Here is a 139880-nt window from a genome sequence, read left to right on the forward strand (position 1 = left end):
ACCCAACATTCCTACCAGCTCCCTCCGCAGGAATGTGTTAGCTCAACCAAGTGGCTTATCATGGTGTGGAAATGTATATTAGCAACCGAACGCTCTAAACGCGTGGCGTTGATTCTAAATGTGGAGGGGGGAAATCGGAGAACCCGGAGAAAAATCCACGCGACCAATGGAAGACAGAGAGAGAGACGCAACTCCAAATATACAGCAGCAGGCGTCAGGATAGGGATCGAACCCACGACCTCCTGTATACCAAGCAAGGTAGTCAACATCTCATAGCCACCATGGTGATGATGAGAGAAAGAGACACGCAAACTCCAAATGTACAGCAGCAGGCGTCAGAATAGGGATCGAACCCACGACCTCCTGTATACCTGGCGAGGTAGTTAACATTTCCTAGCCACCGTGATGATGATGAGAGAGAGACGCGCAGACTCCAAATATACAGCAGCAGGCGTCAGGATCGGGATCTAGCCCACGACCTCCTGCACACCAGGCGAGGTAGTCAACATCTCCTAGCCACCGTGATGATGATGAGAGAGAGACACGCAAACTGGAAATTTCCAGCAGCAGGCGTCAGGGTCGGGATCGAACCCACGACCTCCTGCACACCAGGCGAGGTTGTCAACATCTCCTAGCCACCGTGGCGCCCTTTTGCGAGATGGCCAGCCAGAAGAACCCGAGACGCGGCTGAAGAAATCTGTGAAGGTCCGTCCCGACATCGCTCATCCACGCGGTCCCTTGGGTCCCAGTAACGGCGACTCCCTCCCCCCCCACCGGACCCTGACGATCTGTGCCCAAGTCACGTCCATACGGGGTCACCCAGCCCAGCCCAGGCAGGCAGCCCAGCCCAGGCAGGCAGGCAAGGGGCAGGAGGGGCAAGGGCAGATGATGAGGAGTCGCGGCTCCCTTGCAAATATTTGCCCCATGTTCTTGTTTTTTTCGGTAAAGTCACGTAGAAGGGAAATAATAAAATTGTAAAAATAAAACATAATAACATAACATTCTCACGACGTTTCGGCCACAACACAAGCAGCCGTTGTGGCCGAAAACGTGAGAATTTTATTATGTTTTATTATTTTATTATTTCCCTTCTACGTGACTTTACCGAAAAAACCAAGAAGATGAATCCCTGCAGTTAAGAAAGCTTTAAATCGATATTTGCACCATGTTCCCCAAATGCTGAAAAGTTGACACCGCGCATACAGTAAATACAACACTAATCACAACAACAACAACACAACAACAACACTGATCACAACAAGACTAATCACAACAACAACAACGACACTCATCACAACACTAATCACAACAACACTAATCACAACAACACAAAACACAACAACACTAATCACAACAACACTAATCACAACAACACTAATCACAACAACAACAACGACACTCATCACAACAACAACACTCATCACAACAACACTAATCACAACAACACTAATCACAGCAACAACACTAATCACAACAACACTAATCACAACAACACTAATCACAACAACAACAACACTAATCATAACAACACTAATCACAACAACACTAATCACAACAACACTAATCACAACAACACTAATCACAACAACACTCATCACAACAACACTAATCACAACAACAACACTAAACACAACACTCATCACAACAACAACAACACTCATGACAACAACACTAAACACAACACTTATCACAACAACAACACTCATCACAACAACACTAATCACAACAACAACACTAAAAACAACAACAGCAAGAAGAAGTGATAAATAAACGAGTTGACTGCCACGGTGGCCGTACCTGAACTCCCACCCCCCTCCTAGGTGCGTGACGTCATTTATGGTCGGCCCCTTAAACATCAACGCCACAACGCGTCTAAGAGTTGTATTCATTTTGGCTGCTGCTATACATTTCCACACGACGACGACGATGATGATGGTGGTGACATGAGCCACTTCTAGTTAATCTTTAATTTGTGATAGTGACGTCGATTCTGAAATAAGATCTCCAAAGGTCAGTGGGTCTTGCCTGGTAAAGTACACATCGTGTGATAGTATCTCTACGTAATTCTCTGTATCTCCATGTGTCTCTGTATCTCTATGCTATTACTGGTAGGAACCTCCTGGTTCTACCAGCCCACAGGAGATTATTGTGTCCGTCCGTCGTGGATACAAAAATGGGAGGGGTGGGGCTGGGTGGAGAGGGGAGGGGCTGGGGAGGGAGGGAGGGAGGGGCTGGGTGGGGAGGGGAGGGTGGGGAGGGGCTGGGCTGGGTGGAGAGGGGAGGGTGGGGAGGGGCTGGGTGGGGAGGGTGGGGCTCGGTGGGGAGGGGTTGGTGATTAGTGTTGTTGTGATTAGTGTTGTTTTTGTGATTAGTGTTGTTGTGTTTTGTGTTGTTGTGATTAGTGTTGTGTTTTGTGTTGTTGTGATTAGTGTTGTTGTGATTAGTGTTGTTGTGATTAGTGTTGTTGTTATTAGTGTTGTTGTGTTTTGTGTTGTTGTGATTAGTGTTGTGTTTTGTGTTGTTGTGATTAGTGTTGTTGTGATTAGTGTTGTTGTGATTAGTGTTGTTGTTATTAGTGTTGTGTTTTGTGTTGTTGTGATTAGTGTTGTTGTGATTAGTGTTGTTGTGATTAGTGTTGTTGTTATTAGTGTTGTTGTGATTAGTGTTGTTGTGATTAGTGTTGTTGTGATTAGTGTTGTTGTGATTAGTGTTGTTGTTGTGATTAGTGTTGTTGTTATGATTAGTGTTGTTGCTGTGATGAGTGTTGCTGTGATGAGTGTTGTTGTGATGAGTGTTGTTGTGATTAATGTTGTTGTGATTCGTGTTATTGTTGTGATTAATGTTGTTGTGATTAGTGTTGTTGTGATTAGTGTTGTTGTTGTGATTAGTGTTGTTGTGATAAGTGTTGTGTTTAGTGTTGTTGTCATGAGTGTTGTTGTTGTTGTTGTGATAAGTGTTGTTGTCATGAGTGTTGTTGTTGTGATGAGTGTTGTGTTATGTGTTGTTGTTGTGATGAGTGTTTTTGTGATTAGTATTGTTGCTGTGATGAGTGTTGTTGTGATTAGTGTGGTTGTTGTGATGAGTGTTGTTGTGATTAGTGTTGTTGTCCTCACTCCGCACGTACGGTGGTGCCAAAGAAGAAGTTCAACAAAGAAGTTCAACACGCACACACACAGTGACTTTAACATTTGTGTAGTGACTTGTAGCGTAACTGCTGTGGATAGGCCTCGGCAATGTAAGGTAAAAGTTAAAAAGTTAAAACAACGAGCCTATTTTTACCCTACCTTTTACCTTAACAATACAATCACTCTACCCTAGTTTTTACCTTTTAGCAGGTAAGGTTAAAGGTAAAAAGCAACGAGCCTACCTTTTACCCTTACCCCATATAAATTACCCAATTACAGGGTAATTACTAGGGAACTACTACACATGAAAAAGGTTTATAACGGTAAATGCTGGGTAGAGCGCTTTATTAATATAGAATACTCTCGATGATCCCAATTTTACACGCTTGTTGTTATCATTGTTGTCGTTGTTGTTGTCATTGTTGTTGTTGTCGTCGTTGTTGTATCCTCAAATCTTGTAACTACATTTTTACCCACTTCCTAATGTGGTATCGACTGCAAACTTGGTATACTTATGTCATACTGATGACAATACTATATTCTATCATAAAATACCTTTGTATACGTTATGTTTCGGCTTGGCTCTAATTGTCCACGCTCAACTGACGTTGGCTGTAAATCACCACGGCCCCTTACGTTGTGGCAAGCTTCGGGGTCACTTCCTGGAGTCGTGGAGTTCTGCCACTACTCGTACATTTAATAAAAGCGTGTTTTAGTAAAGTTTGTTTTAATATTACTTATTAAATGTAGGCCACGGACTGCGCCACGGAGCTTCTAGCGGTAAACAAGGTACCGTATTTACCGGGTAATACTTAGCGCTACCTTTACCCTACCAGGTAATTCTTCCGAGCTACCTTTACCCTACCCTTTACCTTACCCCTTGGCATGTCGACACCTTTACCCTTTTACCCGGTAAAAAGGGTAAATTACCTTACCTTGCCGAGGCCTAACTGTGGACACACGCACACGTGTGACGTCACTATGCGGGTGACGTCAGGGCCGGTTCAGGAGATCTGGAGGCCGTGGGTCAGGACCACGGGGGTTGTGTGAGGCCGTGGCACTCTGAGTGAACCCAGCTGGACACGTGACCGGATCAAGGTGGGGGCCGGGGGCCCCGGGGCCACCTCAGGGGGCCACGTGGACAGCAGGGGGAGGAGCTTCTCGAGAGTTCTAGAAGGTGGGCGTGGCCAGGGTGGGGCCCGGACACGCCGAGGCCACGCCCACCTTCGATCTCCACTTCCTGCCCCGCCTCCTCCACCCCCCCCCCTTCTCTCTCCCCCCGTACTTCCGAGGCCTACTATACACTATACTATACACTGCACTATACACTGCACTATACACTGCACTATACACTGCACTATACACTGCACTATACACTGCACTATACACTGCACTATACACTGCACTATACACTACACTATACACTACACTATACACTACACTATACACTACACTAAACACTACACTATACACTACTATACACTACACTATACACTACACTATGCACTACATACTACACTATACACTACACTATACACTACACTATACACTACACAGCTTCTTGTCTTTCTCGTCTCTTTTATTCACGCATATAGTTCACACCTCCTCCTCGTCATCCCTCCATGCCTCTCCGTTCGCTCCAATGCACAACCCGCCATCATCATCACTCCATGTCTCTCCGTTCGCTCGCTCCACGACTTCGCTCGCTCTCCCTCTCCCCCAAGGTCCGTTACTCCGCTGCTACCCTACTCTGTACTCGCTCCGTCCACTGCTACCCTATCTGTATTCTCTCTATCCACTGCTACCCTTATCGTATCTATTCCTGCTGCTCCGTCTCTGTCCCGGGCACCAACCACTCCAACTCCAACCAAGACTCTGTCTCTCCGTTACGCTGTGCCTTTATCCCCGAACCAATCAGCCCCAATTAATTATCTCATCCCCCGCTTCGCTACTCGCCCCAAGGCCCCCAGCCTCACGTGATCCTGTTATCGCCGCCAGCCCGGCGCCAGTCATCAGCCACTCACCCTCCTGACCAATCACCGGCCTGCGTCCTCGGTTACCCCCAACACATGTGGCGTCTCCCAATGACCTCCCCCCTAATTGCACAACAACTGTATCCTCAGTTGCCCCCACTGTACGCTGCTAGCTCCCATAGCAACAGAACGCGTGGCGCGTGACTTTTCAAGTCCTACATATATAACCTCGTGCCACGACAGACCTCTCGCTTATGTCAGCAGTTTTTCCTTGCTGTGGTTGTCCCACCTGATGACGATTTGCTTGTGTTGCGATCGAAAGGTCGAGATCTATTATTTTTCTACCTACGTGACTTTACCGAAAGAACCAAAGAGTATGGATTCCTGCAGTCACGAAAGCTTCAAATCAAGAGTGATACCCCGTGTTGGATTTTTTCATGTCATGAGCGGTTGTAAAGGGAATGTGCATCAGAATCGTGTCCATCGAATGACGGGTCATATATTTTCTACTTCCCTCGCCCTTGCAGAGTTTTATTATTCTGTTATCAAACTGCGGGCCGTTGTTCCGCCCTACTCGTGATTGTGTGTTATTCTGCGGGATATTGCTCTGCCCTAACAATCTTGATGTTGCTAAATATTAGCCAGGACGGCTATTTTTTTTAAAGAGAGCGGGGGGTGATGGAGTATAGCAGGGCGGACTGGTGGCCAGAAGTAGTAATTGCTGGTGTACCCACCCAAGGGGAGACAGTATACATGGGAAAGTCCACAAGCGGAAGAACTGGGCCAAGGGTCATGGAAGGGATCCATCTTTGACGTCCCAGAACCAGCTAGAAGGTTCGAGAAGCGGGCGTGGCCAAGGCAAGGCCGGGCCCCGCTGGAAGCATGTAAGGGGGTGAGAGAGGGAGCGCGGCTGTCCGTGGGAATCGGGGTCGTCTCGCCGTGGAAGTCGTCATCGCCATCGTCGCTGGCGTCCTTGTCATCGCCATCATCGCCACTGCTGGATAGTCAGCCAGCCATCCAGGCAGTTAGCGCTACCGAACTTGATGCTCAGTGAGTTGTGTAGTGTGAGTACAAAGGTCTCCAGTTATTGTCTCCTACATTACACATGCAAATGTACAATATCTATTCCGATGAGTCCAAGAAGGCTTTTCTGTTATAACCGTAACACGCTGACAATATCGCCATTTAATAATAATAATAATCATGCATTTATTTTGTACAGCACATTTCCCACACGCATGTTAGCACGAATGGGTGGGGGGCCTGGCGGGTGAGAGTCCGGAGAAGTGGGGGTCTTGACGGGTGGTGGCACGGACGGGCGTAGATCCAGATGGGTGGTGGCATGAGCGGGTGGGGGCCCAGACAGGTGGCGGTCTGGACGCGTGTGGGTCTGGATGGGTGGGGGTCTGGACAGGTGGAAGTTCGGACGCTTGTGGGTCTGGATGGGTGGGGGTCTGGACAGGTGGAAGTTCGGACGCTTGTGGGTCTGGATGGGTGGGGGTCTGGACAGGTGGAAGTTCGGACGCTTGTGGGTCTGGATGGGTGGGGGTCTGGACAGGTGGAAGTTCGGACGCTTGTGGGTCTGGACGGGTCTTTTCACGAACGGATGGAGGTGCAGATAAGTGGTGGTCCAGATGGGTAGGTGTCTGGATGGGTCGGGGTCCAGGTGGGTTGGAGCCCGGATGGGTGAGGGTCCGGATGGATGAGTGTCCGGACGGGTGATGCCATGAACGGTTGGAATCCCAGTCAGGTGGGTGTCCAAACGGGTAGGGGCATGGACGGCTTGCATTTTGGATGTGTGGGGGTCCGAATGTGTGGGGGCACGGACGGGTGGGGGCTCGTTTGGGTGGGAGTACGGATGGGTGGGGTTTCAGATGGGTGGGGGCACGGATGGGTGGGGGCACGGATGGGTGAGGTTTCAGATGGGTGGGGGCACGGATGGGTGGGGGCCGGGATGGGTGTGGGCCTGGATTGGTGGGGGGCCGGACGAATGAGTGCCTGGACGGGTGGTGCCATGAACGGTTGGAAGCCCAGTCGGGAGGGTGTCCGCTCGGGTAGGGGCATGGATGGGTTGGAGTCTGGACGTATCGGGGTCCGAATGGGTGGGGGCACGGATGAGTGGGAGCACGGACGGGTGGAAGTCTGGACGACTGGGACAGCTGGGGGAACGGACGGGTGGGGGCTCGTTTGGGTGGGAGTCTGGACGTTTGGGGTCTCCGACGGGTACGTGTCCAGACGAGTGAGGACCTGGACGGGTGGGGGTCTGAGCGGGTGGGGGCCTCGAGTTGATGCTTGTCAGTGGATGATGAGAGCAATGATGGTTGATAGCATCTGCGTATCTTCATTGGGGAAGAGTTCCGGACGGCTGCCCATGCAGCCAGTCGTGGGTGGGATGAGGAAGTGGTGGGGCCGCGACCACGGGGCCGAGCGTCGTCGTCGTCCTCAGCACGGGCTCCCCAGGAGACGAGACGTTGAGACGACTTGCGCACAAAGTGCCACGTTCTCTTGCGCCTGCTCTTGGGTTCGCAAGGCTCACTCGTTTGTGCTGCTGCTGCCTGCATCACCCACGGGTGTTGGAGAGCTTTTTGTGGGGTGAGTCGCTCTTCTGGGTTCCAACTGAAAAAATAAAAAGTAAGTACACTTCTTAAAATCTTGATTTGAAGCTTTCGTGACTGTAGGAATCCATACATCTTTGGTTATTTCGGTAAAGTCACGTAGGTAGAAAATAGAATTAAAGAAATCACGACATTTCGGGCACAACACTTGACGGACGCTTGTGTTGCACCCGAAACGTCGTGATTTATTTCATTTTATACTCTACGTGACTTTACCGAAAGAACCAAAGAGTACACTTCTTAAAATAACGAAATTAAAAATAGACACCGTTCCCCATAACAGAGGTGTTTTGCGTTAGATCGCGGAAACGTGAATGTGTCGTAAAACCCGCCACCACCCGGCAGCCAATTATTAAGGTTCGCTGCGTAAATAAAACATGCCAATTAGTTACTGGTTCAACACACCGATGTGCTGGAGCGGAAACCAACAGCATTTACCATCTGAGCCTCGTGACGTTTCGCCAGTAATTACAACCAGCCTCATCAGGTGACAGCCAGAATTGTGGAGAAATCCTCCTAACCCAAGAAAAACCTCTCAGGGATAATATTGGTCGCACAAGCCTACGTGTTAAACCTCTTATGGATAATATTGGTCGCACAAGCCTAAGTGTTAAACAAACACTATTGCCTATTTAATTCACGTGTAAATTAACCGCGAATTGTTATTTTCTAAGCGGGGGCAACGTTTATTCACAAAAATCCTTGTGCTTTTTACACGCTTTTATTTAACTCTGTTGTCGTATCCTCAAAAAATATTGTAACTCAATTTTTACCCACTTCTCAATGTGCTATCGACTGCAAACTTGGTATACTTATGTCATACTGATGACAAGACTATATTCTATTGTAAAAAAATCCAAAACATATATTTTTAATCATTTTACACGCTTTTATTTAACTCACTCCGTCTATTGTCGTATCCTCAAATCTTGTAACTCAATTTCAACCGTCTTCCCAATGCCGTATCGACTGCAAACTTGGTATAGGTGTGTCATACTGATGACAATACTATATTCTATCATTAAAAATATATATTTTTAAACAATCTTTTTTACGGGTATAATTGTCCACGCTCAACTCATGTTGCCTGTAAATCACCACGTGGTCCCTTATGTCACGGCAAGCCTCGGGGAGCCACGCCCAGGGGCGGGGGATGTGGAAGGAGGGGAGGGGCGATGGGGGAAGGGGGAGGGGCGAGGAGGGAATGGAGCACGGGGAGGGGCAGCTCAGAGTTGGCCGGGGGGGGGACGCTCCCTTACGTTGTGGCAAGCTTCGGGGCCACTTCCTGGAGTCGTGGAGTTCTGCCATTACTTGTACGGTACATTTCATTAAAGCGTGTTTAAAAAAAAAGTTTTTAAAACATTTTATTTGAAGCCCGTGTCTCACCATTCAAATTATGTGACCATTTTAGGAATATAAAAGTGTGAAGATGACTTTTCCTACTTGACGCATCTCGACAGAGACATTGGGTGAGTGCCGGAGGCTCATCAGTGCCAAGTTGCTGGTGCTTTAAATTTCGATTTAAAGCTTTCGTGACTGCAGGGATTCATCTTCTTGGTTCTTTCGGTAAAGTCACGTAGAAGGGAAATAATAAAATAATAAAAATAAAACATAATAAAATCATTCTCACGACGTTTCGGCCACAACGCAAGCAGCCGTCCTCATGTGAAGAACAGGTCTGTCGGAAAGACAGCGTCTGAATGAACACCACCAGGCTTGGCAGTGTATATTTAAGCTGGGTTGGAGGGGGAAGAGCGCCTTGACAAAGCAATTTGCATTTCAAGAGGAATTTAGCATATTTATGGGAAATGCAGATATGGGATTAGTCACTACTTGTGGAATGCGAAGGAGGTGGGCGGGGGGTTTCAAAGTCATATTATGCCCGTGCATTATGCTTGCTCCATGCTCATTCTATGCATCCTTTGGTAGGATGCGCTGGCACTGATTGTAACAGAGAGAATTAGAATTTGATTCAGATTTATTCCTATTTTACTTTGGAGGGAAACTATTACGGATGATTATATGCTAAATTCCTCTTGATATGCAAATTCATTTTTCAAGGCGTCCTTCCCGCTCCAATCCAGCTTAAATATACGCTGCCAAGCATGGTGGTGCTCATTCAGACGCTGTCTTTCCGACAGACCTGGTCTTCACCTGAGGACGGCTGCTTGCGTTGTGGCCGAAACGTCGTGAGAATTATTTTATTATGTTTTATTTTTATTATTTTATTATTTCCCTTCTACGTGACTTTACTGAAAGAACCAAGAAGATATTTCCGAACATTATTTGCCCCGGAAACCGAACGAAATCCAGAGGTCGAACGGGCAATCGCGACTTGAAAGAACCTGTACGGCTGAGATGCGTATGGACAGCGTGCATGACGCTTGCCCAGTCAAAGGGGACTCCCCTTAATTCTAGATTTGAAGCTTTCGTGACTGCAAGGATTCATATTCTTAGGTTTTTTCCAGTAAAGTCACGTAGGTAATTTTTTTTTTTTAACAAAAGTAAAATGATAATAAAATAAAAATCACGACGTTTCGGAGGCAACACAAGCTTCCATCTTCAGGTGGAACCGTCACAGCACGATTGCTGTATCAAGTGAGAGAACTTCCAAGAAAACAGTCCTTGTATATATACTAGTTGAGGGCGGGAGGAGCCAAGGTAGGCCCTGGATATTATTATTGTGAGGGTCGGCGCGGCTGAAGCACGCTGCTAGGAATGAGCCTTTGTTGTGTAGACTAGGTGCGGCTGATGTAAAGGTGCGTGTAAATGGGACTGAGCCTCTTGTTATGTAGAGGTGGTGCGGCTGAAACCGCTGCCAGGAATGAGTCTTTGTTGTGTAGACTGTTTGAACTGGGAGGTTCTAAGAGTTATGGTGCGGTTGATGTAAAGGACTCCCCTTCCAAACAATAACAGCACCACCACCTCCTCCCCCTCACCACCTTCCACTAAAGCCATCAACTCTCCTTACTATAGGTAAATTGAAGTTCTATGTTCATTTATTTCATTTATTCCATTTATTTATTCATTTATTCCATTTATTGTGTTTCTTGTTTTTTTGTATGATTGTATGCATGTAATTACTGTAAACTTCGTGTAAAAATGCTTTATAATGAGAGATTGCTTGTGTCTGGAACCAATTAATGTCATTTCCATTCATTCTTATGGGGAAAATTAATTCAGTGTTCGAACAAATCGGTGTTCAAATGGCCTTCTGGAACGAATCAAGTTCGATCTCTGGGGGGATACCACTGTACTCATGTCTGCCGCGGGTATTTTCACAAATGCACCCAATAAAATAAAGGGAGATGCCAAAGAGCTGCATGCGGCTCCAGAGCTTCAGGTTGACGACCGCCAGAGGTCGCAACCGGGTACCCGATACCCGTACCCTACCCGATACCCGGCTACCCGTACCCGGCCGGGTACGGGTACCCGTTTGCGACCCTGGTGCGGCCGGGTACGGGTACGGGTAAGGAATCAAAGCCCGTTTGCGACCTCTGACGACCGCTAGCCTACGGCATTAGTCTGCTGCCATTAGTGAGCGATGATTGCTGCCTTGTGAGCAATAATCCACATCGAATAACTCGCGGTGTAAGTTTTGAATTTGACAAAACTTTAGCCCTGACGCCGGCCCACAATGGCCTACTCTTGCGACGAATGTCACGGGATCACTGCCTCCTGCTTCGAAGCGCAGAGGTGGCGTGGAGCGTTACCATGTGGTGGTTCTTACATACTCGTTGATAACACTGGTCAACAAAAAAAAAAAACATTTTTTCTGGCCTGGACTTTTGCAGCTGTTTTAGACTAATTTCAGGGTGCTGATTCCAAATCTGATCTCAGATTTGCTCTATCACATCTCATTTTTATGCTATCGGCATACCCCATTTTCATTGATTTTACCCGATATTAACTCTGTCACTTATGATTGCAAGTTGTTGCGAGTCAGTGACTGCTTTAGTGTTAAAATATGGTGCTGTATTTTTAGGACAGTGTGTTTATAATACCATTTTATGTAGATATCCACATTTATTAAATATTTTTCTTCTGCAGTTTTTATTGAAAATGCAATATTTGATATCTCAAAAGCCTGATGTGATAGACAAAAACTGATGCCAGATTTGGAATCAGCACCCCAGAATTACCTTAAACCCGTTGGAATACCTTATGCCAGAAAAAGTGTGTTGACCAGTGAAATCAGGTGGGCACAAGTTACAAGTGAAAAGTGACATTTTCAGTTTCATTTTCATTGATTAGGTAGAGCCCTGTGAGCCATTCGGCTCTTGAATCGGGTGCAACCGCAAGAAACTAAAACGTGAACAAGAAACATCTTAAAGTGACTACGCGCAAACAGAAGAATCCAGGAAAAATCAGCAAAGTCTTCCATAAAAAGCACCATATATCAACGCTGTGTGCAAAAATCCCAGTGGGATGCAAGTCAAACAACAACAACCACAAGACAATTTAGATTAAAGTTGTCCGTCTAACTCTGTACTACAACAGACAAATATGGCTAAATTCTAGATTAGAAGTTTTCATGATTGCAAGGATTCATACTTTTTGTTTTTTTCGGAAAAGTCACGTAGGTGAAACAATAATAAATGAAAAAACAACTAAATTAAATCACGGCGTTTCGGAGGCAACACAAGCTTCCGTCTTCGGGTGGAACCTGTAGTGATTTCGGCTCCGAAACGTCGTGATGTAATTGAGTTGTTTATTTATTTATTCCTACGTAACTTTACCGAAAAAAATATGGCTAAACCAAAACGTTTTCCAAATCACCAAAATAAAGCTATAAAAACAATGTCACAACAGTGATCATAGGACATCGTGATGAGGGGGTGGGGAGGATGAGTTACACGAGGGGACGGCTGCTGTATATTTGTTCTCCCTGTGGTCGTGTGGATTTTTTTCTGGGTCCTACGGTTTTTTCTGCACATTTAGAATCAACATCACGTGTTCAGAGTATTTGACCGTTGCTATAAATTACCAGTTGATGATCAGCCACTTCGTTCAGCTATCATTTGTGGCCAGGTTGCTTCTGAAAAAGAGCCATACAGCTCAGTGGGCATACCTGGTAAAATAAAAAAAATAGTTTTGTTTAGATTGGCGGGTGACTGGTCTAGGAGTTTTAGTCGGGAAGATGTGATCGTTCGTTGAGCTCAGTCTGCCAAGTGGGGACATTGCAGGAATATTCCCAATTGCTCCTCCCCACCTCCCATTGTGTCGAAATTCACGTCCGATATGTAATCGGACGTGAATTTGTGAGTAAAATGCCGAGGGAAATTCATAGTGGGACACTTACCGTAGGAGACACCTGATGAAATGTTGGAAATAGCTGCCCAAGCCGTTCAGGAACTTGCCGAGAGGAAAGCAGGGAGGCATTCGTTCGATGCATCCCTCTGTCAGCTGTCCAGATTTGTCTGGGGAAGGGACAACAGATAACGAAATGGATCACAGTAACACATTCTTGCGGAGGGAGCTGGTAGGAACGTTGGGCTGCTCAGTCAATGGCCAGGGTCAACGGCGGCGTGGTGTATTCCGCAAATATGACCGACTGTGAGGGCGGGCACAAGCCGGCGTGAGTAAGTTAAACGTTGAGTTTTATAAGGGCACCACGGGGTGACCAGCCCCTCTCCACCCAGCCCCACCCCTCCTACCCCCTACCCAGCCCACCCTCCCCACCCAGCCCCTCCCTCCCCACCCAGCCTCTCCCTGCACGACGGACGGACGGACACAATAATCCCCTGTGGGCTGGTGTAACCAGGAGGTTCCTACCAGTATTAGCCTTCTATACAACAACAGCAAAGGTGCAGACAATCATTGAGTGGAAATGCCAATGAGGGAATTCTTCAAGCTAAAGCACGAGACCCCATTGTCATCTAGCGCCGTCCTATTTCCAGAACGTCGGTGGAACGCGGCCACTAATTTAAAACGAATTTATTTGAGAGCTGCTTTTGGTTTTTGATTTAAAGCTTTCGTGACTGCAGGGATTCATATTCTTGATTCTTTCGGTAAAGTCACGTAGAAGGGAAATAATAATAATATAAATATAAAACAATACAAATTCTCACGACGTTTCGACTGCAACACAAGCAATCATCATCAGGTGTGAAATGTTCTTGCTGTGGATTTCACACCTGATGATGATTGCTTGTGTTGCAGTCGAAACGTCGTGAGAATTTTTATTGTTTTATATTAATATTATTTTATTATTTCCCTTCTACGTGACTTTACCGAAAGAACCAAGAATATAGCTGCTTTTGGTGTTTAGTTTGTTGTCCTTCCCTCGGGCAACCTCTGATCTGCATGGTTGGCTACGTACGGTGCGAAAGAAGTTAAACGTACATACATAGCGTAGCACCACTGCATTCCACTCTACTCTCGCGTCCTGCCGATCTCGCCACATTCTCAATTGCGTCCACGTCCATCCACTTAGTGTCCATCATAATTTAGAATGTGTAATGCGCACGGTATTTAATCACTCGCGATGAGAGAATTACGGTCCTCAGAGGCGCAAGTCACCACAGGCAAGCAGGAAGGCAGCCACGCATTGGACTCGAATCAACTGGCTAAGCCTTATGGCTCTCTGTATTTGAACGTGTTATCTATCATACTGGTGGTTTGGCTGCTACAGCTCCTTACTATTAAAATTCCTTCCCTTTATTACTGCTAACCCTACCTCCTCCCTTTGTTGCTGCTAATCCTACATAATGCACGGGCATAATATGACTTTGAGACCCCCCCCCACCTCCTACGCATTCCACAAGTAGTGACTAATCCCATATCTGCATTTTCCATAACTATGCTAAATTCCTCTTGATATGCAAATTCCTTTGTCAAGGCGCCCCTTCCCCCCCCTCCAACCCAGCTTAAATATACGCTCCAAGCCTGGTGGTGTTTCATTCAGACGCTGTCTTTCCGACAGACCTGTTCTTCACCTGAGGACGGCTGCTTGCGTTGTGGCCGAAACGTCGTGAGAATTGTATTATTTTATTATGTTATATTTTTATTATATGTGTAATAAACGACTGGACCACGATGTCTGGCTCAGTGTCCTTTATTATTCGGTTCGTGCTGTACACCCACACGGCTGTCTTTACTCTGTAGCTTCTCCACGGTGCTGACTCCAATGTCGGCCCGATCCACAACAGCAGCTCCGCTGCTGTTTCTCTCCCACACAGCCCCCCTTGGCTGTACTCGCTGCTGCTCTTCTCCCTCCGCAGCTCTGACAGCTTCTTGCTCTCTCTCTCTCTCTCCGCAGCTCCTCCTGGCAGCCACACCGCTGCCTCTAACAAGCAGCCCCCTCTCTCTCTCTCCCCGCAGCTCCTCCTGGCAGCCACACCGCTGCCTCTAACACGCAGCCCTCCTGGCTGTCTCCTCTGCAGCTGCACACCACTCCGCAGCTTCCTCTTATCTTCGGGGTTGGCTCCCGATGGCCGTCGGCGCCCCCCCTCTCCACACTCGCCCGCGTGGCCTCACTCTTTTCCGCTCACACCCCGACTGCCTTCCCCTTCCGGTTTGCTCGCTTAAGGCCCCGAACCTTCCCCCCACGTCACATGACTCCACCCCCCGTGACGTCACATCCGGAAGGTCGCTTACGCCCGCATTACACCACCCTCCCCCGTAGAAAAATCCCAGCCGACCTCGGTTGACCAATAGCAAATCGTAATGCGGCGAACCGAGCTTCCCCCCCTAAAGGACACTAAGCATACAATGTAACAGCAAGAACAACAACAACAACGCAATTAACATCAACGAACGTACAAAAAGCATGCAATAAATACAACTATAAGAAGAAAATAACAAGACAACAACAATCAACGAAACGTAAGCGATTTGGAACGTGTGCGGGTCGCCGGCCCGTCCCGGACGGTCGGCGGCCCACTCGCAGAACGGGAACGCGATGAAAGTCGAGGAACGACAGGGGGTAATCCCCCTGTCGCAGCTGGAAGTCCACCGCCGTCCCGTGTCTCTAAAGAGTTAGTCTTGGGCTTGTCTCGTGACCGTGCCCGCAGCTGGGTCGGAAGGGCTGCAGGGCTCGAAGGTCCCGCAGACCTGGCAGGCGTCCTCCGAGCAGGGCCCCTCGTCCCCCGCAATGTCACGGCCGGCCTGTCTGGAACAGGTACGACAGGCGCTCGAGCAAGATCAATGGACGCAGGCAGGGGAGAGTCAGCAGCAACAGACCCCGGCAAGGCAACATTGGGGGATGACGCATCATGTAAGGGAGCAACATATGGTTTCAAGCGCGACGTATGCACAACCCAGCGACGAGACCCAATCTGGACGCGTGCTGACTGTGGGTTGGGAACCGCAATGAGGCGTACGGGACCATGCCAGGGTTTGTGCAATTTCGGCGAGGTCCCCGGACGTACATGTGGACAATGAAGCCAGGCTAGGTCCCCAACCTTCCAAGGGCACTCCCCCTCAGACCGTCGCGCATATCGCTCGTTCCGGGCCTGGGCTTTGGCCGTAGCCACGCGGGCATTCTCCCGTGCCTCCGTGACTCGGCGAACCGTGTCCTGAATGTATTCAGGAAGTGGTTTCCGAGGTCCCTTCACCCCAGTTCCCAATTGCACATCCACCGGCGGCACGTTTTCCCGACCATACATAAGGTAAAACGGCGAATATCCTGTAGCCGCATGAGGCGTCATCCTGTACGCCGAAAGCACCCCGGGGATGTGCAGATCCCAATCTGATTGTTGTTCACTCACGGTATGGCAAAGCATGGCAGACAATGTCCTGTTCAGCCGTTCAACCATACCATCCGTCTGCGGATGGTATGGGGATGTCCGTACTTTCTTAGTCCCAAGGCCCGCGCACACTTCCGCCAATAATTTAGAAGAGAAATTCCTGCCCTGGTCCGTGAGGAGTCTCTCAGGCGCCCCCTTATCCATAATATACCCAAACAAAAAGGCGTCGGTAATGGCCGCGGCCGACTGATCGGGCAACGGCCAGGCCATCGGCCAACGGGAGAGGTACTCAACCCCTACCAGCAAATATTTATTACCCCTCGCCGATGGTGGAAAAGGTCCCAATATGTCCAGTGCCACCAATTCATTGACTCGAGACACCTGAATCGACTGGAGAGGCGGCACGTAAGGATGTTTCGGCGGCTTACGTTGTGCACACGCAGGGCACGCGCGCACGTGCCCTACGACATCTGTCGCCATGCCGTGCCAAAAATAATGACGTTGCAACGTCAACAAGGTCTTCTGCACCCCTAAATGTAAGAGAGTGTCACAATGGAGGGTTCTAATCAACTCGAACCGCAAGGACGTTGGTACCACCAGGCGCCAACGTTCCTGGAACCCCTCCCGCCACATAAGCAGACCATCTCGGAGAGCGGTTTGCGGCCCCACAGCCGTACTCGGACTCCCATTGTCCTTAGCAGACCGCTTCCGCAAGGACACCAATGACTCATCCATCATCTGTTCCCGGATCCAGACAGACCGCGGCAGATTCAAAACCCCGTCAGCCGGTCCCGGTTCCATCGGAGTGTCCGACTTTTCGACGGCCAACGTGAGCGGCTGAGGGGGGTTTGGAATCGGCGAACACCTATGCGTCCCCGACTCACATTTACAAGGGGCGCGCCGCGGTAATCTGGAAAGTGCGTCAGCGTTCGCATGGCGCACTCCCTTCCGATGTTGAATTTGGAAGGAAAATTCCTGTAGCGTGTCCAACCAACGTGCCAACTGTCCGGATGGCTGGTCAATTTTAAGGGCATATTGCAAGGCCGCATGATCCGTACGCACAATAAAAGAACGACCGTAGAGGTATGGTCGAAATTGCCGTAGGAAAAAAACAACCGCCAATAGTTCTCTGCGAGTGACACAGTAGCGGGTTTCCGCAGGAGACAAGACTCGGCTACCATACGCCACGACACGCTCTACACCCCCTTTAGACTGTGATAACACCGCCCCAATACCTGTGTCACTCGCGTCCGTATCAAGAATGAATGGGTGATCGAAATCGGGATAATCCAATGTTGGGGCCGTGGCCAATAGATCACGCAGACTCCGAAAGGCCGCCTCCTCCGGCTGTCCCCAAACAAACTTCCGTCCTTTACCCGTAAGGAGATGCAAAGGCCTCGCAATCGTCGCAAAACCCGGCACGAATCTTCGGTAATACGAGGCAAATCCCAAAAACCGCCGAACATCCCCCACGGTGGCCGGAGTCGGCCAATCCCGGACGCACGCCGTCTTTTCCGGATCCGTGGACACTCCCTCAGCGCTCACAATGTGCCCCAAATAGCGGACGGACCGTTGCAGTAGGTGACATTTCTTTGGTTTGAATTTCAATTTGGCAGAACGCATCCTCGTGAACACTGTCTCCAGCCGCGTCAAATGTTCATCGAATGTGCGGCTGAAGACAATGATATCGTCCAAATATATAAGACATGTCTCCCACTGCAACCCCGTCAAAACGAGCTCCATCAATCTTTGAAATGTAGCAGGGGCCGCATTCAATCCCATCGGGAGACAGTTGAATTGAAATAACCCCTGCGGCGTACGGAATGCGGTTTTCTCCCGTGAGGACTCGTCAAGGGGAAGCTGCCAAAATCCCGAAGAGAGGTCCAGTGTGGAAAAGAACTTAGCCCCCGACAATGCGTCGAGGGAGTCATCCATACGCGGCAGGGGGTACGCATCTGCCACCGATATCTTATTCAATTTGCGGAAATCAACACAAAATCGCAATTTGCCATCCTTCTTCTTAACCAAGACGACTGGAGCGCCCCATGGGCTGTTAGATGGCGATATAATGTCCGCAGCCAACATGTCTTCCACTGCCCCCCGTACGTGTTCTCGCTCCGCAGGACTCATCCGATGCGAATTTAATCGAATAGGGGCAGCATCGCCCGTCTCAATGTGATGGTAAAGCAAGGAAGTGCGGCCCAAATCCAAATCATCGGAGCTGAACACATCGGAATATGTCAACAACAATTTACGCAGCGCACCACGTTGCTCCATGGACAGGGAAGAATTCTCGTCACATAAATGAGCAACCCAACGATCATCCGAACTCCTTGGCTCGGAAACCCCAGCAACAACTCCCCGGCTATGTGGACAATCATGGGTCGCAAACGCCGTAGTGGCATGTGCCACAACCGTACCGGCCGGGACACGGACGTTTTCTCCCCCCGCATTAAGCACCTGTAAAAACGGTAATTGATCCGGCCGGACGATGGTCTGTGCCCCCACTAACGCCAACCCGGTTGTTATCGTGGCGGACGGTGACAACAAGACCCCTACTGCTCCTAGCCGATCAGGCAGGGGCTTCCGATACCGCAAGAGTATAAGCATCTGTGTACCAGGTGGGATGTCCACAGATGCGACGGACAGCGCCTGCACTTGTACGGCCGAAGCAGGTCGCCCCCAGGGCGACGGCAGAAACGAGATTTGACGGCCCCCCGGCAGTTCAATACAATTCTCATTGATTTTGATCAAAATGGGCATCTTAGCCAAAAAATCGGTGCCTAACAAACAAGGAACCGCCAAAGATCTCGATATCAACACAACACCCGAGGCCGACACATCCCCAATAGATATCTTAGCATCCACCTGACCCACGATACCCATGCTACCCCCGTTCGCAGCGACGCACGACCCATAAACCGGACGCACAGCCCCCGACGGAATGCCCAACAGATGGAAAATGACATCCGATATAATAGTCGCAGACGCCCCCGAGTCGACCAAAATGCGCACGTCCACACCTTGTATGGACCCCGGTACAGTGGACGAACCCGTAGCGGCCGCGACAACTCTCCGTGCCAATTTGCGCCACTGCGTAACTGAATGACAAGGCCCCGTCGATGGCCTTTCTTTAACAACAACAATAGGATCGCGCAACACAGGTGGTGGGTGAGGTGGAAAGCCTTGCCGAGTGTCTGGTGCGTGCCGACATGCCTGTTTCGGAGGATCTTTAGCCGACTTGACCGGTGCCGAGGCCTCCTGCTGCGGCGGAGCCGGGAAGCGGGCCCAGCAGTCTCTGGCGTAGTGGCCCCTACGCCCGCAGCGGAAACATTCGGCCTCGTTGCGCCGAAGCGCAGGCCTCGCCTCCTGACGGCCCCGTTCTGGTAGCACCGCGCGCGGTCTCGGCCCGCCGCGTCCCGTCCATGGAGCGGAGGCGGCCGTCAGTTGTTGAGGGCCCCGGTCATCCGGAACATAGACGGCCTGCGCAGGGTTCCACCCCAGCGCATCCCCTTCTTTGACGGGCGCCCCCGTCCACGCCGTCACTTGTTTCCAGCGACGGAGGTTGAATTGCGCATCGAGACACTTAGCAGCCGTCCGGGAAGTTAGCTTCTCATGCCCACACACAGGCATGGGGATCCCTAGATCCCGAGACAGCTCCAACATTTTCCCTAATATGAGAGGCTCGAGCAGGTCCTGTGGCGTCTCAGGATAAGCTGCCATGGCCAGCTCCAGCACCGCACCCCTGAACGCCACGGGCGACTCCTCTGGTGCTCGTTGTCGTTGAGCGAATCGCCGATGCGCATCATCTGGTGGCTCATAAGCATCGGCCATTTCTTGAAAAACACCACATAAAGTTGCCTTCTTATCGGTCGTTATGGAACGGAAGAATCGGACAGATTCGTCGTCCAGGAGAGTCGGCAACACCTCCAAAGCCTCCGCATCGGTCCATCTTGCTGTGCGTACCGCCGCCAAGAAGCGGCAGGCGAACGCGCTCCAGTCCCCACCGACGGAAAATTCTTTAACCGTTGTAAGGTGGCGACTCCGACTCCTCTTCCCGCCGTCTTCCAATGGTGGTGGTTGTGATGGCAAATTCAAAATGGCGTCGGCCCGCGGCGTGGCCAAGATGGCGGTTTGGCGCCACGGAGCGCGCAAAATGGCGGCCTCTTGCCGCGTGGGCAATGGCGGCGGCAGGACAGGCAACGTGGCGGCCCGCGGAGCACCACTTGCATCCTCCATCGTCCCTGGCGCGACGAGATGGCATAGATGCGCCAGGACGTCCTTAAGTGCCTCCAGTTGTACCGCCATCGCTTGCCATCATTGATCCGCGTCTGATGATGTCGACGGACCCGCCACCGCGCCAACATCCTCCACTCCCGTTCCCGTGGTCGCCTCAGCCGGGCTCTCCTCCACCACCCCAACAGGATCCGTGGTTGGAGGGAGTTCGTCGTCGTCGGACGAAGAAGCCGATGCAGGCGCCGGATTAACTTTCTTCCTCACTTGTTTCGACATGCCGTTGCACTTCCGACACCAGTGTAATAAACGACTGGACCACGATGTCTGGCTCAGTGTCCTTTATTATTCGGTTCGTGCTGTACACCCACACGGCTGTCTTTACTCTGTAGCTTCTCCACGGTGCTGACTCCAATGTCGGCCCGATCCACAACAGCAGCTCCGCTGCTGTTTCTCTCCCACACAGCCCCCCTTGGCTGTACTCGCTGCTGCTCTTCTCCCTCCGCAGCTCTGACAGCTTCTTGCTCTCTCTCTCTCTCTCCGCAGCTCCTCCTGGCAGCCACACCGCTGCCTCTAACAAGCAGCCCCCTCTCTCTCTCTCCCCGCAGCTCCTCCTGGCAGCCACACCGCTGCCTCTAACACGCAGCCCTCCTGGCTGTCTCCTCTGCAGCTGCACACCACTCCGCAGCTTCCTCTTATCTTCGGGGTTGGCTCCCGATGGCCGTCGGCGCCCCCCCTCTCCACACTCGCCCGCGTGGCCTCACTCTTTTCCGCTCACACCCCGACTGCCTTCCCCTTCCGGTTTGCTCGCTTAAGGCCCCGAACCTTCCCCCCACGTCACATGACTCCACCCCCCGTGACGTCACATCCGGAAGGTCGCTTACGCCCGCATTACATATGTTATATTTTTATTATTTTATTATGTTTTATTTTTATTATTTTATTATCTCCTTTCTACGTGACTTTACTGAAAGAACCAAGAAGATATTTTATACTGTTAAAGTATCCTTTTATATTACAAGACAAGGCCCACTGAGATATGTAGACCTGTTTTATCAGAGAAATGGCTATCACAGACGGTAGCTCAACCAAGTGGTATATCATTACGTCAAGATTTATAGCGGCCAAATACGTTTAAACGCGTGATGTTGATTCTAAATGTGGAGGGGGAAACTGAAGGACGTGGAGGAAAATGCACGCAACCAAGAGGAAAACACTCGAACTCAAAATACAGGCATCAGGGCATCCAATTCGCTTCTAGATGTGAAGCTTTCGTGACTGCAAGGATTCACACTCTTAAGTTATTTCGGTAAAGTCACGTAGGAGAAAATAATAAAAAGAATAGAAAAAATATCAATTTATAGAAGGTTTTTTTTAAAATCTGTATTATTTATTTGTATTATTTATTTGTATTATTTCTTTGTATTATTTATTTTTTACCTACGTGACTTTACCGAAAAAACCTAAGAGAATCCAATTCGCATCTGCGTTATAAAAAAAATGTGTTTCCGAATGCATTAATCACGCTACATCCATTTCACGTCATTAAAAAAATGCGTTATAGCAGAACTGACTGTCTGTATTTTTCGCTTACCGAAATACATGTTCCGAAGTGGTGCAGCCTCCAGCATTTCTGACGGAGGTCCACCCAGGATCTGGAAATAGATTTCACGTTTTAATAAGTTTTTTTAAAACTCTTTTATCTGCCACAAAACTGACACCTTTTTACAAGGCAAAGGAGGGCTCGTGATGTGAATGCTTACCCCGAGCTCTCAATACTCTGATGGTGGCGTTGTCTTTGAGTTGTGCGCCTTTTGGCGTCATCTGGTCGAACACCGTGTGAGACTAGGCTCTAAGAAAAGCTGTCTCTGGTGTGGACCAATCAATTTCAAGGACAATGCATACATTATCAGAGTGCTGTTTTTTTTTGCATTCTGACCGCAGGTATTGTGGTCAATGCAAAACATGATCCCTTGTAAAAAGGTGTCAGTTTTGTGCCAGATAAAAAGGTAAAATAACCTATTATTATATTTTGCTACTGGCAAAGGTGGTCTCATGAAGTAGATTACACGTCTCTAAGTGTATCGCTGCAAAGTTCAGACTTTCTTGCATTCACGGTTTGATATAAATTTGATTACTTTTCGATGATGCATCCAATCAGTCGGATCGAACCTGCAAGTTGTGCCGTCGCAAATGTCGCATTTCGCAAGCGCTTGCCACTAACAGTTTGAAAACCCCCCCAGCTGCGATGAATTTCCACGTGATGATAAGCCAATTTGTTGAGCTGTCATTGATGGCAAGGTCGCTTCTGCAAAATAAGTTAATCCCTCCGTGGGGGTTGCCTGGTAGGATGGGGATGTACTCTTTGTTTTTTTCGGTAAAGTCACGTAGGTAAAAAATACAATAAAAATAAATTAAATCACGACGTTTCGGAGGCAACACAAGCTTCCGTCTATTTTTATTTTCTTTTTGACCTACGTGACTTTACCGAAAAAACCAAAAAGTATGGACCCTTGCAGTCACGAAAACTTCAAATCTAGAAAGGATGGGGATGGTTTACTTTTATTTGTTTGTGTTTGGGTGATTTGTTTACTGTGTGTGTACTTTACACTCCTAACGTGTTTTGTACTTTTCGATTTAAAGCTTTCGTGACTGCAGGGATTCATATTCTTGGTTCTTTCGGTAAAGTCACGTAGAAGGGAAATAATAAAATAAAATAAACATTTATTGTTTTTTATTATAAAAGTGCTCTGTGTTTAATGGGTAATCATAGCCACGTGGTTTGGCTTGTCGTAAGGACATTTTAAAGATAAATTGTTATCACCTGTGAATGACTAATTATAGCAACTTTCATATATTATTGCACTTATACAGGCAGTCCTCTACTTACGATGGAGATGCGTTACGACGATCCCATCGTAAGTCGAAAATATCGTAAGTGGAAGATGGCCTAGCCTACCCTGGAGTCTTAAAGAATGGTGATAATTTAGCAAAACAGAGCAATTTACAGTACGTACTGTATAAACTATATACTGTATGTATTTATTAATCACAATACTGTATTGTGCAGTAAAATGTGAAATAAAAACAAGGTACAGTAAATTCTTGGCCTACCTATATGAACTGCAATTGAATAGAAAGTTTTTTCAGGAAACAATCCTATCTGCTGTAAAAACTTTTGACATGCATTGAACGTATCGTATCGTGGTAACCCTAAAATGAAATCGCTAAAGCTACGTATCACACACATGCATTGAACGTATCGTAACGTATCACATTGTACTGTACCCACCAAGATTCTGTCCGTAGTCTGCATACTTGAACGATGTTAGGTTGTTGATGGCAATTTTATCGTATCGCCATCGTAAGATCGAAATATCGTAAGTCGGACCCCATCGCAACTCGGGGACTACCTGTATTCTCCTACAAAACGGCCACGTCACGTGACTCTACAGTGCGGTGACTGTACCTTCGTGAGGCCAGGGACATCCAGCCAGAATTTCCACGTCGGAAGCAGCCTTTTGCCCACCGCCAACTCGGCGAGGATGACGCCAACAGACCAGAGGTCGATGGGCGAGCCGTATGGGAGACCCAGCAGAGCTTCGGGGGCCTTGTAGCCCGGGGTCCCCATCACCTGGACAACTGTACAGAAGGAAGAGACGATGGTGGTGGTCCATTAAGTGTCCTGCCGGAGCGCAAAGTTGTCTTGCGATGTTTTCTCACGCGATGCGCTCAACTAACCCTTGGACGTGTGGATTTACCCCTGGGATGTGAACCAGAGTTCTGAAGAAGCCCTTCTTTCAATGGATCTAGCATAACCTTAAATTTCGATTTAAAGCTTTCGTGACTGCAGGGATTCATCTTCTTGGTTCTTTCGGTAAAGTCATGTAGAAGGGAAATAATAAAATAATAAAAATAAAACATAATAAAATAATTCTCACGACGTTTCGGCCACAACGCAAGCAGCCGTCCTCAGGTGAAGAACAGGTCGTGAGAATTATTTTATTGTGTTTTATTATTATTTTATTATTTCCCTTCTACGTGACTTTAGCATAACTTTATTACCCAGCGCTTAGGCAGTGTCGCTTATATTAACAGAAAATAGTACTCTAGGAGACATGGTACATTGCAAATAACACCATCCTATTGTAAATTGGTATGATGAACTCGTTGATTTGTTAGTGTCTAGTTACAACGGCATCTCAGGGGTTGTCACGTGCTCCTGTTTGGGGAAGTGAACACCAGATATAACTTACACGGTTCATCTTCGTTAAAGCAGGAGTTGAAGTCGATCATTTTTATGGAGCCCTTGTCATGGTCGTCCACCATTATGTTTCCCTGAAGAAGAGAAAATGTGTGTGCATTAGGCTATAGGTCTGAGCATGACACGTCGCCTGCACACTACACAACTATACACTGCACTATACTATACACTACACTACTATACACTACTATACACTATACTACTATACACTACACTACTATACACTACTATACACTACACTACTATACACTACACTACTATACACTACACTACTATACACTACACTACTATACACTACTATACACTACACTACTATACACTACACTACTATACACTACTATACACTACACTACTATACACTACACTACTATACACTACACTACTATACACTACTATACACTACACTACTATACACTACACTACTATACACTACTATACACTACACTACTATACACTACACTATACTATACACTACACTACTATACACTACACTACTATACACTACACTACTATACACTACACTACTATACACTACTATACACTACACACTACTATACACTACACTACTATACACTACACTACTATACACTACTATACACTACTATACACTACACTACTATACACTACACTACTATACACTACACTACTATACACTACTATACACTACACTACTATACACTACACTACTATACACTACTATACACTACACTACTATACACTACACTACTATACACTACACTACTATACACTACACTACTATACACTACACTACTATACACTACACTACTATACACTACTATACACTACTATACACTACACTACTATACACTACACTACTATACACTACTATACACTACACTACTATACACTACACTACTATACACTACACTACTATACACTACTATACACTACACTACTATACACTACTATACACTACACTACTATACACTACACTACTATACACTACACTACTATACACTACACTACTATACACTACACTACTATACACTACACTACTATACACTACACTACTATACACTACACTACTATACACTACTATACACTACACTACTATACACTACACTACTATACACTACTATACACTACACTACTATACACTACTATACACTACACTACTATACACTACACTACTATACACTACTATACACTACACTACTATACACTATACACTACACTACTATACACTACACTACTATACACTACTATACACTACACTACTATACACTATACACTACACTACTATACACTACACTACTATACACTACACTACTATACACTACTATACACTACACTACTATACACTATACACTACACTACTATACACTACACTACTATACACTACACTACTATACACTACTATACACTACTATACACTACACTACTATACACTATGCACTACACTACTATACACTACACTACTATACACTACTATACACTACACTACTATACACTATACACTACACTACTATACACTACACTACTATACACTACACTACTATACACTACACTACTATACACTACTATACACTACACTACTATACACTACTATACACTACACTACTATACACTACTATACACTACACTACTATACACTACTATACTCTACACTACTATACACTACTATACACTACACTACTATACACAACTATACACTACACTACTATACACTACTATACACTACACTACTATACACTACTATACACTACACTACTACACTACTATACACTACACTACTATACACTACACTACTATACACTACACTATATACTACTATACACTACACTACTATACACTACACTACTACACTACTATACACTACTATACACTACACTACTATACACTACACTACTATACACTACTATACACTACACTACTATACACTACACTACTATACACTACTATACACTACACTACTATACACTACTATACACTACACTACTATACATTACACTACTATACACTACTATACACTACTATACACTACTATACACTACACTACTATACACTACTATACACTACTATACACTACACTACTATACACTACTATACACTACACTACTATACACTACACTATATACTACTATACACTACACTACTATACACTACACTACTACACACTACTATACACTACACTACTATACACTACACTACTATACACTACACTACTATACACTACTATACACTACACTACTATACACTACACTACTATACACTACACTACTATACACTACACTACTATACACTACACTACTATACACTACACTACTATACACTACACTACTATACACTACACTACTATACACTACTATACACTACACTACTATACACTACACTACTATACACTACACTACTATACACTACACTACTATACACTACACTACTATACACTACACTACTATACACTACTATACACTACACTACACTACTATACACTACACTACTATACACTACACTACTATACACTACACTACTATACACTACACTACTATACACTACACTACCATACACTACACTACTATACACTACACTACTATACACTACACTACTATACACTACACTACTATACACTACTATACACTACTATACACTACACTACTATACACTACACTACTACACACTACACTACTATACACTACACTACTATACACTAATATACACTACACTACTATACACTACTATACACTACACTACTATACACTACACTACTATACACTACTATACACTACACTACTATACACTACACTACTATACACTACTATACACTACACTACTATACACTACTATACACTACACTACTATACACTACACTACTATACACTACACTACTATACACTACACTACTATACACTACTATACACTACACTATACACTACACTACTATACACTACTATACACTATACACTACTATACACTACTATACACTACTATACACTACTATACACTACACTACTATACACTACTATACACTACACTACTATACACTACTATACACTACACTACTATACACTACTATACACTACTATACACTACACTACTATACACTACTATACACTACACTACTATACACTACACTACTATACACTACACTACTATACACTACTATACACTACACTACTATACACTACTATACACTACACTACTATACACTACACTACTATACACTACTATACACTACACTACTATACACTACACTACTATACACTACTATACACTACACTACTATACACTACACTACTATACACTACTATACACTACTATACACTACTATACACTACACTACTATACACTACACTACTATACACTACACTACTATACACTACTATACACTACACTACTATACACTACACTACTATACACTACACTACTATACACTACTATACACTACACTACTATACACTACACTATACACTACACTATACTATACACTACACTACTATACACTACACTACTATACACTACACTACTATACACTACACTACTATACACTACACTATACACTACACTACTATACACTACTATACACTACACTACTATACACTACTATACACTACACTACTATACACTACACTACTATACACTACACTACTATACACTACACTACTATACACTACACTACTATACACTACACTACTATACACTACACTACTATACACTACAATACTATACACTACTATACACTACACTACTATACACTACTATACACTACACTACTATACACTACTATACACTACACTACTATACACTACTATACACTACACACTACACTATACACTACACTATACACTACACTACTATACACTATACACTACACACTACACTACACACTACACTACTATACACTACTATACACTACACTACTATACACTATACACTACACTATACACTACACTACTATACACTACTATACACTACACTACTATACACTACACTACTATACACTATACACTACACTAGGAGTCTGCAGTATGACATGTGCAGACTCGTCACCAATCACTGCGGCCTCAGTAGCAGTCGTTAGACAGTCACAGATACGAGTTTTCGTCATTACTGTGGGGGTCTTATGGACTATAAGAAAGGCCGTAAAAGCGGAGGGTCGCAAGCCAAACCGTTGTAAGCCAGAGGTCACCTGTATACAGGCAGTCCCCGAGTTACGAGGGTCCGACTTACGATATTTCGATTTTACGATGGCGATAGCGATACGACAAAACCTAAAATCGTTCAAGTATGCAGACGACGGACATAATCTTGGTGAGTAAAGTACAATATGATACGTTACGATACGTTCAATGCATGTGTGATACCTAGCTTTAGCGATTTCATTTTAAGGTTACCACGATACGATACGTTCAATGCATGTTAAAAGTTTTCATAGCAGATAGGATTGTTTCCTGAAAAAACTTTCGATTAAGTTGCAGTTCATATAGGTAGGCCAAGAATTTACCTTGTTTTTTTTACTTTACATTTTACTGTGCAATACAGTATTGTAATTAATAAATACATACAGTATATAGTTTATACAGTACGGTACTGTAAATTGCTCTGTTTAGCTAAATCATCACCATTCTTTAAGACTCCAGGGCAGGCTAGGCCATCTTCGGCTTACGATATTTTCGACTTACGATGGGGTCATCGTAACGCATCTCCATCGTAAGTCGGGGACTACCTGTATTTTGTCACAACAGATTGGACGCTTTGGTTAACAACAATAGCGCCAAATGTAATATCCACCTAAATTTGTAAGAAAGAAGTCTGATGCTGGATTAAACCTGTCAAGCTCAAGATAACGTGAAGTGGAGGCATGCGATGACCTCAACTGTGAGCCTCATTGAGATATGATCCTCCAAACTTACCGGTGTGATGTTCCCATGAACAACTTTCTTTTCCATAAAGAAAGCCACGACCTTCAGCAAAGATCGTGCGTACAATTTAGCAACGTCCAAAGGGAAGGCCCCTTTCTCCCGCTGGACATTCTGAAGATTCCCTCCCCTAAAGACAAAAACACATCCAATACCGGCACAGTCATACATATTCCAATGTAAATGTGCTTACACATCTAATATACATGTGCACTGAATATTGTTACACCGTAATGGTGAGGTGAGGCTTAAGATGTGTACACATTCCTGGAATGTCCATTGATTTAAACCGACTTAAAACATTCCGACTGTTTAAATTTCCATTTAAAGTTTTCGTGACTGCAGGGATTCATCTTCTTGGTTCTTTCGGTAAAGTCACGTAGAAGGGAAATAATAAAATAATAAAAATAAAACATGATAAAAGACATTATTTTATTATTTCCCTTCTATGTGACTTTACCGAAAGAACCAACAAGATTAATTCCGACTGTTTACCAGATGTTTTGCAGCAAATAAAGAAACATTCTTGACAGATTCTATTCTAATCTATATATATGAAAGGGAAATTTGAGAATGTGTGTGTCTGTCGAAACGTTTAGCGTACTTCCCGACATGCAACAAACTAGACATTTGGCATGTGGGTAGTTTCCGTCTGTACACAATGCAAAAAGTATAAAAAAAAAATACTTTTGTATATTGGGGGGGGGGGGGGGACACATGACTCTGTAAAGCAATTTGGTGGAATCCTTACCTGATGAGACTAAGAACGAGGTGCATTTTCCCATTCCACATGAATTCATCCAACAGCCTGATGACCCTCCTGTTTCTCAATTTTTTGAGGAAGGCAGCTTCATGCATACGATCCGCCTCTGTCATGCTGTGTGTAACGAATTCGACACGGATCAGACATCTCATCACAAACTACTACGAACCTCCATAACCGTGTACACCGAGAACTCTTTTAAACTTAACTATTATAGATTCAGTAGTAAGAGGTTTTTACTCTTTCAACTGGTACAAAAAGTGACACCTTTATACAAAAAACTGACACCTTTATACAAGGCATCATGTACCAGTTGAAAGCGTAAAAACCTATTACTATATTTTGCCACTGGTAAAGGAGGTCTCATCGCTTACCCCGAGCTCTCAATACTCTGATAGTGCGCTGTTTTTTGAGTTGTACGCCTTTTGGCGTCATCTGGTTCAACACCAATGGAGACTAGGCTCTAAGAAAAGCTGTCTCGGGTGTGGACCAATCAACTTCAAGGACAGTGCATATCATTATCAGAGTTGTTTCTTTTTGTTTGCATTTTGACTGCTTGTGTTGTGGTTATTGAAAACATGATGCCTTGTATAAAGGTGTCAGTTTTTGTACCAGTTGAAAGGGTAAAAACCTATTACTATATTTTGCCACTGGTAAAGGAGGTCTCATATTATAGATTCGTTTTACAAGGTGAGGCCTATTGAGCCATGTAGTTCTTTTTCAGAAGTGACTTGGCTACAAATGATAAAATATTAAAAAATACTTTTTAAAAACACGCTTTAATGAAATGTACTGTCCGAGCTGCCCCTCCCCCTGCCCCCTTCCCCCATCGCCCCTCCCCTCCTTCCACATGCCCCGCCCCTGGGCGTGGCTCCCTGAGGCTTGCCGTGACGTAAGGGACCGTGGTGATTTACAGCGAACGTGAGTTGAGCGTGGATAATTATAGCCGTAAAAAAGATTGTTTAAAAATGTTTTTTCTTTTCAATGATAGAATATAGTATTGGCATTAGTATGACATAGCTATACGAAGTTTGCAGTCGATACGACATTGGGAATACGGTTGAAATTGAGTTACAAGATTTTTGGATACGACAACACATACAGTAAGTTAAATAAAAGCGTGTAAAAAGTTTTAAAATATTTGTTTTGGATTTTTTATGATAGAATATCGTGTTGTCATCAGTATGACATACCTATACCAATTCTTTGGTTCTTTTCGGTTAAGTCACGTCTAAAAATAAAATAATAAATCAAAATAAAACAACACATTACGACGTTTCGATTGCAACACAAGCAATCGTCATCAGGCATAAAAGAAATAGCAACAACAATCTAACTAGAAAACTATACTCTCAGGTTTTTTCGGTAAAGTCACGTAGGTAAAACATTAAAAGTAATGAAAGTAAAATAAAACAAAACAAAAATAAAAATAAAATTCACGACGTTTCGGAGGCAACACAAGTCTCCGTCATCAGGTGGGACCGTCACAGCCAGATTAGCTGCATCAAGTGAAGCAATGATTCAAGATGTAATCCCTTATAAGCAAGTTGAAGGGGGGGAGGAGAGGGGGGGGGGAGTTCATCAGAATGTGGTAGCCAATGAATGGAACGTATCGGGAGGGAGGGGGGGTGGGAGGGGGAGGGAGCCAACAAAACATTTGGCGACGGCTTGGACGCGGCTGCTGCGCACGCCAACACAATGGGCAGAGAGGGGGGAGGGGAGGTCTGATACACATGATAGAACAAAGGAACGAAAATGCCCATGTTTATACCAATGCAGGCTGAAAAATGAAGAGAGTACTGTTAAAAATAACTGGGGATGTTAACACTCGGTGAAGTAAATTAAAATAGTGCCTGTCAGATAAGATGGTCCAAAAAGTGTAATTAAGTCTTTTTTGCGTGGTTAATAACATCTTTCCAGTGATTACTGAGTTTGTACCCATCATCACGGTTGAAATTATGTCTGTGTTTGTATATTTGTATGGCTTCGTGTACAAACCTTTGATGGTAGCCAGGAGGCTTGCAGAGAACCTTGGTCTCGGAAAAGACAATTTCATGAGAGCCCGCCGAGTTGTAGCAATGATCGGCAACGGCCGAAGAATCAGTTCTGCCGTGTTTCAGATCTGACTTGCTACATTGGAGAAACAAAACGTCATGTTGCTGATCGTGTCCGCGAGCACAAGTCAGATCTGAAACACGGCAGAACTGATTCTTCGGCCGTTACCGATCATTGCTACAACTCGGCGGGCTCTCATGAAATTGTCTTTTCCGAGACCAAGGTTCTCTGCAAGCCTCCTGGCTACCATCAAAGGTTTGTACACGAAGCCATACAAATATACAAACACAGACATAATTTCAACCGTGATGATGGGTACAAACTCAGTAATCACTGGAAAGATGTTATTAACCACGCAAAAAAGACTTAATTACACTTTTTGGACCATCTTATCTGACAGGCACTATTTTAATTTACTTCACCGAGTGTTAACATCCCCAGTTATTTTTAACAGTACTCTCTTCATTTTTCAGCCTGCATTGGTATAAACATGGGCATTTTCGTTCCTTTGTTCTATCATGTGTATCAGACCTCCCCTCCCCCCTCTCTGCCCATTGTGTTGGCGTGCGCAGCAGCCGCGTCCAAGCCGTCGCCAAATGTTTTGTTGGCTCCCTCCCCCTCCCACCCCCCCTCCCTCCCGATACGTTCCATTCATTGGCTACCACATTCTGATGAACTCCCCCCCCCTCTCCTCCCCCCCTTCAACTTGCTTATAAGGGATTACATCTTGAATCATTGCTTCACTTGATGCAGCTAATCTGGCTGTGACGGTCCCACCTGATGACGGAGACTTGTGTTGCCTCCGAAACGTCGTGAATTTTATTTTTATTTTTGTTTTGTTTTATTTTACTTTCATTACTTTTAATGTTTTACCTACGTGACTTTACCGAAAAAACCTGAGAGTATGAATCATTGCAGTCACGAAAGCTTCAAATCTAGAATTAGAAAACTATAGACCGACATACGACATAAGAATAATTCCTGCAGTCACGAAAGCTCCCAAATTAAGATTGATACCTATACCAAGTTTGCAGTCGATATCACATTGGGGAGTGTGTAGAAATTGAGTTACAAGATTTCTTTTTTGAGGATACAACAGACGAAGTGAGTTAAATAAAAGTGTGTAATAATGGCTCAATGAAGTGGCTGATCATTTGGAAATGTACAGCACCCAAATATACTCTATAATTCTAGATGTGAAGCTGTCGTGACTGCAAGGATTCATACTCTTAGGTTTGTTCGTTAAAGTCACGTGGGTAAAAAATTAAATTAAAAGTTAATGAAAGTAATAATGGAAATAAAATAAAATAATAAATCACGACGTTTCGGAGGCAACACAAGCCTCCGTCATCAGGTGGGACCGTCACAGCTAAAATTACTGCATCAAGTGAGGCAAATTCCAAAAAGACCAGCCCTTAAATACAAGTTAAGGGAGGAGGGGCTTATCTGAATGTGGTAACCAGGGAATGGAACGTGGAGGTGGTGGGCGGGGCTACTAGAGAAATTGGTCAACGTCGACCTGTGCAAGAAAACGGAGCTTTTATTTTATTTCCATTATTACTTTTATTAACTTTTAATTTTATTTTTTACCTACGTAACTTTACCGAAAAAAACCTAAGAGTATGATATACTCTATGAAGCAAGCGTTTCGAAATGTTGAGAGAAAAACCGGCGGACGCGGAGAAAAATGCACATGACCACGGTGAGAGAGAGAACACGCCAACTCCAAATATACAGCAGGTGAAGCATTAGGGGCCTTCGCTTGAGATCCACAACATTTCAAATGGTAGACTATGAATGGTGCAGGATGCTCAACAAAGAAATGGAATTTGATGGGGAACGCGATACGGCATCCTCCGATTAGCATGGTTGGCTATGTACTGTGTCAAAGAAGTTCAACATACATACATATGTATTATGCTATACACTACATACTACACTACACACTACACTATACACTACATACCACACTACACACTATACTATACACTACATACAGTAAAACCTTGGATTGCGAGCATAATTCGTTCCGGAAACGTGTTTGTAATCCAAAGGACTCGTATATCAAAGCGCTCGTACATCAGTTGTGATCACGTGCCGCTCGGCAGACACGTATTGCAAGACCTCCCTCGTTTATCAAATTAATATTTATTTTAAAAATGTGCTCGTCTTGCAAAACACTCAGACCAAGTTACTCGCAATCCAAGGTTTTACTGTACTTCACTACACTATACACTACATACTACACAACACACTATACTATACACTACATACTACACTACACACTATACACTACATACTACACAACACACTATACTATACACTACATACTACACTACACACTATACACTACATACTACACAACACACTATACTATACACTACATACTACACACTATACTATACACAACATACTACACTACATACTACACTATACTATACTAAATTAGACTCATTTTTTTACTGCTTTTTGTGTTTAGTTTGTTCGCCTTACCTGACAGACCCCCGATTAGCACGGTTCGCTACGTACAGTGCGAAAGAAGTTCAACATACACCCTTGGAACCTCATTTGCCAGTAGCAAAATATGCTAATTGTTTTTTTACCCTTTTATCTGGCAACAAAACTGACACCTTTTGGCATCATCTGGTCCAACACCATGTGAGACTAGGCTCTAAGGAAAGCTGTCTCGGGTGTGGACCAATCAATTTCAAGGACAGTGCATACATTATCAGAGTTGTGTTTTTTGTTTGCATTCCGACCGCAGGTATTGTGGTCAATGCAAACATGACTCCTTGTAAAAAAGGTGTCAGTTTTGTTGCCAGATAAAAGGGTAAAATAACAATTATCATATTTTGCTACTGGTAAAATGAGGTTCCAATGGTGTAAATGCTTAACCCGAGCTCTCATACTCTGATGGTGCATTGTCTTTGAGTTGTGCGCCTTTTGGCGTCATCTGGTCCAACACCATGTGAGACTAGGCTCTAAGAAAAGCTGTCTCGGGTGTGGACCAATCAATTTCAAGGACAGTGCATATCATTATCAGAGTTGTGTTTTTGTTTGCGTTCCGACCGCAGGTATTGTGGTCAATGCAAACATGACTCCTTGTAAAAAAGGTGTCGGTTTTGTTGCCAGATAAAAGGGTAAAAAAACAATTATCAAGTTCAACTCACATTAAGAACCGTTTACTTCTGCAAGTCACGGAGCTTTCCATTGATTTGCTCCCATTTCCCGAGGCAGATCTTTCGAAAAAATTCACAAGCTTGCAAATTAAAATCGTCGTACAAGTTCCAACGTATTCTCACCTGTCAGCATTGTGTGTAACCTTCACTGCTACTTTGATGTTATTCTCGCTGTCCACGCATTCAAATACGTTGCTATATATTCCTGAGCCGAGTTGGGACAAAAGATAATATTGGCGATTGATGTAGAACTTCTGTACCTAGGCATAGGGAAAGGGTTGGGGGGGGGGTGCGGAAGAGGAATGGGATTAGTGAGTGCAGCACGTGGCAGTTTATACCGTAATGGATATCCATTGTAATACAGTGGTACCTCGGTATACGTCGTTAATTCGTTCCAGAAGGTAGGAGGACTTACACCGAAAATTACGTAGACACCAAATGAATTTTTCCCATAAGAAATAAAGGGAAAGGAAATAATGGCATATTATACATTAATGGGGTTGTATAAAATAATTTAGACACTATTATTACTAAAATGCATACATAAATTAAAATAAATGCATAAATAAATTACAATAAAATAAATTTGAATTTTTTTTTTTACATCACTTTAGCTTGCTGAGAGGAGTTCATAGCCTACGAGGATGGTGTCGAGGAAGGGGAGGAGTCGTGAACGGGGTCTACGCGGGTACGCGGTGACTCATCCCGACCTATACAAGTTCTAGCAAGACGTATCTCAAGCAAGACGTATCCCAAGCAAGGCGTCGTATCCCAAGCAAGACGTCGTATCCCAAGCAAGGCGTCGTATCCCAAGCAAGACGTCGTATCCCAAGCAAGACGTCGTATCCCAAGTAAGACGTCGTATCCCAAGCAAGGCGTCGTATCCCAAGCAAGGCGTCGTATCCCAAGCAAGACGTCGTATCCCAAGCAAGACGTCGTATCCCAAGCAAGGCGTCGTATCCCAAGCAAGGCGTCGTATCCCAAGCAAGGCGTCGTATCCCAAGCAAGACGTCGTATCCCAAGCAAGGCGTCGTATCCCAAGCAAGGCGTCGTATCCCAAGCAAGGCGTCGTATCCCAAGCAAGACGTCGTATCCCAAGCAAGGCGTCGTATCCCAAGCAAGGCGTCGTATCCCAAGCAAGGCGTCGTATCCCAAGCAAGACGTCGTATCCCAAGCAAGGCGTCGTATCCCAAGCAAGGCGTCGTATCCCAAGCAAGACGTCGTATCCCAAGCAAGACGTCGTATCCCAAGCAAGACGTCGTATCCCAAGCAAGACGTCGTATCCCAAGCAAGGCGTCGTATCCCAAGCAAGACGTCGTATCCCAAGCAAGACGTCGTATCCCAAGTAAGACGTCGTATCCCAAGCAAGGCGTCGTATCCCAAGCAAGGCGTCGTATCCCAAGCAAGACGTCGTATCCCAAGCAAGACGTCGTATCCCAAGCAAGGCGTCGTATCCCAAGCAAGGCGTCGTATCCCAAGCAAGGCGTCGTATCCCAAGCAAGACGTCGTATCCCAAGCAAGGCGTCGTATCCCAAGCAAGGCGTCGTATCCCAAGCAAGGCGTCGTATCCCAAGCAAGGCGTCGTATCCCAAGCAAGGCGTCGTATCCCAAGCAAGGCGTCGTATCCCAAGCAAGGCGTCGTATCCCAAGCAAGACGTCGTATCCCAAGCAAGGCGTCGTATCCCAAGCAAGGCGTCGTATCCCAAGCAAGGCGTCGTATCCCAAGCAAGACGTCGTATCCCAAGCAAGACGTCGTATCCCAAGCAAGACGTCGTATCCCAAGCAAGACGTCGTATCCCAAGGAAGACGTCGTATCCCAAGCAAGGCGTCGTATCCCAAGCAAGACGTCGTATCCCAAGCAAGGCGTCGTATCCCAAGCAAGACGTCGTATCCCAAGACATTTTTTTCTCGTCAAAACACGACGTATACCACATTCGACGTATTTCAAAGCGGTCGTATGCCGAGGTGTGACTGTAGATGTCATTTGTAATTTATATGCATTCATTACCCCCCCCCACCATCCCCCTCTGGCCTTCGCACGTGATTGGCTCGCACGTGACGACATGGCATTTATGCTTTCTCTATTTAAGACAGAAACAGGAGTTCTAGATTTGAAGTTTTCGTGACTGCAAGGATTCATACTCTTTGTTTTTTTTTGGTAAAGTCATGTAGGTAAGAAATTAAAATAAATTAAATCACAGTAAATCACTGTATTAAGTGAAGAGAGCTTAGAGCTCTCTTCACTTAATACAGTAATTTTGCTGTGACGGTTCCACCTGAAGATGGAAGCTTGTGTTGCCTCCGAAACGTCGATTTGAAGTTTTCGTGACTGCATGGATTCATACTCTTTGTTTTTTTTTTGGTAAAGTCATGTAGGTAAGAAATTAAAATAAATTAAATCACAGTAAATCACTGTATCAAGTGAAGAGAGAGCTGAGAGCTCTCTTCACTTAATACAATAATTTTGCTGTGACGGTTCCACCTGAAGATGGAAGCTTCTGTTGCCTCCGAAACGTCGTAATTTAATTTAATTTCTTACCTACGTGACTTTACCGAAAAAACCAAAGAGTAGAAACAGGAGGTTTTCTCCACAACTCTGGCAGTCGCCTGATGATGCTCTTAATCATTACCGTGTTTACTCTCCAACACACTGGTGTCCTGTCCCAGTAACGAATTGGCATGCTCTGTTTACGTGACAAAACTTACTAATTGGCTGTGTTGGGTGGTGGCGGGTTTAATGGCACATTCAAATGTACGTGATCTAACCCAAAAACATCTATAATTGTTCTTTGGTTCTTTCGGTTAAGTCACGTCTAAAGATAAAATAATAAATTAAAATAATAGCGACGTTTCGATTGCAACACAAGCAATCATCATCAGGCATAAAAGAAATAGCAACAAAAATCTAACTAGAAAACTATAGACAGACATACAAGCAGACAGACATCACAAGGACACACAGAGAGAGGACACATATCGGCCCAGAGAGAGTGTGTTGACCGACTCTCTGTGTTGCATTACATCACGTTTCGATATTTTGCGAGGTTATTTAATTTTAGTGTGCCTTCCTAATTTTCAAGCTTGCGTGCCGTGCCACGTCGTCATCTTACTTGCGCAGCAGCAACACGTTGCCGTACACTCATTGATATGCTAATTTTCTCTGCCCTCTCCCTCTCTCCGTCCCCGCCCCCCCCTCTCTATATTTAAGGGACCGTCACAGAAACGACCCCTCTCTCTGTGCCGATATGTGTCCTCTCTCTGTGTGTCCTTGTGATGTCTGTCTGCTTGTATGTCTGTCTATAGTTTTCTAGTTAGATTTTTGTTGCTATTTCTTTTATGCCTGATGATGATTGCTTGTGTTGCAATCGAAACGTCGCTATTATTTTAATTTATTATTTTATCTTTAGACGTGACTTAACCGAAAGAACCAAGAATAATTCCTGCAGTCACGAAAGCTCCAAAATTAAGATCTATAATTGTGTTTAGACAGTAGGTCACACGACCCCCGACCCTGACGACCCCTGACCATGGACGTCCAGATCGCCATGGAAGTCCAGTTCACCATAAAAATCCAGTTTACCATAGAAGTCCAGTTTACCATGGAAGTCTATTTTACCATGGAAATCCAGTTTAGGATGGAAGTTGAGTTTACCATGGAAGTCTAGTTCAACATGGTAGTCAAGTTTACTATGGAAATTCAGTTTACCATGGAAATCCAGTTTACCATGGAATTCCAGTTCGCCATGGAAATCCAGTTTACCATGGAAGTTCAGTTACCATGAAAATCCAGTTCACCATGGAAGTCCAGTTCACCAAGTAATCCAGTTTACCATGGAAGTCCAGTTTAGGATGAAAGTCAAATTTACCATGGAAATCTAGTTTACCATAGCAGTCCAGTTCACCATGGTAGTCAAGTTCACTATGTAAATTAAGTCTACCATGGAATTCCAGTTCACCATGGAAATCCAGTTGACCATGGAAGTCCAGTTCACCATGGAAGTTCAGTTTACCTTGAAAATCCAGTTTACCATGGAAGTCTAGTTTACCATGGCATGGTAGTCAAGTCCACTGTGGCAATTCAGTTTACCATGGAAATCCAGTTTACCATGGAATTCCAGTTCGCCACGGAAGTCCAGTTTACCATGGAAGTCCAGTTCAACATGGTAGTCAAGTTCACTGTGGCAATTCAGTTTACCATGGAATTCCAGTTCACCATGGAAATCCAGTTGACCATGGAAGTCCAGTTCACCGTGGAAGTTTAGTTTACTTTGAAAATCCAGTTTACCATGGAAGTCTAGTTTACCATGGCAGTCGAGTTCACCATGGTAGTCAAGTTCACTGTGGCAATTCAGTTTACCATGGAAGTCCAGTTCACCATGGAAGTCCAGTTCACCATGGTAGTCAAGTTCACCATGGACATCTAGTTCACAATGGACATCCAGTTTACCATGGAAGTCCAGTTTACCATGGAAGTCCAGTTCACCATGGAAGTCCAGTTCACCATGGTAGTCAAGTTCACCATGGACATCTAGTTCACAATGGACATCCAGTTTACCATGGAAGTCCAGTTTACCATGGAAGTCCAGTTCACCATGGAAGTCCAGTTCACCATGGTAGTCAAGTTCACCATGGAAGTCCAGTTTACCATGGAAGTCCAGTTTACCATGGAAGTCCAGTTTACCATGGAAGTCCAGTTCACCATGGAAGTCAAGTTCATGGGCAGAGGTCGGCAAGCGTCGTTTCTTGACTTTAATGACGGACCACCATCTTGTATCCAAGTGCATTGTGGCTCTTGAAATATGGATTTTTTATTTTCCCCACCGAATTCAACAACAAAAGCGTCTCGCCGTCGTCTTGGTTGCCGACTCGTGGTTGAGTTTGTGTGCTGCTGTAATATTTCCACGCGGTGAAAATGACCGTCGGCTTCGTTGCGCTATAATTTGTGATGGTGAAGTTGCTTTTGAAAAATATCTACACGGGCTCAGTGAGGTCTTCCCTGGTAAACATAAACAAATTGTTTACGTAGTTAAGTTTAATAGTTTAGCTCACCAATTTAAGCTTCATGGCTCTGGAGAAGCCGTGGAAGAGCCCAGTGGAGGCAGGCATGGCTCCACGAGGTGCTGCGTGACGTCACCAGGATGAGTGACGTAACAGCGAATGCGGGAATCTCCTGGCACGTGACCAAAAACGAGAGACGTCATACAAAAAACACATTTTCCTGCGGAGGGAGCTGGTAGGAACGTCGGGTTGCTCGGTCAATGGCCAGGGTCAACGGCGGCGTGGTGTATTCCGCAAATATGCCCGACTGTGAGGGCGGGCACAAGCCGGCGTGAGTAGGTTAAACGTTGAGTTTTATAAGGGCACCACGGGGTGACCAGCCCCTCCCCACCCAGCCCCACCCAGCCCCGCCCTCCCCACCCAGCCCCTCCCCACCCTCCCCTCCCCACCCAGCCCCACCCTCCCCACCCAGCTCCTCCCCACCCTCCCCACCCAGCCCCTCCCCACCCTCCCCTCCCCACCCAGCCCCTCCCCACCCAGCCCCTCCCCACCCAGCCCCTACCTCCCCACCCAGCCCCTCGCTGCATGACGGACGGACACAATAATCCTCTGTGGGCTGGTGTAACCAGGAGGTTCCTTACCAGTATGAAGTATTCTCTACAGCACTGTTGTGTAAAGGGGCCATCCATAAATGGCGTCACGCACCTGGGGGGGGGGGGGGGTCAGACATTTGTGACGATGTGTGACCGAAAGAACCAATAATATCATTAAACTTTAAAAAAAAAGGTAAATTAAATGATTAAATTAAAATATTTAACTAAACTATCTTAGAATTTAATGTTTTATTTTTATTATTTTATTATTTCCCTTCTACGTGACTTCACCGAAAGAGCCAAGAATATGAATCCGTGCAGTCACGAAAGCTTTAAAAATCGAAATTTAATATGATAGTTTACTAAAATAGTTTAATTTAATAATTAAATTTACTTTCAGACCGAGTCCCGGTCAGAGCACGGAGTGAGACGCGCAAGCTCCACGAAAGCGATCACGTGCCGCGTGACGTCACTGGAAGGAGTGACGTAATAGCCAGGAGTATCTCGGCACGTGACCACTAAGGAGTGACGTCATGCACGCTGAACGCATGCCCCGGGGCACGGAGTGAACAAAAACGTTCACGCGGTTAAGAGGAAAGTGAATAAGTTCGAGTTTAAGAAAACTTCTTTTAAAATTAATGAAATGCACTGTCCGAGCTGCCCCTCCCCCTTCCCCCATCGCCCCTCCCCCCTCCTTCCACATCCCCCGAGGCTTGCCGTGACGTCAGGGACCACGTGGTGATTTACAGGCAACGTGAGTTGAGCGTGGACAATTAGAGACGTAAAAAAGATGGTTTTATATATTTATTTTTAATTTTCAATGATAGAATATAGTATTGTCATCAGTATGACATAATTATACCAAGTTTGCAGTCGATACGACATTGGGAATACGGTTTAAATTGAGTTGCAATGTTTTTTGATACAACACATACAGTAAGTTAAATAAAAGCGTGTAAAAAGTAAAAACAAATGTTTTGGATTTTTTTTATGATAGAATATCGTTTTGTCATCAGTATGACATAAATATAGCAAGTTCGCAGTCGATAGCACATTGGGAAGTGGGTAAACATTTAGTTAGAAGGTTTTTTGAGGATATGACAACAGACGGAGTTAATATAAAGCGTGTAAAATAATAATACAATAAGTAATATTTAAAACACTTATTTAACAACACGCTTTACTGAAATGTACCGTACTAGTAATGGCAGAACTCCACGACTCCAGGAAGTGGCCCCGAAGCTTGCCACAACGTAAGGGGCCGTGGTGATTTACAGCCAACGTCAGTTGAGCGTGGACAATTAGACCCAAGCCGAAACATAACATATAAAAAAGAATGTTTAAAAATATTTATGTTTTATTGTCATCAGTATGACATAAGTATACGAAGTTTGTAGTCGATACCATATTTGGAAGTGGGCAAAAATTGAGTTACAAGATTTGAGGATACAACAACAAGAGAGTGAGTTAATAGAAAGCGTGTAAAAAGATGGTTTATAAAAAAATATTTTATTTTTAGTGATAGAATATAGTATTGTCATCAGTAAGACATAAGTATACCAAGTTTGCAGTCGATACCACATTGGGAAGTGGGCAAAAATTGAGTTACAAGATTTGAGGATACGACAACAACAACAGAGAGAGTGAGTTAATAGAAAGCGTGGTAATAATAAAAACAGACTAAAAATTGCCCAGAGCGCGGTGTTTTTAAGAAATGCCTGGGGCAGATCTCACCACACTGCTCACCACACTCGCTCACCACGTGTGTGCATTGTAAGGTGATATTATTAATCCAGACTGTGATTAATACCAATGCCGAGTTAAATTCACCGTGTGGTCTGTTCATCGTTTATTGAACCATCATTTTTCTAGCGTCCGATGTCCTATTTGAAGCACCAGTTGAAAGTCGGCTGAGATCCACCGCATCTCTTGAACAAGATCACATTTATACTGGTAGGAACCACCTGGTTCCACCAGCCCACAGGGGATTATTGTGTCCGTCATTACATTTAAAGCTTTCGTGACTGCAGGGATTCATATTCTTGGTTCTTTCGGTAAAGTCACGTAGAAGTGAAATAATAAAATAAAACACGTTTTTTTATTTTTATACGCTTTTTAACACATTCCTGCGGAGGGAGCTGGTAGGAACGTCGGGTTGCTCGGTCAATGGCCAGGGTCAACGGCGGCGTGGTGTATTCCGCAAATATGCCCGACTGTGAGGGCGGGCACAAGCCGGCGTGAGCAGGTTAAACGTTGCGTTTTATAAGGGCACCACGGGGTGACCAGCCCCTCCCCACCCAGCCCCACCCTTCCCCACCCAGCCCCTCCCCACCCAGCCCCTCCCCACCTTCCCCACCCAGCCCCTCCCCACCCAGCCCCTCCCTGCACGACGGACGGACACAATAATTCCCTGTGGGCTGGTGGAACCAGTGTGGCCCTACCAGTATTAACTCACTGTTGTTGTATCCTCAAATCTTGTAACTCAATTTTAACCCACTTCCCAATGTGGTATCGACTGCAAACTTGGTATATTTACGTCATACTGATGACAATACTATATTCTATCATTAAAATATATATATTAAAAAAAATGTACATGTTATGTTTCGGCTTGGGTCTAATTGTCCACGCTCAACTGACGTTGGCTGTAAATCACCACGGCCCCTTACGTTGTGGCAAGCTTCGGGGTCACTTCCTGGAGTCGTGGAGTTCTTCCATTACCAGTACGGTACATTTCATTAAAGCGTGTTTGTACAAAAGTATTTTTAAATATTACTTATTGTGTTTTAATGATGGTTGCGCTACCAACGGTACACGAGCTGCACAAAGTAAGGCGAGTACAGTAGGGGGATGTTGCCATGTGACGCGGTGACTTTGCGAGGTGGTGGTGATCGTGGTGGTGGTGATCGTGGTGGTCGTGGTTGTGATCGTGGTGGTGGTGATCGTGGTGGTCGTGGTTGTGATCGTGGTGGTGGTGATCGTGGTGGTCGTGGTGGTGATCGTGGTGGTGGTGATCGTGGTGGTGGTGATCGTGGTGGTCGTGGTGGTGATCGTGGTGGTGGTGATGGTGGTCGTGGTGGTGGTGGTCGTGGTGGTGGTGGTCGTGGTGGTGGTGATCGTGGTGGTGGTGATCGTGGTGGTGGTGATGGTGCTGGTGGTGATGGTGGTGATGGTGGTGGTGGTGATCGTGGTGGTGGTGGTCGTGGTGGTGGTCGTGGTGGTGGTGATCGTGGTGGCGGTGATCGTGGTGGCGGTGATCGTGGTGGTGGTGGTGATTGTGGTGGTGGTGATCGTGGTGGTGGTGATCGTGGTGGTGGTGATCGTGGTGGTGGTGATGGTGGTCGTGGTGGTGATCGTGGTGATCGTGGTGGTGGTGATCGTGGTGGTGGTGGTGATGGTGGTGGTGGTGATCGTGGTGGTGGTGATGGTGGTCGTGGTGGTGATCGTGGTGATCATGGTGGTGGTGATCGTGGTGGTGATGGTGGTGGTGGTGATCGTGGTGGTGGTGGTCGTGGTGGTGGTGATCGTGGTGGTGGTGATCGTGGTGGTGGTGATCGTGGTGGTGGTGATCGTGGTGGTGGTGATGGTGGTCGTGGTGATTGTGGTGGTGGTCGTGGTGGTGGTGGTCGTGGTGGTTGGGGTGGTGATAGTGGTTGTGATAATAGTGGTAGTGGTCACAGTGGTTATGATTTAGTGGTGGTAGTGATAGTGGTGGTGATAGCGGTGGTGATCGCGGTGGTGATGATAGTAGTGATGATGTTGGTGGTGATGATAGTGGTGGTGGTGATAGTTGTGATTATAGGGATGGTGGTGATAGTAGTGATAGTGGTGGTAATGGCGGTGATGATAGTAGTGGTGATGAGTGGTGGTGATGATAATGGTGATGGCGATAGTGGTGTTGGTGATAGTTGTGGTGATGATAGTGGTGGTGATAGTGATGATAGTGTTGGTGATAATTATATAATAGTGGTGATAGTGTTGGTGGAGATTGCGATATTCGTGGTGATAGTAATGGTGATGATGATGGTGATGATAGTTTTAATAATGGTAGTTGTGAGAGTGATGGTGGTCATGACAATGGTGGTGATCTTGGTGGTGGTGATCATGGTGGTGGTGATCATGGTGGTGGTGATCATGGTGGTGGTGATCATGGTGGTGGTGATCATGGTAGGCCTGGGTTAAATGTGAAGTGACATAGCGCTGCCTGTTGTACAGCAGCTGCAACTGCAGGTAGACACTTAGCGCACACGCTGCTGAGCATACACACGGTGTGTGTGTGCCGGCAGGGCGGAGGAACTGGGGCAAGGGTCGTGATAGACCTCGTGGGGAGGCCCCTGGAACCCTCTGGAGGGTTCGAGAAGGGAGGAGGCGTGGCCAGGGCGGAGCCAAGCGTGGTGAGGGCGGAGCCAAGCGTGGCCAGGGCGGAGCCAAGCGTGGTGAGGGCGGAGCCAAGCGTGGTGAGGGCGGAGCCAAGTGGGGCCAGGGCAGAGCCAAGTGGGGCCAGGGCGGAGCCAAGCGTGGCCAGGGCGGAGCCAAATATGGTGAGGGCAGAGCCAAGTGGGGCCAGGGCGGAGCCAAGCGTGGCGAGGGCAGAGCCAAGCGTGGTGAGGGCGGAGCCAAGCGTGGTCAGGGCGGAGCCAAGTGGGGCCAGGGCGGAGCCAAGTGGGGCGAGGGCGGAGCCAAGTGGGGCTAGGGCAGAGCCAAGCGTGGTCAGGGCAGAGCCAAGCGGGGCCAGGGCGGAGCCAAGCGTGGCGAGGGCGGAGCCAAGCGTGGTCAGGGCGGAGCCAAGCGGGTCAGGGCGGAGCCAAGTGGGGCCAGGGCGAAGCCAAGCGGGGCGAGGGCAGAGCCAAGCGTGGTCAGGGCGGAGCCAAGTGGGGTCAGGGCGGAGCCAAGCGGGGCGAGGGCGGAGCCAAGCGTGGTCAGGGCGGAGCCAAGTGGGGTCAGGGCGGAGCCAAGCCGCGCCGAGGGGAATAAAAGCAGCGGAGAGCGGGGAGCTCCGGGCTGCCGGTTCTGGGAGTGAACTCGTCTCATCGCTGCCCTCGTCGCTGCCGCCCGATCATTGCGCGGCCGGACAGCGGTTGGCTGTCTCGGTCGACGCCGTCGGTGCAACGCGGACAGGGTCGTGTGTGGGACGGGTCGTGCCGCAGCGTGGTGACGAGGGAGAGGGGGCACTAGTGGTGGCGTGAACTCAACAACAATAAGACGACGGTGCCTCCTGCGACCACCTCGTCTTCGACTGAGTGTGTGTGCGACGCACGCCACTCGCACACAAGCCCCGAGCAGAAGAAACGCACACACCGACACTACAAATGTATAATAGGAAGTCCTCGGCTGAGAAACACAATTCTTTGCTGAGACCCGTTCTTAAATCGAACGGTTTGGAAGAACACAACAATGTACTGTATTTAAATGCCCATGACATTTGTTACGATTCAACCACCAGTTTCATCAGTGAAACATCTTGGTAGCGGAATTGTAAATGTGGTGGGTTTACTCTCCAACATATCGGTGTGTTGAACCGGTAACTAATTGCCATGTTTTGTTGACATGGAAACTCTAATAATTGGCTGTGTTGGGTGGTCGCGGGTTTTACGACACATTCACGCGATCTAACCCAAACCACCTCTGTTATGGTACAACAGTCTCTCTGTTAATTTCGTTATTTTACGAAGTGTTCTTTTTTTTCCCAGTTGGGACCCAGATTAGTGACTCCCCCCAAAAGATGCTCTCCAACACCTGTAGATGACGGGGTATCAGCAGCAGCAGACACCGATGACCCTTGCGTGCCGAAAGAGGAACCGGTTGCTGACGCCTTGATAGGATGTCACGATGATTCTCAAAGGAAGAGGATCCCAACCGAAAATCAGGCGCAAAAGAACGTGGCACTTTCTGCGCAAACTCTTTAATACGTCTCTGCAGTTGTTGTGGAGGCCGTGCTGAGTTTGACGATGCACGGCCACGCGGTAGCAAACACACCGCTTCCTCATCCCACCCACTACCAGCTGCACCCGCAGCCATCCAGAACACTTCTCCGATGCACATAAGCAGCTGCTTGCTATCATCATGAATTCGATCATCATTCACTTCCAGGCAACAGCTGGAGGCCCCCACTTGTCCAGGCCCCCCCCCACCCATCCAGACCCCCACCCAACCAGACCCCCACCCATCCGTGCCACCACCCGACTAAGCCACCGACCCGTCCGTGCCCCCACCCGTCCGTGCTCCCACACGTCCGTGCCCCCACCCAGCCGGGTACGGGTAGGGTACGGTCGGGTACGGGTACCCGTTTGCGACCCTGGTGCGGCCGGGTACGGGTAAGGAATCAAAACCCGTTTGCGACCTCTGCCACTTGGTTCTGGCCACACCACCCCTCGAGTTCTGCATCGGCCCTTCAATCGGCATTGCTCACTCACAGAAATACTATTTGTTGACTCACACAATCCAGCCTGGTTAAACCCACGATGGATCGTAGGCTGACCAGCCTAAATGTTTCTAACCGGCGAAGATGTTCCATTCAGGGGGTCCACGTTTCGTAAGTGTAGAGGAGGGCATGACCGTGGCTGAGAAGACCTGAAGCTTCGTGCGGAGCGAGACCAGGTAGCTTCCACACAGCGTTACGCAGGCAAAGAAAAGATAATGCCGCTCGACTGATTCGGAGTGAGACCTCTCCTGTCAAACCGGAGCCTGTCATGAGCACACTGCCCAGGTATGGGAAACTCTCCGCTCTCCCCACAACTGCCCCATCACCGATTGGGAGTTGTGGGGATGGAGTGTCCGATGGTACAGAATACCCAGGCAGGTGCTTAGTTTTTGTGGGGCTGATGGTTAGTGGCACGCTCCAGGTTCAGCAACAGCGCCTCCAACTCCTCCTATGAGTGAGCAGCAATCACCAGATCGGCAAACATAACATGGTTGACCAATAGGGAGCCATTCCTTGACCGCACCCGGGCATCAATCAGCCTCCAATTGTATCTGTGCAGCTATCGAAGGCCTCACGAATCCACATCTTTATCATCCCATCATCACCACCTTCACCCCCATCACCACCAACTTCATCAGCATGCACCAGTTGCATGATACAGGCGGCCCCCGCTGTTACGTTACAATGCGTTCATGGAAAAGCCGTCGTCATAAATCAGATCATCATAGAACTAGACCCCTATTTTTTTCCCATAGACAGTAAAAACATCAATTGCTGATGTGTTTTTTTTCCTTGCATTGGCCGTATTTAACAGGATTTATTAGGTAAACATCTACAGAAACACTCGAGAATAACAAATGCTCAACACCAAAGTCACATCAGAGACGCGTCGGAAGATGCGTCGTAAAATCAAGTTTCTGCGTCGTAAATCGATCCACGATGGCGGTACATAAACGTTGCGAATGTGGACCGCAGTAAACCAGAGACCGCCACCTGCATTTCGACCAATCACAAACAATCGCTTCCGACTTACAAACGGAAACGTCACCACGCGTGTAAAGAAACAACTTTAATAAAACATCACATGATCGTCACGTGTCAGTTACGCGCGAGACACAGAGCGGTGGCGCAGTGGTTAGCGCCTCGCGCTCCGAACCCGCTGACTTTGAACTCAATCCCGGCCATCCGTGCCCCCAAAAAGTAACCTGCAGCGCCACACCTATTACCATCATTAGGGGAAAAAACGGTGATCCAATCTTAGACCCCCAGGAACAGGTTGGCAGATTTGCTGAGCATTTCTGTGAGGTCCTGGGGGAGGGGAAATCCCTCAGCCAGGAAAACATCATGGCACAAAGTGGGGATAACCCTGCTGAGGCTGCGGTGCCTCAAATATTGGAAGAGGTCACCCCCTGTAAGTGGCTGGCTGAGGTGCCATCTGTTGAGGAAGTACTGAAGGCGATCTGGAGTCTGAGACCAGGAAAGGCCCCGGCAGAGATCATCTCCCAAGCGAAATGCTGACAGTGATCCTGGGCAACCGAACCGGTCCTGGGAACCCACCTCTCACCATTCTCCTGCCAGCACTGACCAGCGCGGTGAAGTATGGCTACCGCTGCCTTCATCTAGCAGTGGATCGACCAAGGCTCGTAAACCATCACTATCACTATGACTACTCCACAGATGATTCTTGCTTCTGGAAATAACTTTATTTTGCGCCTTAAAAACAATCCGTGACTCAGAAGGGTGCTCAGCAATCTGCGGTAACAGATTTTGGATTCTTGTATCCATCCGTGTGGCGCTTTTCATCGTCACCCACTTGTATACAGCGCGGTGGGATTTCCCCGGGCTCCCGGGACGCGCGCGTCATTTCCCGTGATCCTAAACCACCGCTCCTAAAACTCCACAATCGTTTAAAAATCATTCTCCACAAATTTGCACTTTTGAAACAACAACCTCTTTCGATTTAAAGCTTTGGCGACTGCAGGGATTCATATTCTTGGTTATTTCCCTTCTACGTGACTTTACCGAAAGAACCAAGAATATAAAACAACCTCTCGTCGCCACACGTGTCAAAATGTCATCCTCCGTTGTCCTTCCCCCACAACCTCCGATGCGAAAGAAGGTCAACGTACGTACAACATATTTGCCGTCATTGCCATGATCCTCAGCCGTGATCAATTCACCGCTGGATGAAGGCCTCCCCACCGGGCCGCCAACCCGCGTGCCGATTCCATCGCTCCATCTCCCCCGTTGACGAGCTCCAGAATGCACTCCGTTCCGCACCCACTATGCCTGTGATTTATCCTTGGAACATTTAACAACCTCCCTCCACCCCCCCAACAATGAAACACACACCGCTCCACATGTGACGCAATGAATTGTTCAACAAGGGCACCACGGTGGCAAGATGTTAACTACCTCGCCTGGTGTGCAGGAGGTCGTGGGTTCGATCCCAACCCTGACGACGCCTGCTGCTGTATATTTGGAGTTTGCGTCTCTCTCTCTCATCATCATCACGGTGGCTAGGAGATGTTAACTACCTCGCCTGGTGTGCAGGAGGTTGTGGGTTCGATCCCAACCCTGACGACGCCTGCTGCTGTATATTTGGAGTTTGCGTGTCTCTCTCTCATCATCACCACGGTGGCTAGGAGATGTTAACCACCTCGCCTGGTATACAGGAGGTCGTGGATTCGATCCCAACCCTGACGACGCCTGCTGCTGTATATTTGGAGTCTGCATCTCTCTCTCATCATCACCACGGTGGCTAGGAGGTCGTGGGCTCGATCCCAACCCTGACGACGCCTGCTGCTGTATATTTGGAGTTTGCGTCTCTCTCTCTCTCCCCGTCGTCACGCAGATTTTCCTCTGGATCCTCCGCTTTTCCCCTCCACATTTAGAATCAACATCCCGCGTTCAGAGTATTTTCACGCGATAAGCCACTTGGCTGAGCTATCATTTGCCGCCGGGTCGCTGCTGAGAAAGCGCTAGTGGGCCTTAGCTGGTGAAGTAAAAACAGTAAAATGTTTTTTTTTTTAGCGAATGCACCAACTCCATAGGATTCTCGCTAAAGCCACGGTCAGTTCATCGTCGACGTTAATTGAAGAGTTTTGCATGCGACTGGCCGCTGGCCACTTTCCCGCACCTCCGTTAAGCGCCGTTGGCTACGCTCGGCGCTAAATAATGTCACCGTTCATACACAAACATGAACAATTTCAACATACACACAAGCATACGTGCGGCTGTGTGAACCAGCAGTACCACCCTTGTGGTGGGGGAGGCGGGGGGGGTGGGACGCTATCCGGCAGTGCGCGTAGCTATGGACTGGGGGTGGGTGGGGGTGGGTGTAAATCCACTGCTTTAGAGAATTCAACACTACTACGATCCAGACACCATCACTATCATTTCGACTCCTCTGCTACCGCCACCACCACCACGGCAGTAGCCCGGGCTAAGCCGAGCCCGTGGTCCCGGGCTCCGGTTTGGGCACCGCTGAGCCCGTCCCACCAGGCGCCGTCCCCGAAGCCGTGCCGACACCACCAACGGCACCGCCAACGGCAGCGGCCGCCACCCCCGCCACCGTCACCGTCACGGCGTTGTTCGTGGCTCCTCCTGCTCCTCCTCCTGCTGCTGGTCCCGGCGTGCCCGGCTTGCGCAGCACCACCATGGGCTGGCCGTCGACGCCCTCCTGCTTGACGGCGATGAGCTGCGGCACGCCGCCGGCGACGCTCCTCGCCGCGACGCCGGCGCCCAGCGAGGACGACGCCCCCGCCGGCGTCGGCGTCACCGGCTTGCCGGTCACGTCGAGCGACGAGGAGGAGGGCGACGAGGAGGACGAGGAGGACGAGGAGGAGGAGGGCATCACCGAGACGGTGATGCCCGGCGCCAACTTCTGGCTGGGCGCGAGCAGCTTCACCACGGTGGGCGTGCCGCCGGCCGTGGCCATCGTGGCCGACAGGGACGAGGACAGCGAGGAGGCGGTGGCGGGCGACGAGGTGGAGGAGGGCGACGAGGTGGAGGAGGACATCGGCAGGATCTGCGTGGGGAGAAGCCGGGAGGTTTTTTTTTCCGCGGTGGAGGAGCGTTTGTCTGCGTGGGTGCTCGCTAACAGCACTTGCCCCAACAGTCGATTAAGGCTATATGGGAGATCATTGCCTTTGTTTTTTCGTGCGCGTAGCAACATCATCAACGTCGTCATTATTCTATCATCTTCAATAGATCATCATCATCGTCCTAATTTAAACATGGCCAATAGCAGCAAAAACATCAACATTATCGAGTGTGTTTGTGTGCATGTGTGCTAACAGCACTTGCCCCAACAGTCTCTTAAGGCTATCACGGGGGATCTTTGTCTTTGTGTGCGTACGCGTGAGAGTCTCGCTTGGTCCTGGGCCCTCCCCTAGGTCGACTTAGCTTCAAATGAGTACCTGGTGCGGTGGTGTGTAAACACGAGCACTAGGGAGACAAAGGCGGCCGGGCGTGGTGCTGGCCACCCACCCCCCTCGTGTGCCGTGCCGGCCTTCATAGGTGCTGCTCGCTAACAGCACTTGCCCCAACAGTCTGTGAAGGCTATAAAGGGGATTTTGCCTTTGTTGTCTGTGTGCACACGTGTCTGTGTGTCTGTGTGCACACGTGTCTGTGTGTGTCTGTGTGTACACGTGTGTCTGTGTGTGTCTGTGTGCGTCTGTGTGCACACGTGTGTCTGTGTGTACATGTGTGTCTATGTGCACACATGCGTCTGTGTGTGTCTGTGTGCACACGTGTGTCTGTGTGTGTCTGTGTGCACACGTGTGTCTGTGTGTACATGTGTGTCTATGTGCACACGTGCGTCTGTGTGTGTCTGTGTGTACACGTGTGTCTGTGTGTACACGTGCGTCTGTGTGTGTCTGTGTGTGTGTACACGTGTGTCTGTGTGCACACGTGCGTCTGTGTGCACACGTGTGTCTGTGTGTAGACGTGTGTCTGTGTGTGTCTGTGTGTACGCGTGTCTGTGTGTACACGTGTGTCTGTGTGTGTCTGTGTGTGTCTGTGTGTACACGTGTCTCTGTGTGTGTATCTGTGTGTGTGTGTACACGTGTGTCTGTGTGTCTGTGTGTGTGTGTCTGCGTGTACACGTGTCTGTGTGTGTCTGTGTGTGTCTGTGTGTAGACGTGTCTCTGTGTGTGTGTCTGTGTGTACACGTGTCTCTGTGTGTGTGTCTGTGTGTGTCTGTGTGTGTCTGTGTGTGGGATCACCTGTGTGGGGCCGGTGGGGGCCGACACGACGATGAACTTGGGGGGCAGCCCAGACGCGTCGCTGCCCCCCTGCAGGGACGTGGAATAGAGCCCCCCCCCTGAGCCTGGCACCTTGATGATGGTGGAGGAGCGAGGGGGCAGCGCCGTCTGGGGGCTCGCGAGCGAGTGAGGGGCACCGATGGCGCCACGCACCTGGGGGGTGGGCACGGAAGCAACGTCAGCAACGTCGTCGTCATCAACACATCGTCGTCGTGATCAAACTACCCATCGTCGTCGTCGTCGTCGTCGTCCATACAGCGTCACAACTTGCAGGCGAGTTAAGTGGTGGCGGGCTTCAGCCGAGTACAGTGCTGTTCACGTGATGGCGGTGAGTGAAGGTGAGCGCGTGGCGGTTGTTGGGGTTACGACGGAGGGACTGAGGTGGTGAGTTTGAAGCCGCTCACCTGCCGGTGAGTGAAGGTGAGCGTGGGGCGGTTGTCGGGGTTACGACGGAGGGACTGAGGTGGTGAGTTTGAAGCCGCTCACCTGCCGGTGAGTGAAGGTGAGCGTGGGGCGGTTGTCGGGGTTACGACGGAGGGACTGAGGTGGTGAGTTTGAAGCCGCTCACCTGCCGGTGAGTGAAGGTGAGCGTGGGGCGGTTGTCGGGGTTACGACGGAGGGACTGAGGTGATGGTGGTGAGTTTGAAGCTGCTCACCTGTGGGTGAGTGAAGGTGAGCGTGGGGCGGTTGAGCTGCAGGCCCTGAGCGGTGATTGAGGAGGAGGAGGAGCTGACCTGCACGCGGGCCTTGGTGACGTGGGTGCACAGCAGGGGGCCCAGGTGCCCATAATCCGCCTTGTAGGCCTCGGCGCTGTCGGGGCCCGGACGCAGCTTGACCAGCACCGGCGCGCAGTGCTTCTGTTGATCACAAAGCGCAGCCGCGTCACCACCGCTGTACCACCAACACCACACCGCTGTACCACCAACACCACACCGCTGTACCACCAACACCACACCACCAACACCACACCGCTGTACCACCAACACCACACCGCTGTACCACCAACACCACACCACCAACACCACACCACCAACACCACACCGCTGTACCACCAACACCACACCGCTGTACCACCAACACCACACCACACCGCTGTACCACCAACACCACACCGCTGTACCACCAACACCACACCGCTGTACCACCAACACCACACCGCTGTACCACCAACACCACACTGCTGTACCACCAATACGACACTGCTGTACCACCAATACGACACTGCTGTACCACCAATACGACACCGCTGTAGCACCAACACCACACCACTGTACCACCAACACCACACCACTGTACCACCAACACCACACCACTGTACCACCAACACCACACCACTGTACCACCGACACCACACCACCATCATCATCATCCACTACCGCCTCTCACAACAAAGATCCCCCGTATAGCCTTAACAGACTATAGGTATTATATTCTTGGTTCTTTCGGTAAAGTCACGTAGAAGGGAAATAATAAGATAATATAAATATAAAACAATAAAAATTGTATAGGGGCAAGTGCTGTTAGCGAGCACTTATGAAGGCCGGCACGGCACACGAGGGGGTGGGTGGCCAGCACCACGCCCGACCGCCTTTGTCTCCCCAGTGGCGATGTTTACTCACCGCACCAGGTACTCATTTCAGGCCGAGTCGACCTAGGGGACGCCCAGGACCGGTTCAGATAATCGTCACTGGTGTTGGCCGTGAGTGGGAATCGAACCCGGATCGCCAGGTTCATAGCGCAGCGCGCTAACCGCTACACCACCGCTCCCCACAACTACCGCCCCTCACACCACCACCGCCACACACATACACACAACAACCGCCATTCGCCACTAAGTGGCGGTGACGTCACCACGACGCTTGTGCCAGGCCAAGTGCACCTTGAGGCCACGTGAAGTGTCGAACGCCCGCTGGCAGGAGGTCACGGGGCAGACCCAGCAGGTGCCACGGGTCGACTGACTGAGATGACCGAGATGACTGGCTGATGCGCCACCTGTGCCCCCTACTGTACCAACTTGCTGTGCTTTAGCCACCCGGCGCTCCGCGTGTGTGCACACACACACGCGCACACACACACACACAAGCACACACACACACACACGCACACACACGCTCGTCTGACCAGCAGCAGCGTCTGCACGTGCTGTGCCCCGATCTTGTCGATGTTGCTGATCACTGGGCCCTCCAGCACCTGCCGGATGCGGTCGCCCTCGGCGGGGAGACGCGGGATGACGAGCGTCTTGATCACCTGCGTGCGCACGCGGACAAGGAGGCCGTTGGGGCAAGTGCCGTTAGCGAGTAGCGGCACCGGCGAAGGCCGGCACGGCGCACGAGGGGGCGGGAGACCAGCACCACGCACGGCCGCCTTTGTCTCCCCAGTGGCGATGTTCACTACACACCGCACCAGCTACTCACGTGAAGCTGTTGAGACGACAGTAGTGTGTAGTGTATAGTAATGTGTATTGTATAGTATAGTAGTGTATAGTAGTGTGTATTGTATAGTATAGTAGTGTATAGTAGTGTGTATTGTATAGTATAGTAGTGTATAGTAGTGTGTATTGTATAGTATAGTAGTGTATAGTAATGTGTATTGTATTGTATAGTAGTGTATAGTAATGTGTATTGTATAGTATAGTAGTGTATAGTAGTGTGTATTGTATAGTATAGTAGTGTATAGTAGTGTGTATTGTATAGTATAGTAGTGTATAGTAGTGTGTATTGTATAGTATAGTAGTGTATAGTAGTGTGTATTGTATAGTATAGTAGTGTATAGTAATGTGTATTGTATAGTATAGTAGTGTATAGTAATGTGTATTGTATAGTATAGTAGTGTATAGTAGTGTGTATTGTATAGTATAGTAGTGTATAGTAATGTGTATTGTATAGTATAGTAGTGTATAGTAATGTGTATTGTATAGTATAGTAGTGTATAGTAGTGTATAGTGTATAGTAGTGTAGTGTATAGTAGTATAGTGTAGTGTATAGTAGTGTATAGTAGTATAGTGTAGTGTATAGTAGTGTATAGTAGTATAGTGTAGTGTATAGTAGTGTATAGTAGTATAGTGTAGTGTATAGTAGTGTATAGTAGTATAGTGTAGTGTATAGTAGTGTATAGTAGTGTAGTGTGTATTGGTGATGTTTACTACACACCGCACCAGCTACTCAAGTGAGGCTGTTGAGACGACCTAGGCGAGGCCTAGGATCGGGTCAAATAATCGTCACTGGTGTTGGCCGTGAGCGGGAAGTGTATAGTAGTGTATAGTGTATAGTAGTGTATAGTAGTGTGTAGTGTATAGTAGTGTGTAGTGTATAGTAGTGTGTAGTGTATAGTAGTGTAGTGTATAGTGTATATTAGTGTATAGTAGTGTAATGTGTATAGTAGTGTATAGTGTATAGTAGTGTAGTGTATAGTAGTGTGTAGTGTATAGTAGTGTATAGTAGTGTAATGTGTATAGTAGTGTATAGTAGTGTAGTGTATAGTAGTGTGTAGTGTATAGTAGTGTATAGTAGTGTAATGTGTATAGTAGTGTATAGTAGTGTAGTGTATAGTAGTGTATAGTAGTGTATAGTAGTGTATAGTAGTGTATAGTAGTGTAGTGTATAGTATATAGTGTATAGTAGTGTGTAGTGTATAGTAGTGTATAGTAGTGTGTAGTGTATAGTAGTGTGTAGTGTATAGTAGTGTATAGTGTATAGTAGTGTAATGTGTATAGTAGTGTATAGTAGTGTATAGTAGTGTATAGTAGTGTAATGTATAGTAGTGTATAGTGTATAGTAGTGTAGTGTATAGTAGTGTAGTGTATAGTAGTGTGTAGTGTATAGTAGTGTGTAGTGTATAGTAGTGTGTAGTGTATAGTAGTGTAGTGTATAGTAGTGTAGTGTATAGCAGAGGTGTGGACTCGAGTCATGTGACTTGGACTCGAGTCAGACTCGAGTCATGAATTTGATGACTTGCGACTCGACTTGGACTTGCATAACAATGACTTTGTCCCACCTATGAGATGTGGACTCGAGTCATGTGACTTGGACTCGAGTCAGACTCGAGTCATGAATTTGATGACTTGCGACTCGACTTGGACTTGCATAACAATGACTTTGTCCCACCTCTGGTGTATAGTGTATATTAGTGTATAGTAGTGTAATGTGTATAGTAGTGTATAGTAGTGTAGTGTATAGTAGTGTGTAGTGTATAGTAGTGTATAGTAGTGTAATGTGTATAGTAGTGTATAGTAGTGTAGTGTATAGTAGTGTGTAGTGTATAGTAGTGTATAGTAGTGTAATGTGTATAGTAGTGTATAGTGTATAGTAGTGTAGTGTATAGTAGTGTATAGTAGTGTATAGTAGTGTAGTGTATAGTATATAGTGTATAGTAGTGTGTAGTGTATAGTAGTGTATAGTGTATAGTAGTGTGTAGTGTATAGTAGTGTGTAGTGTATAGTAGTGTATAGTGTATAGTAGTGTAATGTGTATAGTAGTGTATAGTAGTGTATAGTAGTGTATAGTAGTGTATAGTAGTGTATAGTGTATAGTAGTGTAGTGTATAGTATATAGTGTATAGTAGTGTGTAGTGTATAGTAGTGTGTAGTGTATAGTAGTGTGTAGTGTATAGTAGTGTATAGTGTATAGTAGTGTATAGTAGTGTATAGTGTATAGTAGTGTGTAGTGTATAGTAGTGTGTAGTGTATAGTAGTGTAGTGTATAGTATATAGTGTATAGTAGTGTGTAGTGTATAGTAGTGTGTAGTGTATAGTAGTGTATAGTGTATAGTAGTGTATAGTAGTGTAGTGTATAGTAGTGTGTAGTGTATAGTAGTGTGTAGTGTATAGTAGTGTATAGTGTATAGTATATAGTAGTGTGTAGTGTATAGTAGTGTAGTGTATAGTAGTGTGTAGTGTATAGTAGTGTGTAGTGTATAGTAGTGTATAGTGTATAGTAGTGTATAGTGTATAGTATATAGTAGTGTGTAGTGTATAGTAGTGTGTAGTGTATAGTAGTGTAGTGTATAGTATATAGTGTATAGTAGTGTGTAGTGTATAGTAGTGTGTAGTGTATAGTAGTGTATAGTGTATAGTAGTGTATAGTGTATAGTAGTGTAGTGTATAGTATATAGCAGAGGTGTGGACTCGAGTCATGTGATTTGGACTCGAGTCAGACTCGAGTCATGAATTTGATGACTTGCGACTCGACTTGGACTTGCATAACAATGACTTTGTCCCACCTATGAGATGTGGACTCGAGTCATGTGACTTGGACTCGAGTCAGACTCGAGTCATGAATTTGATGACTTGCGACTCGACTTGGACTTGCATAACAATGACTTTGTCCCACCTCTGGTATATAGTGTATAGTAGTGTGTAGTGTATAGTAGTGTATAGTGTATAGTAGTGTATAGTAGTGTATAGTGTATAGTAGTGTAGTGTATAGTATATAGTGTATAGTAGTGTGTAGTGTATAGTAGTGTGTAGTGTATAGTAGTGTAGTGTATAGTATATAGTGTATAGTAGTGTGTAGTGTATAGTAGTGTGTAGTGTATAGTAGTGTAGTGTATAGTATATAGTGTATAGTAGTGTGTAGTGTATAGTAGTGTGTAGTGTATAGTAGTGTAGTGTATAGTATATAGTGTATAGTAGTGTATAGTGTATAGTAGTGTAGTGTATAGTATATAGTGTATAGTAGTGTATAGTGTGTAGTAGTGTATAGTGTATAGTAGTGTATAGTATATAGTGTATAGTAGTGTGTAGTGTATAGTAGTGTGTAGTGTATAGTAGTGTGTAGTGTATAGTAGTGTATAGTGTATAGTAGTGTATAGTAGTGTATAGTGTATAGTAGTGTAGTGTATAGTAGTGTAGTGTATAGTAGTGTAGTGTATAGTGTATAGTAGTGTATAGTAGTGTATAGTAGTGTGTAGTGTATAGTAGTGTATAGTGTATAGTAGTGTATAGTGTGTAGTGTATAGTAGTGTATAGTAGTGTATAGTAGTGTATAGTAGTCTAGTGTACAGTAGTGTAGTGTATAGTAGTGTATAGTAGTGTAGTGTATAGTAGTGTAGTGTATAGTGTATATTAGTGTATAGTAGTGTAGTGTATAGTAGTGTGTAGTGTATAGTAGTGTAGTGTATAGTAGTGTATAGTAGTGTGTAGTGTATAGTAGTGTATAGTAGTGTATAGTAGTGTATAGTGTATAGTAGTGTGTAGTGTATAGTAGTGTATATTGTAGTGTATAGTAGTGTAGTGTACAGTAGTGTAGTGTATAGTAGTGTATAGTAGTGTATAGTATAGTAGTGTATAGTAGTGTGTAGTGTATAGTTGTATGTGTGTACGCATGTTGAACATCTGTTGCACTGTACATAGCCAATCGTGCCCATCGGTGGTGCAGCATCAGAAATGGGGTCAGTGCGACGACCTCCCATTGGCCAACCGGAGTGCCACTGACCAGAGGTCGCAAACGGGTTTTGATTCCTTACCCGTACCCGGCCGCACCAGGGTCGCAAACGGGTACCCGTACACGTAACCGGCCGTACCCGTACCCTACCCGTACCCGGCCGGGTATCGGGTACCCGATTGCGACCTCTGGGATGAAGCCACGTTGCAGGCGCGGGTGGGTTGATTCTAGGAACTTGAATTGTGAGAAGAGACAAGACGTTGGGAAATGAGTGACAAACGGTGACTCACCGGTGACTCACGGCCTACCCGTACCCGGCCGCACCAGGGTCGCAAACGGGTACCCGTACCCGGCCAGGTACGGGTAGCCGGGTTTCGGGTACCCGGTTGCGACCTCTGCCGCTGACTGTCACGAGGGGGAGCGGAGGCGGCGTGTGGGGGGGTTGGGGGTTGGAGAGGGGGGGGTTGAGGGGGGGGGGTTGAGGGGGGGGGGCTGAGGGGGGGGGCTGAGGGGGAGGGGCTCACGTCGAAGCCGAGCTCGGCCAGGCCCGCGATGCAGCCGTAGCGTGTGGTCCACGGCGTCTTGTCGTCGTGCAGACTCTGCGAGACACAAAGTTACACAAAGTCAAAAGATCCCCCCCCCCCGTATAGCCCTGACGGCCTGCTGGGGCAAGTGTTGCTAGCAAGCATGGCACACGAGGGGGTGGGTGGGTGGCCGGCACGATGGCAGAGCACCTTTGTATCCCCGCCGCTAGCAACAAGCAATGCACACACAGACAGTTGGTGTACTTGGATACGAGAGTTGCGCATTTATAAATTAACTCACTTAACAAAGGTCCCCCGTGTAGCCTTAACATACTTGTGGGGGCAAGTGCTGTTGGCGAGTAGCACCGATGAAGACCGGCACGGCACACGAGGGGGTGGGTGGTCAGCAGAGTGTGAGTGAGTGGAGTTTGTGTGATCTCCCCCTGTTCTACAGAGTGAGTGTAGTTTGTATGATCTACCCCTGTTCTACAGAGTGAGTGAGTGAGTGGAGTTTGTATGATCTACCCCTGTTCTACAGAGTGAGTGAGTAAGTGGAGTTTGTATGATCTCCCCCTGTTCTACAGAGTGAGTGAGTAGAGTTTGTATGATCTCCCCGTTCTGCAGGGTGTGAGTGAGTGGAGTTTGTATGATCTCCCCCTGTTCCACAGAGTGTGAGTAAGTGGAGATTGTATGATCTCCCCCTGTTCTACAGAGTGAGTGGAGTTTGTATTATCTCCCCCTGTTCTACAGAGTATGTGAGTGGAGTTTGTATGATCTCCCCCTGTCCTACAGAGTGAGTGAGCGGAGTTTGTATCTTATCCCCCGGTACTGCAAGAGTGTGTGAGTAAGTGGAGTTTGTATGATCTCCCCCTGTTCTACAGAGTGTGTGAGTAAGTGGAGTTTGTATGATCTCCCCCTGTTCTACAGAGTGTGTGAGTAAGTGGAGTTTGTATGATCTCCCCCTGTTCTACAGAGTGAGTGAGTAAGTGGAGTTTGTATGATCTCCCCCTGTTCTACAGAGTGTCAGTAAGTGGAGTTTGTATGATCTCCCCCTGTTCTACAGAGTGAGTGGAGTTTGTATGATCTCCTCCTGTTCTACAGAGTGTGAGTGCGTGGAGTTTGTATGATCTCCCCCGGTACTGCAGTGTGAGTGAGCGGAGTTTGTATGTTATCCCCCGGTACTGCAAGAGTGTGTGAGTAAGTGGAGTTTGTATGATCTCCCCCTGTTCTGCAGAGTGTGAGTGAGTGGAGTTTGTGTCATCTCCCCCTGTTCTGCTGAGCGAGTGAGTGGAGTTTGTATGATCTCCCCCTGTTCTACAGAGTGAGTGGAGTTTGTATGATCTCCTCCTGTCCTACAGTGTGAGTGAGTGGAGTTTGTATGATTTACCCCTGTTCTACAGAGTGTGTGAGTGCGTGGAGTTTGTATGATCTCCCCCTGTCCTGCAGGGTATGAGTGAGTGGAGTTTGTATGATCTCCCCCTGTCCTACAGAGTGTGAGTGAGTGGAGTTTGTATGATCTCCCCCTGTCCTACAGAGTGTGAGTGAGTGGAGTTTGTATGATCTCCCCCTGTTCTACAGAGTGAGAGTTAGTGCGTGGAGTTTGTATGATCTCCCCCTGTTCTACAGAGTGTGTGAGTGAGTGGAGTTTGTGTGATCTCCTCCTGTTCTACAGAGTGAGTGAGTGGAGTTTGTGTGATCTCCCCCTGTACTACAGAGTGAGTGAGTGGAGTTTGTATGATCTCCCCCTGTCCTACAGAGTGTGTGAGTGGAGTTTGTATGATCTCCCCCTGTCCTACAGAGTGTGAGTGAGTGGAGTTTGTATGATCTCCCCCTGTTCTACAGAGTGAGTGAGTGGAGTTTGTATGATCTCCCCCTGTTCTACAGAGTGAGTGAGTGGAGTTTGTGTGATCTCCCCCTGTCCTACAGTGTGTGAGTGAGTGAGTGGAGTTTGTATGATCTCCCCCTGTTCTACAGAGTGAATGAGTGGAGTTTGTGTGATCTCCCCCTGTTCTACAGAGTGAGAGTGAGTGGAGTTAGTATGATCTCCCCCTGTTCTACAGAGTGAGAGTGAGTGAGTGTAGTTTGTATGTTATCCCCCTGTCCTACAGAGTGTGAGTGAGTGAGTGTAGTTTGTATGATCTCCCCCTGTCCTGCAGAGTGTGAGTGAGTGAGTGTAGTTTGTATGATCTCCCCCTGTCCTGCAGAGTGTGAGTGAGTGAGTGGAGTTTGTATGATCTCCCCCTGTCTTACAGAGTGTGTGTGAGTGCGTGGAGTTTGTATGTTCTCTCCCGGTACTGCAAGAGTGAGTGAGTGTAGTTTGTATGTTATCCCCCTGTTCTACAGAGTGAGAGTGAGAGAGTGGAGTTTGTATGATCTCCCCCTGTTCTACAGAGTGAGAGTGAGAGAGTGGAGTTTGTATGATCTCCCCCTGTTCTACAGAGTGAGTGAGTGGAGTTTGTATGATCTCCCCCTGTTCTACAGAGTGTGAGTGAGTGGAGTTTGTATGATCTCCCCCTGTCCTACAGAGTGTGAGTGAGTGGAGTTTGTATGATCTCCTCCTGTTCTACAGAGTGAGAGTGAGTGAGTGGAGTTTGTATGATCTCCCCCTGTTCTACACAGTGATTGAGTGAGTGGAGTTTGTATGATAACCCCCTGTCCTACAGAGTGAGAGTGAGTGGAGTTTGTATGATCTCTCCCGGTACTGCAAGAGTGCGAGAGTGAGTGGAGTTTGTATGATCTACCCCTGTCCTACAGAGTGTGTGAGTGCGTGGAGTTTGTATGATCTCCCCCTGTTCTTCAAGGTATGAGTGAGTGGAGTTTGTATGATCTCTCCCTGTTCTACAGTGTGTGAGTGAGTGAGTGGAGTTTGTATGATCTCTCCCTGTTCTACAGAGTGAGTGAGTGGAGTTTGTATGATCTCCCCCTGTCCTACAGAGTGAGAGTGAGTGAGTGGAGTTTGTATGATCTCTCCCTGTCCTACAGAGTGTGAGTGAGTGAGTGGAGTTTGTATGATCTCTCCCTGTCCTACAGAGTGTGAGTGAGTGTAGTTTGTATGATCTCCCCCTATCCTGCAGAGTGTGAGTGAGTGAGTGGAGTTTGTATGATCTCCCCCTGTCCTACAGAGTGTGTGAGTGCGTGGAGTTTGTATGATCTCTCCCTGTCCTACAGAGTGTGTGAGTGCGTGGAGTTTATATGTTCTCTCCCGGTACTGTAAGAGCGTGAGGCCTCTGCCGGGTCCACGGAGTGCAACGGAGACAGCAAAGGAGGCAATGAGCACCTTCACGAAGGTCTTGGTCGAGCGGGACTGGATGTTGTTCGTCGTAGAGCTGAAGTTCTTGCAGATCTGGGCCATGAGGCGCGCGGCAAAGTCGCGCAGGGCCCAGTGGTTGTCCACGTCGGGGCGCAGGCAGAGCTGGCGGCTCACGATGCACGTCACCACCGCGGGGATCAGCTCGTGCAGCTGCACAACGGGGGACACATCAAGACCAAAGAGTGGGCGGCGCGGTGGTGAGATGGTAACTGGATCACCTGGTATGCAGGAGGTCGTGGGTTCGAGTCCGACGCTGATGCATGCTGCTGTGTATTTGGGTCCTCCGGTTTTGATCTCCGCATTTAGAATCAAAACCGTGCGTTCAGAGCATTTGGCTGCGATATATTTCCACGAGATAAGCCACTTGATTGGGCTATTATGTGACGCCAGGTCACTAGAAAAAGAGCGAAATAGCTCAGTGGGCCTTACCTGGTAAAATACGGTTTTAAGATTCAGATGCGCTTTTGCGGCCGTCTGGAATGCTCTTCCTTACAAACTCGGGCCGCTGGGTTCATAGTGCCGTGCGCTAACCGCTGCGCCACCGCTCCCCACATCCTTTACTGCAGTATCCGACCGCGTCTGTCCAGTGCTCTCCGAGCTGCGTTGGCTTCCGGTTGCCGAACGAAAACGTTATCAGGTCGCACTCATTACATACAAAGTGCTTGCCACAAATGGACCGCAATACCTTGCGAATCTCATCAAGGAGAATAAACCATCACGTGAACTTCGTTCATCCTCGCAGTGGCTTTTGGCTAATCATCGAACAAAGAGGGTCACCGCATCGCGTACTTTCAGGTGCGTTTCCGTGGCTGTCAGTAACACCCTCCCTTCCGATATTAGGAACATCACAAATCATCATCGAGATTGAAAACTTCATTTCTTTCTAACGACGTTTCATATTTCGTTTGTTGTCCTTCCCATGCGCCTCTGATTAGCACTGTTGGCTACGTACGGTGCGAAAGAAGTTTAACATGCATACATACAGTCATCCCCCCTATATAGCCTTAACAGACTATAGAGGCAATGGCTGTAGCACCAATGAAGGCCGCCAAGGCACACGAGGGGGTGGGTGGCCAGAACCACGCCCAGCCGCCTTTGTCTCCCTAGTGGCGATGTTTACACACCGCACCGGCTACTCATTTGAGGCAGAGTCGACCTAGGGGGAGGCCCAGGATCGATTCAGAAAATAGTCACTGGTATTGGCGGCCATGAGCAGGAATCGAACTTGGGTTGCCGTGTTCGTAGTGGAGCGCGCTAAACACTTTGCTACACACGCACAGACACGCACAGACACGCACAGACACGCACAGACACGCACAGACATACACAAAAATCTCCGGTGTTGCCGTTCAAAGGCTGTTGAAGTATGCAAACACACACACCCACAAAACGCAGTAAAACACGCATGCGTACAAAGACAAAGATCCCCCTCATAGCCTCAACAGACTATTGGGGCAAGTGCTGTTGGCGAGTAGCACCAATGAAGACCGGCACACTGTGGCAGACGAGGGGGTGGGTGGGTGGCCAGCACCACGCCTGACGCACGGAGCCACAGACACACAAAGCAACATCATCCTGCGCCCATCTTCGCGGACGGCGTAGAACCACCGAGCGGTGCAGATTCCACATTCCCAAAGCCAGCACCGCTCTCTCCAATCTCCCACTGAGGAAGCAGTGAGGGAGCTGGGTGGTGGTGGTGGTGGTGGGGGGGGGGGTGTTCACACGAGCTCACGTATTTCTCCAGGTAGAGCGTCTGGTTGTCCAGCAGTGCCTTGGTCATCCTCATGAGGTAGATGAGCAGAGCCAGGTTGTTCTGAGCGACGTTCACGCGCACCTGCAGGTGCCGGGGGGGTAGTTCACAACGGCAGTGTCAGAGACAATGGTAGTGTCAGAGACAATGGTAGTGTCAGACACAATGGTAGTGCCAGAGACAATGGTAGTGTCAGAGACAATGGTAGTGTCAGAGACAATGGTAGTGCCAGAGACAATGGTAGTGCCAGAGACAATGGTAGTGCCAGAGACAATGGTAGTGCCAGAGACAATGGTAGTGCCAGAGACAATGGTAGTGCCAGAGACAATGGTAGTGTCAGAGACAATGGCAGTGTCAGAGACAATGGTAGTGCCAGAGACAATGGTAGTGCCAGAGACAATGGTAGTGCCAGAGACAATGGTAGTGTCAGAGACAATGGTAGTGTCAGAGACAATGGTAGTGTCAGAGACAATGGTAGTGCCAGAGACAATGGTAGTGCCAGAGATAATGGTAGTGCCAGAGACAACGGTAGTGTCAGAGACAATGGTAGTGTCAGAGACAATGGTAGTGCCAGAGACAATGGTAGTGCCAGAGACAATGGTAGTGTCAGAGACAATGGTAGTGTCAGAGACAATGGTAGTGCCAGAGACAATGGTAGTGTCAGAGACAATGGTAGTGACAGAGACAACGGTAGTGTCAGAGACAATGGTAGTGTCAGAGACAATGGTAGTGTCAGAGACAATGGCAGTGTCAGAGACAATGGTAGTGCCAGAGACAATGGTAGTGTCAGAGACAATGGTAGTGTCAGAGACAATGGTAGTGCCAGAGACAATGGTAGTGCCAGAGACAATGGTAGTGTCAGAGACAATGGTAGTGTCAGAGACAATGGTAGTGTCAGAGACAATGGTAGTGTCAGAGACAATGGTAGTGTCAGAGACAACGGAAGTGTCAGAGACAATGGTAGTGTCAGAGACAATTGTAGTGTCAGAGACAATGGTAGTGTCAGAGACAATGGTAGTGTCAGAGACAATGGTAGTGCCAGAGATAATGGTAGTGCCAGAGACAACGGTAGTGTCAGAGACAATGGTAGTGTCAGAGACAATGGTAGTGCCAGAGACAATGGTAGTGCCAGAGACAATGGTAGTGTCAGAGACAATGGTAGTGTCAGAGACAATGGTAGTGCCAGAGACAATGGTAGTGTCAGAGACAATGGTAGTGACAGAGACAACGGTAGTGTCAGAGACAATGGTAGTGTCAGAGACAATGGCAGTGTCAGAGACAATGGCAGTGTCAGAGACAATGGTAGTGCCAGAGACAATGGTAGTGTCAGAGACAATGGTAGTGTCAGAGACAATGGTAGTGCCAGAGACAATGGTAGTGCCAGAGACAATGGTAGTGTCAGAGACAATGGTAGTGTCAGAGACAATGGTAGTGTCAGAGACAATGGTAGTGTCAGAGACAACGGAAGTGTCAGAGACAATGGTAGTGTCAGAGACAATTGTAGTGTCAGAGACAATGGTAGTGTCAGAGACAACGGTAGTGTCAGAGACAACGGTAGTGCCAGAGACAATGGTAGTGTCAGAGACAATGGTAGTGTCAGAGACAATGGTAGTGTCAGAGACAATGGTAGTGTCAGAGACAATGGTAGTGCCAGAGACAATGGTAGTGCCAGAGACAATGGTAGTGCCAGAGACAATGGTAGTGCCAGAGACAACGGTAGTGTCAGAGACAATGGTGGTGTCAGAGACAATGGTAGTGCCAGAGACAATGGTAGTGCCAGAGACAATGGTAGTGTCAGAGACAATGGTAGTGTCAGAGACAATGGTAGTGTCAGAGACAATGGTAGTGTCAGAGACAATGGTAGTGCCAGAGACAATGGTAGTGCCAGAGACAATGGTAGTGCCAGAGACAATGGTAGTGTCAGAGACAATGGTAGTGTCAGAGACAATGGTAGTGTCAGAGACAATGGTAGTGTCAGAGACAATGGTAGTGTCAGAGACAATGGTAGTGCCACAGACAATGGTAGTGCCAGAGACAATGGTAGTGCCAGAGACAATGGTAGTGTCAGAGACAATGGTAGTGTCAGAGACAATGGAAGTGTCAGAGACAATGGTAGTGTCAGAGACAATGGTGATCCTGGGTTCCGGCCCGGAGCAGCCAAGGCTACTGCATGGCGAAGCCGAGTGAACTCACTCCTACTCTTAGGTTTTTTCGGTAAAGTCACGTAGGTAAAAAAATAAAATTAAAAGTTAATAAAAGTAATAATGGAAATAAAATGAAATAATAAATGACGATATTTCGGAGGCAACACAAGTCTCCGTCATCAGGTGGGACCGTCACAGCTAAAATTACTGCATCAAGTGTTTAAGGGCTGGTCTTTTGGAATTTTTCCTCACTTGAAACAGTAAATTAGCTGTGACGGTCCCACCTGATGACGGAGACTTGTGTTGCCTCCGAAACGTCGTCATTTATAATTTTACTTTATTTCCATTATTACTTTTATTAACTTTTCATTTTATTTTTTACCTACGTGACTTTACCGAAAAAATCCAAGAGTATGAATCCTTGCAGTCACGAAAGCTTCGAATCTAGAATTGAACTCACTCCCTCAGAGATGAAGGTGCTGAACCGTGGCAGCATCTGGTACAGCCCCGGGTCGCTAGCGATGCTCTGCAGTGCTTCCTGTAACACGCACAAAGACAAAGATCCACCGTGTAGCCTTAACAGTATGTTGGGACAAGTGTTGTTACAGAGCACCTATGAAGGCTGACACGGCACACGAGGGGGTGGGTGGCCAGCACCACGCCTTTGTATCCCCAGTGGCGATGTTTACTACACACCGCACCAGGTACTCATTTGAGGCACACACACATGACAAGAACAGCAACCGCCATTCGCCACTAAGGGGCGGTGACATCACCACGGTGTCTGTGCCAGGCTATGTGCACGTTGAGGCCATGTGAAGTGTCGAAAGCCTGCTAGAAGACCGTCACGGGGCAGACCCAGGTGCCACGGGTCGACTGACTGAGATGACTGGCTGATGCACCACCTGTGCCCCCTACTGTGCTGACTTGCTGTGCTTTAGCCACCCGGCGCTCCGCTCATTGTTGTGAGCGTCGCTCCTCCGCCCTCCGTTGTTGTTGGAGGGCGACTGCCTCCAACTGCCCAGTAGCGTCCTTCACGAGCTTCCTCTACAGAGCCCGATCTTGACACCGCTGGTACCAGTCATCGGCAAGTCCACTCAGCTCCACGTCCTCTTGTACCACATCACTCCATCTCTTCTCTAGCCCGTGCAGCGCCAATTTAGCCCCCTCTATCCGGCCAAACAAAAGCTGTTTAGGCATGAGGTAACTGGGCATGCGGGCTACATGACCCAGTCAAAGCAGATTTGCCTGCCGGAGGAGGTCACCGATGGAACTTTGTCCAGATCTTTCAAGGATTTGTGAGCTCCTCACACAATCCAGCCTGGTTAAACCCAGGATGGATTGTAGGCAGGCCAGCCTAAATGTTTCTAACCGGTGAAGATGTTCCATTAGGGGGGTCCACGGTTCGCAAGCGTCAAGAAGGGAGGGAATGACTGGCTGAGAAGACCTGAAGCTTCATGTGGAGCGACAGACCAGGTAGCTTCCACACAGCGCTATGCAACCGATGAAAAGATAATGCCGCTCGACTGTTTCGGAGTGAGACCTCTGCTGTCAAACTGGAGCCAGTCATGAGCACACTGCCCAGGTGTGTGAAACTCTCCACTCTCTCCACAACCGCCCCATTATAAATTGGGAGTGGTGGGGGTGGAGTGTCCGATGGTACAAAATACCCAGGCAGGTGCTTAGTTTTGGTGGGCGTGATGGTAAGGCCCCACCTTGTAGTGGCACCCTCCACGTTCAGTAGCAGCGCCTCCAACTCCTCCTCTGAGTGAGCAGCAATAACCAAATCATCGGCATACATAACATGGTTGACTAATAGGGAGCCGTCTGTTGACTGCACCCGGGTATCGATCAGCCTCCCATTGTATCTGTACCAGATGGAAATTCCTCCGGTACAGCCATGGAAGGCTTCACTAACTACGTGGTCGAAACAGATGTTAAATCATGTGGGAGCCAGAGGACATCCCTGTCGCACCCCAAGATGAAGAGGGAATGGCTCAGACTCCCGGTGACGTAGTTTTGTCCGGGCCCACTCACCATCATGAAGGTCCTTAATGATTGTGAGCAGAGTCAGGGACTCCGAAAGCACGAAGAACCCAGAGCCTAGGTCTACTGATGGTATCATAGGCCTTGACCAGGTCAACAAAGCAGAGATGTAGGTCTTGTTGGAATTCCCTACACCTCTGCTGTAGCAGACTTACAGAAAATATGGCATCTGTGCAGGACCGCCCTTTCCTGAAACCGCATTGGGGCTCCGCAAGCCTCTCCTCAGCGTGCCTAGCAAGGCGATGTTGAATAATCCTTGCCAGGACCTTTCCCGGCACACTGAGGAATGAGATGCCCCTGTAGTTGTTGTGGCAGTCTGTGCGGTCCCCCTTCTTAAAGAGGGAGACCACCAGGGCATCCTTCCAATCTTGCAGAACCCATCCAGTGGTCCAGACTGTTGCTATGATATCATGTAGGGCAGTCTGTGCACAAACGCTACCCTCCCTTAGCATTTCACTTGAGAGATCATCCCTGCCCAGTGCCTTTCCTGATCTCAACTTCAGTACTTCCTCAACAGATGGCACCTCAGCCAGCCACACACAGGCAGTAACTCCTTCTTCCAATCTTGACTTAAAGCTTTCGTGACGCAGATAGGTTCAAAGATGACGACCGCTTGTGTTGCGATCGAAACGTCGTGGCTTTTTTGTTATTTTATTTTAACCTATCTAGGTGACGTCACCGAAAGACCCACAGAATAGACTTCTTCCAATATTTGAGGCACCCCAGCCTCAGCAGGGTCATCCCCACTTGACCCCATGATGTTTTCCAGGCTGAGGGATTTCCCCTCCCCCCCCCCTCCAAGACCTCACAGAATTGCTCAGCAAATCTGCAAATCTGTTCCTGGGTGTCAGAGGTTGGATCACCCTTCTTTCCCCTAATGATGGAGATAGGTGTGGCGTTGCAAGTTACATTTGCGATGGCATTGAGGCAGATTCCATCTCCTCAGCAACTTACGTAGTGTTTTTTTTTATCTACGTGACTTTACCGAAAGAACCAAGGAATATCGACATGGATTCGTTTTTTGGTTCACAGCACAAAGTTATGGTTCATGATCGATCTCCTGAGGTTAGGCCACACGTAACGATGCAACGTCAACACAAACCACCAAACGCATCCAATCCAATCAAACTGCCACGTGTACAAGATAACCGGCTGTGTGGATATCTGGCTGTGTGGATATCCGGTGACGTGGTTATCAGGCTGTGTGGCTATACAACTATTCATAATATAGGTTTTTGGGTGAGATCGCGTTATTTATAAATGTGTCGTAACCCTCCACCACCCGACACGGCCAAACAGTAAAAAACTGTCACGTTTTTCAAAGGACAAAATAATTCACTTCTTTAGCCCACCGGTGTGTTGAAGAGAGAATCAACAGCATTTTAAAATTTGAGTAGCACGACGTTTCGCTGGTAATTACAATCAGCTTCATCGGGCAAGAATGGTGAAGCTCTCCTACTATCCAACTACAGTAGAACCTCTGGTCACGACCATAATTCGTTCCATAACTTTGGTCGCAACCCCATTTGGTCGTGACTCCAACCTAATTTCCCCATTGGATTGTCCGTAAATACGATTAATCCGTTCCAGACTCCTACGAACTGAATATAAATATTGTTTTTTAAAGATTTTTAAGCACAACAATAGTTAATTATGCCATAGAATTCACAGTGCAATAGTAAACTAAATGTAAAAACATTGAATAACACTGAGACAACCTTGAACAACAGAGAAAACGAACATTTGCCGCGTCAAGGTTTAGAATCGTTCAACAAGATGATTGTTTCGTCTGCTACATCAGTCGGTCGATTCTGAGAGAGAGAGAGAATATTCACATGAGCAATTCATGTTTCTATTGAAAGTAAGTTAACAGTAATATTTGGGTACAATATTGTTTTTGGAAGCATTCACCATAATATCGTGTGAACGTTTACTTCACCGCATCATCGAATGAATGATGCGAGAAGAAATTAACGGGTTCTTATGTTAGCGATTTACGTACTCGGCGCTTTCGCTCTCTAAATTACGGCTTGAATGAGGGGGGAGGGGTATGACTACACTCACAAAATTAATATCTTACTAGGAATTCAATATAACAAAAGTTATATATATATATAACTGTTACGCTTTGTGTTGTTTGTAAACAAACAACAGGAAATTTGGCACTTACAAAAGAAAATGGCGCAGAAGGGGAAATCGGCCGCGGCCGTGTTTGATCGCCACCCGAGTTTGTGTTCGTGACCAGATTCCAAAAATTTGTGAATTTTTTGGTCGTAACCCGATTTGGTCGTGGTCAGAAGCGTTTGTGACCAGAAGTTCTCCTTATGTGGCTATCATCCGGCTGCGTGGCTATCATCCGGCTATGTGGCAATCCGGCTGCGTGGATATCCGGCGGTGTGGATATCCATTGGTGTGGATATCCGGTGGTGTGGATATCCATTGGTGTGGATATCCGGTGGTGTGGATATCCATTGGTGTGGATATCCATTGGTGTGGATATCCATTGGTGTGGATATCCGGTGGTGTGGCAATCCGGCGGTGTGGCTATCCGGCTGCGTGGATATCCGGTGGTGTGGATATCCATTGGTGTGGATATCCATTGGTGTGGATATCCGGTGGTGTGGATATCCGGCGGTGTGGATATCCATTGGTGTGGATATCCGGTGGTGTGGATATCCATTGGTGTGGATATCCGGTGGTGTGGATATCCATTGGTGTGGATATCCGGCGGTGTGGCTATCCGGTGGTGTGGATATCCGGTGGTGTGGATATCCGGTGGTGTGGATATCCATTGGTGTGGATATCCGGTGGTGTGGATATCCATTGGTGTGGATATCCGGTGGTGTGGATATCCGGTGGTGTGGAAATCCATTGGTGTGGATATCCGGCAGTGTGGCTATCCGGTGGTGTGGCTATCCGGCTGCGCGCGTCACCGCTCGCTTGGACTCGCAGGAGCCGACGCAGGCCTCCGTGATCTCCTTGTAGTAGAGCTGCTGCTCCACGGAGAGCTCGTGCGTGGCGCGCGCCTTCACGCGCACGGCGGCGCCCTCCGCAGGCACCTTCCTCTTGTCCTTGCCTGCGCGAGACGCGGCGGGAGACGGGGCAGAGGGGCAGTGCGGGCGCGTGGGAGACGGAGGGAGAGAGGGCATGGACGTATGGACGTTTGTACTCTAATAATAATAATAGTTCAATTTATAAAGCGCACAAATTTGCAGACGTAGTGGCCGCAACTCAGAGGCGCGGAGCCAAGCTCAGAGTCGCTCGAAAGCACGTGGTTGTAGAGGTGAGTTTTTAAGTCTCTCTTGAAGGAGGCGATTGAGGTGATGCTGCGAATGTGCAGAGGGATATCGTTCCAGACTGAAGTTCTTTCGCGCCGTACATAGCCAAACCGTGCGATTCGGAAGTGCGGGCTCATCGAAAGTGCGGACAGACGTGGCGAGGGAGTGGGTGGGAGAGGCCTGGTGTTCGTGGGACTGAGGGTGTGAGTGGGAATCGAACTCGGGCCGCCGGGATTTGTAGAGCGGCGTGCTGACCCCAACCAAAATGCTCCCACCAAGACAAAGAACCCCTGTATAGCCTCAAGAGACTTTATGGGGCAAGTGCTGTTAGCGAGCACCTATGAAGGCCGGCACGGCACACGAGGGGGTGGGTGGCAAGCACCACGCCCGGCCGCCTTTGTCAACCTAGATTTCCTAAAAATCCCTAGTGCCCATTCTTTTTAAACCACACCAGGTACTCATTCGAGGCTGAGTCGACCTAGAACTGGTGCAAATAATCATCACCAATGTGGGCCGTGAGCAGGATTCTTACTCCAGTCGCCGGGTTCGTAGCGCAGTGCGCTAACCGCTGCACTACCACTCCCCCAAACAACAACAACAACCGCCATTCGCCACTAAGTGGCGGTGACGTCACCACGACGCCTGTGCCAGGCCATGTGCACCTTGAGGCCACGTGAAGTATCGAACGCCCGCTGGCAGGAGGTCACGGGGCAGACCCAGCAGGTGCCACGGGTCGACTGACTGAGATGACCGACTCCCCCCACACGCGCCCGCACACAAAGATAAAGATCCCCCATATAGCCTTAACAGACTGTAGGGGCAAGTGCTGTTAGCGAGCACCTATGAAGGCCGGAACGGCGCACGAGGGGGTGGGTGGCCAGCACCACGCCCGACCGCCTTTGTCTCCCCAGTGGCGATGTTTACACACCGCACCAGGTACTCATTTGAGGCCGAGTCGACCTAGGGGAGGCCCAGGACCGGTTCAGATAATCGTCACTGATGTTGGCCGTGAGCGGGAATCGAACCCGTGTCGCCGGGTTCGTAGCGCAGCGCGCTAACCGCTACACTACCGCCTGCACACACACGCACACAGACTCACACACACGCACACACGCGCATGCTCGCGCACACACACGCGTGCTCACACACACACACACACGCGTGCTCACACACACACGCGTGCTCACACACACACGCGTGCTCACACACACACGCGTGCTCACACACACACGCGTGCTCACACACACACGCGTGCTCACACACACACACACGTGCTCACACACCCACACACGCCACACTCATACACACACACGCGTGCTCACACACACACACACGCGTGCTTACACACCCACACACACACACACGCGTGCTCACACACACACACTCTAACACACACACGCGTGCTCACACACACAACAACAACAACAACCGCCATTCGCCACTAAGTGGCGGTGACGTCACCACGACGCTTGTGCCAGGCCATGTGCACCCTGAGGCCACGTGAAGTGTCGAACGCCCGCTGGCAGGAGGTCACGGGGCAGACCCAGCAGGTGCCACGGGTCGACTGACCGAGATGACCGAGATGACTGGCTGATCCACCACCTGTGCCCCCTACTGTGCCAACTTGCTGTGCTTTAGCCACCCGGCGCTCCGCTCGTTGTTGTGAGCGTCGCTCCTCCGCCCTCCGTTGTTGTTGGAGGGCGACTGCCTCCAACTGCCCAGTAGCGTCCTTCACGAGCCTCCTCCACTGAGGCCGATCTTGACACCGCTGGTACCAGTCATCGGCAAGTCCACTCAGCTCCACGTCCTCCTGTACCACATCACTCCATCTCTTCTCTAGCCCGTGCCGCGCCCGTTTAGCCCCCTCGATCCGGCCGAACAAAAGCTGTTTAGGCATGCGGTGGCTGGGCATGCGGGCTACATGACCCAGCCAACGCAGCCTTGCCTGCCGGAGGAGCTCACTGATGGAACTTTGTCCAGATCTTTCAAGGATTTGTGAGCTCCTCACACAATCCAGCCTGGTTAAACCCAGGATGGATCGTAGGCAGGCCAGCCTAAATGTTTCCAACCGGCGAAGATGCTCCACTAGGGGGGTCCACGTTTCGCAAGCGTAGAGAAGGGAGGGAATGACCGTGGCCGAGAAGACCTGAAGCTTCGTGCGGAGCGACAGACCAGGTAGCTTCCACACAGCGTTACGCAACCGATGAAAAGATATTGCCGCTCGACTGATTCGGAGTGAGACCTCTGCTGATAAACTGGAGCCGGTCATAAGCACACTGCCCAGGTATGGGAAACTCTCCACTCTCTCCACAACTGCCCCATCACCGATTGGGAGTTGTGGGGGTGGAGTGCCCGATGGTACAAAATACCCAGGCAGGTGCTTAGTTTTGGTGGGGCTGATGGTAAGGCCCCACCTCTTAGTGGCACGCTCCAGTCTCAGCAGCAGCGTCTCCAACTCCTCTTCTGAATGAGCAGCTATTACCAAATCATCGGCATACATAACGTGGTTGACCAATAGGGAGCCATCCCTTGATCGCACCCGGGCGTCGATCAGCCTCCCATTATATCTGTACCAAATGGTAATTCCCCCGGTACAGCTATTGAAGGCTTCACGAACTACGCAGTCGAAATAGATGTTAAATAATGTGGGAGCCAGAGGACATCCCTGTCGCACCCCAAGGTGTACAGGGAAAGGCTCCGACTCCCGGCCACGTAGTTTTACCCGGGCCCGCTCACCATCATGAAGGTCCTTAATGATCGTGAGCAGAGGGTCAGGGACTCCGAAAGCACGAAGAACAACCCAGAGCCCAGTCCTACTGATGGTATCATAGGCCTTGACCAGGTCAATAAAGCAGAGATGTAGGTCTTTTTGGAATTCCCTACACCTCTGCTGTAGCAGACGGACAGAAAATATGGCATCTGTGCAGGACCGCCCTTTCCTGAAACCGCATTGGGGCTCCGCAAGCCTCTCCTCAGCGTGCCTAGCAAGGCGATGTTGAATAATCCTTGCCAGGACCTTACCCGGCACACTGAGGAGTGAGATGCCCCTGTAGTTGTTACAGTCGGTACGGTCCCCCTTCTTAAAGAGGGGGACCACCAGGGCATCCTTCCAGTCCTGCGGAACCCGTCCAGTGGTCCAGACTGTTGTTATGATGTCATATAGGGCAGTCTGTGCACAAACGCCACCCTCCCTCAGCATTTCGCTTGGGAGATCATCTCTGCCCGGTGCCTTCCCTGGTCTCAGACTCCGAATCGCCCTCAGTACTTCCTCAACAGCTGGTACCTCAGCCAGCCACTCACAGGGGGTGACCTCTTCCAATATTTGAGGCACCGCAGCCTCAGCAGGGTTATCCCCACTTTGTGCCATGATGTTTTCCTGGCTGAGAGATTTTCCCTCCCCCAGGACCTCACAGAAATGCTCAGCAAATCTGCAAACCTGTTCCTGGGGGTCGCAGATTGGATCACCGTTTTTTCCTCTAATGATGGTAATAGGTGTGGCGCTGCAGGTTACTTTTTTGATGGAGTTAAATAGTGATTTGTGATCGCGGGCTACTGAGGCAGACTCCATCTCCTCAGCAACCCGCGACCACCACCCATCCTTGCAGCGCCTCACGGCTCTCCGAACCTCCGAGCGAAGACTGCGGTAAACCTCCTCATTCTCTGACGTGGGATGCTGTAGGCGATGAGAGTGGGCCTGTCGCTTTTTCTCAATTAACCTGAACACCTCCTCCGTCAGCCAGGGTTCCCGGGGAGGTCTGGACCGCGCACCCAAAGCAGCCATTGCAGCTGCATGAGTCACAGTCTTAAACCTCGCCCATTTACCCTCGACATCAGGTGGAGTGGGGGACGATGCCAACCCCAGCTGCAAGCGATGATGAAATTCTCGCTTGCAACTTTCATCAGCTAACTTAGACCAGGCCACTTTTGGTTGGAATGGGATCCTGGGTGTACACCCACCACCGGAGTGGAAGAATGGCAGGCGCATCTTACAGATGACTAGTCGATGGTCAGAGGGCAGATCAGCTCCACGGTAGGTCCTGGTGTCAAGGACATGTAGTCCAGCAGATGTTCTTGCTTGGACCCGGCATGCACACACACACACTCACACACACACACGCGTGCTCGCACACACACTCACACACACACACGCATGCTCACACACCCACACACACTCACACACTCACACACACACACACACGCGTGCTCACACACACTCACACACCCACACACACACGCTAACACACCCTTGCCGTCGGAGGTCCCGCTCGTGGAGGCCTTGTGTCCAGGCTTGAGGTTCCCGTCGCTCTGTCCGGGCTTCATGATCCTCATGGGCTCCGTCGCCTCCTTCTTCTGCTGCTCCTTTGGCGCTGGGGGTGGTGGGTGGTGGGAGGGGGGTGGGGTGGGGTGGGCGTGATGAGGGATGCAAAGTTAGTCGGGAATATGGCATTTATCTTCTTGGTTCTTTCGGTAAAGTCACGTAGAAGGGAAGTAATAAAATAATAAAAATAAAACATAATAAAATAATATAATTATATTATGTTTTATTTTTATTATTGTATTACTTCCCTTCTACGTGACTTTACCGAAAGAACCAAGAAGATGAATCCCTGCAGTCACGAAAGCTTTAAATCGAAATATGGTATTTGTGCAGGACCGCCCCAGCCTGAAGCCACATTGAGCCTCCAAATTCAATCCCATAGGTTCCAGTGTTGACAATGGTCAGAATGAGTGACCCCCGGACTGTGTCCACTAAAAATTACTCAAGTAAACACCTTGACTGTGGGAACACAGGTCGAATGGCACATGAAGCTGCTTCAATAATACAAACATACTGCCAAAGCTCTGCGATCCGGCATTTTACCATCCGGAATGTCCCTATTAACCGGCGTCTGTCATAGGCTGCAATACGAATCTTCCTTCAACGTATCCGGAAACATTCCGGCAGCCATCCGGCATCTTCCCCGTGCGCTTATCGTAGGTCCGTTTGTTTTTTACAGGAGATTCGGGACGCTGCCGAGTGGTGGTGGTGCCAGGGGAAGTCTGTACATCCAGTCCGTTCGTCCATCAAAGTTTCAGTTTTTCAGTTTCATTTATTTGGTATAGCCCTGCGAGCCATTCGGCTCTTAAATCGGGTGCAACCGCAACAAAGAAAACATCTTAAAGTGACGATGTGACTTAGTGCCAAACAGAAAAATCCAGGAAAAAACTGAAAAGTCTTCCAGAAAAAAAGCACCGTACACCAACACTGTGTGCAAAAATCCCAGTGGGATGCAAGTCAAACAACAACAACAACCACAAGACAACTTAGATTAAGGCCATCATTCTAACTCCGTACTACAACAAACAAAACATGGCCAAACCAAAAAAACTTTCGAAATCACCAAAATAAATCCATAAAAGCAATGTAACAGTGATCATAGGAACTGTAACCGAATTTTCACAATAAACGACATAAACAACATGTACCTAATACCCTGTAGCCATAGCTGGCTGCATGAGTCACTCCACAACAGCAGGAGCATCAGTAGGAGTACCAACATTTTTCAAATGCACCTTCAAAGGTTGACAATAACCACGGCACACTTCATTGGGATGAGGAGTCTGGGGTTCGGTGAAAGCGCAGGTGGCTGAAAAGGTCAATCTGAGCCCGAAACACTCCTGGGGCACACTGGACATGCCGTGTTGGTAACAGCCTCCTGGGAGACGGGTCTCTTGATACGGGCCTTGCGCCGTTATCTCTTCAGCATGGCAGTAGTACAGTACGTACAGTAATGTACTGCTGTACACTGTACCCTAATCGGCCCCACTGCTTCTCTGCATTGAACTTAGAGAATACTCAACAACCGTCTTTGTAAAAAGGGTATCTTATTATTATTTATTCTTGTCATCGTTAAAATGTCACATTACGATTTAAAGCTTTCGTGACTGCACGGATTCATAGTCTTGGTTCTTTCGGTAAAGTCACGTGGAAGGGAAATAATAAAATAATAAAAATAAAACAACATTTTCAGATAGTTCAGTTAAATAGTTTAATTGAATAATTTAATTTACCTTTTTTAAAGTTTAATATGATATTCTTGGTTCTTTCGGTAAAGTCACGTAGAAGGGAAGTAATAAAATAATAAAAATAAAACATAATAAAATAATTCTCACGACGTTTCGGCCACAACGCAAGCAGCCGTCCTCAGGCGAAGAACAGAGCTGTCGGATAGACAGCGTCCTAATGGATCATTATTGTTTTATTTTTATTATTTTATTATTTCCCTTCTACGTGACTTTACCGAAAGAACCAAGAATAAAATTATTATTTGTTTCTTTCGGTTAAGTCACGTCTAAAGATAAAATAATAAATTTAATTAAATAATAGAATACGACGTTTCGATTGCAACACAAGCAATCATCATCATCATATTCTATTATTTAATTTAATTTATTATTTTATCTTTAGACGTGACTTAACCGAAAGAAACAAATAATAATTCCTGCAGTCACGAAAGTTCTAAAATCAAGAATAAAATGTCTACATTCGTTTCTTTCTTGAAAAGTGTTTTAATGCTTTCGCTACGTTGTCCCCACCTGAAGTAGGGCGCTTGTGTTTCCCCTGAAACGTCGTGATTTAATTTACTTGCATTATTCACCTGCGTGACTTTACCCAAAAACCCAAAGAGTACCACGTCATGGCCTCGATACACGTGGGGAGTGCTCGTGTAGCAGACAGCGCACTGCACTACGAACCCAGTGACCAGAGTCCGAGTCCCACTCGCAACCAATAACCGTGACGAGAATTTGAACCGATCCTGTGTCTCCCCCCGAAGTCGATTCAACCTTAAATGTCTGGCACGGTGTGTTCTGAACATCGCCACTAGGGATACAAAGGTGATCCGGCATGATACTGGCCACCCACCCCCTCGTGTGCCATGCCGGCTTTTATAGGTGCTCGCTAACAGCACTTGCCCCAAGTCAGTTAAAGGCTATACGGGGGATCTTTGTCTGTGTGTGTTTTTTGTGGTGTAAATACTCACTGGGAGGCGGGTTCTCAGGAATGGACGGCTGAACACCCTCTATGCTCAGCCAGTGAGCTGCAACACATCACAACACATCACAACACACCATCGGAGTCAAGTTGAAACTACAGTGAAACCTTGGATTGCGAGTAACTTGGTCTGCTAGTGTTTTGCAAGACGAGCTAAATTTTTTAATAAATATTAATTTGATAAACGAGCGAGGCCTTGCAATACGAGCAGTGCGTACAGTATACCACTGTAGTACGTACAGTATACCACTGTAGTATGTACAGTATACTACTGTAGTACGTACAGTATACGCTTTGTCTGCCGAGCGTCACGTGATCACAACTGAGCCAATGGTGCTTCTCTCTTTCTCTCGCTGCGCATTGTGGGTAATGGTCTCCCATGCTCGGTCTCAGTCGGCGTGCCTCACTCGTATAGTCAACATCCGTGCGAGCGTTTACCGTTTACTAAAGCGTTGTGACCACGTGTGTGTGCGTAAAGCATTGTTTTTATTTTGTGTCCAAGTGTAGTGGCTGTTCTTTAGTAACTGTACTGCAACACTGTTTTTGCCACCTCAAGAGGAGGCAAAAGCAAGTGTCGCACGAAAAGAAAAAGATTCCCGTGAGCCAACAGATGGCAGTGATTCCGTTAGTGATCGTGAAAGTCTAGATTTGAAGCTTTCGTGACTGCAAGGATTCATATTCTTAGGTTTTTTCGGTAAAGTAAGGTAGGTAAAAAATTTAAATTAATAAAAGTCAAATAAAAAATAAAATAAAAATCACGACGTTTCGGAGGCAACACAAGCTTCCGTCTTCAAATGGAACCGTCACAGCACGATAGCTGTATCAAGTGAGAGAAATTCCAAGAAAACAGTCCTTGTATATATACTGGTTGAGGGTGGGAGGAGCCAAGGTAAACCCTGAATATTATTTTATTTACTTCACAGCGGTGACGGTCGCGGTGGCGATGACATCCTTCGTCGAGCGCGTACAGAGAGCCGTAACACCGCTCCCACCACTCGTTATGAACGTGCCGATGACCTTCACGACAAAACACTTTGTGCAGTGCGCGTGCGGCGTGTGTGTGTGTGGAGGGGAGCTTAGGGCCAACACCAGTGACAATTATCTGAATCGGTCCTGGGCCTCCTCTAGGTCGACTCAGCCTCAAATGAGTACCCGGTGCAATGTGCTAACATAGCCACTGGGGTAGACAAAGGCGGTCGGGGGTTGTGTTGGCCACCCACCCCCTCGTGTGCCGTGCCAGCCTTTATAGGTGCTCGCTAACAGCACTTGCCCCAAGTCAGTTAAAGGCTATATGGGGGGTCTTTATCTTCTGGACCCGAGTTTGATTCCCGCTCATGGCCACAAACACCAGTGGCCATGACGTGAATATTCCCCTTAGCACTCCGCACACGGGCCGATGTCGTCGCTCCATCTTCCGGGTGGGACGTCTTATCCCGACGAGTTCCATCAACCTCAGCTGCCGCCGAGTCGTTCGTCCCAGCCGCCTGGCATCGCCGCTAGTGGCCCTGATGTCTACCTACCCAAGCCCACTCACATCCCTTAAACACTCTCAACGATGCCATTAACCCGCAAACTTCCTCCAATCCACGTGCTCCGCTCTCACGTGACGATTATCACTGACACCAAGTGACGTCCTGGGCCTCCGCTAGGTCGATTCAGCCTCAAATGAGTACCTGGTGCGGTGTAAACATCGCCACCGGGGAGACAAAGGTGGCCGGGCGTGGTGTTGGCCACCCACCCCCCTCGTGTGCCGTGCCGGCCTTCATAGGTGCTGCTCGCTAACAGCACTTGCCTCAACAGTCTGTTAAGGCTACACGGGTGATCTTTGTCTTTTGTTTGGGGCGGGGGGGGGGGGTGTGCGTGTGTGGGGGGGGGCTCCCCTGCCCACCCTTGAGGCTGATGTCGAGTGGCACGCGCGGGAGCGGCGTGTTGATCATGTCGCTCAGGTTCACTTCCTGCTCCTCGTAGAAGAACAGCTCCCGCCCTCCTCCACTCGCGTAGCGGAACGGGATGAACTCGGCCGACTGGAACCCGTACAGGGGCTGAACACGCGAACACGCACACGCACACATACACACGCACACACACACACACATACACACGCACACACACAGACACACACACATACACACGCACACACGCACACACACACACACACACGCACACACGCACACACGCACACACGCACACACACACGACGATTAACACAAAGATCCCCCGTATAGCCGTAACAAACTGTTGGGGCTAGAATCGTTAGCGAGTAGCACCTATGAAGGGCAGCACGAACACACACACACACAAGCACATGCTGGCACACGCAAACACACGCATGTGCGCAGGCAGGTGAGCACACAAACACCAATCTATATTTTTTCACCAGTTACTAAACTATACCAGTTCAGATATAATCGTCACTGGTGTTGTCCGTGAGCGGGAATCGAAACTAAGTCGCCAGGTTCGTAGTGCTGGCTTATACAACAACCGCCATGCGCCATTAGGTTGCAGTGACGTCACCACGACGCTTGTGCCAGGCTATGTGCACTTTAAGGCCACGTGAAGTGTCGAACGCTCGCTGGCAGGAGGTCATGGGACAGACCCAGATGCCATGGGTTGACTGAGATGAATTGCAGATGCACCACCTCACACGAGCATAAACACGCGAAAAGGCAGGCTCACGTAAACTAACATCGATAAGCACCTACACACAAGCAGGTGCACACAGACACAAGACAAAAATCACCCGTATAGCATCACCAACCTCTCGGGGCAAGTGCTGTTAGCGAGTAGCAACTATGAAGGCGAGCAAGGCACACGAGGGGGTGAGTGGCCAGCACCACGTCCAGCTGCCACCTTTGTCTCCCTAGTGGCGATGTTTACACATCGCACCAGGAACTGATTTGAGGCGGAGTTGTCCTAGGGGAGGCCTAGGACCGGTTCAGATAATCGTCACTAGTGTTGGCCGTGAGCGGGAAACAAACTCGGGTCACCGGATTTATCGCGCAGTGCGCTAACCGCTGCACTACCGCTCACGCAGGCACAAAAACAAAGATCCCCCGTATAGCCTTATTAAACTGTCGAGGCAAGTGCTATTAGGGAGCACCTATGAAGGCCGGCACAGCACATGAGGTGGCGGGTGGCCAGCACCACACCCAGCCGCCTTTGTCTCCTCAGTGGCGATGTCTTTACGCTCTGCACCAGGTAGTCATTTGAGGCCGAGTCGACCTAGGGGAGGCCCAGGAGCGGTTCAGATAATCGTCACCGATATTGGCCGTGAGCTGGAGTCGAAGTCAGATCGCCATGTTCGTAGCACAGCGCGCCAACCGCTACACAGACACACGGGCAGGGACAAACACACACACCTACCTCAATGTTGCGTATCTTCAGGGCGTGGTCGAGGTCGGATGTGCTCAGTTTTTTCCGCTTGCCATGGCGCATGAATTTGGCCGCCTCCTGCACATCACCAACATCGACATCAACAATAGCAAATACTGCAAGGGAGTAATCGGCATCAGCATGATCAACACCAAAAGCAACGTCAACATTCTCATCACTATCAATTACAACATAACCTATAATTGTTTTTTTACCCTTTTATCTGGCAACAAAACTGATACCTTTTTTACAAGGAGTCATGTTTGCATTGACCACAATACCTGCGGTCGGAATGTAAACAAAAAACTCAACATTGATAATATGCACTGTCCTTGAAACTGATTGGTCCACACCCGAGACAGCTTTTCTTCGAGCCTAGTCTCACATGTTGTTGGACCAGATGACGCCAAAAGGCGCACAACTTAAAGACAATGCACCATCAGAGTATGAGAGCTCGGGGTAAGCTACTGGCAAAGGAGGTTCCAATGGTACAACATAACCATCAACACTCCTGCTGCAGCCGCGAGATGTTAACTACCTCGCCTGGTATGCAGGAGGTCGTGGGTTCAGTCCTGACTCTGACGCCTACTGTATATCTGGAGTTCGGATGTCTCTCTCCGCATGGTTGCGTGGATTTTTCTCCGTGTCCTCCGGTATTTTCCTTCCACATTTGGAATCAATGTGCGTTTAAAGTATCTGGCTACTATAAGTTTCCACACGGATGTATGTTGAAATTATTTTGCACGTAGCCAACCGTGTTAGTCGCATGCCCGATGATAAGCCACTAAATTGGACGATCATTTGTGGCCAGGTTGCTTCTGAAAAAGAGCTATTTACCTGGTAAAAAATAAAAAAAATTCTTTTTATTTTTATTTTTATTCTAAACTAATTAACCCTTTTCCATTCTGATGATGTACGTGTACGTCATTCCGTTCCGGAATCGTGAGAACACCAAAATAAAATAACTCCAATAATAATAATAAGGGTTTTTCCCCTTTTTTTCTGGCAACAAAACTGAAACCTTTTTACAAGTGTAGAGGAGCAGTGAGTGACGTCGCGGGGAGACCCTGAGGGACGGTAACGTCATGTCCCAGGGGGGTATTTAGGGGGAAGCACGTGACGTAAGGGGGGTCGTTGTGGGAGCCGGGAACGGGAGAGGTTGTAGGTTGGGACCCGGGGTAGCGTAGCTCTGACACGAGGCTAAGGGTGGCTACTCACCCGACCGGCCGAAGTGCGGTTCGCCCTCGGCCGTTGCAGGGAGGAGAGCCCAGAAAGCAGAGGTCGCAAACGGGTTTTGATTCCTTACCCGTACCCGGCCGCACCAGGGTCGCAAATGGGTATCCGTACCCGGCCAGGTACGGGTACCCGTTCCCTACCCGTACCCTACCCGAAATGAGTGACAAACGGTTACTCACCGGTGACTCACGGCCTACCCGAACCCGGCCGCATCAGGGTCGCAAATGGGTACCCGTACCCGGTCAGGTATGGGTTCCCGTTCCTTACCCGTACCCGTACGCTACCCGAAATGAGTGAAAAACGGTTACTCACCAGTGACTCACGGCCCACCTGTACCCGTACCCGGCCACACCAGGGTCACAAACGGATATCCGTACCCGTACCCGACTGGGTACGGGTAGCCGGGTATCGGGTACCCGGTTGCGACCTCTGCCAGATAGCCGGGGTGGTAGCATCCCCAGGACTCTGTCCCCTGAGGAGTATAGTCTAGGGCGTCCCTTGTTAGGCATAAGCCCCAAATAAACTTGGCGTGAGCCCCCTACAACTCACCTGCCTCCCCGTCGTAGTTTGCACCATAACACAAGGAATCGTGTGTGCATTAACCACAATGCTTGTGGTCAAAATGCAAACAAAATAACACACTCTGATAATATACGCATTGTCCTTGAAACTGATTGGTCCACACCAGAGACGGCTTTCTTTTGAGCCTCGTCTCAATTGGTGCTAGACCAGAGGACGCCAAAAGGCATGAAAAAAAAGTGAAAAACCCCTATTATTATACTCTTAGGTTTTTTCCTATTATTATATTTTGGTACTCGCAAAGGAGGGTCTAATGATAAAACAACTCCATCGGCACATCTTCAGGTTAGAAGACGTACCGAGACTCCCAGAAGGCCGTGCGGGAGGGCGTGTGGCAAAGTGCGGCGCCAGCTCTCATAGAGTAGTGGCGGTCGTGTCGCAACAGTTCTCTGCGGCGAGTAACAACGTCTTTAAAAACAACGGCGCTACGCCTCCCCAAATAAAATTAACCGAGCCACTTGCACCTTCCGAGATTTGGCGGTGAATGGGACACCTACCCTGCCAGTTGCTGACAGACATCTCGGAAAGGGGATTAAAGGGGATTAAAGAGCGAACGTCTGGCCCCCTCACCTGCGACAGCTCCTTGAGTCGGAAGCCAACCTCCTCTGCGAGCAGCTGACACGCATCCTCCGACATCTGCGCGAGTCCCACGGACTCGCCGATGAGCTTCACCGACTCAACGGGCAGCAGCGTGCCGCTCACGCGCGACTTCTTCTCCTCCGCCATCGCCCCTCGTGCCAGGCACAGCCGCGCTACGCGACGACGGTGTGGGGGGGGGGTGGCAAGGGTTACAGGGAGATAGGGGGGGCAGGGGGTACAGGGAAATGGGGAGGTAAGGATGTATGTTGAACTTTTTTCGCACCGTACGTTGCCAACCGGAGGTGCGGGGGAAGGACAATAAACGGAACTGAAGAAACGTCGTGATTTTTATTGTTTCATTTTTATTAATTTAAATTTAATTTTTTACCTACGTGACTTTATCGAAAGAACTAAGAGTCTGAAGAAATTAGTTTTCAATTTAGATTTTAAAGTGCGTAGCTCCAGTGGCTATCTGACTCACCCTACCGGACATCTGTGATGAGTTATAAAGAGCTTTATAACTCATCGGATTCCTCCAGTACAAATGAAGATTCTGAATCTGGCTTCCTAATATCAGAAGGACGAGTGTTCCAGACGGCGGCAGACGCGCATCTGTAAAAGCGCGCGAAGCCAAAGTCCGACGCTGCGAGGATGACCGCAGTTCATGCGATGGTTCATGCGCCTTGACGAAATCAGCAAAGCATTGTGGTTCATTTGTCGTAAGCACTTTGTGTGCAATGAAGACATGTCTGTCATACACAAGTGGAACAGACAGTGTATCTAGAACAAGGAGTTGGCAACCGGCAGCTCTGGAGCTGCATGCGGCTCTTTTAGGACTGCTTCGTGATGTTATCTATTAAGGACACGAATTGGGGCTCTTGAAATATTGAGTTTTCTTTTACAGAATTCCCAAAAAAGCCCTCATCTAGAATAACACTGGTCAACACACTTTTTCTGGCATAAGGTATTCCAACGGTTTTAAGGTAATTTTTTTAGGGTGCCGATTCCAAATCTGGCATCAGTTTTTGTCTATCACATCAGGTTTTTGAGATATTAAATATTGCATTTTCAATAAAAACTGCAGAAGAAAAATATTAAATAGATGTGGATATCTACATAAAATGATATTATAAACACACTATCCTAAAAATACAGCACCATATTTTAACACTAAAGCAGTCACTGACTCGCAACAACTTGCAATCATAAGTAACAGAGTTAAGATAATTGGTTTTTTACCCTTCTATCTGGCAACAAAACTGACACCTTTTTACAAGGAGTCATGTTTGCATAGACCGCAATACCTGCAGTCATAATACAAACAAAAGAACATAACTCTGATAATGTGCACTGTCCTTGAAGTTGATTGGTCCACACCCGAGACAGCTTTCCTTAGAGCCTAGTCTCACATGGGTTGGACCAGATGACGCCAAAAGGCGCGCCTCTTGGCGTCATCTGGTCGAACACCATATGAGGCTAGGCTCTAAAGAAAGCTGTCTCTGGTGTGGACCAATCAGTTTCAAAGACAATGCATACATTATCAGAGTATTGTTTTTGTTTGCATTTGACTGCAAGTATTGTGGTTAATGTAAACATGATTCCTTGAAAAAGGTGTCAGTTTTGTTGCCAGAAAAAAGGGGAAAAACCCTATTAGTAGATTTTGGTACTGGCAAAGGAGGTCCCATGATGACAAATACATTTAACAAATGCATACAAGATTTGACAATACAACAACGACAACAACAGACATATTGAGTTAAAAGAAAGCGTGTAAAAAGATAGTAAAATTTAATATTTTTCATGTTTTTTTTATGATAAAATATAGTTTTGTCATCAGTATGACATAAGTATACCAAGTTTGCAGTCGATACCACATTGGGAAGTGGGTTAAAAGTGAGTTACAAGATTTGAGGATACGACAACAACAGACAGAGTGAGTTAGAAGAAAGCGTGTAATAAAAAGAGACCGACAGAGATAAGGCATGGCCACTCAAAGCAGCAGTGTCCTTCTGTAACAATGGCACTCCTACAGAAGGATACTGCTGCTGCATCTAAGCTGGACCCAAAGAATGCCCCAACGTAGATGAGAATGGTTGAACCATCGAAGAAGACGACCTGTAGATGATGATGATGATGCAGGCAGTGATGAAAAGGTACCCGGCACTGTTTAGACACATTGAGTTAGGATGGACAACAACAGGAAAATATAAAGTGTGTGGTTTGCAAACAATTGAAGGAACCGGGAAAGAGAGGAAAACCTTGATTTGAATGTTTCGTGACTGCAGGAATCCATACTCTTTGGTTCTTTCGGTAAAGTCACGTAGGTAGTTATTTATTTTCTACCTACGTGACTTTACCGAAAGAACCAAAGCGTATAGAGGAAGACCTGCTGACAGAGAATGGGTTGACAACGACGACGGTGCCAGAAAGATGTGGCTACTACTTGAGCAATATTGGCACAACGAGCCAGAGGAAAGTGGGAACAATAAACGAAACCTGTAGTTGACACCTCGGGGGCTATCTGCCCACGGATCGTGGTGATGATGTACTACACTATACACTACAATATACACTACACCACTATACACTTGGCTATATACTATACGATACACTATGATGTGGCACTACTTGAGCATGCTGGCACTACAAGACAGAGGACAGTGGAGGCAAGAAATGACGAAAGATGCAATGGACACCTACGGGGCTATCTGCCCATGCATCGTGATGATACACTACACCATCCACTACTATACACTACACTATACACTACTATACACTACGCTATACTCTACACCACTAAACACTACTATATACTTCAACACTATACACTACACTACTATACACAATTATACACTACACTATTATACACTACACTATACACTACACTATACACAACTATACACTATGATACGTAACTATACACTATGCTATACACTACACTACTATACACTACACTATACACTACACCACTAAACACTACACTATTATACACTACACCACTAAACACTACTATATATTACAACACTATACACTACACCACTAAACACTATACTACTATACACAACTATACACTACACTACTATACAATATACGTACTATGATGTGGCACTACAGGACAGAGAGGAAAGTGTAAACAACACAATTGACCCAATGTGTAGTGGACGCACACCACAGGCAATCTGCCCGTGATAATTCAATTGATTTATTTTACCATTTAGTTTCATTTTACTTATTATAACCCTGTGAGAAATGCGGCTCTTGACTCGGGTGCAACCAAAACAAAAACATGAACAAGAAACATCTTAAAGCGACTACAACCCAACAGACAAAAAATCCTGGAAATACAGCAAAAGTTTTCCCAAAAAACACAAAATAATGATGAATGCTCCCAATGCGGTTCGATAAAGATGCTTAGCATTCAATTCGAAGCACGCTTAACAGTACGGCTAATACTACAAATGCTCCACAACATAGGTTTGTTTGGGGTAGATCGCGTAAATATATAAATGTGTGTCGTTAAACCCGCCACCACCCGACACAGCGAATTCGTGAAGGTTTGTGGCGTAAACGGAACGTGGCCAATTCGTGTGTTGGGAGAGCAAATCCACAACATTTATAATCAGAGTTCGACGTTTCGCCAGTGATTACGACCGGCATCATCAGGCGGACAGGCAGATGGACAATCTCACACGCGATCAGCCTCAGCTTTGATAATTGTTTTTTTACCCTTCTATCTGGCAACAAAACTGACACCTTTTTTTACAAGGAGTCATGTTTGTGCATAGACCACAATACCTGCAGTCATAATGCAATCAACTTCAAGGACAGTGCATACATTATCAGAGTTGTCTTTTGTTTGCATTATGACTGCAGGTATTGTGGTCTATGCAAACATGACTTCTTGTAAAAAAAAGGTGTCAGTTTTGTTGCCAGATAGAAGGGTAAAAAAAAAACAATTATCATATTTTTTACTGGCAAATGCTAAATTAAGGCCGCCGCTAAATCTCACAGCCTACCCCTTGTAATGCAACACACCAAAATTAACACATCGTCTGAAGTGATAATGATGATGTATACGTAGGAGACAGTGGCTAGCGAGCGTTAGTGTTAATTTGATTGTTAATACGTTTTAAATCGGGGCTTTCTTACCGAGTTTATGTCGAATCCGATCGGACGTGGACAAACCTCCGAATGGTTTTCCTTGATACGTCGTATATACCTTCGCTTGGCGTCTGTAGAAAACCTAATTTGATATCTATTTTAAAACAACATTTTTTATTCCGTTTCACATTTAACAAAACACTTTAACCCGCATAAAATAATCGGGGCCGACCGTCCCCATCAACAATAGCCCGTGGGTTTCCTGGCCCCCTTCATCGGCCATCTTAGGTAGGGGGGTGGGGAAACAGTGACATCATCAGCTGCTCGTCCACTGTCCAATGGGAACATAGCCCTGAGCAAGATGGCCGCCATAAACCGCCCCTCCCTCCGCCACTTCCCCCTACCCCGCTCCCCTACCCCGCCCCCTCGTCCCGCCCTTCCATACCCCGCCCCCCTACTCCCCCCCTACCCCGCCCCTCTGCCCCGCCCCCATTTACACCTCACTACCCCACCCCCTACAACGCCCCCCCCTACCCCCCTGCCCCGCCCCCCTCTACACCTCACTACCCCCACCCCCTACAACGCCCCCCCCCTGCCCCACCCCCCTTACCCCCCCCTACCCCACCCCCCTTACCCCCCCCCCACTGCCCCGCCCCCCTTACCCCCCCTACCCCGCCCCCCTACAACGCCACCCTCAACCCGCCCCCCTTACCCCCCCCCACTGCCCCGCCCCCCTTACCCCCCCTACCCCACCCCCTACCCCGCCCCCCTACAACGCCACCCTCAACCCGCCCCCCTTACCCCCCCCACTGCCCCGCCCCCCTTACCCCCCCTACCCCACCCCCTACCCCGCCCCCCTACAACGCCACCCTCAACCCGCCCCCCTTACCCCCCCCCACTGCCCCGCCCCCCTTACCCCCCCTACCCCACCCCCTACCCCGCCCCCCTACAACGCCACCCTCAACCCGCCCCCCTTACCCCCCCAGCCCCGCCCCCCTCGACTCCGCCCCCCTAAATTTTAATACTCCGACTGATGATCCTGCTGTTGTAGAGTGACCCATGCAGCCAGCTATGGCTGCAGGGTTTGCTAGTACATGTTATTTATGTCGTTTATTGTGAAAATTCCATCACAGTTCCTACGATCACTGTTTCATTGCTTTTATGGCTTTATTTTGGTGATTTCGAAACGTTTTTTGGTTTGGCCATGTTTGTTTGTTGCAGTACAGAGTTAGACTGTTTTTTTTCTGCAATGTTTTGCTGTATTTTCTTGGATTTTCTGTTTGCACTTAGTCACATAGTCACTTTAAGATGTTTTTTGTTTATTGCGGTTGCACCCGATTCAAGAGCCGAATGGCTCACAGGGCTACACCTCCTAATACATTAACTTGAACAACCCGCCCCCTCGACCCCTCCCCCTTTCGTCAACCCACGTGGTTTCGCGAGGTGCCCAATCAGAGACTCCCTCGCCCGCCTCTTAGTAATCCCCGGCAATCGATTCGAATTCATTGATCTTTTATAATCGATTCTTAACGAACGGATAATCGAGAATGGCCGAGGAATCAGAATCTTTCATTGAGACTGGAGAAATCCGATGAGCTGTGAAGTGTAGTAAATGAAAGCTAAATCACGAAACAGATCATTAAAATAGATACTATAATATATAGGGCCGTCCATAAATGACGTCACGCACCTAGGGGGTGGGGGGGGGTCAGACATTTGTGACGATGTGTGACGAGGGGGGGGGGTTCAGAAATGTAACGTCACATCAAAATGCGCAACTTTAAATCAAGTTCAAGTTCATTTATTAGGTATAGCCCTCTTCTTGGTTCTTTCGGTAAAGTCACGTAGAAGGGACATAATAAAATAATAAAAATAAAACATTTATTATGTTATAAAATAAAACATATTTATTATGTTTTATTTTTTTATTTTATTATTTCCCTTCTACGTGACTTTACCGAAAGAACCAAGAAGATGAATCCCTGCAGTCACGAAAGCTTTAAATCGAAAGGTATAGCCCTGTGAGCCATTCGGCTCTTGAATCGGGTGCAACCGCAACAAACAAAAAAAAACATGAACAAGAAAACATCTTAAAGTGAATATGTGACTGAGTACAAACAGAAAATCCAAGAAAAGACAGCAAAATGTTGCAGAAAAAGCACAGTACACCAACGATGTGTGCAAAAAAATCCCAGTGGGATGCAAGTCAAACAACAACAACAACCACAAGACAACTTAGATTAAGGCCATCAGTCTAACTCCGTACTACAACAAACAAACATGGCCAAACCAAAACACTTTTCGAAATCACCAAAATAAAGCCATGAAAGCAATGAAACAGTGGTCATAGGAACTGTGACCGAATTTTCACAATAAATGACGTCACGCGATTTTGGACGATTTTTGACCCCCCCCCCCCCCTTCGTCACACGGCATCACAAAAAGTCAGACCCCCCTCAAATATGACGTCACAAAGCTCTGCCCGCCCCCCCCAAAAAGAAAACATGCTTCAAATCGCTTTAAACTATTGTCATTGTAGTGCGTATTTAATGTGGCGCTGCACTCTGATGTTGTAGGAGAAAACATTTATTAAAAAGTATATTTAATTAAGTAGAACGTGTTGTCTATATTTATTTAAAGTTGTGCATTTTGATGTGACGTCACATTTCTCAACCCCCCCCCCCCTCGTCACACATCGTCACAAATGTTTGACCCCCCCCCCCACCCCTAGGTGCGTGACGTCATTTATGGACGGCCCCTAAACCCACCACAACATTTACAATTACTCTTTGGCTCTGTCGGTAATATCCTTGGTTGGTAAAGTCACGTAGAAGGGAAATAATAAAATAATAAAAATTAAACAATTACATTCTCAGATAGTTTAGTTAAATAATTGAATTTAATAATTAAATTTACCTTTTTAAAAAATAAAGTTTAATATTATATTTTTGGTTCTTTCGGTAAAGTCACGTAGAAGGGAAATAATAAAATAATACAAAAAAACTTTTAAATTCTCAGATAGTTTAGTTAAATAGTTTAATTTAATAATTTAATTTCCCTTTAAAAAAAAAGTTTAATATGTTCTTCGGTTGAAAAAAGTGGCGGTTTAAAAAAAAAATGTTCTTGCTGTGGTCTTCACACCTGATGATGATTGCTTGTGTTGCAATCGTCGTGAGAATTTTATTGTTTTATTTTTAATATTTTATTATTTCCCTTCTACGTGACTTTACCGAAAGAACCAAGAATATCATATTAAACTTTAAAAAAGGTAAATTAAATTATTCAATTAAATTATTAAACTAAACTATCTGATGTTATTGTTTTATTTTTAATATTTCCCTTCTACGTGACTTTACCGAAAGAAGCAATAATATCATATTAAACTAAAAAAAAGGTAAATTAAATTATTAAATTAAACTATTTAACTAAACTATCTGATAATTTGATTGCTTTATTATTTTATTATTTCCCTTCTACGTGACTTTACCGAAAGAAGCAATAATATCATATTAAACAAAAAAAGGTAAATTAAATTATTAAATTAAACTATTTAACTAAACTATCTGATAATTTGATTGTTTATTTTTAATATTTTATTATTTCCCTTCTACGTAACTTTACCGAAAGAAGCAATAATATCATATTAAACTTTAAAAAAAGGTAAATTAAATTATTCAATTAAACTATTTAACTAAACTATCTGAGAATTTTATTTTTATTTCCCTTCTAAGTGACTTTACCGAAAGAACCAAGAAGATGAATCCCTGCAGCCACGAAAGCTTTAAATAAAAATGTCTTTCGGTAATGTCACGTAGAAAGAAAATTAATTAAATAAATCGGAGTACGACGTTTCGCCCGTAATTACGAGCAGCATCATCAGGTGACATGCGGCTGTTGTGAAACGACCTCCCATCAGCTGTCCTCGAGTGAACCGGCGGAATCGATACACCAAGTCGATTAATTCGGTAATCGATTCCTACAACGCGCAAATAACAATACTGTACTGTAAATTGAATCGAAAATGTGTAATCGGTAATGTTGTGGTAATCGATTCCCTACGCACGCTTAATCTTGTAGAACATTTCTACAGAATCGATTCCCCCGTTAACACAACAATGAAATCGCTTAAACGATTCGCCACAATCGGCTTCACCGCCTCAACTAAAACCGATTCGCAAAAATCGAATTGATGACAAATCGTTAAACCGATTCACACGCGCGAGGTTTAGCGCTCAAACGCATTCCCCTGGAACGGAATCGATTCCTGCAACGTATGAACCGACACTGATCGAAAATCGATTCTCTCTCCCACACTCCCTTCCCCAATGTTGGGGTTGGTTTTGGGTCGCGGGCAGAGACGGTGGTGGTGGTGGTGAGGCCGAGTTAGTTTAGTTGTGGTGGTGGTGGTGAGGCCGAGTTAGTTTAGTTGTGGTGGTGGTGGCCGAGTTGGTGGTGGTGGTGGCCGAGTTAGTTGGTGGTGGTGAGGCCGTTTGAGTTTAGTTGTGGTGGTGGTGAGGCCGAGTTAGTTGGTGGTGGTGAGGCCGAGTTAGTTTAGTTGTGGTGGTGAGGCAGAGTTAGTTTAGTTGTGGTGGTGGTGGCCGAGTTGGTGGTGGTGGTGGCCGAGTTAGTTGGTGGTGGTGAGGCCGTTTGAGTTTAGTTGTGGTGGTGGTGAGGCCGAGTTAGTTGGTGGTGGTGAGGCCGCCTGAGTTGGTGGTGGTGGTGAGGCCGAGTTAGTTTAGTTGTGGTGGTGGCCGAGTTTGTGGTGGTGGTGGCCGCCTGAGTTGGTGGTGGTGGTGGCCGCCTGAGTTGAGTTGTGGTGGTGGTGAGGCCGAGTTAGTTGGTGGTGGTGGTGAGGCCGTTTGAGTTTAGTTGTGGTGGTGGTGAGGCCGTTTGAGTTTAGTTGTGGTGGTGGTGGTGAGGCCGAGTTAGTTGGTGGTGGTGGTGAGGCCGAGTTAGTTGGTGGTGGTGAGGCCGCCTGAGTTGGTGGTGGTGGTGAGGGCATCTGAGTTAATTGGTGGTGAGGGCATCTGGGTTAATTGGTGGTGGTGGTGATGGGCACAGCGGGTGGCGTGGCTTTGAATACATTCGTTGTTTAGGGAGGGAGGGAGGGGTGTTTGGTGGTGGTAGTAGTAGTGGTGGCGATCTTCACCCAACTCGAAAAAAGTTACAGGGAAGTAAGGGGGGGCTCGGTGGGGTGGGTGGTGAGGGGGGCTCGGTGGGGGGGGGGGCTCGGAGGTCTACGAGGGGGGTGAGGTGAGGTGAGGAGGTCTACGAGGGGGGTGAGGCGAGGAGCACGTGGCAGCGATGGCGCCAACAACATGGCGACGAAAACAACAACAACAACAGCCTCGACGGAGAAATCAACAGCGACGGGGTGGCACTCGACCGGCCCGATCGACCACCACCACGAGGCCCAAGCAGCAGCCCTCCACAGCAACAGCAGCAGCCGCAGCAGGCAACGCCGTCTCGCTCGACCCTCCCGCCGGCGAGGCTCTGCTGCCTCTCGAGAGTTGCATGTGTCCCGTGTGTCTGGACATCCTCGTGGAGCCGGTGACGATGCCGTGCGGACACTCGCTGTGCGCTCCCTGCTTCGCGCAGTGCGTCGAGAAGGCGGCCCTCTGCTGCCCGCTGTGCCGGGCCCGCGTCTCCAGCTGGGCCCGGCGGAGGGCCCGCGAGCCGGGCGGTCTCCTGGACGCGGCGCTGTGGAACAAACTGCGGGCACAGCACCCCGAGCGGTGCCTCAAGAGGATGCGGGAACGTGGTGACGGTGGTGGTGGTGACGGTGGTGACGGTGGTGGTGGTGATGGCGGAGGTGGTGACGGCGGAGGTGGTGATGATGATGGTACGGGGCATGCTGATTTGATGTCATTGGTTTGGTTTGGTGGTGGACGTGGTTGTGGTGGTGATGGTGGTGATGGCGGAGGAGGTGATGATGGTACGGGGCATGCTGATTTGGTGTCATTGGTTTGGTTTGGTGGTGGACGCGGTTGTGGTGGTGGTTGTGGTGGTGATGATGATGGTACAGGGCATGCTGATTTGGTGTCATATGTTTGGTCTGGTGGTGAACGTGGTTGTGGTGGTGATGATGATGGTACGGGGCATGCTGATTTGGTGTCATTGGTTTGGTTTGGTGGTGGACGTGGTTGTGGTGGTGGTGGTGATGGTGATGATGGTATGGGGCATGCTGATTTGGTGTCATTTGTTTGGTCTGGTGGTGAACGTGGTTGTGGTGGTGGTGGTGGTGATGACGATGGTACGGGGCATCCTGATCTGGTGTCATTGATCTGATCTGGTGGTGGACGTCGTGGGTGGTGGTCGTGGTGACTGGTACGGGCATCCTGATCTGGTGTCATTGATATGATCTGGTGGTGGTGGTGATGACGATGGTATGGGCATCCTGATCTGGTGTCATTGATATGATCTGGTGGTGGTGGTGGTGGTGATGACGATGGTACGGGCATCCTGATCTGGTGTCATTGATCTGATCATGTGGTGGACGTGGTTGTGGTGGTGGTGATGACGATGGTATGGGGCATCCTGATCTGGTGTCATTGATATGATCTGGTGCTGTTACTGGGATTGGTGGTGATGATGGTACGGGGTATCCTGATCTTCTGGCGTCCTTGATCTTTTTTACTGGTGGATGTGGTTGTGGTGGTGGTATGGCGAGCGGTGGCTCAGTGATTAGCACGCTGCGCTAAGAACACAGCAACCTGAGTTCTAAACGATAACCGACGTTGTATTTTACCAAGTAAGGCCCACTGAGCTATGTAGCTCTTTTTCAGAAGCGACTTGGCTCGCTAACAGCACTTGCCTCCGTAGCCTGTTAAGGCTATATGGGGGATCTTTGTCTTTTGGAGATTATAATGGTATGGGGCCTCCTGATCTCCTGGTGTCTTGATCTGATGTTGTGGTTGTAGTGGTGATGGTTGGTGGTGGCGGTGACGATGATATTACAGGTGGTCTGATCTTTTGGTGTCTGAATCTGATCTGGTGCTGGTCGTTGTTGATGAGATGATGGCTGCGGTGGTGATTGTGGACATGATGCTACGGGGCCTGGTGTCTTGATCTGGCAGTAGGGGAATTGATGGTGGCGGTGTTGGAGATGGTGGCGGTGGTGGAGATGACGATGGTGGTGGAGATGACGATGGTGGTGGAGATGACGATGGTGGTGGAGATGACTGGTGGTGAAGATAGTGGTGATGGTAGTGGTAGTGGTTGTGGTGATGGTAGTGGTGGTGGTTGTGGTGATGGTAGTGGTAGTGGTGGAGGTCGTGGTGATGGTGGTAGTGGTAGTAGTGGTGGTGATTGTGGTGGTGGTAGTAGTAGTGGTGATGGTGGTGGAGGTCGTGGTGGTGGTGGAGGTCGTGGTGATGGTGGTAGTGGTGGTGGTGATGTTGGTGTCTCCACGTTGTCCCCAGGGCCGCTGTTTCAAGCTCCCGTGCTCGTCAGTCGACCCGGGGAGGTGTGGCGCGAGTACCAAGAGCAGTACGAGAAGGTGCGGAGACGTGAGCTCACACACACTCCTACCACGTGCACCACACACACGTACCACACACACTCCTACCACACGTACCATACACACGTACCATACACACGTACCACACACACGTACCACACACTCGTACCACACACACATACCACACACTCGTACCACACACACGTACCACACACACTCCTACCACACGTACCACACACACTCCTACTACACGTACCATACACACGTACCATACACACGTACCACACACACGTACCACACACTCGTACCACACACACGTACCACACACTCGTACCACACACACGTACCACACACACTCCTACCACACGTACCATACACACGTACCATACACACGTACCACACACACGTACCACACACTCGTACCACACACACGTACCACACACTCGTACCACACACACGTACCACACACACTCCTGCCACACGTACCACACACACAAGTACCACACACGTACCACACACACGCACCACACACACGTACCACACACACGTACCATACACACTCCTACCACACACACTCCTGCCACACACACGCGCCACACGCACAAGTACCACACGTACCACACACACGTACCACACACACGTACCACACACTCGTACCACACACACGTACCACACACACGTACCACACACTCGTACCACACACTCGTACCACACACACTCCTGCCACACACACGCGCCACACGCACAAGTACCACACGTACCACACACACGTACCACACACTCGTACCACACACACGTACCACACACACGTACCACACACTCGTACCACACACACGTACCATACACACGTACCGCACACACGTACCATACACACGTACCGCACACACGTACCACACACACGTACCATACACACGTACCACACACACTCCTGCCACACGTACCACACACACGTACCACACACACGTACCACACACACGTACCATACACACGTACCGCACACACGTACTACACACACTCCTGCCACACGTACCATACACACGTACCGCACACACGTACCGCACACACGTACTGCACACACGTACCCCACACACACTCCTGCCACACACACGTACCACACACGTACCACACACGTACCACACACTCGTACCACACACACGTACCACACACGTACCACACACTCCTACCACACGTACTACACACACACTCATACCAGACACACGTACCACTCGTACCACACGTACCATACACACGTACCACACACACTCCTGCCACACACACGTACCACACACGTACCACACACTCCTACCTCACACGTACTACACACTCCTACCACACGTACCATACACACGTACCACACACGTACCACTCGTACCACACACTCGTGTCACACACACGTACCACTCCTACCACACGTACCATACGCACGTACCACACACACTCCTGCCACACACACGTACCACACATGTACCACACACATACCACACACTCCTACCACACATACTACACACACGTACCACACACGTACCACACACATACCACACACACTCCTGCCACACACGTGTCACACACACTCCTGCCACACACGTACCACACACACTCCTGCCACACACACGTACCACACATGTACCACACACATACCACACACTCCTACCACACGTACCACACACGTATCACACACATACCACACACACTCCTGCCACACACGTGTCACACACATACCACACACGTACCACAAACTCCTACCACACGTACTACACACACACTCCTACCACACGTACCACACTCGTACCACTCGTAACACACACTCGTGTCACACACACGTACCACGCACACGTATACCACACACACGTACACCACACACACGTACACCACACACACGTACACCACACACACGTACCACACAAACACTCGTACCACACGTACCACACACACACGTGCCACTTGGACCACACACACACTCGTACTACATGTACCACACATACCACACACACACGTACTACACGTACCACACACACACACACACGTACCACGTGCACTACACACACACACATGTACCACACACACACGTACCACGTACACCACACACACGTACCACACACGTACCACACAAAGACTCGAACCACACGTACCACACACACGCACCACTTGGACCACACACACACTCGTACTACATGTGAAGTATTGGAAAATGACGGCAGGAAACTCCTTGACGGGAACACACTTCTTTTATTAAATCTTGACTTGTAACAATACAACGCGTGGCCTCTCTTCTTCACACTGCACTTCTCTTGACTCAGGATTCTGTGCTGCCGGCTCTCTGTGCCTCGTGTAGACTCCGCGCCTCGGCTACACTCCTCTCTCGCCTCGTGTAGACTCTGCGCCTCTGCTACACTCTCCACTCGCCTCGTGTAGACTTTGCACCTCTCTCGCTGGCTACACCGTATGCATACTCGGCTCGTGCAGACCTTTCTCTCTCGCTGGCTACACCGTATGCATACTCGGCTCGTGCAGACCGTTCTCTCTCGCTGGCTACACACTACACATTACTCAGCTCGTGTAGACCGTTCTATCTCGCTGGCTACACACTATACATTACTCAGCTCGTGTAGACCGTTCTATCTCGCTGGCTACACACTATACATTACTCAGCTCGTGTAGACCGTTCTATCTCGCTGGCTACACACTATACATCACTCAGCTTCTACTCTCCATTACTCTCCTCTCCGGGCTCTATCTCTGCACCTTCCTCTTCATTCTTAGATGGTTCCACTTCTGCCCCCTGCTCCTCTGTGCATCACCTTATATACCCCTTCTTCCCGGGAGACGGAGCGGATGCGGACCTCAACGTCGGCCCCGCTCCTCAGTTACCCAATCCCCACGCTCTATCCCCACGATCCGGTTCCGCTCAGCGCGTGTTTCCACTCCCCAACCAATCACACCGCGCTGCTACCCGATCACTCCCTCTGGGCGCGTCACCGGCACACAGCCAATCAGCAGCACTACCCCCACCCGCGCACTGACGCCTGCTCCTCCCCGTCAGCGCGCGTCACCACACACACACCCGTACATACGCGCTGGCACACGACATATACACCCAGCGCGTATCACCACTACATCACCCCCTCCCACATAGCTCGCAGCCGGCCCGGCTGCTAACAACAACCAACCGCGACGATAAAACGACAATCAACAAAAAAAAACCCCGTAACCCCCCGAGTGTGCCCCGTAACATAACACAACAACAACAACAACAAGAATAACTATGTACAGATTGACAATGAACCCGAAAAGTCAACAATAACACGATACGAGCAAATTCGAAACGAACGCGCCCCACGTCCCTGCGACTACACGCAGTGACGAGGCGCTCCAACTGCCCCGACTCCTCACGAGGCAGGTCATGCAAAGTAGCACGACCTGGCGCGAGTCCGTCTGGCTGGTCCATCGTATGGGGCGGGACACTGACGACCGTCCGGCGGTTCCGGCTGCTCCAGACGGCGCGGAACGGGCCTGAAAGGGCCGGCCCCGCCGCGGAGATCCGGCCGCCGGTGATCGGCAGCTGTCAGTTCCGAGACACCTGGGAGCAGATCAGGCGAAAATACATGTGGATCAGGCAGAGACATTTCCCCCTCTGGGTCGCCGGTCACGTCACACGCCCGGCCATCACGACACAAGGGGAGGCCATATGGAGGCGAGAACGGTTTCAGTCGGGAGGGGTGAACGTACCACCGGCGCTTTCCCCACTTTATCTGAACGCACTGGGGCCGTGCAACGCGCACGACCTCCACGGGTCCCCTCCACGGTCTCAACAATTTAGGCGACGTAGCCAAGGGCGCCTGAGGGCAATGCAGCCAGGCCCTGTCACCTGGTTTCCATTCGTGCATGGACACCTTCCGTGCCCGCAACCGTTCATTAGCAATTTGGCGAGCCCGCGAATTAAGCCGCGCGGCCTCCCTCGCCTCTGTCAGCTTGTGAATATTAAACTTAATATGTTCTGCCAAATTAGAATTAGTTCGTGGAGCGGACAGGCCAAGTTGCGTTTCTATTGGCGGGTCAGCTTCCCGACCGTACATCAAATAGAATGGGGAAAACCCCGTAGCTGCATGGGGGGCCATTCTATACGCAGCAAGGACTCCCGGGACCTGCAGGTCCCAATCTACATGTGCCTCGCACACCTGCTGGCACAGCATGGAAGTCAAGGTTTTGTGGAGTCTCTCCACCATCCCGTCAGTCTGCGGGTGGTACGGGGAGGTACGCACCTTCTTGGTACCCAACAGATCGCACACCTCTTGCAACAATTTACTCGAAAATTTTTTACCTTGGTCGGTCAGCAGGCGTTCGGGAGCCCCTTTGTCCAGGACATAGCCCTGGACGAAGGCATCCGTCACAGCCGCTGCCGACTGGTTAGCGAGAGGCCACGCCATAGGCCATCGGGTAAAGTATTCGACCCCCACTAACAAATATTTATTCCCTCTCGGCGTGACTGGGAAGGGCCCCAAAATATCGAGTGCAACGAGCTCGTTGGTACGCGAGACCTGAATAGATTGCAGCGGTGGATTAGCTGCCACGGCCGGTGGTTTACGCCTGGCGCACTCAACGCACCCCTTCAGAATATGCACCACATCACTTCCCATTCCCGGCCAGTAATAGTCACGCTGAAGCAGGGCAAGCGTCTTGTTAACTCCCAAGTGCAAGAGGCGTTCGTGTGCCGCCAAGACAACCCTCCCCCTCACAGCGGAAGGCACCACGAGTGCGTTCCGCCGGGACAAACTGTCCCATTTCAATAACACGCCCCGCTCAAGTACATAGGAGCCGGTACGCTCCTGGTCCCCCTCGGGACCCCCAACCTTGCGGCGCAATGCTAGCAGCGAGCTGTCCGCCATCTGGAGGCGGCCCCATTCGCTGAGCGACAGCGAGAGCAGCGAGTCCCGACCCTGAGAGGCAGTGGAATCATCCCCGATCGGTGCGCCCGCTGTCGCAGCCAGTGCCCCCATCTCCCCCGCAAGCGTCGGTTTACAGCGCGCCGATCCCGACAAACACGCGCATTCATCACAAGGCAACAACCGCGACAAGCAATCGGCATTCGTGTGTCGCAACCCCTTACGGTACGTAGTCGTAAACTGATAGTCCTGGAGGACTTCCAACCAACGCGACAACTGGCCCGAGGGCTGGGCGACCCTCAATGAATACTGTAGCGCCGCGTGGTCCGTTCGGACTGTAAAGTGACGACCATAAAGATATGGCCTAAACTGTTGCACAAAAAAAACAATGGCAAGCAGCTCGCGACGGGTGACACAGTAGCGCTGCTCCGCCGGAGACAACACCCTACTACCGTAGGCGACAACTCTTTCGACACCCCCAACGACTTGGGATAGCACCCCCCCAATGCCCGTGTTGCTAGCATCCGTGTCCAGCAAAAAGGGACTGGCAAAATCGGGATAACACAAGGGTGGGGCACCCACCAAGGCGTCCCGGAGGGAGCGAAACGCGGCCTCCTCCTCCGGTCCCCATTTGAACTTCACTCCCTTCGCCGTTAGAGCGTGCAAGGGTTTTGCAATAGTGGCGAAGTGCTCAACGAACCGCCGATAATAAGAAGCAAACCCGATGAAACTACGCACGTCGGAAACGGACGTAGGTGTCGGCCACGCACCGACACAATCCGTCTTCGCGGGATCGGTGGAGATCCCCGAAGAATCGACAATGTGACCCAAGTATCTAACGGACCTACGAAGGAGGTGACATTTGGCCGGTTTAAATTTCAACTTAGCCGATCGCATTCGCAAGAACACCCCTCTCAATCGCCGGAGGTGTTCCTCAAACGTTTTACTGAAAACAATGACATCGTCCATATAAATCAAGCATGTATCCCACTGCAAGCCCGACAAAACCAGCTCCATAAGTCGCTGAAACGTCGCTGGAGAGGAGTGAAGTCCCATGGGTAACCGGTTAAACTGGAACAGCCCCCCTGGAGTCCGAAATGCTGTCTTAGGTTTCGACTCTTCGTCGAGCGGCAACTGCCAAAACCCCGATAACAAATCAAGAGTCGAAAAATAACGCGCACCAGACAATGCATCGAGGGACTCATCCATCCTGGGGAGCGGATACGCGTCAGCCACAGAGATCTTATTCAGGCGACGGAAATCAACGCAGAATCGCAGGGACCCGTCCTGCTTCTTAACCAGCACAATAGGCGCTCCCCACGGGCTAGAGGAGGGCGAAATAATATCGGCTTCTAGCATATCGTTAACAGCCGACTGAACATGTTCCTTCTCCACGGGACTCAGTCGGAAGGGATTTAGCCTGACCGGCGCCGCATCGCCCGTTTCAATGTGATGGTGCAACAAATCCGTGCACCCAATGTCATACTTATGTTTACTGAATACATCAGAGAATTCAATGAGCAACTCGCGCAGCGCACCCAACTGCGCCGCCGACAAATCGTCCGAGGCGGCACATAACGAATGGACCCACTCAAGGTCTTCCCTTGGCTCAACGTTCCGCGCGGGGCTCGAGCCCACCTGCGCAACCAACCCATCATCCCCAGGGACCTGCGCCGCGTGAGCCAGCACGGTGCCCTGCGGGATGACAGCTGGTCGCGACCCCGCGTTCAAAACCATCACAAACGGATCCCTGTCAGCCCGCACCAAAGTGTGAGCCACCGATAAATCAAGACCCCCGACAGCCTTGTTAGAAGGACCCAAAAGCATACTCTGTCCCGAAGCCTCTCTCACCCATGGTTTTCGCAACCGGAGGGGAATCAACATCTGTGAACCCGGGGGCACTTGCACTGTCTGCGTCGCCACCGCTTGTATCGTAGCGCACGCCATCCGAATGTCAGTAGGGCCCGTCAAAAATGAAATCCGGCGACCCGATGGCAGTTCAATGCATCGTTGATCGATAAGAATTTTAATGGGCATTTTAGCCAAAAAGTCAGTGCCCAAAAGACACGGAACTGCCAAAGAAGACGAAACGAAAACGGGTCCCGATAATTTGATATCTCCAATGCAAATGGACGCCCTAACCTGACCGATAATGCCCAACGATCCCCCATTAGCGGCGTAAAATGGCACATCAACTGGAAGCAGCGGACGACATTGGACTGGAAGAATATTATAAATGAGGTCCGATATAATAGTTGCCGATGCCCCCGTGTCCACTAACACCCTAATCTCAACCCCATCAATAGATCCCGTAACAACGGACGAACCCGCCGAAGCAGCCACAATTCTATGCCCCAATTCCGCCCATTCAATGTCTCCCTGGTCCCGGCCGAACCCCCCTCGCCGAACCGAATCCCCGAACCTTAACCGGCCCTCCTCCGCCGCAACGCGGCGTCCCATGTGTGCCGAATAAACAGGCCGAGCGTGTGAGGTGCCGCGACTTGCCGGGGATTGTAGAGATGACTTGGGCTCTCGGTCGTCGTCCAGCCGAGCTCCCATGGCGCGCTGCCGCGGAGCGCGGCACCCGGACGCCACGTGGCCCCGGAGGCCGCAGTTATAGCACGTGACGAGGGTCGGAGTAGATCTTGGTTGCTCCGACTTCCGGCCCGATCGCAGAGGCGACCGGGCCCCCGGCCTCCAGTCCCCTGGTCGTCCCGTGGCGAACGCCTCCTCTCGTGGGCTGACGACTTGGGGTTCGGCGACCACCAACCCCGGGGCTGCGACGACAGCAGCGTTGCAACCAACGCCTTGCTTCCGTTGTAGGGCCTCGTGCGCTTGAATACTCGTGGCGACTCTCAAAGAAGAAACATCAATGTCGTCAGCTGTGTTGATAGGGACCCCCAGGTCCTGCGCCAACTTGAGCAGCTGCTCCAAAACCATCGCGTCTTGGCCCTCCTCGTCCATCCGAGGGAACGCAGCATCAGCAAGAGCCAGCAACGCCGTGCGATAGGCCAGCGCGGTCTCCGTGGCCGCTTTCCGTCTTGCGTAGAACTGATGGCGGCACGTAGAGGGAGGCCCGTAGACCCTGGCCAACAACCCCAGCGCATCCTTCAGCGTGGAGCGGTCCGACTTCCGTGCAGCCCTGAAGGCCGCGAGCGCATCGTCGTCCAGCATGGCGGGCAATGCCCGCAGCGCCGTAGCATCGGACCACGCTGACATCTCTTGATGGGCCAAAAACCTTCGCTGAAATTGGCCCCAGTCTCCGCCTTCCGCCTTGAAGGCTGACAACGTGGGCAGGCGCTGCTGAAAAATGAAGTCATTCGCCTCGTGGTTCCTCTCCGCCTGTCCGTCGGTGTCTAAGATGGCGGCTCCAGCAGCAGACGTAAGATGGCGGACCCCCTCGCGCGCTGATGACGTCTATGCGCGCGCTTGGGAACCCACCACCACGTGGCGCTCGCCGTTCCCGCCAAAAGTAGGCCCAGGCGCAATGGCGGGAATCCCCCATTCGTTTTGGCGGGAATCTGCGGGGCGACCTTGTAAAATGTCCCCCACCGTCCCCGCTCCTCCCGACGAGCTGATCTCCGCCAAGATGGACGCGGCGGCGAGCAGCAGCTCCGCCAGTCGGGAGTGCGCCTCACGAAGCCCGGCGTCTGTCCCCGGTCGCTCGGCCGGCGCCGTCGACGGACCCTGCAGCGTGGGCAAGTCCTCTTCCTCACCCCCCGCCACCAGCGGCTCCGAGTCGTCCAGGTCTTCCTCGCGGTCAATCCCGTGGGTCCTACGGGTCTTCCTCGTCTCCATACTTGGAAGCCCGTTTCACTTCTGACGCCAGATGAAGTATTGGAAAATGACGGCAGGAAACTCCTTGACGGGAACACACTTCTTTTATTAAATCTTGACTTGTAACAATACAACGCGTGGCCTCTCTTCTTCACACTGCCCTTCTCTTGACTCAGGATTCTGTGCTGCCGGCTCTCTGTGCCTCGTGTAGACTCCGCGCCTCGGCTACACTCCTCTCTCGCCTCGTGTAGACTCTGCGCCTCTGCTACACTCTCCACTCGCCTCGTGTAGACTTTGCACCTCTCTCGCTGGCTACACCGTATGCATACTCGGCTCGTGCAGACCTTTCTCTCTCGCTGGCTACACCGTATGCATACTCGGCTCGTGCAGACCGTTCTCTCTCGCTGGCTACACACTACACATTACTCAGCTCGTGTAGACCGTTCTATCTCGCTGGCTACACACTATACATTACTCAGCTCGTGTAGACCGTTCTATCTCGCTGGCTACACACTATACATTACTCAGCTCGTGTAGACCGTTCTATCTCGCTGGCTACACACTATACATCACTCAGCTTCTACTCTCCATTACTCTCCTCTCCGGGCTCTATCTCTGCACCTTCCTCTTCATTCTTAGATGGTTCCACTTCTGCCCCCTGCTCCTCTGTGCATCACCTTATATACCCCTTCTTCCCGGGAGACGGAGCGGATGCGGACCTCAACGTCGGCCCCGCTCCTCAGTTACCCAATCCCCACGCTCTATCCCCACGATCCGGTTCCGCTCAGCGCGTGTTTCCACTCCCCAACCAATCACACCGCGCTGCTACCCGATCACTCCCTCTGGGCGCGTCACCGGCACACAGCCAATCAGCAGCACTACCCCCACCCGCGCACTGACGCCTGCTCCTCCCCGTCAGCGCGCGTCACCACACACACACCCGTACATACGCGCTGGCACACGACATATACACCCAGCGCGTATCACCACTACACATGTACCACACATACTACACACACACACGTACTACACGTACCACACACACACACGTAGCATGTGCACCATACACACATGTACCACACACACACGTACCACGCGCAACACACACCACACACACACACTTGTACCACACACGTACCACACACGTACCACACACACGCACACGTACCACACACACACGTACCACACACACACGTACCACATACGTACCATGCACACACACACGTACCATGCACACACACACGTACCACTCGTACCACACACACGTACCACACATACCACACACACACGTATTACACGTACCGCACACACACACATACCACATGCACAACACACACACGTACCACATACACCACACACACACGTACCACGTGCACTACACATACACACACATGTACCACACACACGTACCACACACACAAGTACCACACACGTACCACACACACGCACCACACACACGTACCACACACACAAGTACCACACACGTACCACACACACAAGTACCACACACACGTACCACACACACGTACCATACACACTCCTGCCACACACACTCCTGCCACACACACGCGCCACACACACAAGTACCACACGTACCACACACACGTACCACACACACGTACCACACACACGTACCACACACACGTACCACACACTCGTACCACACACACACGTACCATACACACGTACCACACACTCCTACCACACGTACCGCACACACTCCTGCCACACACACGTACCACACACACGTACCACACACACGGACCACACACGTACCACACACTCCTACCACACGTACCGCACACACTCCTGCCACACACACGTACCACACACACGTACCACACACACGGACCACACACGTACCACACACACGTACCACACACACTCCTGCCACAGTACTACACACACACTCCTACCACACGTACCGCACACACGTACCTCACACGTACCACTCGTACCACACACTCGTGTCACACACACGTACCACACACACGTACCACACACGTACCACACACTCGTACCACACACACGTACCACACACGTACCACTCGTACCACACACTCGTGTCACACACACGTACCACACACGTAGCACACACGTACCACTCGTACCACACACTCGTGTCACACACACGTACCACACACACGTACCACACACGTACCACACACTCGTACCACACACACGTACCACACACGTACCACTCGTACCACACACTCGTGTCACACACACGTACCACACACGTAGCACACACGTACCACTCGTACCACACACTCGTGTCACACACACGTACCACACACACGTACCACACACACGTACCACGTACACCACACACACGTACCACACACACACTCGTACTGCATGTACCACACACTCGTACTGCATGTACCACGCACTCGTACCACACGTACTACTCGTAACAACACACACAAGTACCACTCATACCACACACAAACACATACCACACGTACCACACACACGTACCACGTGCACTACACACACATACCACACACACACACCCTCGTACCACACACACACACCCTCGTACCACACACACACGTACTACACGTACCACACACACACACACGTACCACGTGCACTACACACACACACGTACCACACGCACACACCTACCATGCGCACCACACACACCACACACACACTTTTACCACACACACGTACCACGCACACACACACACTCGTACCACACACACACACTCCTGTACCACACACCCACATTTCTACCTCACATACCACACACACGTCCAATGCAATTCCCACAATATTATAGGGCATCAATGCGGACTTTTAAAACGTGTTTTAACGACGACAGAAAGATGGACAATAACTCGATCGGGAATACAAAGAATCTTAACAAGATTTGGAATGTATTGACTAGCCCGGAGATCGAACTTAATTCGTTCCAGAAGGCCATTCGAACACCGATTTGTTCGAACACCGAATACATTTTCCCCATAAGAATGAATGTAAATGACATGAATTGGTTCCAGACAAAATAAATCTCTCATTATAAAGCATTTTTACACGAAGTTTGCAGTAATTACATGCATAGAATCATACAAAAAAAATCAAGAAACTTGTGTATGGATGAACACCAAAAAAACCACTAAAATAAAGGAAATTACTGAAAAAGTTAAGGGACGATGTTTTGCGGGTCTGCACTGGGTGAGAGCTACGTGTTAACTGAGCCTCTCATATGGTAACAACCTTTGGGCAAGCGTCATGCACACTGGCCATACGGCGTACAGGTTATTTCAAGTTGCGATTGGCCATTCGACCTCCGAATTTCGTTCGGTTTCCGGGGCAAAAAAATGTTCGGAAATATCGTTTGAACGCCGATTTGTTCGAGTTCTGGTGCGTTCGATCTCCGAGGTTCTACTGTACAAACGATTCTTCAAAACCCATATTCTTAGGTAGGTAAAAAATTCAACTTAATAAAAGTAAAAAAAATCACGACGTTTCGGAGGCAACACAAGCTTCCGTCTTCAGGTGGAACAGTCACATCACGATAGCTGTATCAAGTGAGAGAAATTCCAAGAAAACCGTATTTGTATATATACTGGTTGAGGGTGGGAGGAGCCAAGGTAGGCCCTGAATATTATTTTTGTGAGGTTCGGTGCGGCTGAAGCACGCTGTTAGGAATGAGCCTTTGTTGTGTAAACCCCACGGCGACATGAACAGCACACGTCTGCACAGCGCCCCCCGCGCGTCAACGATTACAGAACACCGCCTACAACCGATTTCGATTTAAAGCTTTCGTGACTGCAGGGATTCATCTTCTTGGTTCTTTCGGTGAAGTCACGTAACTTTACCGAAAGAACCAAGAAGATGCAACCGACTCTTAAAAAAACTCCCCAGACTCAACCGACGCGCCCCGCCTGTGTGTTGGCGATCACAGGGCACGGTGGCAATGAAACGCGTACAGAAAAAGTAATATTTAAAAATACTTTTTAAAAACACGCTTTAATGAAATGTACCGTACGAGTAATGGAAGAACTCCACGACTCCAGGAAAGTGGCCCCGAAGTTTGCCACAACGTCAGGGACCGTGGTGATTTACAGCCAACGTCAGTTGAGCGTGGACAATTAGACCCAAGCCGAAACATAACATGTAAAAAAGATTGCTTACGAATTTTTTTTTTTTAATGATAGAATGTAGTATTGTCATCAGTATGACATAAGTATACTAAGTTTGCAGTCGATACCACATTGGGAAGTGGGTTAAAATTGCGTTACAAGATTTGAGGATATAACAACGACAACAACAGAGAGAGTGAGTTAAATGAAAGCGTGTAAAAAGATAGTTTAAAATTATTATTTTCATTTTTTATGATAGAATATAGTATTGTCATCAGTATGACATAACTATACCAAGTTTGCAGTCGATATCACATTGGGAAGTGGGTTAAAATTCCGTTACAAGATTTGAGGATACGACAACAACAGACAGAGTGAGTTCATAGAAAGCGTGCAAAACGATAATGTGGCTACCAACCCCCCACCCCCCCTCCCCCCCACCCTCCACCCCCCCACCCCCCCCACCCCCTCCGCCTGCCTCCCGGCTGCAGCTGCAAGCGGAGCGGCTGGCCCAGGACGAGGAGGAGCGGCGTCTGTCGGAGCGCCTCATTGCCCAGCTGGAGGATGAGCAGCAGCAGGAGCTGGCGGCCCGAGCGCAGCAGGAGGCCATGGACAGCGAGTTGGCTCACAGGCTCAGCCTCGCCAGGGTGAGACGCACGCACGCCGTCACACGCACACACGCATGCATGCACGCACGCATGCGTGTCGTACGCGGGTGTCGCTGATACGTACATGACACGCACGCACGCGGTCACACGTACGACACGCACGCAGGCATGCGTGTCGTACGCGGGTGTCACTGATACGTACATGACACGCACGCACGCACGCACGCACGCGGTCACACGCATGCGTGTCGTACGCGGGTGTCGCTGATACGTACATGACACGCACGCACGTGTCACACACGCGGGCGTCACAAACACAAAGATATTTTATTATGTTTTATTTTTATTATTTTATTATTTCCCTTCCACGTGACTTTACCGAAAGAACCAAGAAGATGAATCCCTGCAGTCACGAAAGCGTTCAATCGAAACAAAGGTCCCCCGTATAGCTTGAGCAGACTGTTGGGGCAAGTGCTGTTAACGAGCACCTATGAAGGCCGGCACGGCACACGAGGGGGTGGGGTGGCCAACACCACACCAGGACGCCTTTGTCTACCCAGTGGCGATGTTTACTCACCGCACCAGGTACTAATTCGAGGCCGAGTCGACCTAGGAGAGGCCCGGGACCGGTTCAGATAATCGTCCCTGGTGTTAGCCGTGAGCGGGAATCGAACTCGTGTCGCCGAATTTCGTAGCGCAGCGCTAACCGCCACACCACCACTCCCCGCACGCGTATTGGACAGGCACGTCAGAGGTCGCAAACGGGTTTTGATTCCTTACCCGTACCCGTACCCGGCCGCACCAGGGTCGCAAACGGGTACCCGTACCCGGCCGTACCCGTACCCTACCCGTACCCCCGGCCGGGTACGGGTAGGGTACGGGTATCGGGTACCCGATTGCGACCTCTGGGATGAAGCCATGTTGCAGGCGCGGGTGGGTTGATTCTAGGCACTTGAATTGTGAGAAGAGACAAGACGTTGGGAAATGAGTGACAAACTGTTAATCACCGGTGACTCACGGCCCACCCGTACCCGGCCGCACCAGGGTCGCAAACGGGTACCCGTACCCGGCCGGGTACGGCCGGGTACGGGTAGCCGGGTATCGGGTAGGGTACGGGTATCGGGTGCCCGGTTGTACCACCAAACTCTGGCTGCAGAGTTTGGTGGTACATGTTGTTTACGTCGTTTATTGTGAAAATTCGGTCACAGTTCCTATGACCACTGTTTCATTGCTTTTATGGCTTTATTTTGGTGATTTTCAAAAGTTTTTTGGTTTGGCCATGTTTGTTTGTTGTAGTACAGAGTTAGACTGATGGCCTTAATCTAAGTTGTCTTGTGGTTGTTGTTGTTGTTTGACTTGCATCCCACTGGGATTTTTGCACACAGTGTTGGTGTACGGTGCTTTTTCTGCAATATTTTGCTGTCTTTTTTTGGATTTTCTGTTTGCACATAGTAACAAATTCACTTTAAGATGTTTTCTTGTTCATGTTTTTGTTTTTTGTTTGTTGTGGTTGCACCCGATTCAAGAGCCGAATGGCTCACAGGGCTACACCTAATACATGAACTTGAACTTGAATCTTGACCCGTTCCCAACAGACTGCCTCAAGCTCTCTGGCTCTCCGCCTTTTATACCAACTTGCCACCGAGGGGCGGGGCTGTGTGGGATCACGGCATCCCCCCACAGCCCCCCCTCCCCACAGCCCCCCAGGGTGGTAACCGTTGCAGACGTGGATGTGGACACCCCAGTGTAACCGTCCGTTTCCGTCCCGTAACACCCCTACACATGCATACTTGCACACAGCGATAAAACCCACTCTTCGCAACGCGTGCAAAGCCCTGTACACCCCGCTGCCAATCAATGATTTTGACATTAATCATCGCTGGCCCCCGACCTGGTGGTCGGAAATTCCACATTACTGTGACAGGGCTCCGTCCATCCGTGCGTACTGACTGCCGCCCCCCCCCCCCACTACCCCTGCCCCCTGTGAAGGAGGAAGAGCCGGTGCAGATGTCATCGTGTTCCTTGATGAATCAGAGGTCGCCTTCGACGACTCTGAGTCCACGCACCCCGGTCCAGGAATCCACATCCGTCTCCAAGGGCATAGAGAGGTCAGTGGCTGACGATGACGACGACGACGATGACGACGATGTTGCCATTGCTGTGGTGATAATGGAAATGGCAACATTATCATCATCATCATATTGGTAGTGATAAAAACATGATCTTGGCAATGGCGTCATCACATCATCGTCATGGTATTGACATGTCAATGACGTCATCATAGTCTCAATGACGTCATCATTGACATCAATGTCATAATACCATGAGATTGTTGACATCACGATGATGTCTTAAAATCACCTGGCCACAAATGATGGCTTTAACGAAGTGGGCTTATCACGTGGAACTTTATTGCGGCCAAATACTCTAAACACACGTTGACTCTGAATGTGGAAGGGAAAAACCGGAGGACCCGGAGAAAAATCCACGCGAACGCGTGGAGAGAGAGAGAGACACGCAGACTCCTATACAGCAGGCGTCAGGGTCGTGATTGAACCCACGACCTCCTCCATACCAGGCGAGGGAGTTAACATCTCGCCATTGCGGCGCCCCTCATAATGATAGAGAGAGGCTGACTCAGAGAGAGAGAGGACGACTTAGGGAGATCTAGACAGAGAGGAGAGAGGGGACGACTCGGAAGAGAGAGGACGACTGAGAGCGATGTCACATCTCCGAGCCACTGCGGCACCCAATGACATCGTTGTCGCCGTGTCCCCCACCCCCCTCGTCGCTCTGTCTCCCGCAGGTTCCTCTCTCCCGTCCGGACACTACCAACGTCTCCATCGCCGCCCGTGCACCACCGCAGAACCGGACTGTCGCTGCAGCCAGGCACCAGTGCCGCCACCAGCACCATCACCACCGCCAGCAGCAGCGGGGGGAGGAGGAGGGAGGACGACACTCTCCACCACCACCAGCAGCTTCACCAGCTCCCTCACGGTAGCGCTCGCAGCAGCGACGACAGCAGGGAGGGCAGTACTCGGCAGCAGCAGCAGAACCTCCTGTGCACCAGCAGCAGCAACAGCCGGAGCAGCAGCAGCGAGGGCAGCGCTCGGCAACGGCGGCCACAGCAGCAGCAGGATCTTCTGTGTAGCAACAGCAGCAACAACAACAACAGCAGCAACAACAACAACAGCAGCAGCAGCAGCATCAGCAGAGAGTGCCGGACACAGCAGCCACAGCTCCTCCTGCACCGCAGCAACAGCAGCAACAGCGGCGGCAGCAGCAGTAGCAGGGGCGACCGCGCGAGCAGCGGGGGCGACAGCATCACGCAGGAGCTGAACCACTTCAAGCCCATCGTGAGCTGTCCCCGCACACCGCCCAAGCAGCTCCCGGACGGGCGCGTCCTCTCCCCCGCCCTCGTCAAGGCGACGCCCATCAAGCCCACCGCCGCCACCGTAACCGCCTCGTCGTCGTCCACCTCGTCCACCTCCTCCTCGTCGTCCTCGCTGCGAGCGGAGGCGCCGGTGGTGGAGCTGGTCGCGAGCGCGGGGCGGGCAAAGGGGCGCAGGCCGTGCCGGGCGCTGGCGGAGGGAGCCTGGAGGTCGTCGCGCCGAGCGCGGCGAGCGGACGACGGCGGTGACGGAGGTGGTGGAGGAGGAGGTGGTGGAGGAGGTGGTGGAGGAGGAGGTGGTGGAGGAGGTGGTGGTGGAGGAGGAGGAGGTGGTGACGGTTGCTATGAGGAGCAGGTCCTGCGGTCCAGGTGGCGTCGCATTGCGGAGGAGCGGGAGGCGGTTGCCCGCGGCGATGACGGTGCCGACAACGGTCACCGCGGCGACAACAACCACGATGATAACACCGGCGAAGATGGTGATGGTATCGTTGTCGATGGCGACGTTGCCGTCGCGGATGTTGAAGACTTGGAGCTGCCGCCCTCGCTGTTCCGCTGGCCCATGGCGCCGAGCGGATCCTCCGCGACTAAACACGACGGTGGCGGAGGAAGAGGCGAGCGGGGAGGGCCGGGAAACCACGCGACGACACGCGGTGCCTCGGGAGCCAAGCGGCACCTCCCCTCCTCCTCGCCGCCGCCGGCAAGAAAGACCAACGGTGGCGGCGGTTGCCCGCCGGACAACAACCGCGAAGGCGACGACGACGACTCCGAAGACGACAACGTCTTCCTGACCAAGCGGGCGCCGGCTGGAAAGCGGCCTCGCCAATTGGTCTCCCCGGTGCCCCCCGCCACCTTCACGGCGGCGGCGGCGGCTCCCGGCTCTCCCCCCTCGGCCCGGCAGGAGGAGTTGGTGGCGAACGTTGATGACTGCGACGCCGCCGTCGCCGCCTTAGCGAGGCGGCAGGACGAGGAGGACGAGGAGCGGCTGTTGCTCCAGGAGGACCGGGACCGCTGCCTCGCTCAGCGCCTCCAGCGGCAGCTCGACTCAGAGGCCAAAAAGGTCGACCGCAGCGCCGGCTCGGCCTCCGCGTACGAATTCCGGCGCCAACGCTCCTGCCACCTCACGGGGGCGGCGGGGGGGGCAACGGGGGCAACGGGGGCGGCAACGGGGGCGGCAACGGGGGCGGCTTCCGGCGGCAGACGGAGTCGGAGGTCGACCGGTGGGTCGAGGAGACGTCGGCCCAAGGAGGCCGTCGGAGACGCGCGGGGAGCGAAGGGCGGCCCCGGCAGGAAGAGGGCCGTGTCGGCAGCGGCGGCGTCGGCTGGGAAGGGCGGCGGAGGTGAAGGAAAGGTCGGGGGTGAGGTCGAGGGGGAGGGCAAGCGTGGGGGGGAGGGCATGTTGCAGGTGAAGATCAACAGGATTTTCCACAGGTGCCTGCCCGAGTCGAACGCATCCTGCTGATGAGGGCTTGGCCGTGGAGGTTAATTTCTGTCGATTTGGCCGTTTTTTTTGTTTTATCGATGTGTCGGTTTCAGAACGATGTGTGATCTGTCGTGTCGATTGGCAATTTTGTCGCCGGATTTTGGAATCCGTCTGTGGATTTGGAATGAGGCCGTCGGTATTGAATCTCGCGTCGATTTGGAAACGATCAGTAGATTTCGAATCGGAAGTGTCGAATTGGAATCGGAGCGTCGATTTGGAACCGATCTGTCCGTCGCTTGGCCGACTCGGAAATGGATTCGTCCGCTGCTCGGAACGGACGGATTGCGATGCTGGTGATGCGTGGGGGAGGAATGGACCGCTTGAGGCTTCCAGCGAAGGACATGCCGAGGAGAGGGGGGGGGGCCGGGGGGGGGGGGCAGAGCGATTGGTGAAGAAGTTGGGACGGTGCGTCTGCGACAGACGGTCCAGCACGAGGCGGCAGGACAAGCCCTGGGTCGGTGTGGCTGCAAAGTGCGGACGGGAACGCCGACCGAATCAGACAGTGAATGTAGCAAAACGTGGCGGTGGGCGGAATCATTCACCGTGCACACACAAACAAGACAAAGATCCCCCGTGTAGCCTTAACAGACTGTTGGGGCAAGTGCCGTCAGCGAAGAGCAGGAGGCCGGCACGGCACACGAGGGGGCGGGGCGGACAGAACCACGCCCGACCGCCTTTGTCTCCCCAGTGGCGATGCTCACACATCCCACCGTATTCATTTGAGGCTGAGCCGACCGAGGGGAGGCCCACGACCGGTTCAGATATAATCACCGTCGGTGGCCGTGAGCGGGAATTGAAAACTCGGGTCGTCGGCGGGTTCGTAGCGCAGCGCGCAAAACCGCTGCGCCACCACTCCCCCGCACCCCCACTCTTGCGTACACACGCAATGAACATTCTTAGGGCGGGGAATTTATTTCAAATTTTTTCCCTCTTTCTTTCCTCTCTCTCTCGCCGCCCACATCGGCTGTCGCGGCGGAATTCACGGTCCGGGAAACGATTGCACGCCCGCGCCGGTGTGTTTTAAACTCGCCCTGAGATCTACGACGGAATCCTTTAGCCGCTGCTTGGCACAGCGAGAACGTGGCGCGTTGACAGGTTTCTTTTCCAAAAAATCCCCGCACACAGTGAGCAGCTTTGCCGCTGTCCGTAGCGTAGATCGGGAAGTTTTATTTTCGGAGGAAATCTTTACCGCAGAGGAGGGCGACGTCACCCTTTGGCCCGCCGTGCGACTGGCAAATGAATGTAGTATTCGCTTATCGCTGCCTGCCCCGTTCATCTCCGTCGTCATCAACGATCGTCATCTTCATCGTCGCGGCCACTGCCTAGTTGTAAAGCGGAGAGGGGAGGGGGGAGGGGAGTGGTGGTGTCTGCCAAAAGTACCACCGACCGATTGACTCCCCCACAAAAGTGGTGCTCGTTTTTATCGTCTCCGGAGAGAGGTGATGATGGCCAGTGTCTGCTTGGCCCCCCCCCCCCCCGGGGCGGGCGCGCGCCGAAGGTGCCGTGGACGTCGCTGGGACGCGATCAACAACAGCGGCCTGCGTCTTCAGAACGAGCTAGGGGGACCCACAGCTCCGACACCTGATTCTTACTCCTCGTCAATTACTATTTTTATTCACAAGCCAAGGATGGGGCGGTGGGCAGGCAAAGTGTTTCTTAACGATCCGGGGAATGCGGTTATTGCACCCACCATGCAGAGTGGCCACTGTCAAGCCTGGCTTTGCCACTAAAGGGTGAAAAGAGCTTTAATACGGTTTTTTTTACGTAGTTGAATTTAGGTTTTGTCGTATCACAGATTACGTTATAACGGTCATTTGCGTGAGAGATCCTCACCATGTCTCGTGTTTGCAGTTGGGGTCCTTGCCTACATTGGAAAGTTTGGGCCAATTTGTGAAATTATTATGATGGTTTTGTTTTTCTTTCTCAAATGCAAGTGTTTGGCTTCACGTGGGAAGGAACCCACCACGATAGGAGGGGGGGGGGCGGGGGCCACACACGGCAATATGGACGGGGTGCGTTAACCCTTGAACCCCGGAGAGTGGCAACAGTGGCAGCAGTGGCAGCGTCGTTTGGGGACCGTCGAACGGCCCTGCCAACTGGGGACGACGCCGCTGATTCGGGGGCGGCTGGGCCCTCGAGGTGAGCCAGTGAGGGCGAAGCTTCGGTGCGAACTCGCGTCGCTGTTCACGACTTCAGCGTGGCCCTGCATTGGCCGAGGCGGGGTCGCCCAAAATGTTCGGAGGCACTAAACCCAACTCGGGTGGCGACTTTTTTTTGTTTTCTTCCTTTCCATTGCACAACCGAGCCGTGCCGGAGCCAGCCTGGCACGGCTCAGTGATATATTCACTGGTCAACACACTTTTTCTGGAATAAGCTATTCCAACGGTTTTTTAGGTAATTTTTTAGGGTGCCGATTCCAAATCTGGCATCAGTTTTTGTCTATCACATCAGGTTTTTGAGATATCAAATATTGCATTTGCAATAAAAACTGCGGAAGAAAAATATTAAATGTAGATATCTACGCAAAATTATATTATAAACACACTATCCTAAAAATACAGCACCATATTTTAACTCTAAAGCAGTCACTGACTCGCAACAACTTGCAATCATAAGTGACAGAGTTAATTTCGGGTAAAATCAATGAAAATGGGGCATGCCAATAGCATAAAAATGAGATGTGATAGAGCAAATCTGAGATCAGATTTGGAATCGGCACCCTGAAATTAGTCTAAAACAGCTGCAAAAGTCCAGGCCAGAAAAAAATGTTGTTTTGTTGTTGTTGACCTGTGTTATTTTTTCCACTGCCGAGCCCCGCCCCTGACGACGCGGGTGGTGTGACGCGGGGAGACACCATGTGGTTGCCACGTGACGGCCGGCGTCATTAGCCCCGCCTCCCTGGCCCTGCTTGGCCCCCCAAGCCAGATTCAGATGTCCTCTGAGGCAGAGGTCGCAACCGGGTACCCGATACCCGTACCCTACCCGATACCCGGCTACCCGTACCCGGCCGGGTACGGGTACCCGTTTGCGACCCTGGTGCGGCCGGGTATGGGTACGGGTAGACCGTGAGTCACTGGTGAGTAACTGTCACTCATTTCCCAACGTCTTATCTCTTCTCACAATTCAAGTTCCTAGAATCAACCCACCCGCGCCTGCAACATGGCTTCATCCCAGAGGTCGCAATCAGGTACCCGATACCCGTACCCTACCCGTACCTGGCCGGGTAGGGTACGGGTATCGGATACCCGTTTGCGACCTTGGTGTGGCTGGGTACGGGTACGGGTAAGGAATCAAAACCCGCTTGCAACCTCTGCTCTGAGGCCAGCAGCACATCGGCATTTCGACCTGGCTCGGTTCTTCAAACAGTCCCAATGGACAAATAAAAAAACAACAACACGATCCGTGTACCCATGCCGTGCTGGCAGAGCGTCGGTTCGGCTCACATTGTGACGGTCATGAAGTTGGCAGTCCGTGCAATCTCGGTATTGGTCGCCTCCCAGCAGCCCATGTGGTCTATGGCTTATTTGAAAACTCTGTGACCCACCAACCCTTGTGGGTCCAGACTCCCTTTACCAATGTTACCAGGAAGTCTGTGATGCTAATAAAGGATATTGTTACTTTAGCATCGACTGATTTTCATTGTCGCTTGAAAGTGAATTACATGCAGTCACTCGCCTCTCAAGCTACTCCCCTCCACGCACTCTCCTACCTCTCATCTCACTCCACTCCCCTCCACGCACTCTCCTACCTCTCCCCTCTCATCTCACTCCACTCCCCTCCACGCAGTCTCCCACCTCTCCCCTCTCATCTCGCTCCACTCCCCTCCACGCACTCTCCCACCTCTCATCTCACTCCACTCCCCTCCACGCACTCTCCCACCTCTCCCCTCTCATCTCACTCTACTCCCCTCCACACACTCTCCCACCTCTCTCCTCTCATCTCACTCTACTCCCCTCCACGCACTCTCCTACCTCTCCCCTCTCATCTCACTCTACTCCCCTCCACACACTCTCCTACCTCTCTCCTCTCATCTCACTCTACTCCCCTCCATGAACTCTCTTACCTCTCCCCTCTCATCTCACTCCACTCCCCTCCACGCACTCCCACCTTTCCCCTCTCATCTCACTCCACGCACTCTCCTACCTCTCCCCTCTCATCTCACTCCACGCACTCTCCCACCTCTCCCCTCTCATCTCACTCCACGCACTCTCCCACCTCTCCCCTCTCATCTCACTCCACTCCCTCCACGCACTCTCCCACCTCTCATCTCACTCTACTCCCCTCCACGCACTCTCCTACCTCTCCCCTCTCATCTCACTCTACTCCCCTCCATGCACTCTTCCACCTATCCCCTCTCATCTCACTCCACTCCCCTCCACGCACTCCCACCTTTCCCCTCTCATCTCACTCCACGCACTCTCCTACCTCTCCCCTCTCATCTCACTCCACGCACTCTCCCACCTCTCCCCTCTCATCTCACTCCACGCACTCTCCCACCTCTCCCCTCTCATCTCACTCCACTCCCTCCACGCACTCTCCCACCTCTCATCTCACTCTACTCCCCTCCACGCACTCTCCCACCTCTTCCCTCTCATCTCACTCCACTCCCCTCCACGCACTCTCCTGCCTCTCCCTCTCATCTCACTCCACTCCCCTCCACACACTCTCCCACCTCTCCCCTCTCATCTCACTCCACTCCCCCCCACACACTCTCCCACCTCTCCCCTCTCATCTCGCTCCATTCCCCTCCACGCACTCTCCTGCCTCTCCCCTCTCATCTCACTCCACTCCCCTCCACGCACTCTCTTGCCCCTCCCTATCATCTCACTCTACTCCCCTCCACGCACTCTCCTGCCTCTCCCCTCTCATCTCACTCTACTCCCCTCCACGCACTCTCCTGCCCCTCCCTATCATCTCACTATACTCCCCTCCACGCACTCTCCTACCTCTTCCCTCTCATCTCACTCCACTCCCCTCCACGCACTCTCCTGCCTCTCCCTCTCATCTCACTCCACTCCCCTCCACGCACTCTCCTACCTCTCCCCTCTCATCTCACTCCAGTCACTCTCCCACCTCTCCCCTCTCATCTTACTCCACTCCCCTCCACGCGCTCTCCCACCTCATCTCACTTCACTCCCCTCCACGCACTCTCCTACCTCTCATCTCACTCCACTCCCCTCCACACACTCTCCCACCTCTCCACTCTCATCTCACTCCACTCCCCTCCACGCACTCTCCCCCCTCTCCCCTCTCATCTCACTCCACTCCCCTCCACGCACTCTCCCACCTCCCCGTCTCATCTCACTCTACTCCCCCCCACGCACTCTCCCACCTCTTCCCTCTCATCTCACTCCACTCCCCTCCACGCACTTCCCTACCTCTCCCCTATCATCTCACTCTACTCCCCTCCACGCACTCTCCTACCTCTCCCCTCTCATCTCACTCCACTACACTCCACGCACTCTCCCCCCTCTCCCCTTTCATCTCACTCCACTCCCCTCCACACACTCTCCCCCCTCTCCCCTCTCATCTCACTCCACTCCCCTCCACACACTCTCCTACCTCTCCCCTCCCATCTCACTCTACTCCCCTCCACGCACTCTCCAGCCTCTCCCCTCCCATCTCACTCTACTCACCTCCACGCACTCTCCTACCTCTCCCCTCTCATCTCGCTCCACTCCCCTCCAAGCACTCTCCTACCTCTCCCCTCTCATCTCGCTCCACTCCCCTCCACGCACTCTCCTACCCCTCTCATCTCATCTCACTCTACTCCCCTCCACTCACTCTCCTACCTCTCCCCTTTCATCTCACTTTACTACCCTCCACGCACTCTCCTACCTCTCATCTCACTCTGCTCCCCTCCACGCACTCTCCTACCTCTCCCCTCTCATCTCACTCTACTCCCCCCCCACGCACTCTCCCACCTCTCCCCTCTCATCTCACTCTACTCCCCTCCACGCACTCTCCTACCTCTCGCTTCTCATCTCGATCCACTCCCCTCCACGCACTCTCCTACCTCTCCCCTCTCATCTCACTCCACTCCCCTCCACGCACTCTCCTACCTCTCCCCTCTCATCTCACTCCACTCCCCTCCACGCACTCTCCCGCCTCTCCCCTCTCATCTCACTCTACTCACCTCCACGCAATCTCCCGCCTCTCCCTTCTCATCTCACTCTACTCACCTCCACGCACTCTCCTACCTCTCCCCTCTCATCTCACTTCACTCCCCTCCACGCACTCTCCTACCTCTCCCCTCTCATCTCACTCCACTCCCCTCCACGCACTCTCCCGCCTCTCCCCTCTCATCTCACTCTACTCACCTCCACGCAATCTCCCGCCTCTCCCTTCTCATCTCACTCCACTCCCCTCCACGCACTCTCCCGCCTCTCCCTTCTCATCTCACTCTACTCCCCTCCACGCACTCTCCCACCTCTCCCCTCTCATCTCACTCCATGCACTCTCCCACCTCACCCCTCTCATCTCACTCCACGCACTCTCCCACCTCTCCCCTCTCATCTCACTCCACTCCCTCCACGCACTCCCCAACCTATCCCCTATCATCTCACTCTACTCCCCTCCTCACACTCTCCTACCTCTCCCCTCTCATCTCACTGTACTCCCCTCCACACACTCTACCACCTCTCATCTCACTCCACTCCCCTCCACGCACTCTCCTGCCTCTCCCCTCTCATCTCACTCCACTCCCCTCCACGCACTCTCCTGCCTCCCCTCCACGCACTCTCCTGCTTCTCCCCTCTCATCTCACTCCACTCCCCTCCACGCACTCTCCTGCCTCTCCCCTCCATGCACTCTCCCACCTCTTCCCTCTCATCTCACTCTACTCCCCTCCACGCACTCTCCTGCCTCTCCCCTCATCTCACTCCACTCCCCTCCACGCACTCTCCTGCCCCTCCCTATCATCTCACTCCACTCCCCTCCACGCACTCTCCTGCCTCTCCCCTTTCATCTCACTCCACTCCCCTCCACGCACTCTACCACCTCTCATCTCACTCCACTCCCCCCACGCACTCTCCTACCTCTCCCCTCTCATCTCACTCTACTCCCCTCCACGCAATCTTCTGCCTCTCCCCTCCAAGCACTCTCCTGCCTCCCCCTCTCATCTCACTCCACTCCCCTCCACGCACTCTCCCCCCTCTCATCTCACTCCACTCCCCTCCACGCACTCTCCCACCTCTCCCCTCTCATCTCACTCTACTCCCCTCCATGAACTCTCTTACCTCTCCCCTCTCACCTCACTCTACTCCCCTCCACGCACTCCCCTGCCTCTCCCCTCTCATCTCGCTCCACTCCCCTCCACGCACACCCCTGCCTCTCCCCTCTCATCTCACTCCACTCCCCTCCACGCACACTCCTGCCTCTCCCCTCTCATCTCACTCCACTCCCCTCCACGCACTCTCCTGCCTCTCTCCTCCACGCACTCTCCTGCCTCTCCCCTCTCATCTCACTCCACTCCCCTCCACGCACTCTCCTGCCTCTCCCCTCCACGCACTCTCCCACCTCTCCCCTCTCATCTCACTCCACTCCCCCCCACGCACTCTCCCACCTCTTCCCTCTCATCTCACTCCACTCCCCTCCACGCACTCTCCTGCCCCTCCCTATCATCGCACTCTACTCCCCTCCACGCACTCTCCTGCCCCTCCCTATCATCTCACTCCACTCCCCTCCACGCACTCTCCCCCCTCTCATCTCTCTCCACTCCCCAGCCAAACGCACTCTCCTACCTCTCCCCTCTCATCTCACTCCACTCCCCTCCACGCACTCTCCCCCCTCTCATCTCACTCCACTCCCCTCCACGCACTCCCCTACCTCTCCCCTATCATCTAACTCTACTCCCCTCCACGCACTCTCCCACCTCTCATCTCACTCCACTCCCCTCCACGCACTCTCCCACCTCTCCCCTCTCATCTCACTCCACTCCCCTCCACGCACTCTCCTGCCTCTCCCCTCTCATCTCACTCCACTCCCCTCCACGCACTCTCCTGCCTCTCCCCTCTCATCTCACTCCACTCCCCTCCACGCACTCTCCCACCTCTCATCTCACTCCACTCCCCTCCACGCACTCTCCCACCTCTCCCCTCTCATCTCACTCCACTCCCCTCCACGCACTCTCCTGCCTCTCCCCTCTCATCTCACTCCACTCCCCTCCACGCACTCTCCTGCATCTCCCCTCTCATCTCACTCCACTCCCCTCCACGCACTCTCCCGCCTCTCCCCTCTCATCTCACTCCACTCCCCTCCACGCACTCTCCTACCTCTCATCTCACTCTACTCCCCTCCACGCACTCTCCTACCTCTCCCCTCTCATCTCACTCTACTCCCCCCCCACGCACTCTCCCACCTCTCCCCTCTCATCTCACTCTACTCCCCTCCACGCACTCTCCTACCTCTCGCTTCTCATCTCGATCCACTCCCCTCCACGCACTCTCCTACCTCTCCCCTCTCATCTCACTCCACTCCCCTCCACGCACTCTCCTACCTCTCCCCTCTCATCTCACTCCACTCCCCTCCATGCACTCTCCCGCCTCTCCCCTCTCATCTCACTCTACTCACCTCCACGCAATCTCCCGCCTCTCCCTTCTCATCTCACTCCACTCCCCTCCACGCACTCTCCCGCCTCTCCCTTCTCATCTCACTCTACTCCCCTCCACGCACTCTCCCACCTCTCCCCTCTCATCTCACTCCATGCACTCTCCCACCTCACCCCTCTCATCTCCACGCACTCTCCCACCTCTCCCCTCTCATCTCACTCCACTCCCTCCACGCACTCCCCAACCTCTCCCCTATCATCTCACTCTACTCCCCTCCTCACACTCTCCTACCTCTCCCCTCTCATCTCACTCTACTCCCCTCCACACACTCTACCACCTCTCATCTCACTCCACTCCCCTCCACGCACTCTCCTGCCTCTCCCCTCTCATCTCACTCCACTCCCCTCCACGCACTCTCCTGCCTCCCCTCCACGCACTCTCCTGCTTCTCCCCTCTCATCTCACTCCACTCCCCTCCACGCACTCTCCTGCCTCTCCCCTCCATGCACTCTCCCACCTCTTCCCTCTCATCTCACTCTACTCCCCTCCACGCACTCTCCTGCCTCTCCCCTCATCTCACTCCACTCCCCTCCACGCACTCTCCTGCCCCTCCCTATCATCTCACTCCACTCCCCTCCACGCACTCTCCTGCCTCTCCCCTTTCATCTCACTCCACTCCCCTCCACGCACTCTACCACCTCTCATCTCACTCCACTCCCCCCACGCACTCTCCTACCTCTCCCCTCTCATCTCACTCTACTCCCCTCCACGCAATCTTCTGCCTCTCCCCTCCACGCACTCTCCTGCCTCCCCTCTCATCTCACTCCACTCCCCTCCACGCACTCTCCCCCCTCTCATCTCACTCCACTCCCCTCCACGCACTCTCCCACCTCTCCCCTCTCATCTCACTCTACTCCCCTCCATGAACTCTCTTACCTCTCCCCTCTCACCTCACTCTACTCCCCTCCACGCACTCCCCTGCCTCTCCCCTCTCATCTCGCTCCACTCCCCTCCACGCACACCCCTGCCTCTCCCCTCTCATCTCACTCCACTCCCCTCCACGCACACTCCTGCCTCTCCCCTCTCATCTCACTCCACTCCCCTCCACGCACTCTCCTGCCTCTCTCCTCCACGCACTCTCCTGCCTCTCCCCTCTCATCTCACTCCACTCCCCTCCACGCACTCTCCTGCCTCTCCCCTCCACGCACTCTCCCACCTCTCCCCTCTCATCTCACTCCACTCCCCCCCACGCACTCTCCCACCTCTTCCCTCTCATCTCACTCCACTCCCCTCCACGCACTCTCCTGCCCCTCCCTATCATCGCACTCTACTCCCCTCCACGCACTCTCCTGCCCCTCCCTATCATCTCACTCCACTCCCCTCCACGCACTCTCCCCCCTCTCATCTCACTCCACTTCCCAGCCAAACGCACTCTCCTACCTCTCCCCTCTCATCTCACTCCACTCCCCTCCACGCACTCTCCCCCCTCTCATCTCACTCCACTCCCCTCCACGCACTCCCCTACCTCTCCCCTATCATCTAACTCTACTCCACTCCACGCACTCTCCCACCTCTCATCTCACTCCACTCCCCTCCACGCACTCTCCCACCTCTCCCCTCTCATCTCACTCCACTCCCCTCCACGCACTCTCCTGCCTCTCCCCTCTCATCTCACTCCACTCCCCTCCACGCACTCTCCTGCCTCTCCCCTCTCATCTCACTCCACTCCCCTCCACGCACTCTCCCACCTCTCATCTCACTCCACTCCCCTCCACGCACTCTCCCACCTCTCCCCTCTCATCTCACTCCACTCCCCTCCACGCACTCTCCTGCCTCTCCCCTTTCATCTCACTCCACTCCCCTCCACGCACTCTCCTGCCTCTCCCCTCTCATCTCACTCCACTCCCCTCCACGCACTCTCCTGCATCTCCCCTCTCATCTCACTCCACTCCCCTCCACGCACTCTCCTACCTCTCCCTTCTCATCTCACTCCACTCCCCTCCACGCACTCTCCTGCCTCTCCCCTCTCATCTCACTCCACTTCCCTCCACGCACTCTCCTGCCTCTCCCCTCTCATCTCACTCCACTCCCCTCCACGCACTCTCCCTGCCTCTCCCCTCTCATCTCACTCCACTCCCCTCCACGAACTCTCCTACCTCTCGCCTCTCATCTCACTCCACTCCCCTCCACGCACTCTCCTACCTCTCCCCTCTCATCTCACTCCACTCCCCTCCATGCACTCTCCTGCCTCTCCCCTCTCATCTCACTCCACTCCCCTCCACGCACTCTCCTGCCTCTCCCCTCTCATCTCACTCCACTCCCCTCCACACACTCTCCTGCCTCTCCCCTCTCATCTCACTCCACTCCCCTCCACGCACTCTTCTGCCTCTCCCCTCTCATCTCACTCCACTCCCCTCCACGCACTCTCCCACCTCTCATCTCACTCTACTCCCCTCCACGCACTCTCCCACCTCCCCTCTCATCTCACTCCACTCCCCTCCACGCACTCTCCTGCCTGTCCCCTCTCATCTCACTCCACTCCCCTCCACGTACTCTCCCACCTCTCATCTCACTCTACTCCCCTCCACGCACTCTCCCACCTCTCCCCTCTCATCTCACTCCACTCCCCTCCATGCACTCTCCTGCCTCTCCCCTCTCATCTCACTCCACTCCCCTCCACGCACTCTCCCACCTCCCCCCTCTCATCTCACTCTACTCCCCTCCACGCACTCTCCTACCTCTCCCCTCTCATCTCACTCCACTCCCCTCCACGCACTCTCCCACCTCTCATCTCGCTCTACTCCCCTCCACGCACTCTCCTACCTCTCCCCTCTCATCTCACTCTACTCCCCTCCACGCACTCTCCCACCTATCATCTCACTCTATTCCCCTCCACGCACTCTCCTACCTCTCCCCTCTCATCTCACTCCAGTCACTCTCCCACCTCTCCCCTCTCATCTCACTCCACTCCCCTCCATGAACTCTCCTACCTCTCCCCTCTCATCTCACTCTACTCCCCTCCACGCACTCTCCTGCCTCTCCCCTCCACGCACTCTCCTGCCTCTCCCCTCTCACCTCACTCCACTCCCCTCCACGCACTCTCCCCCCTCTCATCTCACTCCACTCCCCTCCACGCACTCTCCCACCTCTCCCCTCTCATCTCACTCTACTCCCCTCCACGCACTCCCCTGCCTCTCCCCTCTCATCTCACTCCACTCCCCTCCACGCACTCTCCTGCCTCTCTCCTCCACGCACTCTCCTGCCTCTCCCCTCTCATCTCACTCCACTCCCCCTCCACGCACTCTCCTGCCTCTCTCCTCCACGCACTCTCCTGCCTCTCCCCTCTCATCTCACTCCACTCCCCTCCACGCACTCTCCTGCCTCTCCCCTCCACGCACTCTCCCACCTCTCCCCTCTCATCTCACTCCACTCCCCCCCACGCACTCTCCCACCTCTTCCCTCTCATCTCACTCCACTCCCCTCCACGCACTCTCCTGCCCCTCCCTATCATCGCACTCTACTCCCCTCCACGCACTCTCCTGCCCCTCCCTATCATCTCACTCCACTCCCCTCCACGCACTCTCCCCCCTCTCATCTCTCTCCACTCCCCAGCCAAACGCACTCTCCTACCTCTCCCCTCTCATCTCACTCCACTCCCCTCCACGCACTCTCCCCCCTCTCATCTCACTCCACTCCCCTCCACGCACTCCCCTACCTCTCCCCTATCATCTAACTCTACTCCCCTCCACGCACTCTCCCACCTCTCATCTCACTCCACTCCCCTCCACGCACTCTCCCACCTCTCCCCTCTCATCTCACTCCACTCCCCTCCACGCACTCTCCTGCCTCTCCCCTCTCATCTCACTCCACTCCCCTCCACGCACTCTCCTGCCTCTCCCCTCTCATCTCACTCCACTCCCCTCCACGCACTCTCCCACCTCTCATCTCACTCCACTCCCCTCCACGCACTCTCCCACCTCTCCCCTCTCATCTCACTCCACTCCCCTCCACGCACTCTCCTGCCTCTCCCCTCTCATCTCACTCCACTCCCCTCCACGCACTCTCCTGCATCTCCCCTCTCATCTCACTCCACTCCCCTCCACGCACTCTCCCGCCTCTCCCCTCTCATCTCACTCCACTCCCCTCCACGCACTCTCCTACCTCTCATCTCACTCTACTCCCCTCCACGCACTCTCCTACCTCTCCCCTCTCATCTCACTCTACTCCCCCCCCACGCACTCTCCCACCTCTCCCCTCTCATCTCACTCTACTCCCCTCCACGCACTCTCCTACCTCTCGCTTCTCATCTCGATCCACTCCCCTCCACGCACTCTCCTACCTCTCCCCTCTCATCTCACTCCACTCCCCTCCACGCACTCTCCTACCTCTCCCCTCTCATCTCACTCCACTCCCCTCCACGCACTCTCCCGCCTCTCCCCTCTCATCTCACTCTACTCACCTCCACGCAATCTCCCGCCTCTCCCTTCTCATCTCACTCTACTCACCTCCACGCACTCTCCTACCTCTCCCCTCTCATCTCACTCCACTCCCCTCCACGCACTCTCCTACCTCTCCCCTCTCATCTCACTCCACTCCCCTCCATGCACTCTCCCGCCTCTCCCCTCTCATCTCACTCTACTCACCTCCACGCAATCTCCCGCCTCTCCCTTCTCATCTCACTCCACTCCCCTCCACGCACTCTCCCGCCTCTCCCTTCTCATCTCACTCTACTCCCCTCCACGCACTCTCCCACCTCTCCCCTCTCATCTCACTCCATGCACTCTCCCACCTCACCCCTCTCATCTCCACGCACTCTCCCACCTCTCCCCTCTCATCTCACTCCACTCCCTCCACGCACTCCCCAACCTCTCCCCTATCATCTCACTCTACTCCCCTCCTCACACTCTCCTACCTCTCCCCTCTCATCTCACTCTACTCCCCTCCACACACTCTACCACCTCTCATCTCACTCCACTCCCCTCCACGCACTCTCCTGCCTCTCCCCTCTCATCTCACTCCACTCCCCTCCACGCACTCTCCTGCCTCCCCTCCACGCACTCTCCTGCTTCTCCCCTCTCATCTCACTCCACTCCCCTCCACGCACTCTCCTGCCTCTCCCCTCCATGCACTCTCCCACCTCTTCCCTCTCATCTCACTCTACTCCCCTCCACGCACTCTCCTGCCTCTCCCCTCATCTCACTCCACTCCCCTCCACGCACTCTCCTGCCCCTCCCTATCATCTCACTCCACTCCCCTCCACGCACTCTCCTGCCTCTCCCCTTTCATCTCACTCCACTCCCCTCCACGCACTCTACCACCTCTCATCTCACTCCACTCCCCCCACGCACTCTCCTACCTCTCCCCTCTCATCTCACTCTACTCCCCTCCACGCAATCTTCTGCCTCTCCCCTCCACGCACTCTCCTGCCTCCCCTCTCATCTCACTCCACTCCCCTCCACGCACTCTCCCCCCTCTCATCTCACTCCACTCCCCTCCACGCACTCTCCCACCTCTCCCCTCTCATCTCACTCTACTCCCCTCCATGAACTCTCTTACCTCTCCCCTCTCACCTCACTCTACTCCCCTCCACGCACTCCCCTGCCTCTCCCCTCTCATCTCGCTCCACTCCCCTCCACGCACACCCCTGCCTCTCCCCTCTCATCTCACTCCACTCCCCTCCACGCACACTCCTGCCTCTCCCCTCTCATCTCACTCCACTCCCCTCCACGCACTCTCCTGCCTCTCTCCTCCACGCACTCTCCTGCCTCTCCCCTCTCATCTCACTCCACTCCCCTCCACGCACTCTCCTGCCTCTCCCCTCCACGCACTCTCCCACCTCTCCCCTCTCATCTCACTCCACTCCCCCCCACGCACTCTCCCACCTCTTCCCTCTCATCTCACTCTACTCCCCTCCACGCACTCTCCTGCCCCTCCCTATCATCGCACTCTACTCCCCTCCACGCACTCTCCTGCCCCTCCCTATCATCTCACTCCACTCCCCTCCACGCACTCTCCCCCCTCTCATCTCACTCCACTTCCCAGCCAAACGCACTCTCCTACCTCTCCCCTCTCATCTCACTCCACTCCCCTCCACGCACTCTCCCCCCTCTCATCTCACTCCACTCCCCTCCACGCACTCCCCTACCTCTCCCCTATCATCTAACTCTACTCCACTCCACGCACTCTCCCACCTCTCATCTCACTCCACTCCCCTCCACGCACTCTCCCACCTCTCCCCTCTCATCTCACTCCACTCCCCTCCACGCACTCTCCTGCCTCTCCCCTCTCATCTCACTCCACTCCCCTCCACGCACTCTCCTGCCTCTCCCCTCTCATCTCACTCCACTCCCCTCCACGCACTCTCCCACCTCTCATCTCACTCCACTCCCCTCCACGCACTCTCCCACCTCTCCCCTCTCATCTCACTCCACTCCCCTCCACGCACTCTCCTGCCTCTCCCCTTTCATCTCACTCCACTCCCCTCCACGCACTCTCCTGCCTCTCCCCTCTCATCTCACTCCACTCCCCTCCACGCACTCTCCTGCATCTCCCCTCTCATCTCACTCCACTCCCCTCCACGCACTCTCCTGCATCTCCCCTCTCATCTCACTCCACTCCCCTCCACGCACTCTCCTACCTCTCCCTTCTCATCTCACTCCACTCCCCTCCACGCACTCTCCTGCCTCTCCCCTCTCATCTCACTCCACTTCCCTCCACGCACTCTCCTGCCTCTCCCCTCTCATCTCACTCCACTCCCCTCCACGCACTCTCCTGCCTCTCCCCTCTCATCTCACTCCACTCCCCTCCACGAACTCTCCTACCTCTCGCCTCTCATCTCACTCCACTCCCCTCCACGCACTCTCCTACCTCTCCCCTCTCATCTCACTCCACTCCCCTCCATGCACTCTCCTGCCTCTCCCCTCTCATCTCACTCCACTCCCCTCCACGCACTCTCCTGCCTCTCCCCTCTCATCTCACTCCACTCCCCTCCACGCACTCTCCTGCCTCTCCCCTCTCATCTCACTCCACTCCCCTCCACGCACTCTTCTGCCTCTCCCCTCTCATCTCACTCCACTCCCCTCCACGCACTCTCCCACCTCTCATCTCACTCTACTCCCCTCCACGCACTCTCCCACCTCCCCTCTCATCTCACTCCACTCCCCTCCACGCACTCTCCTGCCTGTCCCCTCTCATCTCACTCCACTCCCCTCCACGTACTCTCCCACCTCTCATCTCACTCTACTCCCCTCCACGCACTCTCCCACCTCTCCCCTCTCATCTCACTCCACTCCCCTCCATGCACTCTCCTGCCTCTCCCCTCTCATCTCACTCCACTCCCCTCCACGCACTCTCCCACCTCTCATCTCACTCCACTCCCCCCCACGCACTCTCCTACCTCTCCCCTCTCATCTCGCTCCACTCCCCTCCACGTACTCTCCCACCTCCCCCCTCTCATCTCGCTCCACTCCGCTCCACGCACCCTCCCACCTCCCCCCTCTCATCTCACTCCACTCCCCTCCACGCACTCTCCCACCTCCCCCCTCTCATCTCACTCTACTCCCCTCCACGCACTCTCCTACCTCTCCCCTCTCATCTCACTCCACTCCCCTCCACGCACTCTCCCACCTCTCATCTCGCTCTACTCCCCTCCACGCACTCTCCTACCTCTCCCCTCTCATCTCACTCTACTCCCCTCCACGCACTCTCCCACCTATCATCTCACTCTATTCCCCTCCACGCACTCTCCTACCTCTCCCCTCTCATCTCACTCCAGTCACTCTCCCACCTCTCCCCTCTCATCTCACTCTACTCCCCTCCACGCACTCTCCTGCCTCTCCCCTCCACGCACTCTCCTGCCTCTCCCCTCTCACCTCACTCCACTCCCCTCCACGCACTCTCCCCCCTCTCATCTCACTCCACTCCCCTCCACGCACTCTCCCACCTCTCCCCTCTCATCTCACTCTACTCCCCTCCACGCACTCCCCTGCCTCTCACCTCTCATCTCACTCCACTCCCCTCCACGCACTCTCCTGCCTCTCCCCTCTCATCTCACTCCACTCCCCTCCACGCACTCTCCTGCCTCTCCCCTCCACGCACTCTCCTGCCTCTCCCCTCTCATCTCACTCCACTCCCCTCCACGCACTCTCCTGCCTCTCCCCTCCACGCACTCTCCCACCTCTCCCCTCTCATCTCACTTAACTCCCCCCCACGCACTCTCCCACCTCTTCCCTCTCATCTCACTCTACTCCCCTCCACGCACTCTCCTGCCCCTCCCTATCATCTCACTCTACTCCCCTCCACGCACTCTCCTACCTCTCCCCTCTCATCTCACTCCAGTCACTCTCCCACCTCTCCCCTCTCATCTCACTCCACTCCCCTCCACGCACTCTCCCCCCTCTCATCTCACTCCACTCCCTCCCCACGCACTATCCTACCTCTCCCCTCTCATCTCACTCCACTCCCCTCCACGCACTCTCCTGCCCCTCCCTATCATCTCACTCTACTCCCCTCCACGCACTCTCCCCCCTCTCATCTCACTCCACTCCCCCCCCCACGCACTCTCCTACCTCTCCCCTCTCATCTCACTCCACTCCCCTCCACGCACTCTCCTGCCCCTCCCTATCATCTCACTATACTCCCCTCCACGCACTCTCCTGCCCCTCCCTATCATCTCACTCCACTCCCCTCCACGCACTCTCCCCCCTCTCATCTCACTCCACTCCCCCCCCCCACGCACTCTCCTACCTCTCCCCTCTCATCTCACTCCACTCCCCTCCACGCACTCTCCTGCCCCTCCCTATCATCTCACTATACTCCCCTCCACGCACTCTCCTACCTCTCCCCTCTCATCTCACTCCACTCCCCTCCACGCACTCTCCTGCCTCTCCCCTCTCATCTCACTCCACTCCCCTTCACGCACTCTCCTGCCTCTCCCCTCCACGCACTCTCCTGCCTCTCCCCTCCACGCACTCTCCCACCTCTCCCCTCTCATCTCACTCCACTCCCCCCCACGCACTCTCCCACCTCTTCCCTCTCATCTCACTCTACTCCCCTCCACGCACTCTCCTGCCCCTCCCTATCATCTCACTCTACTCCCCTCCACGCACTCTCCTGCCCCTCCCTATCATCTCACTCTACTCCCCTCCACGCACTCTCCTACTTCTCCCCTCTCATCTCACTCCAGTCACTCTCCCACCTCTCCCCTCTCATCTCACTCCACTCCCCTCCACACACTCTCCTGCCTCTCCCCTCTCATCTCACTCCACTCCCCTCCACGCACTCTCCTGCCTCTCCCCTCTCATCTCACTCCACTCCCCTCCACGCACTCTCCTGCATCTCCCCTCTCATCTCACTCCACTCCCCTCCACGCACTCTCCTGCCTCTCCCCTCTCATCTCACTCCACTCCCCTCCACGCACTCTCCTACCTCTCCCCTCTCATCTCACTCCAGTCACTCTCCCACCTCTCCCCTCTCATCTCACTCCACTACCCTCCACGCACTCTCCCCCCTCTCATCTCACTCCACTCCCCTCCACGCACTCCCCTACCTCTCCCCTATCATCTCACTCTACTCCCCTCCACGCACTCTCCCACCTCTCATATCACTCCACTCCCCTCCACGCACTCTCCCACCTCTCCCCTCTCATCTCACTCCACTCCCCTCCACGCACTCTCCTGCCTCTCCCCTCTCATCTCACTCCACTCCCCTCCACGCACTCTCCTGCCTCTCCCCTTTCATCTCACTCCACTCCCCACCACGCACTCTACCACCTCTCATCTCACTCCACTCCCCCCACGCACTCTCCTGCCTCTCCCCTCCACGCACTCTCCTGCCTCTCCCCTCTCATCTCACTCCACTCCCCTCCACGCACTCTCCCCCCTCTCATCTCACTCCACTCCCCTCCACGCACTCTCCCACCTCTCCCCTCTCATCTCACTCTACTCCCCTCCATGAACTCTCCTACCTCTCCCCTCTCATCTCACTCTACTCCCCTCCACGCACTCTCCTGCCTCTCCCCTCCACCCACTCTCCTGCCTCTCCCCTCTCAACTCACTCCACTCCCCTCCACGCACTCTCCCCCCTCTCATCTCACTCCACTCCCCTCCACGCACTCTCCCACCTCTCCCCTCTCATCTCACTCTACTCCCCTCCACGCACTCTCCTGCCCCTCCCTATCATCTCACTCTACTCCCCTCCACGCACTCTCCTGCCCCTCCCTATCATCTCACTCCACTCCCCTCCACGCACTCTCCCCCCTCTCATCTCACTCCCCTCCCCCCCCCACGCACTCTCCCACCTCTCCCCTCTCATCTCACTCCACTCCCCTCCACGCACTCTCCTGCCCCTCCCTATCATCTCACTATACTCCCCTCCACGCACTCTCCTACCTCTCCCCTCTCATCTCACTCCACTCCCCTCCGCACTCTCCTGCCTCTCCCCTCTCATCTCACTCCACTCCCCTCCACGCACTCTCCTGCCTCTCCCCTCCACGCACTCTCCTGCCTCTCCCCTCCACGCACTCTCCTGCCTCTCCCCTTTCATCTCACTCCACTCCCCTCCACGCACTCTCCTGCCTCTCCCCTCCACGCACTCTCCCACCTCTCCCCTCTCATCTCACTCCACTCCCCCCCACGCACTCTCCTACCTCTTCCCTCTCATCTCACTCTACTCCCCTCCACGCACTCTCCTGCCCCTCCCTATCATCTCACTCTACTCCCCTCCACGCACTCTCCTGCCCCTCCCTATCATCTCACTCTACTCCCCTCCACGCACTCTCCTACCTCTCCCCTCTCATCTCACTCCAGTCACTCTCCCACCTCTCCCCTATCATCTCACTCCACTCCCCTCCACGCACTCTCCCCCCTCTCATCTCACTCCACTCCCCCCCCCACGCACTCTCCTACCTCTCCCCTCTCATCTCACTCCACTCCCCTCCACGCACTCTCCTACCTCTCCCCTCTCATCTCACTCCACTCCCCTCCACGCACTCTCCCCCCTCTCATCTCACTCCACTCCCCTCCACGCACTCCCCTACCTCTCCCCTATCATCTAACTCTACTCCCCTCCACGCACTCTCCCACCTCTCATCTCACTCCACTCCCCTCCACGCACTCTCCCACCTCTCCTCTCTCATCTCACTCCCCTCCCCTCCACGCACTCTCCTGCCTCTCCCCTCTCATCTCACTCCACTCCCCTCCACGCACTCTCCTGCCTCTCCCCTCTCATCTCACTCCACTCCACTCCACGCACTCTCCCACCTCTCATCTCACTCCACTCCCCTCCACTCCCCTCCACGCACTCTCCTGCCTCTCTCCTCCACGCACTCTCCTGCCTCTCCCCTCTCATCTCACTCCACTCCACTCCACGCACTCTCCCACCTCTCATCTCACTCCACTCCCCTCCACGCACTCTCCCACCTCTCCCCTCTCATCTCACTCCACTCCCCTCCACGCACTCTCCTGCATCTCCCCTCTCATCTCACTCCACTCCCCTCCACGCACTCTCCTGCCTCTCCCCTCTCATCTCACTCCACTCCCCTCCACGCACTCTCCCCCCTCTCATCTCACTCCACTCCCCTCCACGCACTCTCCTGCCTCTCCCCTCCACGCACTCTCCTGCCTCTCCCCTCTCAACTCACTCCACTCCCCTCCACGCACTCTCCCCCCTCTCATCTCACTCCACTCCCCTCCACGCACTCTCCCACCTCTCCCCTCTCATCTCACTCTACTCCCCTCCATGAACTCTCTTACCTCTCCCCTCTCATCTCACTCTACTCCCCTCCACGCACTCTCCTACCTCTCCCCTCTCATCTCACTCCAGTCACTCTCCCACCTCTCCCCTATCATCTCACTCCACTCCCCTCCACGCACTCTCCCCCCTCTCATCTCACTCCACTCCCCCCCCACGCACTCTCCTACCTCTCCCCTCTCATCTCACTCCACTCCCCTCCACGCACTCTCCTACCTCTCCCCTCTCATCTCACTCCACTCCCCTCCACGCACTCTCCCCCCTCTCATCTCACTCCACTCCCCTCCACGCACTCCCCTACCTCTCCCCTATCATCTAACTCTACTCCCCTCCACGCACTCTCCCACCTCTCATCTCACTCCACTCCCCTCCACGCACTCTCCCACCTCTCCTCTCTCATCTCACTCCACTCCCCTCCACGCACTCTCCTGCCTCTCCCCTCTCATCTCACTCCACTCCCCTCCACGCACTCTCCTGCCTCTCCCCTCTCATCTCACTCCACTCCACTCCACGCACTCTCCCACCTCTCATCTCACTCCACTCCCCTCCACGCACTCTCCTGCCTCTCTCCTCCACGCACTCTCCTGCCTCTCCCCTCTCATCTCACTCCACTCCACTCCACGCACTTTCCCACCTCTCATCTCACTCCACTCCCCTCCACGCACTCTCCCACCTCTCCCCTCTCATCTCACTCCACTCCCCTCCACGCACTCTCCTGCATCTCCCCTCTCATCTCACTCCACTCCCCTCCACGCACTCTCCTGCCTCTCCCCTCTCATCTCACTCCACTCCCCTCCACGCACTCTCCCCCCTCTCATCTCACTCCACTCCCCTCCACGCACTCTCCTGCCTCTCCCCTCCACGCACTCTCCTGCCTCTCCCCTCTCATCTCACTCCACTCCCCTCCACGCACTCTCCCACCTCTCATCTCACTCCACTCCCCTCCACGCACTCTCCTGCCTCTCCCCTCTCATCTCACTCCACTCCCCTCCACGCACTCTCCCACCTCTCCCCTCTCATCTCACTCTACTCCCCTCCATGAACTCTCTTACCTCTCCCCTCTCATCTCACTCTACTCCCCTCCACGCACTCTCCTACCTCTCCCCTCTCATCTCACTCCAGTCACTCTCCCACCTCTCCCCTATCATCTCACTCCACTCCCCTCCACGCACTCTCCCCCCTCTCATCTCACTCCACTCCCCCCCCACGCACTCTCCTACCTCTCCCCTCTCATCTCACTCCACTCCCCTCCACGCACTCTCCTACCTCTCCCCTCTCATCTCACTCCACTCCCCTCCACGCACTCTCCCCCCTCTCATCTCACTCCACTCCCCTCCACGCACTCCCCTACCTCTCCCCTATCATCTAACTCTACTCCCCTCCACGCACTCTCCCACCTCTCATCTCACTCCACTCCCCTCCACGCACTCTCCCACCTCTCCTCTCTCATCTCACTCCACTCCCCTCCACGCACTCTCCTGCCTCTCCCCTCTCATCTCACTCCACTCCCCTCCACGCACTCTCCTGCCTCTCCCCTCTCATCTCACTCCACTCCACTCCACGCACTCTCCCACCTCTCATCTCACTCCACTCCCCTCCACGCACTCTCCTGCCTCTCTCCTCCACGCACTCTCCTGCCTCTCCCCTCTCATCTCACTCCACTCCACGCACTCTCCCACCTCTCATCTCACTCCACTCCCCTCCACGCACTCTCCCACCTCTCCCCTCTCATCTCACTCCACTCCCCTCCACGCACTCTCCTGCATCTCCCCTCTCATCTCACTCCACTCCCCTCCACGCACTCTCCTGCCTCTCCCCTCTCATCTCACTCCACTCCCCTCCACGCACTCTCCCCCCTCTCATCTCACTCCACTCCCCTCCACGCACTCTCCCACCTCTCCCCTCTCATCTCACTCTACTCCCCTCCATGAACTCTCTTACCTCTCCCCTCTCATCTCACTCTACTCCCCTCCACGCACTCCCCTGCCTCTCCCCTCTCATCTCGCTCCACTCCCCTCCACGCACTCTCCTGCCTCTCCCCTCTCATCTCACTCCACTCCCCTCCACGCACTCTCCTGCCTCTCCCCTCCACGCACTCTCCTGCCTCTCCCCTCTCATCTCACTCCACTCCCCTCCACGCACTCTCCTGCCTCTCCCCTCCACGCACTCTCCCACCTCTCCCCTCTCATCTCACTCCACTCCCCCCCACGCACTCTCCCACCTCTCCCCTCTCATCTCACTCCACTCCCCTCCACGCACTCTCCTGCCCCTCCCTTTCATCTCACTCTACTCCCCTCCACGCACTCTCCTACCTCTCCCCTCTCATCTCACTCCAGTCACTCTCCCACCTCTCCCCTCTCATCTCACTCCACTCCCCTCCACGCACTCTCCCCCCTCTCATCTCACTCCACTCCCCTCCACGCACTCTCCCCCCTCTCATCTCACTCCACTCCCCTCCACGCACTCCCCTACCTCTCCCCTCTCATCTAACTCTACTCCCCTCCACGCACTCTCCCACCTCTCATCTCACTCCACTCCCCTCCACGCACTCTCCCACCTCTCATCTCACTCCACTCCCCTCCACGCACTCTCCCACCTCTCTCTCATCTCACTCCACTCCCCTCCACGCACTCTCCTGCCTCTCCCCTCTCATCTCACTCCACTCCCCTGCACGCACTCTCCTGCCTCTCCCCTCTCATCTCACTCCACTCCCCTCCACGCACTCTCCTGCCTCTCCCCTCTCATCTCACTCCCCTCCACGCACTCTCCCACCTCTCATCTCACTCCACTCCCCTCCACGCACTCTCCTGCCTCTCCCCTCTCATCTCACTCCACTCCCCTCCACGCACTCTCCTGCCTCTCCCCTCTCATCTCACTCCACTCCCCTCCACGCACTCTCCCACCTCTCATCTCACTCCACTCCCCTCCACGCACTCTCCCACCTCTCATCTCACTCCACTCCCCTCCACGCACTCTCCTGCCTCTCCCCTCTCATCTCACTCCACTCCCCTCCACGCACTCTCCCACCTCTCATCTCACTCCACTCCCCTCCACGCACTCTCCCACCTCTCATCTCACTCCACTCCCCTCCACGCACTCTCCCACCTCTCATCTCACTCCACTCCCCTCCACGCACTCTCCCACCTCTCATCTCACTCCACTCCCCTCCACGCACTCTCCCACCTCTCATCTCACTCCACTCCCCTCCACGCACTCTCCCACCTCTCCCCTCTCATCTCACTCCACTCCCCTCCACGCACTCTCCTGCCTCTCCCCTCTCATCTCACTCCACTCCCCTCCACGCACTCTCCTGCATCTCCCCTCTCATCTCACTCCACTCCCCTCCACGCACTCTCCTGCCTCTCCCCTCTCATCTCACTCCACTCCCCTCCACGCACTCTCCCACCTCTCATCTCACTCCACTCCCCTCCACGCACTCTCCCACCTCTCATCTCACTCCACTCCCCTCCACGCACTCTCCCACCTCTCATCTCACTCCACTCCCCTCCACGCACTCTCCCACCTCTCATCTCACTCCACTCCCCTCCACGCACTCTCCCACCTCTCCCCTCTCATCTCACTCCACTCCCCTCCACGCACTCTCCTGCCTCTCCCCTTTCATCTCACTCCACTCCCCTCCACGCACTCTCCCACCTCTCCCCTCTCATCTCACTCCCCTCCACGCACTCTCCCACCTCTCCCCTCTCATCTCGCTGTGGGAGCCGCCTCCCCCCGCGTCTGAGCGGTTCGATGTCGCCCACGTGACGTCTCCCCCCGCCCCCCGCATCCTCAGCGCGCGTCGTCATATAGCGTGGGAGACGCAAAGTCAAACTCGTCGAAATAAAGTTCTGCTCGGCATCTGCATCGCCTCGTAGAAAGCGGGGACCACATCGTTCTCCGCCCCAGCGGCGGAGGGAGTAGAGTTCATCATCCCGCAGTCGCCGTGGCTGCGTTGAGCGATTTCAAATCGACATCGCAATTTGAAACAATGCGATTAGCAAATCTCAAAGGCTGCGATTTTTTTGCGATTTGACAATTCCTATTACTGATCGGAATTGTTTTATTTTTTATTATTATAACTTTACTTATTTAACTTAACAATTGCTCTATGTTTTATTGCTCCATTTCAATTTAAAAAAATGCATGTTGGACGCAATTAATATATTTTAAGTTCTCATCCTTGCATTTTAATATTTAGAGCAGTTCATATTGTGATGGTATCGTATGGTAATGCTCCATCACATGTTTTAAATCTATTACACAGTGAATATTGAACCGAAGCTTGACCTACATTCTTTAAATCGCAAATCAAATTGCAATCGCAATATCTTGTCAGAAGAATCGAAATTCGACGTTTTACCAAAATCGTTCAGCCCCAGTTGAGTTCCGGGTGGGTGAGTGAGTGGGTGAGTGAGTGAGTGACTGAGTGAGTGACCGAGTGGGTGACTGAGTGAGTGACTGACTGAGTGAGTAACTGAGTGGGTGCCTGAGTGACTGACTGAGTGGGTGA

General features: G+C 50.9%; 2 protein-coding genes and 2 long non-coding RNA genes across 5 annotated transcripts; 1 reads left to right on the forward strand and 3 right to left on the reverse strand.

Annotated features, from left to right (window-relative positions):
* Positions 1–7070: 7070 nt before the first annotated feature.
* On the reverse strand, positions 7071–22293 carry LOC144735598 (uncharacterized). The gene is made up of 3 exons (XR_013588658.1): positions 22231–22293; positions 13016–13133; positions 7071–7714 (listed from the first exon to the last, which is right to left on the reverse strand). It is a non-coding gene; the product is annotated as an uncharacterized LOC144735598 (long non-coding RNA).
* Positions 22294–24111: 1818 nt separating this feature from the next.
* On the reverse strand, positions 24112–30703 carry LOC144735604 (uncharacterized). The gene is made up of 4 exons (XR_013588660.1): positions 30529–30703; positions 29772–29907; positions 24893–24974; positions 24112–24278 (listed from the first exon to the last, which is right to left on the reverse strand). It is a non-coding gene; the product is annotated as an uncharacterized LOC144735604 (long non-coding RNA).
* An 18139-nt stretch (positions 30704–48842) lies between these two features.
* On the reverse strand, positions 48843–89702 carry TAF6 (TATA-box binding protein associated factor 6). 2 transcript variants are annotated; one of them, XM_078618107.1, is made up of 15 exons: positions 89434–89702; positions 85276–85457; positions 82882–82968; positions 81407–81560; positions 79508–79564; positions 76730–76852; positions 72141–72283; positions 67622–67699; positions 65000–65101; positions 63235–63417; positions 59958–60032; positions 55175–55300; positions 53788–53910; positions 53015–53206; positions 48843–51816 (listed from the first exon to the last, which is right to left on the reverse strand). In XM_078618107.1, exons 2-15 carry the CDS (start codon positions 85429–85431, stop codon positions 51232–51234), a joined length of 2184 nt encoding a protein of 727 aa, XP_078474233.1. In that variant the 5' UTR covers positions 85432–85457; positions 89434–89702; the 3' UTR covers positions 48843–51231. The 2 variants fall into 2 exon arrangements, with proteins under 2 accessions (XP_078474233.1, XP_078474232.1); XM_078618106.1 differs by having other exon boundaries at positions 53710–53910.
* Positions 89703–94663: 4961 nt separating this feature from the next.
* On the forward strand, positions 94664–115053 carry LOC144735638 (uncharacterized). Its single transcript, XM_078618089.1, has 6 exons — positions 94664–95227; positions 96807–96883; positions 110087–110242; positions 112193–112311; positions 113010–113848; positions 113912–115053. The coding sequence occupies exons 1-6, from the start codon at positions 94690–94692 to the stop codon at positions 115051–115053; spliced, it is 2871 nt and encodes a 956-aa protein (XP_078474215.1). The 5' UTR covers positions 94664–94689.
* The last annotated feature ends 24827 nt before the right edge of the window (positions 115054–139880 follow it).

The sequence above is a fragment of the Lampetra planeri genome, chromosome 56 (assembly GCF_965212315.1).
Source record: "Lampetra planeri chromosome 56, kcLamPlan1.2.h2, whole genome shotgun sequence".
NCBI lineage: Eukaryota > Metazoa > Chordata > Hyperoartia > Petromyzontiformes > Petromyzontidae > Lampetra > Lampetra planeri.

Excerpts from the sequence above, each read along its gene's own strand:
- LOC144735638 (XM_078618089.1), top strand. The coding sequence starts at position 94,690 with ATGGCGCCAACAACATGGCGACGAAAACAACAACAACAACAGCCTCGA. Across the intron at positions 96,884-110,086 it reads ACCAAGAGCAGTACGAGAAG|CTGCAAGCGGAGCGGCTGGC; the intron begins GTGCGGAGACGT and ends TCCCGGCTGCAG. Across the intron at positions 113,849-113,911 it reads GGACGACGGCGGTGACGGAG|GAGGAGGAGGAGGTGGTGAC; the intron begins GTGGTGGAGGAG and ends GAGGTGGTGGTG.
- TAF6 (XM_078618106.1), bottom strand. The coding sequence starts at position 85,431 with ATGGCGGAGGAGAAGAAGTCGCGCGTGAGCGGCACGCTGCTGCCCGTT. Across the intron at positions 82,969-85,275 it reads GACTCAAGGAGCTGTCGCAG|GAGGCGGCCAAATTCATGCG; the intron begins GTGAGGGGGCCA and ends GGTGATGTGCAG. Across the intron at positions 53,207-53,709 it reads TCACCTTCACTCACCCACAG|GTGCGTGGCGCCATCGGTGC; the intron begins GTGAGCAGCTTC and ends CCCACCCCCCAG.